The sequence below is a fragment of the Chlorocebus sabaeus genome, chromosome 12 (assembly GCF_047675955.1).
Source record: "Chlorocebus sabaeus isolate Y175 chromosome 12, mChlSab1.0.hap1, whole genome shotgun sequence".
In the NCBI taxonomy this organism is placed as follows: Eukaryota; Metazoa; Chordata; class Mammalia; order Primates; family Cercopithecidae; genus Chlorocebus; species Chlorocebus sabaeus.
In genome coordinates, this window is record NC_132915.1 from 61,923,621 (window position 1) to 62,067,799 (window position 144,179).

General features: G+C 42.2%; 4 protein-coding genes and 2 pseudogenes across 18 annotated transcripts; 2 read left to right on the forward strand and 4 right to left on the reverse strand.

The window, feature by feature from the left end:
• The first annotated feature begins 5,381 nt into the window (after positions 1–5,381).
• Positions 5,382–6,737, forward strand: LOC103219296 (argininosuccinate synthase pseudogene; annotated as a pseudogene).
• A 24,922-nt stretch (positions 6,738–31,659) lies between these two features.
• On the reverse strand, positions 31,660–80,792 carry APTX (aprataxin). 9 transcript variants are annotated; one of them, XM_073021715.1, is made up of 8 exons: positions 80,691–80,792; positions 49,325–49,461; positions 47,656–47,706; positions 47,121–47,419; positions 45,548–45,607; positions 43,963–44,189; positions 33,834–33,937; positions 31,660–32,756 (listed from the first exon to the last, which is right to left on the reverse strand). In XM_073021715.1, the coding sequence occupies exons 2-8, from the start codon at positions 49,455–49,457 to the stop codon at positions 32,602–32,604; spliced, it is 1,029 nt and encodes a 342-aa protein (XP_072877816.1). In that variant the 5' UTR covers positions 49,458–49,461; positions 80,691–80,792; the 3' UTR covers positions 31,660–32,601. The 9 variants fall into 9 exon arrangements, with proteins under 9 accessions (XP_072877816.1, XP_072877815.1, XP_072877821.1 ...); XM_073021714.1 differs by lacking the exon at positions 80,691–80,792 and adding an exon at positions 61,209–61,301; XM_073021720.1 differs by lacking the exon at positions 80,691–80,792 and adding an exon at positions 61,209–61,270 and having other exon boundaries at positions 47,656–47,701.
• On the reverse strand, positions 37,714–43,954 carry LOC140712959 (transcription elongation factor A protein 1 pseudogene; annotated as a pseudogene).
• Positions 77,978–83,774, reverse strand: LOC103219298 (EKC/KEOPS complex subunit LAGE3-like). 4 transcript variants are annotated; one of them, XM_007969020.3, is made up of 2 exons: positions 83,699–83,774; positions 77,978–79,074 (listed from the first exon to the last, which is right to left on the reverse strand). In XM_007969020.3, the coding sequence occupies exons 1-2, from the start codon at positions 83,745–83,747 to the stop codon at positions 78,614–78,616; spliced, it is 510 nt and encodes a 169-aa protein (XP_007967211.2). In that variant the 5' UTR covers positions 83,748–83,774; the 3' UTR covers positions 77,978–78,613. The 4 variants fall into 4 exon arrangements, with proteins under 4 accessions (XP_007967211.2, XP_007967214.2, XP_072877822.1 ...); XM_007969023.3 differs by having other exon boundaries at positions 77,978–79,069; positions 83,699–83,772; XM_073021721.1 differs by lacking the exon at positions 83,699–83,774 and adding an exon at positions 80,691–80,799.
• A 303-nt stretch (positions 83,775–84,077) lies between these two features.
• Positions 84,078–97,982, forward strand: DNAJA1 (DnaJ heat shock protein family (Hsp40) member A1). The gene is made up of 9 exons (XM_007969024.3): positions 84,078–84,273; positions 85,385–85,526; positions 85,723–85,900; positions 88,698–88,802; positions 89,254–89,481; positions 93,126–93,240; positions 95,509–95,624; positions 95,941–96,041; positions 97,598–97,982. Exons 2-9 carry the CDS (start codon positions 85,395–85,397, stop codon positions 97,814–97,816), a joined length of 1,194 nt encoding a protein of 397 aa, XP_007967215.1. The 5' UTR covers positions 84,078–84,273; positions 85,385–85,394; the 3' UTR covers positions 97,817–97,982.
• Positions 97,983–100,671: 2,689 nt separating this feature from the next.
• SMU1 (SMU1 DNA replication regulator and spliceosomal factor) lies at positions 100,672–136,743 on the reverse strand. 4 transcript variants are annotated; one of them, XM_037998330.2, is made up of 12 exons: positions 136,617–136,743; positions 133,608–133,818; positions 131,775–131,927; positions 128,639–128,749; positions 120,853–120,981; positions 119,282–119,401; positions 116,092–116,208; positions 115,332–115,459; positions 114,631–114,757; positions 111,643–111,810; positions 106,910–107,062; positions 100,672–106,184 (listed from the first exon to the last, which is right to left on the reverse strand). In XM_037998330.2, exons 1-12 carry the CDS (start codon positions 136,640–136,642, stop codon positions 106,086–106,088), a joined length of 1,542 nt encoding a protein of 513 aa, XP_037854258.1. In that variant the 5' UTR covers positions 136,643–136,743; the 3' UTR covers positions 100,672–106,085. The 4 variants fall into 4 exon arrangements, with proteins under 4 accessions (XP_037854258.1, XP_072877813.1, XP_072877812.1 ...); XM_073021712.1 differs by lacking the exon at positions 136,617–136,743 and adding an exon at positions 136,571–136,588; XM_073021711.1 differs by lacking the exon at positions 136,617–136,743 and adding an exon at positions 136,461–136,531.
• Between the last annotated feature and the right edge of the window lie 7,436 nt (positions 136,744–144,179).

The window sequence follows — 144,179 nt, forward strand, 5'->3', positions numbered from 1 at the left end:
GTTGCCCAAAATAAAGCGCATATTTCACAGCCTTCCATAAAGCTTAGTCACATGAGGCCACGTGGAGTCACATGGGTTTTCTGCCCACAGAAATGTAAGGAGAGAGCCATGCAGGAACTTCCAAGAACCTTCTTAAGCGATAACCTGTGTGAGCCCCTGACACCCTTCATCTGTTCATTCATCCCGCCACCCGGAGGGCAGACGCTTCTGTCTCGAACCTTGAGGGCTGGAAGAAGAATGTAGTAGCATACAAGGCTGCAGAGGGGGCGACAGTAGATCAGGGAGACCAGGTATGTCAAATTGAGCAATCTGGACCAGACCCTGTAATCAGAAGTCTCACTGAACCCTACCACACCCAATGTCTCCTTTTTTTTTGTTGAGATGGAGTTTCGCTCTTGTCACCCAGGCTGGAGTGCAGTGGCGCAATCTCAGCTCACTGCAACCTCTGCCTCCCAGATTCAAGTGATTCTCCTGCCTCAGCCTCCCAAGTAGCTGGGATTACAGGTGCCTGCCACCACACCCAGCTAATTTTTGTATTTTTAGTAGAGACAGGGCTGGGCTTGGTGGCTCATGCCTGTAATCCCAGCACTTTGGGAGGCTGAGGCGGGTGAATCACCTGAGATCAGGAGTTCGAGACCAGCCTGGCCAACGTGGTGAAACCCTGTCTCTACCAATGTCCCCTTTCTATTGAAAGATTTTGTAGCTTGCCCTTTATTATCCTGAAGTGAAAATCATGGAACACATAACCTATCTGCACTCCTAATTTTTAATAATACAATATCTTAACTGTAATATAAAGGAAAAAAGCAAAGTAATTAAATAAAATAATATGCTCAGACACACCCATACCTACTAGAAAAGACATCCTACTAATGTCCAAACTGCTGTCCCCATCCCCACAAACACTTCTGGAAGCAATAAAGAGCCAAGGAAAGCTTTTCAAGCAGAAAATAATTTCATGTCTTAGCTCAAGTTCCCTAGAAAACAGAGCTCAAAGGTAGGATTAAGGTGTTACAATTTTATTGGGAAGCAAAGCATCAGAGCAGTGAAGGAAAGGAAGAATTGAAAACAAATGCAACTACTTACTCCTTTATGACAAGCCATAAAGAGGCAAAGTCAATTTTAGCTTTACTCGAAAGCTAAAAAAGTACACTGTTTGGCCACACAAGATGTCCCTGGACAGACTATGTGGGAAAACCATGCCCTGGACAAGCCCATGGAAGGGACTCCTTTCTCCTACTTGTCGAAGTTGCCCCAGAGGATTTAACCCTGGCTTCTTTACCCAGAAGTATGGGAGAAGCCAAGAGTATGGTTGGTCAGACTTAAGTGGAATTGCAGGGGCCTGCGTAGAACAATAATCCAAGGCTCTATGAAACTGATAAAGCTGAGAGAATCTACACAGGCAGGGAATCTACACAGGTAGTCTGATATACATGGTTAGATTTGCGTTTTCAAAAAAATAATCCCTAGAAGCTGTGGAGTGTGGATTTGAAGGGGGTAGAAGGTGGCGACAGCAGGGAGACAAAAAGACCAGGTAAGAAGCTAGGCCGGGCATGGTGGCTCACGCCTGTAATCCCAGCACTTTGGGAGGCCGCAACGGGTGGATCACCTGAGGTCAGAAGTTCGAGACCAGCCTGGCCAACATGGTGAAATCCCCGTCTCTACTAAAAATACAAAAATTAGCTGGGCATGGTGACACACGTCTGTAATCCCAGCTACTCAGGAGGCTGAGGCAGGAGAATCGCTTGAACAGGGGAGGCAGAGGTTGCAGTGAGCTGAGATCACACCACTGCACTCCTGCCTGGGTGACAGAGTGAGACTCTGTCTCAAATAATAATAATAATTAATTAATAATTAATTCAGCAATCACTGCAGAAATTCAACCCCATCAACTGAGCCAATTTTTGAAAATAAAATAAATTATAATTTATTTGTAAATAAAAAAAAAACCTTATTTACTGTTGGGAGAAAAAGCTGAGTGTTGGGAGAGAAGCTGAGGCAGGGCTTGCATGTCTGCTAGGCTAGCTGGCTCCTTGCTTCTAGCACTCCAATTATCTCAAGCCGAGATATGTTTTTCATTCACTTGATACACTGTTTCCTTTCAACCCCCACATCCTCACCACCTGTTTCTTTGTTTGAGCACCATTAAATAGCATGGGCTCCCAGAGCTCTGGGCCTTGGCAGCCTCCACACTTCCGATGGGCCCCTGATCCCACTTTCTCTCTCAAGCTGTCTTTTTCTCATTTCTTTGACTCCACTGGACTTTGTCGCCCCCACGACCTGGTGTTGGGTCTGATCACCCCAACATTAACAGATAACAAGTAAAAAACAATCATAAGTAAACAGACAACATGCTGCTTAGAAATGCAAGAATCGTGCTTAGAAATGGAAGACTTGTTCTTAGCAACACTGGAAAGGATATCATCAGAGTTTTCTAGCGCAGTCAGTAAAGTCCGGATCAGAAAACTTCTACTCCACATGCCCTTATCGCACCCTCCCTCAGTGTGTAAATGATTGCCTGAAGTGTGGACGGTGTGTGCCTGTAGATCAACGATATGAAATAAGCATCAGTAGGATCCTTACGATGCACTCGAGAGCAGGCGTAGGCTCTGTCTTTGGCTAGAAGAGTAGCTGTAACCTTATCTCCGTTTGCTATGTTTGAGGGCATGTAGTTTGCTCCCTGATATACCAGAATCCAATTAACTCAAATGGCTTATAGACCACACAAATACAAGGCAGTACCTGCTGTCCAATGCCTACCACACTACAGGTACTCAGCAAATGTTAACAAAATCCATTTGTTGGCCGGGTGCGGTGGCCCACCCCTGTAATCCCAGCACTTTGGGAGGCAGAGGCGGGCAGATCACAAGGTCAGGAGATCGAGACCATCCTGGCTAACACGGTGAAACCCCGTCTCTACTAAAAATACAAAAATTAGCCGGGTGCAGTGGCGGGCACCTGTGGTCCCAGCTACTCGGGAGGCTGAGGCAGGAGAATGGCGTGAACCCGGGAGGCGGAGCTTGCAGTGAGCCGAGATCGGGCCACTACACTCCAGCCTGGGCGACAGAGCGAGACTCCGTCTCAAAAAAAAAAATCCATTTGTTTATTTATGCAACCATCATTTATTTAATATGTGCCAAAAGTGTTCTAGACATTGGAGATAGAGCAAACACATTTAAAAAAATTTTTTGTGTATATAAAAGTATTAAAGATTGTGCAAAAAATGAAGCAATACAAGGATATACTAAAAAAAAAAAAGCTAATCAGCCCCGTCCATACCCTACTACACCTTCCAATCCTACCCCTCTGAGGTAACGAATTACTTTCGTTTTTGTTTTTTGAGACAGGGTCTGGCTCTATTGCCCAGGCTAAAGTGGAGTGGTATGAGCATGGCTCACTGCAGCCTTGACCTCCTGGGTTCAAGTGATCCTCCAACTTCAACCTCCTGAGTAAGCTGGGACTATAGGCACCTGCCATCATACCCACTTAGTTTTTTAAGTTTTTGTAGAGACTGGGTCTATGTTGCCAGGCTGGTCTTGAACTCCTGGCCTCAAGCGATCCTCTTGCCTCTGCCTCTCAAAACACTGGGATTACTAGCATGAGCCACCATGCTTGGCCCAATGTATCTTTTTCTAACATTTTTAATTGACAAAAATTATACATATTTATTGTGTGCAATATGTTGTTTTGAAATATGTATACACTGTGGGGTAAATTGAGCTTATTAACGTATGTATTACTTCACATACCTATCTTTTTTTGAGGTAAGAACACTTAAAATCTAATCTTTTAGCAATTTTCAAGGACACAATGCATTGTTATTAACTGTATTCACCATACTGTACAATAGATCTCCTGAACTTACTCCTCCTAACTGAAATTTTGTATCCTTTGATCAACATCTCCCCAACACCTAATTCTCAGCCCCGGTCACCACTATTCCACTCTCTGCTTCTACGAGTTCAACTTCTTTAGAATCCACATACAAACGAGATTATGCAGTATTTGTCTCTCTGTATCTGGCTTATTTCAAATAATATAATATCCTCTGGGTTCATCCAGAGTGTCACAAATGGCAGGATGTCCTTCTTTCTTGAAACTGGATAGTATTCGTATATAACATTTACATTTTCTTAGGTATTATAAGTAATCTAGAGATGATTTAAATCTCTAGATTGAATGAGTGGGCTAGGCATGGTGGCTCGCACCTGTAATTCCTGCATTTTGGGAGGCCAAGACGGGAGGATCACTTGGGATGAGCAGTTCAAGACCAGCCTGGCCAACATGGTGAAACCCCGTCTTTATATAAAAAATAAAAGTATATGGGAGGATGTATATAGGTTATATGCAAACACTGTATCATTTTATATCAGAGACTAGAGCATCAGCAGATTTGGGTACCTGCAGGGTGTTCTGGAACTAATCCCCCACAGATCCCAAGAGATAACTGTACTTGGTCACTTGTTTGTCTTTTTTTGACAAATATCTATTCAAATCCTTTGCCCATTTTTTAATTGCATTGTTTGTTTTCTTACTATTGAGTTGTTTCAGTTCCTTGTTATTTTAGATATTAATCCCTTATCAGATGTATGGTTTGCAAATATTTTCTCCCATTCTGTAGGTTGTCTCTTAACTCCGTAGATTGTTTCCTTGGCTGTGCAGAAGCTTTTTAGTTTGATACAATCCCATTTCTCTATTATTACTTTTGTTGCCTGTGCTTTTGGGTTTATATTTAAAAATTCAGGCCTGGGTACAGTGGCTCATGCCTCTAAACCTAACACTTCAGGAGGCCAAGGCACGAGGATCTCTTTAGGCCAGGAGTTTGAGACCATCCTGGGCAACATAGCAAGGCCTCGTCTTTAAAAAAAATTAGCTGGGTACAGTGGTGCACGCCTGTATTCCTTGTTACTTGGAAAACTAAGGCAGGAGGATCCTTTGAGCTGAGGAGAATGAGGCTGCAGTGAGAACTATGCTCCTGACACTACACTCCAGCCTGGGAAACACAGCAAGACCCTGTCTCTGAAAATAAATAAATAAATACATTTTAAAAAAATATTTAAATAGATTTTATGATTCCAAGTCATCAAAGAACACGAGATGTCTTTACATTTGTTCAGATAATATTTACAACTTTAATTGAGCTTTAAATAACTTTAAATAGGTCTTATATCTTACTAATTTTACTGTCAAGGTGAAACTATTTGATTTCTGAAATTTGCTTTAAAGTACTCCTGGAGGTAAGGTCGAAAGGCAGGATGGAACAAGAAGCGCAGAATATTGACGATTGTTGAAGCTGGGTTATGGGTACTATTCTCTTGGTTTCTGTGGACGGTTTGGTATTTTGAAATTATACTCCTCCCTGCTCTGTCGCCTGCCACCGCTCCCCGAGCCCAAGTGGTTCACTGCACCGTGAAGACAGATTCCAGACGCCGGGAACTCGCGCCTCCAATCCCAGACGCTATGTCCAGCAAAGGCTCCGTGGTTCCGCCCTGCAGTGGCGGCCTGGACACCTCCTGCATCCTCGGGTTCCTAAAGGAACAAGGCTATGACGTCATTGCCTACCTGTCCAACACTGGCCAGGAGGAAGACTTCCAGGAAGCCAGGAATTAGGCACTGATGCTTGGGACCAAAAAGGTGTTCACTGAGGATGCCAGCAGGGAGTTTGTGGAGTTCATCTGGCCGGCCATCCAGTCCAGCGCACTGTATGAGAACCGCTACCTCCTAGGCACCTCTCTCGCCAGGCCCGGCAGCACCGGCAAACAAGTGGAAATCGCCCAGCGGGAGGGGCCAAGTATGTGTCCCACGGCACCACGGGAAAGGGAAATGATCTGGGCCGGTTTGAGCTCACTGCTACTCGCTGGCCCCCCCCCCCAGATAAAGGTCATTGCTCCCTGGAGGATGCCCGAGTTCTACAACCGGTTCAAGAGCCGCAATCACCTGATGAAACAGGCAAAGCAACATCGGATTCCCATCCCAGTCACTCCCCAGAGCCTGTGGAGCATGGACGAGAACTTCATGCACATCAGCTACCAGGCTGGAATTCTGAAGAACCCCAAGAACCAAGCGCCTCCAGGTCTCTACACGAAGACCCAGGACCCGGCCAAAGCCCTCAACACCCCTGACATTCTCAACATCGAGTTCAAAAAAGGGGTCCCCGTGAAGGTGACCAACGTCAAGGATGGCACCACCCACCAGACCTCCTTGGAGCTCTTCGTGTACCTGAACGAAGTTGCGGGCAAGCACGGCGTGGGCCGTATTGACATCGCGAAGAACCGCTTCAATGGAATGAAGTCCGGAGGGATCTGTGAGGCCCCAGCAGGCACCATCCTTTACCACACTCATTTAGACATCAAGGCCTTCACCACGTACCGAGAAGTGCGCAAAATCAAACAAGGCCTGGGCTTGAAATTTGCTGACCGGTTTCTGGCATAGTCTTGAGTGTGAAATTTGTCTGCCGCTGTAACGCCAAGGCCCAGGAACCAGTGGAAGGGACAGCGCAGGTGTCCATCCTCAAGGGCCAGGTGTACATCCTCCGCTGGGAGTCCCCACTGTCTCTCTACAACGAGGAGCTGGTGAGCATGAAGGTGCAGGGTGATTATGAGCCAATTGATGCCACGGGTTCATCAACATCAATTCCCTCAGGCTGAAGGAATGTCATCTCCAGAGCAAGGTCACTGCCAAATAGACCCCTGTACAATGAGAAGCTGGGGCCTTCTCAATTTGCAGATCCCCGAAGTACAGGCGCTAATTGTTGTGATAATTTGTCATCATGACTTGTTCTTTCTGGCTGGCAAACGTAGTGGGGCTGCCAGACCTCAGCTTTGTTCCCTGGTCGCCCTGAAGCCTGCAAATGTCATCATTGAAGGGAAGGGGGGGGGCAGCTGCGGTGGGGAGCTATAAAATGACAAACGATTTTTAAAAATTACACTCCTAAGTATTTTAAGCTTTTATAAAACCGTAGAAAATAAAAGTTTCTAATTTCCTTTCAAAGTACTTACTGCTAATATAGAGAGAAGTTGGTGCTTTTTGTATATTTATCTTGCATCTGCCCACTTTTCCAAAATGACCTGCAATTCAAATAGTTCGTTACTAAAGTTCCTTGAGTTTTCTAGGCAAATAATGAAGTCACATAGACAAATATAAATAGTTTTATTTCTTCTTTTTCAAAGTTTATGGCAATTATTTTATTTTCTTACCTTTCTTTGACAATGTAACATAATAATAGCACATGGACATCCTTTTCTAATTTCTGATTTCAGTGAAATGATTTCAGAGTTTTGCTATTTAGAACAATGTTTGCTATTGGGTTTAGAGATAACAGGCCTTATCCTAGATAAGTAGTTTCCTTGTATTGTTACTTAGACTTGTTTTTTAATAGAAAAGTCATCACACCCTATTAGCTTAGAATTTTTATTAGGAATGGCTATTAAATTTTATAAAATATTTCTCCAGTGTATATTGACAGGATCATATGGTTTTTCCTTTACAGTATTATCATAATTCATTACTAATGGTAATAGCTGTCTTGATAGGGAACCAGCCTGTATACCTGAAATATATAGAATAGGGCATAATTAAAATACTCTATTCTATAGCAGTATGTTATTATTTTATTATATAACTTGATTTTTATTAATACTTTATTTAGAATGTTTGCATCTGTATTAGTAAGTGTAAGGATACATAAATAACCAAAGTGTTTTTTCTACTCTCTACTCCCACAGAGTCACTCAACATTTCCGACACCAGATGTGTGGGTTTTTCCCCACACAGCAAAACAGTTCTGCAGATGACTCTCCAGTGGACACCAGCTAGGTGGCTGCCAATTCAATTTAATTCTGACACTATCCACCTGGAGATCACATCCCACAGGCTGAGGGCTCAGTCCCACAAGACTGCCCACACCACTGCAGATGCTGATTGCAAGCATAGGTTGTGGCCTGTGCTTCTGACCAACCAGCTCTAAGTCAAGGTTTCCACAGCTTCCTCCTGGGATTCAATTAATTTGCTAGAGCAGCTCACAGAACTCAGGGAAACACTTACATTGGCCCATTTATTATAAAGTATACAGATGAACAGCCAGCTGGAAGAGATGCACACCACAAGGCATGTGGGAAGGGAAGCAGAGATGCCATGCCCTTCTGGGGTGCCACCCTCCAGGAAACTCCATGTGTTCAGCTATCCAGAAGCTCTTCTGAACCCTGTCCTTTCGTTTTTATGAAGACTTCATTACTGCAGCATAACTGATTACTACCCATTTGGTGATCAACTCAACTTTCAGCCCCTCTTCTCTCCCTAGAGGCTGGAGGGTGGGGCTGGAAGTTGGAACCCGCTAATCATGCCTTGGCCTCTCCAGAGATTCGGAGGGAGCTTTTTGCCAGTATCATAATAAGTAATCTCAAGAGAGCAGGGACTTAACCTGTTTTGTTCCCTGTTATATTCCCTGTCCCTAGAACAGTACCTGACATTCTTAATAGGTGCTCAATAAACATTTATTGAATGCATGTGCAAGTGAAATTAGTCTATGGTGCCCTTTTCTTTGCACCCCCTATAACTGATTGAGCTATGAAAGCTGTGCTGGCTTTATTAAATGACTTAAGGAGCTTTCCATCCTGTTTTATGGGTTGTTGTTTTTTTGCTTTTGTTTTTGTTTTTGTTTTGAGATGGAGTCTCGCTCTGTCGCCCAGGCTGGAATGCAATGGTGTGATCTTGGCTCACTGAAACCTCCACCTCCCAGGTTCAAGCGATTCTCTTGCCTCAGCCTTCCAAGGAGCTGGGATTACAGGTGCACAGCCACCACGCCCTGCTAATTTTTGTATTTTTAGTAGAGACAGGCTTTCACCATGTTGGCCAGGCTGGTTAGAATTCCTGACCTCAAGTGATCCACCCACCTCAGCCTCCCAAAGTGCTGGGATTACAGGTGTGAACCACCGTGCCCGGCCTGTTTTAAGGTCTTGAGTCATTTAAATCCTTGCTATGCAAAGAGCATGGACTAGTAATATCAGCATCACCTGACAGGTTTTGAGAAATACAGAATTTCAGGTTCCACCTCAGACCTATTGAATCACAGTCTGCAGTTTAACAAGATTTCCAGGTGATTCCTATTGATGTTTGATACATACTGGTTTAAGTAACACTGTATTATCTGCTTTTTAAAAAACCGGTCACACTGAGCTGGGAAATCACCTGGCACCAGGTCCTTTTTAAGGATAGAGCTATAATCATTTCTCCAATCTCTTATGGTAATGAGTCTGTTCAAGTCAGCTTCTCTTTACGTCACTTTTATTCATTTATATTTTGCTAGGAAATCCTCAAGATTCCCAAATAGTTGGAGTTCAAGTTAACATTCTCTCTCTTTTTTTTTTTTTTTTTTTTGGAGACAGTTTTGTTGCCCAGGCTGGAGTGCAGTGGTGTGATCACAGCTCACTGCAGCCTCAACCTCCTGGGCTCAAGCAATCCTCCCACCTCAGCCTCCCAAGTAGCTGGCACTACAGGTGTGTGCCATCTAAACCCAGCTAATTTTTAAATTTTAAATAGAGATGGGGGTTCTCCCTATGTTGCCCAGGTTGGTCTCAAACTCCTGGGCTTAAGCAATCTGCCCACCTCAGCCTCACAAAGTGTTGGGATTACAGACGTGAGCCACTATGCCCAGCCAACAACATTCTCTTTAAATCATTTTTAACCTTTTCTATTTCTGTGGTTATGTGTGAGGAAAAGATCAGATTGTTACTGTGTCTGTGTAGAAAAGGAAGACATAAGAAACTCCATTTTGATCTGTACAAAGAAAAATTGTTTTGCTTTGAGATGCTGTTAACCTGTAACTTTAGCCCCAACCCTGTGCTCACAGAAACCTGTGCTGCATTGAATCAAAGTTTAATGGATTTAGGGCTGTGCAGGATGTGCCTTGTTAACAATATGTTTGCAGGCAGTATGCTTGGTAAAAGTCATCGCCATTCTCCATTCTCGATTAACCAGGGACACAAGGCACTGCGGAAAGTCACAGGGACCTCTGCCCAAGAAAGCCTGGGTATTGTCCAAGGTTTCCCTCACACTGAGACAGCCTGAGATATGGCCTTGTGGGAAAGAAAAGACCTTACCATCCGCCAGCCCAACACCCCTAAAGGGTCTGTGCTGAGGAGGAGTAGTGAATGAGGGAGGCCTCTTTGCAGCTGAGATAATAGGAAGGTTTGTGTCTCCTGCTCATCCCTGGGAATGCAATGTCTCGGTGTAAAGCCAACCATTCCCATTCGTTCTATTCTGAGATAAGAGAAAACTGCCCTGCGGCTGCAGGCGAGATATGCTGGCAGCAATACTGCTCTGTTACCCTTTGCTACACTGAGATGTTTGTGTAAAGTGAAACATAAATCTGGCCTACGTGCACATCCAGCCACAGTACCTTTCCTTGAACTTACGATACAGATTCCTTTGCTCACGTTTCCCTGCTGACCTCCCCACCTGTTGCCCTGCTACACTCCCCTCGCTAAGATAGTAAAAATAATGATCAATAAATACTGAAGGAACTCAGAGACCAGCACCGGTGCAGGTCGTCGCATGCTGAGTGTGCCGGTCCCCAGGGCCACTGTTGTTTCTCTATACTTTGTGTCTTATTTCTTTTCTCAGTCTCTCACCTGATGAGAAATAACCACAGGCGTGGAGGGGCAGGCCCCCTTCAGTTATGTGTCTTTCTTACTCAAAATATCACATAATTGTGCTTTCTTTTTTCTTCAGCCTGGTTAGTGGTGAGTTTATTTACTTTATCGCTTTTTTTTTTTTTTTTTAAAGACAGAGTCTTGCTCTGCCCAAGCTGGAGTGCAGTGGCGCGATCTCAGCTCACTGTAACCTCCACCTTCTGGGTTCAAGCAATTCTCCTGCCTCCGCCTCCTGAGTAGCTGGGATTACAGGCACGTGCCCCACGCCCAGCTAATTTTTGTATTTTTAGTAGAGACGAGGTTTCACCATGTTGGTCAGACCAGTGTCGAATTCCTGACCTCGTGATCCGCCTGCCTTGGCCTCCCAAAGTGCTAGGATTACAGGCATGAGCCACTGCAACCAGCCTATATAACCTTTTGATACATAGTTTTTGCTATTTTGTCAATTTCAGTCTTAATTTTGTAACTTCCCTTCTCCTAATTTCTCTTGGTTAATTTTCTCTTTATTTTTTATATATTTTGTCTAAGTTCTTAAGATGAGTTTATCTTTAGTCTCTTGTCTGTACAATGAAAGCTATTTAAATCAATCTATTTTATTCTGAAAATAATTTTTGCTATATCCTACAGATTCTTATATAAAATGTTAGACTTTACATTGCTAAGAGTGTAAGTTTAGCATTGATTTCTTTAACAATCCAAAAGTTATCTGGCAGCATAATTCTTCACGTCCAAGTGGTCAAGACTTTTAGATACTTTTAAAATTATTAATTTATAATTTTAATTATGCTCAAATACTGTGGCCTATATTAGTCCATTCTCACACCGCTATAAAGGACTACCTGATGGTCAGGAGTGGTGGCTCACGCCTGTAATCCCAGCACTTTGGGAGGCCGAAGTGGGCAGATCACCTGAAGTCAGGAGTTCGAGACCAGCCTGGCCAACATGGGTGAAACCCTGTCTCTACTAAAAATACAAAAAAAAAAAAAAATTAGCCGGCCTGGTGGCATGCCCCTGTAAGCCTAGCTATTTGGGAGGCTGAGGCAGGAGAATCGCTTGAACCCGGGAGGCAGAGGTTGCAGTGAGCTGAGATCGCACCATTACACTCCAGCCTGGGTAACAAGAATGAAAACTCCATCTAAAAAAAAAAAAAAAAAAAAAGAATGACATGAGACTGAGTAATTTATAAAGAAAAGAGGCTTCACTGGCTCCCAGTTCTGCAGGCTATACAGGAAACATCAATCAGCTGGCACCTGTTCAGCTTCTTGGGAGGCCTCAGGAAACTTTCAATCATGTCAGAAGGCAAAGGAGACACAGGCACATCTTACACGGCTGGAGCAGGAGCAAGGTGGGAGGTGTTACACACTTTTAAACAACCAGATCTCATGATAACTCTATCAGCAGAACAGCACTAGAGGAATGGTACTAAACCATTCATGAGAAACTGCCCCCATGTTCAACCACCTCCCACCAGGCCCTACTGCCAACACTGGGGATTACAATTCAACATGAGATTTGGGTGGGGACACAAATCCAAACCATATCATGGCCTATGGTATACCTCTTCTATTTTTTAATGTATCAAGAATTGCTTAGGCTACGCGTGGTGGCTCATACCTGTAATCCCAACACTTTGGGAGGTTGGTGAGGTTGGTGGGGATCGGAATCACTTCAGGCTAGGAGTTTGAGACCAGTTTGGGTAACACAGTGAGACCTCATCTCGACAAAAAATTTAAAAATTGAAATTAGGTGGACATGGTGCCATGCACCTATAGTCCTAGCTACTCAGGAGGCTGAGGCGGGAGAACTGCTTGCGCCCAGGAGTTTGAAGTTACAGTGAGCTATGTGACACTGCACTCCAGCTTGGGTGACAGAGGGAGACCAGGGGAAGAAAAGAAAAAGAATTTCTTTGTGGCCTAATATGGGATCAACTATTTTAAATGTACCATGATCATATGGGGGGAAATGTGTATCTTCTCTATTCAAAGGATATAAAGATTTTTCTAGATCCTCTACACATAAGTGTATGTATGCACGTGGGTGCTCACACGCACACAAATGTTTATTTACTGAATTGCTCCAATTCCTAAATGTCCTTATTTTTTGCCTCCTGGATTCATTACTATTAAAGGAGTCTTGACCCAGACCCCAAGAGAGGGTTCTTGGGTCTCACGCGGGAAGGAATTCAAGGTGAGTCACAGACTGCAGTGAAAGAAGCAAGTTAATTAGAAGCTACTCCCTTCCAGAGTACAGCACCCTCAGAAGGCAAGCAAGGAACGCACCATCTTTGTTTTAAGTTTTTCTTATGTAGGGGGTCTTATGTATATAAAGACTAAGCTAAGCTGAGTCTACATGAGGGTGAGCAGATAGCATGACAAAATTTATAATATTGATTTAAACTATCCTTGACATTCTAGTGTGTGAGTACATCAAGCCATAACTACAATTATATTCAAAGCACATACTGTTATGGGTATCGGGACATCTGGACTTTCTGTTATTGTAGGAGTGTGTCCTTGCAGGCATTAACAAGTTGCTGCTTTAGCTGTAAACATCTAAGGACCATGGGTCATGACTGGCAAGGAATGTGCCTTGCTAGTTTTAAGATGGAGTTGATTTTAAAATGGCATCATTCTGGCTCCTCTAGGCTCCTGTTTCCCTAACAGAGATGTCCAAGTTTGATATGCACATATTAAAATCTCTCACTATAATTATTCTGTTTATTTCACTAGTCAATAAAAGTTAAGATTAAAGAATCACACAACAGTCAATCAAGACACAAGAGCTAAAGTAATCCCTTTGTTAAGCACCGAATGAATCAGAAAAACATTAAAGGAATTCTGTCAATAAAACTCTCTATAGCTATACACATTGTGGATTAAATTATATTTTTTCTTCAGAAGAAAAAATTGTTTTTCTGTTGATGTCTAATTAAATCCCTCAAGCACAAGAACTACATATCAGATTATTTACCTCTTCCCAGCCTGTAAGTCGTAATTATTTCCCTTTGCTCATTTTTAAAGTTGGCTTTTGTATGGCTGAAAATGACTGTGCAATTAGATAATTCCATTAAAAAAAAAACAAATATTAGGTTTTTCTCAAGAAACAGAGCTATAATTAGTACAGTGCTGATGAACTAAAAAGCTATTCAGAAACACTTTTTATTATAATACAAAGTCCTCTTAAGCTAGTCTACAAATGTGATTGTGAGCAAGTAACTTGACTGCATTGTTCACCTTTACAGAGATTTCTGCTCTTTTTGATAAGTCCTCTTTGGGTTTTAAATAAAGGGGTAGGTAAATACAAGACTCAATTGTGTTGTGTCTATGGAGTCATTTCTATGGAGTCGTCTCACACAGAAAAAAATGAGTCACAGAAGGAGGAAAAATGCCCTCATGCCCACCTTTGCTATTAGTCATATCGGCTTACAGCTTTTTAGGTTTGGGGGATAGAGCACGTGGAAAACAGCAGGAAAGGATGCAGACGGTGAATAGTACAGTAACAACAGCTGTTTTCAATTATGCAGCATGTTTACTTTCCACACTGGCCCAGCAAATGAGTGGGAAATGATTCTTTACCTGGCCAAATGACTGGATGTTGATCTTGAAGTTAATTAACTGTTGCTCCAGACACTTGTGAAATGAACTCCCCTAAACCTGTCGCCGGTCAGAGCATGTTTTCCATTTTAAAAACATAAGTTTATTAATGAATATAGAAACTACCACTGTAAGCTCTTACCTTTGGAAGAGGGGCTATTTTTTCTCAAAATTATTTTGAATTAAAAGCGACTTGTCTTGTGAAGGATGTCTTACTTGGTCCTAAGCCATATTTAGCATCTACCAAAGTGGGTATTTTCTTAAGCCTGCTCATTGTGGTGTAGTCCCTTAGGACAAAAAAGAAACAAAGAATGCAGATGAATAAATCTATTAAACCAACTTCACAGGAAAGTTTCCCTTGAAAACTCCTTGCCATAATCATCACATTCACTGAGGGACCATCTACCAAATGCTTTACTCTCATGATTTCATTTAATATTGACATTCATCCTACAAAGTAGATGGTATTACAATATCTGTTTTACAAGTGAGAAATCCGAGGAACAGGAAGTCAATTTGCCAAGTGTTGCACAGCTGCTAAGTGGTAGGTGTGAGATTCGAACCCACTGACCTCAAAGCTTCTAGTGAGGCTTTCAACTAAGTTGTGGTCGCTTTGGTTAACAGCAGACGCTAAGGAAAATCAGTACTGGTTACTGAGGATGGAAGAGGCGCAGACATTTCACCACAAGGCGACCAAAACCGCACTTTTAGGCTGGCCACACAGGAGCCCCGAGGAAATTATGCGCCCTCTTCCTCCCAGCCCCCACGCTGCCCTGGCCTGGGCAGAGCAGCGGCCGCAGTGTAACTGCTGTTGCCCCGATAAAGCCAAGCCCGGTCCCGGTGACGAGCAGCGCCTACGGGGCCAGAGCGTCTCGGAGCCATCGATGATCCCAAAGCCCAGGGAGGTCCCCGCACCAGCGGCCCCGCGCCCTAGCTCGGTTCGCCCTCTAGGATGCCTGGAAGTCCCCTGCGGGCGCCTGGGAGCGAGTCCAAGGCTTAGCCTCCTCCATCCCCAGCCATCCGCCTCCCAGGCCTCGCCTGGAGCCCCATGGGCGCTTCCCGCGCCTACCAAGGAACCAAGGAGCCAAGGGGCCAAGGAGCCCGGAGACCTCTGGGGGCGCCCTCGAGCTGAGGATTCTGCCGCGGCTCCCGCAGCCGCTTCTCCCGACTCGGTGCAACCCACCTGGCCCAGCTCTCAGCCCGTCTCCCTCCGAGGTCCGAAAAGGAAGAGGGCGGGCCAGGGCTCCCTGCAGGCCGGAGCCGCAGCCCCTTTCCCCCTCCCCCGCCCACGGATCCTCCCCGGCCCCTCCCGGGCGCGGCCCTCACCTGCTGCCTGCACCGCCTCGGAGGCAGGCCCTCGGGCTCCACCTGGCCTCATCACCGCTTCTCTTACCCGGGAGGAGGGGGAAACTCAACCCTCTAGGCCAGGCTCTGTGCTCAGTCACTTTAGATACTTTATTTCGTTTAATTCTTAGGGTTTTAACCCCTGAGTTTAAGGCGAAGGATCCGAGGTTCAGAAAAGCCATGCAGAGCAGGGACGATTCAAACAGCCACACCTGCTAGTGTCTGTGCTCTCAGTAGTGGAACAGATTTTGATGGAGTAAGTCTTTTTTTAGTTATACTCCCTCTGTTAACATAATTAAAACTGGACCACCACCTTCTGGAAAGAGAGGCAGCTGGAAGGCACAGGAGCTTTTATGAAAGGGACTAAAGGAAGACAGCATAACCCCAGCCCTCGGCTCAGCTTGGTAATTCGCATTTTGCCTTAGAACATTAACAGAAATTCCAGGCTCAGTAACCAGTTTCAGGAAAATGCTGTGCGTGAATACAAGCAGAAGCGCCTTGGCATATGGGAAGCATTCTATCCTCTGATGGCCAGATCCTCCACTCCCGTCTTGGCCTGTGACACAAACACCTTGAGTTGTAAATTCCTCCAGCAAAGTGAGGCACTTTGGCATTTGCCAGGGGTGGTGACTGACACACAGGAGCCTCAGTACTGTTTATTTGGTGTCTCCATACCCAGCAGACCACATTTTCCAGGCCCCAAGGGGTGGGAGGGATCTCATTTTAAAGTTGATATTTCTCTTAGCAAATCTAGCACAGGACTTACTTTTGTCCCCAAAGATTCCTGTTCTCACTGCTTGCCCACATGCCTGGGCAGCCTGATGCTCTCTACACCCATCTTCCTTTCAGAAATGAGTTCCCATCTCCTTCTCAACAGTGGACACCACTCCAGTGTTCCTCCCACCACCTTTAACTGAAAAAACAAACTGCCTTTACAGAACCCTGTGCACGCAGGTCAGCCTGGCTCCTGGAAATGCAAACTGGAATTGCAAAAAGATGAAAACATTCCTGGAGAATTTTTGGTGTTTTGGAGAATGCTTCTGGGCAGATCACACACTGACAAGTTCTTCAATTGTGACAATTCAATCATGCCTTCCACAAGGAATTGACTTTTCACACTTAACGCTGGAGGTTGCTCATTTTTCCCCAAATCTTAAAGTGGATTTGGGATTAAGATACCAAAGCAAATGCACAGTTCTTTGAGCACTGCTCCTATCCCATGGCATCTGCATACCGGCAGACAGACACAGGCAGGAGATAGGGGGCCTCTGCTGATGGTTTCCTTGGAGTTAGAAAGGTTTGACACATCCAGCCCAGAGAAGGCAGAGACTCCTGTAACCCCACCCTGCTGCCAGCTGTCAGTGGAAGAAAACAGTTGGAGGAGTCAGGAGGTCTCACACTCCAGTCTCCCTAATTCGCATGGCTTTCTGCTAGCAACTGTATTCTTTTCTCTTAAAATTATTGTAATCACAAATTCTCATTATTAGGGAAGTGGGACATTGGGAGAGGAGGAAATACTTTCTATTTAAAAATTTCTGCTTCATTCCAAGATGGCCAAATACGAACAGCTCCAGTCTGCAGCTCCCAGTGTGATCAATGCAGAAGACAGGTGATTTCTGCATTTCCAACTGAGGTACCTGGTTCATCTCACTGGGACTGGTTGGACAGTGGGTGCAGCCCACGGAGGGTGAGCCAGAGCAGGGCAGGGCATCGCCTCACCCAGGAAGCCCAAGGGGTCAGGGAATGTCCCTTTCCTAGCCAAGTGAAGCTATGACAGACTGTGCCTGGAAAAACAGGACACGCCCACCTAAATACTGTGCTTTTCAAACAGTCTTAGCAAATGGCACCTGAGGAGATTATATCCCACACCTGGCTCAGCAGGTCCCACACCTATGGAGCCTTGCTCACTGCTAGCCCAGTAGTCTGAGATAGACCTGCAAGGCAGCAGCCTGGCAGGGAGAGGGCCATCTGCCATTGCTGAGGCTTGAGTAGGTAAACAAAGCAGCTGGGGAAGCTCAAACTGCGTGGAGCCCGCTGCAGTTCAGCAAGGCCTGCTGCCTCTGTTGTCCCACCTCTGGGGGCAGGGCATAGCTGAACAAAAGGCAGCAGAAACTTCTGCAGACTTAAATGTCCCTGTCTGACAGCTCTGAAGAGAGCAGTGGTTCTCCTAGCACAGCGTTTGAGCTCTGAGAACGAACGGACTGCCTCCTCAAGTGGGTCCCTGACCCCCGTGTAGCCCAACTGGGAGACACCTCCCAGTAGGGGCTGACTGACACTTCATACAGGCGGGTGTCCCTCTGGAACAAAGCTTCGCAGCAGTATTTGCTGTTCTGCAATATTTGCTGTTCTGCAGCCTCTGCTGGTGATACCCAGGCAAACAGGGTCTGGAATGGACCTCCAGCAAACTCCAACAGACCTGCAGCTAAGGGACCTGACTGTCAGAAGGAAAACTAACAAACAGAAAGGAAGAGCATCAACATCAACAAAAAGGACAGCCACACCAAAACCCCATCTGTAGGTCACCAACATCAAAGACCAAAGGTAGATAAAACCACAAAGATGGGGAGAACCCAGGGAAGAAAAGCTGAAAATTCTAAAAACGAGAGTGCCTCTTCTCATCCAAAGGATTGCAGCTCCTCACCAGCAATGGAACAAAGCTGTACGGAGAATGACTTTCACAAGTTGACAGAAGTAGGCTTCAGAAAGTCAGTAATAACAAACCTCTCCAACCTAAAGGAGGATGTTCGAACCCACTGCAACAAAGCTAAAAACCTTGAAAAAAGATTAGACAAATGGCTAACTAGAATAAACAGTGTAGAGAAGACCTAAAATGACCTGATGGAGCTAAAAACCATGACATGAGAACTACGTGATGCATGCACAAGCTTCAGTAGCCAATTCGATCAAGTGGAAGAAAGGGAATCAGTGATTGAAGATCAAATGAATGAAATGAAGCAAGAAGCGAAGTTTAGAGAAAAAAAGAGTAAAAAGAAACCAACAAAGCCTCCAAGAAATATGGGACTATGTGAAAAGACCAAATTTATGATTGATTGGTGTACCTGAAAGTGACGGGGAGAATGGAACCAAGTTGGAAAACATTCTGCAGCATATTATCCAGGAGAACTTCCCCAACCTAGCGAGGCAGGCCAACACTCAAATTCAGGAAATACAGAGAACACCACAAAGATACTCCTCGAGACGAGCAACCCCAAGACACATAATTGTAGATTCACTAAGTTGAAATGAAGGAAAAAATGTTAAGGGCAGCCAGAGAGAAAGGTCAGGTTACCCACAAAGGGACGCCCATCAGACTAACAGCAGATTTCCTGGCAGAAACTCTACAAGCCAGAAGAGAGTGGGGGCTAATATTCATAACATTCTTAAAGAAAAGGATTTTCAACCCAGAATTTCATATCCAGCCAAACTAAGCTTCATAAGTGAAGGAGAAATAATATCCCTTACAGACAAGCAAATGCTGAGAGATTTTTGTCACCACCAGGCTTCCCTTACAAGAGCTCCTGAAGGAAGCACTAAACATGGAAAGAAACAGCCGGTATCGGCCACTGCAAAAACATGCCAAATTGTAAAGAACATCGATGCTAGGAAGAAACTGCATCAACTAATGGGCAAAATAACCAGCTAACATCATAATGACAGGATCAAATTAAAACATAACAACATTAACCTTAAATGTAAATGGGCTAAATGCCCCAATTAAAAGACACAGACTGGCAAATTGGATAAAGAGTCAAGACCCATCAGCGTGCTGTACTCAGGAGACCCATCTCACATGCAGAGACATACATAGGCTCAAAATAAAGGCATGGAGGAAGATCTACTAAGCAAATGGAAAAAAAAAAAAAAAGCAGGAGTTGCAATCCTACTCTCTGATAAAACAGACTTTAAACAAAGGTCACAAGTGACAAAAAAAAAAGGTCATTACGTAATGGTAAAGGGATCAATTCAACAAGAAGAGCTAACTATCTTAAATATATATGCACCCAATACAGGAGTACCCAGATTCATAAAGCAAGTCCTTAGAGACCTACAAAGAGACTTAGGCTCCCACACAATAATAATGAGAGACTTTAACACCCCACTGTCAATATTAGATCAACAAGACAGAAGGTTAACAAGGATATCCAGGACTTGAACTCAGCTCTGCATCAAGCAGACATAACAGACATCTACAGAACTCTCCAACCCAAATCAACAGAATATACATTCTTCTCAGCACCACATCACACTTACTTCAAAATTGACTACATAGTTGGAAGTAAAACACTCCTCAGCAAATGTAAAAGAACAGAAATCACAACAACATGTCTTTCAGACCACAGTGCAATCAAATTAGAACTGAGGATTAAGAAACTCACTCAAAACCACACAACTACATGGAAACTGAACAACCTGTTCCTGAATGACTACTGGGTAAATAATGAAATTAAGGCAGAAATAAAGATGTTCTTTGAAACCAATGAGAACAAAGACATACCAGAATCTCTGGGACACATTTAAAGCAGTGTGTACATGGAAATTTATAGCCCACAAGAGAAAGTAGAAAAGATCTAAAATCAACACCCTAACATCGCAATTAAAAGAACTAGAGAAGCAAGAGCAAACGCATTCAAGAGCTAGCAGAAGGCAAGAAATAACTAAGAGCAGAATTGAAGGAGATAGAGACAGAAAAAACCTTTCAAAAAAAATCAATGAATCCAGGAGCTGGTTTTTTGAAAAGATCAACAAAACTGATAGACTGCTAGCAAGACTAATAAAAAAGAAAAGACAGAAGAATCAAACAGACACAATAAAAAATGATAAAGGGGACATCACCACCGATCCCACAGAAGTACAAACTATAGTTAGAGAATATTATAAACACGTCTATGCAAATAAACTAGAAAATCTAGAAGAAATGGATACATTCCTGGACACATATACACTTCTAAGACTAAACCAGGAAGAAGTGGAATCTCTGAATAGACCAATAACATGCTCTGAAATTGAGGCAATAATCAATAGCCTACCAACCAAAAAAAGTCCAGGAACATAAGGATTCATAGCCGAATTCTACCAGAAGTACAAAGAGGAGCTCGTACCATTCCTTCTGAAACTATTCCAATCAATAGAAAAAGAGGAAATCCTCCCTAACTCATTTTATGGGGCCAGCATCATCCTGATACCAAAGCCTGGCAGAGACACAACAAAAAAAGATAATTTTAGACCAATGTCCCTGATGAACATTGATGCAAAAATCCTCAATAAAATACTGGGAAACTGAATTTTATCCAGCAGCACATCAAAAAGTTTATCCACCATGATCAAGTGGGCTTCATCCCTGGGATGCAAGGCTGGTTCAACATATGCAAATCAATAAACATAATCCAGCATATAAACAGAACCAATGACAAAAACCACATGATTATCTCAATAGATACAGAAAAGGCCTTCTACAAAATTCAACAGCCCTTCAATGTTAAAAACTCTCAATAAACTAGGTATTGATGGAATGTATCTCAAAATAGTAAGAGCTATTTATGACAAACCCACAGCCAATATCATACTGAATGAGCAAAAACTGGAAGCATTCCCTTTGAAAACTGGCACAAGACAGGGATGCCCTCTCTCACCACTCCTGGTCAACATAGTGTTGGAACTTCTGGCCAGGGCAATCAGGCAAGAGAAAGAAATAAAGGTATTCAATTAGGAAAAGAGGAAGTCAAATTGTCCCTGTTTGCAGATGACATGATTGTATATTTAGAAAACCCCATCGTCTCAGCCCAAAATCTCCTTAAGCTGATAAGCAACTTCAGCAAAGTCTCAGGCTACAAAATCAATGTGCAAAAATCACAGGCATTCCTATACACCAATAACAGACAAATAGAGAACCAAGTCATGAGTGAACTCCCATTCACAAATGCTACAAAGAGAATAAAATACCTAGGAATCCAACTTACAAGGGATGTGAAGGACCTCTTCAAGGAGAACTACAAACCACCGCTCAATGAAATAAAGGAGGACCAAAACAAATGGAAGAATATTCCATGCTCATGGATAGGAAGAATCAATATCGTGAAAATGGCCATACTGCCCAAGGTAATTTATAGATTCAATGCCATCCCCATTAAGCTACCAATGACTTTCTTCACAGAATTGGAAAAAACTACTTTAAAGTTCATATGGAACCAAAAAAAAAACCTGCATTACCAAGACAATCCTAAGCCAAAAGAACAAAGCTGGAGGCATCACGGTGCCTGACTTCAAACTATACTGCAAGGCTACAGTAACCAAAACAGCATGGTACTGGGACCAAAGCAGAGATATACATGAATGGAACAGAACAGAGCCCTCAGAAATAACACCACACATCTACAACTATCTGATCTTTGACAAACCTGACAAAAACAAGAAATGGGGAAAAGATTCCCTATTTAATAAATGGTGCTGGGAAAACTGGTTAGCCATATGTAGAAAGCTGAAACTGGATCCCTTCCTTACACCTTATACAAAAATTAACTCAAGATGGGTTAAAGACTTAAATATCAGACCTAAAACCATAAAAACCCTAGAAGAAAACCTAGACAATACCATTCAGGACATAGGCATGAGCAAGGACTTCATGTGTAAAACACCAAAAGTAATGGCAACAAAAGCCAAGATAGACAGATGGGATCTAATTAAACTAAAGAGCTTCTGCACAGCAAAAGAAACTACCATCAGAGTGAACAGGCAACCTACAGAATGGGAGAAAATTTTTGCAATCTACCCATCTGTCAAAGGGCTAATATCCAGAATCTACAAAGAACTTAAACAAATTTACAAGAAAAAAACAACACCATCAAAAAGTGGGCAAAGGATATGAACAGACACTTCTCAAAAGAAAACATTTATGCAGCCAACAGACACATGAAAAAATGCTCATCATCACTGGTCATCAGAGAAATGCAAATCAAAACCACATTGAGATATCATCTCACACCAGTTAGAATGGCAATCATTAAAGTCAGGAAACAAGAGATGCTAGAGAGGATGTGGAGAAATAGGAATGCTTTTACACTGTTGGTGGGAGTGTAAACTAGTTCAACCATTGTGGAAGATAGTGTGGCAATTCCTCAAGGATCTAGAAATAGAAATACCATTTGATCCAGAGATCCCATTACTGGGTATATACCCAAAGGATTATAAATCATGCTACTATACACATGCACACATATGTTTATTGTGGCACTATCCACAATAGCAAAGACTTGGAACCAACCCAAATGTCTATAAATGACAGACTGGATTAAGAAAATGTGGCACATACACACCATGAAATACCACGCAGCCATAAAAAAGGATGAGTTCATGTCCTTTGTAGGGACATGGATGAAGCTGGAAACCATCATTCTCAGCAAACTATCACAGGAACAGAAAACCAAACACTGCATGTTCTCACTCATGGGTGGGAATTGAACAATGAGAACACTTGGCCACAGCGCGGGGAACATCACACACCGGGGCCTGTTGTGGGGTGGGGGGCTGGGGGAGGGATAGCATTAGGAGAAATACCTAATGTAAATGACGAATTAATGGGTGCAGCAAACCAACATGGCACATGTATACCCATGTAACAAACCTGAATGATGTGCACATGTACCCTAGAACTTAAAGTATAATTTTAAAAAACATGTGTGTGTGTATATATATATACACATATATATATAAAAAATAACGAAAATTAGCCAGGCGTGGTGACAGGCTCCCGTAATCCCAGCTACTTGTGGGGCCCAGGCAGGAGAATCACTAATCATTTGAACCTGTGAGGTGGAGGTTGCAGTTAGCCAAGATCGTGCCATCACACTCCAGTATGGGGGACGACAGCAAGAATTCATTTCAATTTTTTGAAAAAAAATTGTTTTCAATTAAAAAAAAAGTTTTCAATTTTTAAATTTCTACTGCTATCAGCTTTTTCTAAATATTATTTATTTTTGCCTTCTTTATAAATCAGTTTATGTCATTACTGTTATATACAATATATGTTTTACATAAGAAAATAAATGTCTTTTCTCACTTAAAAAAAAAAAATTTCGCCATCTGGTAATGCTTAAAAATGCTTCAACTGGACATTCATGGAAATGAATCTAAATAATGATCTTACCCCTTTCACAAAAATTAACTCATAGACATAATGGATCACAGACATAAATATAAAACATATAAGTATAAAACACCGAGAAGATAATATAGGAGAAAATCTAGGTGACCTTGGGTTTAGCAATGACTTTACAATACCAAAACACAATTTATAAAAGACAAAACTTAAAAACTGGACTTCATTAAAATTAAAAATCCTTCAACTGAGGACAACGCTTTTTGTTGTACAAAAAGAATTGAAATGCAAATTCCTGTCTGGAAAAGATAATAGTGATCTGCAAAATCATGCTGAAGTATAAAAGACTAACGGCAGATCCTGTGTTTTTGTAGTAGGGGCTACTCATGTATAAGAAAATAGGAAGAAACATTTGTGGGCTAAGGTGGGAGGATCACTTGAACCCAGGAGTTCAAGGCTGCAGTGAGTTATAATCATGCCACTGCACTCCAGCCTAGGTGATGGAGTTAGAACCCATCTCAAAAAAAGAAAAGAGAAAAAAAAATTGTGAAATGTATGAGGAACAAAGCCTTATCCTACGGTCAAACACTTTAGCATCCTGACATGTGACTTCTCTGATGGAAACAAGAAAACCTGATGGTTCAGGTCGTGAAACTAGAGAAAAATATTTTCATTATTTTTAAAAATTTAATTCATCATAAAAACAAAATTTATTTTGTTTTCTTTTTGGAGACCCAAAAGAGACTCCAGCTTGTCACCCAAGCTGGAGTGCAGTCACATGACCACAGCTCACTGCAGCCTTGACCTCCCAGACTCAAGCAATCCTCACCTCAGCCTCCCGAGTAGCTGGGACTACAGGTGTGTGCCACCACACCCAGCTAATTTTTTAACTTTTTTTTAGAGACAGAGTCTCACCATGTTTCCCAGGCTGATCCTGAACTACTGGGCTCAAGCAATCTGCCTGCTTCAGCCTCCCAAAGTGCTGGGATTACAGGTGTAAGTCACCATACCCAGCCAAAAGAAAATTCTTTATATTGAAGTATATGAACTTTGTATTTGACTCAAAAGTGTTTTTTTTAAAGCAAAAGAAAAGAAAGGGAAAAATAAGAGTTATAAAGAACTACTTTTCTAAAAAATAGCATCATATAAGCAAACATCTAGCAAATATAATCAAGAAAAAAAGAAGAAACACAAAATGTAAGAAATGAGAAATTGGAATAGGAACAACAGAAGTCAAAATTTGGCCAAAAAAGGCCAGGTGCAGTGGCTCATGCCTATAATCCCAACACTTTGGAAGGCTGATGGGAGGATCCCTTGAGGCCAGGAGTTCAAGACTAGCCTGGGCAACATGGTAAGACCCTGTCTCTACCAAAAAGAGAAAAAAAAAATTAATCAAGTATATAATCTTTGCTTGCATCTCTCAAAATATATTAAAAGGGACTCATTTATACCCAGAGAGACTAACCCTTCCTCAAATCCCTTTCTTTTCCCCAAATCCCTCAGAGCACTCCAAAGCTCCCACTTCCCAGATGCCTCAAAGTCTGCCCCAAATATTCACCTCACATATCTTTTTTAGTCCTTCTCCCCCTTCTCTCTTCACTATGTAGCTTGGTTTAGCTTCAGTAACTTTTTTGTTTTCTTTCCACTTCTCCCATTACTTGATTTCTCTAACACAAAGGATATTCTGGGAACTGATCCAACAAGCCAAAATTCTAACCATTCTTCTCATTTTCCATCTTTTCTTCCCCTTTTCCTGATACTTTTGTCAAAATCTGGGGACAAGGCCAAATACATAAATCAATCTATAAATCTTATTCCCCAAACACATCCCATCATGAATGTTTCAGAGTCAAAGTCAACACTGAAAGAGAAGCCCTAGGGAACCAAGAGGATTCACCCCCAGAATTCAAGGTGGTTCAATAGTTGGAAACCTAACGTAACATTTCATATCAACATAACTTACAAGAGAAATCATGGGATCTCAATGGGTGGTGAAAGGTATTTGTAAGTACAAACAGAAAGTTGCTATGGATGGCAATCTTGAATAACTAAAATGTAGTTGGTGTCTCGCAGACATCGAGGTTAGGGCCAAACAGAGAAAAAGCCACCATTTTTCTAGATCTAGTGTTAGGAATATCAGATCCATCAGATCAGATGAATTATCTTCATGTGTGTCATTCTCAGACTCAAGCAAATTTGGCCTTGTAGGATGCCTGTCCCTGGAGGGTCACAGAACACTCGAATGGAACTAGCACTATTTGTAAAATAAATTATTAGCCACTTTTTGTTTTATCAGCTATTAATATAAATAATTGAATGTTGATTACATTCCTTTGTGACCTATCACTTTTTAAAAATAAAATTTGAGGCTTTTTTCACACTCCCAAATATGTATTCACTGTAGCTAGTTTAAAAGCATGTACAATATAACACAATTTAAATTACCCACATTCTTACCACCAAGAGAGGACCGCTAATTAACGTGTTAGTATATTCTCTCTCAGCATGAAGTTGGGAATGCAAGCACTCTTGATGTTTAATTAGGACATAAGTTGGTTGCTGATATTATAACAATCACTTCTATGTTTCAAATCCCTCAATGGAACATCAGAGGCTACTATAATAAAGAGTTCTCACAGATTCTCCAGGCAAGAGATTAAACTTTGCCCCAAAGCACCGGAGAGATTAGATGCCTAGTGGTAGCAGAGTGACTTTCTGTGTGTAGTTTGGAAAAAAGGACTGCCAGTTGGTTCAAAATAATTAGAGTCTAGGGGACACACACACACACACACACACACACACACACCAGCTGAGAAGATGTGCCCTAGGAAATCCAAGGATTATTGATTTTGGGGGTGCTTCCCTTGAAATTACATTCAGAACATATGGGAAAGGGGCTATCATCTTCACCAAATTCTGGATCTATGACTCCCTCAAAACGTCAAGACCCCTGGTATATAAAGTCCTTTTCGATTTTAATATTCTGGTACTATTTGGCATTGGAACTTTTATTCTGCCTGCTTAAAAGACACAAGGCTTGGAAGAGCAGGAAGACAGATGAGGCTAGGTTCTTCTATCAAAAGGAGGTTTGCTGGGAAGCTGGCCCATGGAAAATGCAGACACAGCCCTTTACCTTCTCTGTATATTAACCATCCTGCTTTGACAGTGCTTCCTCTAATATCTGACCCCCAGCGACTTAGCAATTGTCGACATAAAAATGCTGCCATTTTTGAAGAATATGCCCAAAACACGTGTCTGCTTCCAGTGCTACTCCCAGGTATTCTTGCGACGAGAACAACAGTCACTAACTTGGGGTCAAATTAAGAAAATTTGCCAGCATATTTTCAATGCCTACCATGCATTTGACATGCCCCAAGGTCCACTTCATGAGTGCCAGAATCAGGCTTCAACCTTGGCTCTAGCCAACTTATTTTTTTTCAAATAGAATGTTTTTGGGGGTTTGTTTGTTTGTAGAGTCTTGCTCTGTCACCCAGGCTGGAGTGCAATGGTGCGATCTCAGCTCACAGCAACCTCTGTCTCCTGGGTTGAAGCGATTCTTGTGCCTTAGCCTCCCAAGTGGCTGGGATTACAGGTGCATGCCACCACACCTGGCTAATTTTTGGCTAATTTTTGTATTTTTGGTGGAGACAGGGTTTTGCCATGTTGGCTAGGAGGGGCTAGGCTGTTCTCGAACTCCTGACCTCAAATGATCCACCAGCCTCAGCCTCCCAATTATTATAGGCGTGAGCCACCGCGCCCAGCTTCCAGCCAACTTTAGAGTCCATTTCACCTCTCAGCCAAACAGCCTCCCAATCAATCGTGTATGTTTTGTATTTTGACCCACACACTGGTTTTCCCTCAAACTTCTATCTTAGTTAGGAGATACGTTACACACACATCGGTCTTATTTTAAAAGCCCCTTATATTGTTTTGAAGCATTGGTTCTGAAACATAAGATATATAAAAGGGCTTCAAAAACAGCTTTGTCTTGTAAAAGACAATTAAAAATTTGTTGTTCAAATGCTGCCATCTGGTGGTCAAACATGGATAAGCCCCGAAAATAGACCATTCATAGAAAAGATATGGAAAACTCCAATTTCCCTAATCACTTGCTTTGTTAGCAAAGATTTGGAACATTCTGTGGAAAAATATTAACATGCTTATGTTCCACTAATTCTAACCTGTAAGATATACTTTTTTCCCATAAACAATGGCAGCAAGATGTTTATCAGAATGTTTCCAAAGTCCTATGAAGGAAAAATGAAGAAGGCAAGAAAAAATGTTTAAATAAAAAAAATTAAAGATCAACACCTGTGAAAAGAAGGGATTTTTTTTTTTAAAATTAAAATAAAATAAAAACTGTTTCTAAGGGCAAAGATGCAGACTCACTGGACAACATGCTTGCGAATCAAATTCAGATGTCACAGAAAAAGTTGTGTTTTCTACATCCATTCCAAGTGTATTCATACAGGTGTCATTCACTCAACGAAATTTCATTGGAAGCCTGTTTTGTTCCACATCTTTTAATCTCATTGGGCACATGATGGAGAACCAAAAAAACTACCTTTCCTAGAGAACCTCATGAGAAACAGGACCCCACACCGTAAGATTGTATAGTTGCACCCTATATGGACCTCAGTCTCAAGTGAGTGTGAGCTAAAAGCTTCTGCTTGCAGGGGGTGCCTTTTCTCATTCACATAAAGGGGACATACAGGCTTTGAGCTACTGCAGGGATGTGGGGGATTCAGATACCTATTGGGGCCTCCCTCCCACATCTTGGGTCTCTTTCCTAATGCCTGGCCAGCTGGAAGGACCACATTTTAGTATTTGACCTGTTGACCCTCTTTACGGGTTCTCAAAAGCAAGTTTCCAGTTCCTAGTCTCTGAGCAATGTATTTGTAGCCTACGGAATGCCTGTGATTGTGGAAATACTGTCGATAGTAGATAAGAATTCAGCTGCTCAACTGGCTCTTCAGACATCCCCAGATGGCCCCTCCTCTGCCCTGGGCCCAGCCTCCTACCTCCAGAATGCAGCTGGGGAAAGAGCCACAAAGGCTGGTGGTCTGGTGACCCAGGGCATGGAGGTGCCTCTGGACCCTGGCAACTCCAATCAGCATTGTAAGAGGACCTCCTACAGTTTCTGGAGAAGATTCTACAAAAGGTCCTTGGCCAGTAACTAATTCTTCAGTGTGAATAAATGATAGTTTTTTTCTCCAATAAATGTCAACAAGTTGGGGGTGGGAGCAGTGGGTTGTGTCAGCTTTCAACTTGTGCCACAACTACAATGCTTTTTCTTGGTTGGTAAAATATTTTTTTTAAAAAAGAAAAAGCCTGGCGCAATGGCTCATGCCTGTAATCCCAGCACTTTGGGAAGCCGAGGTGGGAAGATCACTTGAGCTCAGGAGTTTGAGACCAGCTTGGCCAACATGGTAAAACTTAATCTCTATTAAAAATACAAAACTTAGCCAGGCATGGTGGTGGGCGCCTAGTCCTCCACAGTGACCTGAGACCCCTCCTGTACATCCCAGATGCATGGTGATGAATCTTTTCTCTTGAGATTCTTAAACTAGGGTCCATAGACCCTATGGAAGCACTTCAGTGGCTCCATAAACTCTCTGGTAACACATACAAAATGTGTAAATATTCATTATGCTGAAGAGCAGGTTTCACAGCTTTCATCACATTTTAAAAAATTAGTCTGTGGTAGAATCTTCAGAGTCCTGTGAAAGTCTCCCTCCGAGTTGGAGTTGTTGGAAGCAGAGGGAAACAGGCCAACAATGACAGATGAGCCCTGAATCTCTGATATCCAGCCACGTCCAGTCTGTGTGACTATCAGATGCCAGGCTCTAGAAAATGTCCCTGAATCTGAAGACATCCTTAACGACCACCAGAAGTATGATCTGGTCCCTACAAGGACCATTTGTACCTGGGTATCTCAGACAGACCCAGAGAAGGAAAAATACACTCTGAGCCTAAGGCTGGCAGTGTTCATTACAGGTCCCAGATCAAGCCACTGGACTGATCTCTGGGCATGAAGAGGGAATGGGAGCCACTGAGGGGAAGTAATCTCCAGACCTGGCTCCTAAGAGCCTGGGGCCAAAGGAGCTCTGCCAAACTCCTGAAGAACCCTGTAATGAGGGACTCCCCTTCAGCTAATGCCGGAGGTCTCCCCGGACTCAGAAATAACCTTGAAACAGCAGAGGGAAGGCAGACCTATGACAGGCCCAGGCAGCTAACCAGAAAATGTTATTTGTGTCCTGGCAGGACACAGCCAAATCCGTAAGCTTCAGAAATGCAAGGTGCTTTGAAGCCAAAGGTTCATTTATATTGTGGTTCTGAAACCTCAATAAAGTTCACCCTGAATGGTTTAAAATGAAGATTCCTAGGCCCTCAGGATTGTGATTCAGTAATTCTTGGGTAAAGCCCAAGTGCTTACAATTTTTAAAAGGGAAACCAGTAACTCTGATCTAAGGAGTACATGGAGTATGTATTTAGAAAGTTTCCAGCAGCAGTAAGGATCAGATGCAGAGAGGCATGGATCAGGTGAATCCTCCTTCCCAGCCTCCAATGAGATAAAAGCAGAGGCTTCCAGTTAACATTTATTGAGTCCTTCTCCGTGCCAGATACTATGCTAAACCCTTTACATAGATTATTTAATCCTTATAACTCAACTCTGTTATGTCCATTTACATATGTGAATTCTGAAGTTCAGAGAAAATAAGTAACTTGCCTAAGATCCCTCAGCTCTGAGTAGCAAAGCCAGGATTGGGACCCAGGTCTGAATCCAGAGCCTGTTCTTAACTAATATGCCTATGATTTTCTTTTTCTTTTCTTCTTTTTTTTTTTTTTTTTTTGAGATGGGGTCTCACTCAGTCGCCCAGGTTGGAGTGCAGTGGTGCGATCTCAGCTCACTGCAAGCTCCGCCTCCTGGGTTCACACCATTCTCCTGCCTCAGCCTCCCAAGTAGCTGGGACTACAGGCGTCTGCCACCACACCTGGCTAATTTTTTTTTTTTTTTTTGTATTTTTAGTAGAGACAGGGTTTCACTGTTAGCCAGGATGGTCTCGATCTCCTGACCTTGTGATCTGCCCGCCTCGGCCTCCCAAAGTGCTGGGATTACAGGCATGAGCCACCATGCCCAACCAATTTTCAGAAGTTTCTGTGCCTGGTACCTGATGACTGCAAAGAAAAGGCCACATGCCCTCTGCAGCTGGGTTGGAGAAGAACTTCCAGGAGCCACAGTGTATGTAGACAACCACCTCAGGAGAGGAAACAGACAATCGAGCAGGCCTACAGGTCCAGCATCAAGCCAGATAGAAGAACTGTGGATGGATGGACTAATGACGTTAAGGATTACAATCCTGGAGTGCAGAAGGAGCAGAGAAAAGAGATGAAAGACGTTGGGAAGTGAGAGATGGACAAAAAGGGCTAAAGGAACTGGCTGATCTCAGGGAAATCAATGAAATGCCATGGAAAGCTTTTGATTAGCACAGGTCCAAGGCCCCTGGGTTCTATGGCTTCTGCTGTTAGTCTTGCATTTATACTGTTCAACTGATTGGAAAAATAATGAGTTGATGCATCAGAATCAATACCAACTTTGGATGGTGCCCAGGACCCATTATAGAATATGAGACCCTCATCCATTAAAGGGGCATAACAATAGCACCTAACCTCATAGAGTTATGTATAGAGAGAATTCAATGAGATCATTTGAGTAAAGTGTTTAGCATAATGCAGGACACACAGGAGTTAGACAAATGTGAGCAGCTATGATCATGAATGATATAATTCTTACCATACCCATGCTAAGTAACCATTGTGGCATCTTGTTTGTTTGCAAAAGACATTGAGGTCAAATGTCTCTAGGGACTGTGGCTTTTTCTCTCCAGAAGAAGCTTTTGTTAAGGGTGTTTACTTTTTTCTCACAACTTGAGTGAAAAGTCCCACCCCCAAAGATATCCACAATTTGATCAAAAACACCTTTTTAGCTTTCCCTTCACCTTTAGTTTAATATTATCCCAAAAAACAACTGAATACAACTGTTTTATCCAAATTTGTTCTCAAGGAAAAATAAAGTAGTGGCTCTGTGCAACTTTTTCATTCACCAACCACCTTTTCATGCATTAGAGTCTATGCTGTGATTGTCAGCTGAACTTCGATAGTTTCCACCTACTTAAGAGAGATGCCTCAAACAAATTAACTTTATTTTCAGACAACAGGTCCAAAGCGACTTCACAGCTGAATCATGACGAACATGTGGCTGTTTCCTCACAGCCAGGAACCCTTGATATTAGAAGAAAACTCCAACCCCCCACACCCTCATCTAGCCTCTTTGCTCACAGTGAAGAACTGATGAGACAGAATTCCTGAGAAGGGAACATTTAGGTAATCTAAGATAGAAGGGAATGGAAGGACTGGACAAAGTAAGCCTCCCCAGGAAGAAAGGGAAAAGAATAATATTACATAACAGACTAACAGAAAACAAGACCCATCAGTATCTTTAGGATAAACAAGAGGCCACTCTAGGTGCTCTGATTAAAGGGTGTCCATGCCTACAGAGGTGGAGGATAAATCTAAGAAACAGAAATTTATAACCAGCCCACTGCTTTCATATTCTCCATTAGGTCAGTGTGAACATAGCTTTGCTCCCAATGGTCAGACCTGACATGGGTCCTGAAGATGGTGAGTCAGGTATATCCCAGCCACCCTCACCAGAGAATATATCTATGACAAACCCCAATTCCTAATCCTGAACTACTTTGAGCGACTCTACATTGTGGCCACTCAATAACAGAATAAACTCTGTGAAAAAGCCGCATGTTTTCATTTAGGAAATGAGTAGAAGTTCACAAGCAACCCAAAATAGACGCCAGCAGTTTGCTCCAGTGGGCCACACCGCAGCAGCAGCTCAGGCTCTGCAGAATCACTGTGTCCAGTGCTTCCTGAGATGTTCTTTCAGCTGAGGAATGGAAGGCAGCAGCTGCTGGCACTCATGACAACGAAGGGGCAGCTTCAAGAGCTCAGGCATCCCATCTCGGACAGTCACTCTACCAGCCTCTTGTACCATCTCGATCACAGCTGCAGGCAAGGAAGAAAAGTCAAATCCCAGCTACTCTGGAAAACCAATATGAGATACCAAAAATAAAATAAAATAAAAAACATGACTCCAATCAGTATGCCAGGCCAGGTATTCTAAAGCTAGGTAAGTTTAGTTTAGACTTCCCTCAGGCAAAATGAGCTTAAATAAATAGGAGCAATCGACCTTTGAAATAATACACTCCTTCAGGACACACTCTAGGAAATCCATATTACTTTGTCAAGAGCTCATCACAGTGCTTTACCTCTAGTTGGCCCTCGGTAAATGCCAGCTGCCATTGTGAACACCCCAGCAATGCTTAAGCTTTTACACACCAGGAAATGCTTTCTTCTACATATACACAGCCTTCCCCTGCTATTTCACCACTCCTGACAGGAGGCAGCCCTGAAGCTCACACCCAACTGATGGCAGAAGAGACAAAGAATTGTCCACAGCTTTCTTATCCATGAACTCCACTAATCCTCACAGCAGCCTTTAAGTCCCCTGTTGTCACAATAAAACACTGACCCTGACATAATAGCTTTCTAGGTCCCCCAAGAAGACAACTCACAGCAAAGTGGCAATAATACTACAATCCAAATAATCCAGTTTCTTTTCACAGGGCTCGCTTTTTTTTTTTTTTTTTTTTTGAGACGGGAGTCTCGCTCTGTGGCCCAGGCTGGAGTGCAGTGGCCGGATCTCAGCTCACTGCAAGCTCTGCCTCCCAGGTCTGCGCCATTCTCCTGCCTCAGCCTTCCGAGTAGCTGGGACTACAGGCACCCGCCACCTCGCCCGGCTAGTTTTTTGTATTTTTTAGTAGAGACGTGTTAGCCAGGATGGTCTCGTGTTAGCCCGGATGGTCTCGATCTCCTGACCTCGTGATCCGCCCGTCTCGGCCTCCCAAAGTGCTGGGATTACAGGCTTGAGCCACTGCGCCCGGCACAGGGCTCGCTTTGTAGGGAACACAAAGTTGTACATAGGTTTTTGAGGTCAGGTTGTTACTCAGGGAAACAACCAAATCAAATATAAGAACAGCTCAGAAAATGAAACAAATGTGAAAACCAAGCAACACTGTTTACCTTGTGATTCTAGGAAGTATTCTGTATTGAAAGAATTCCAATGTTTTTTGTTTTTAAGGCAAGGAGAATCAAAATCCTGGCTGATCACATGAAGATGTACATGGCTAGTTGAAAGAAAAAAAAACTGAGCATTAAACTCTTTAACAACTATGGCTTAATCAAAAGGACAAAGAGTATGAGTACATTGTATTCATACTCTTTGAATATTCATACGATTGAATTGATAGTATGTCCATTTAATTCAATTGATTCATTCATTTACTTAAGAATATTTAATGCTCAATAAGTAGGTACTATGGCCAATAAGTAGGTACAGGCACTGAGACTTTAGCAAGAAACAAAATGGGAAAAGCCTCTGTCCTTATAGAAATTGTATGCTAATAAGGAAAGACAAATAATAAGCAAACAACAACAAAAACTTAAAGAATTAACATTGCCAAGAAAAAATAAGGAAAATGGGATAGAGTGCCCGGGAGTAGAAGCTGCCTCTTTAGTTAACAGTGTTCAGGGAAAGCATCTCCCAGGAAGTGATTTGAACTGAGACAGCAGCCAGGCAAGCAAGGTCTGTGGGAAGAGTGTCTCAGAAAGTGAGGAGGCCAAGAGCAGGGACCCTGAGATGAGGAAAATCTCAGTGCAACCAAGAAACACAAAAAAGGTAATATGGCCCAAATGTATGGCCTGAATTGTTGCAGCCAAGCAGCAGACACGAGGCAGAAGCCAGGTCATAAAGACTCTTAAAGGCCAACAAGGGGTTTGCATTCTATTCTGAATCTACTGGGAAGCTCTTGAAGGATTTTCAGCCAAAGAGTGCTATTATCTGATTTATATATATATTTTTAACAACAAAAAATTTGAATGACAAATTTTAAAATGGACTACAATTTAAAAGTGGGCCTATTTTAATTTTATTATTCTTAAATTCATTCTTTTGAAAATGCGACCAGGTGCGATGGCTCACGCCTGTAATCCCAGCACTTTGGGAGGCCAAGGCAGGTGGATCACTTGAGGTCAGGAGTTCAAGACCAGCCTGACCAACATGGTGAAACTAACTACTAAAAATACAAAAAACTAACTGGGCGTGGTGGCAGGCACCTGTAATCCCAGCTACTCAGGAGGCTGAGGCAGGAGAATCACTTGAACCTAGGAGGCGGAGGTTGCAGTGAGCTGAGATCGTGCCACTGCACTCCAACCTGGGTGACAAAGTTACACTCCGTCTCAAAAAAAAAGAAAAAAGAAAATGCACTTTATTTTTGAAATGATAAAAGATTTCACTATGAACTGACAAAGTAGAGGTGGGCTGATACTGGTGGGTCAATTCTTCATGTAGATATTCAAATGTTGTTTTCTGTATTACATCAAAATGATTTGCAACAGGAAACTGGAAAAGGGGAGCAAAGCAGACTGCAAAGCATATACTGAGGTCTTTCCATAGGTATCTGATAGAATGCAGATTCAGCACAACAAAATGTAGACTTTGCAGCAGTGGCCGGTAAGTGTACTGCAAGTGTACCCTAAGAACCTATATAAAAACCATTTTTTTCTTATTCCTAACAGAAAAACAAATTTTGTTTTGTTTAAACAATAAAATGTAATGGAAAGATCTGTACTATAAAACTACTTGCTATAAACTATCTGTACTATAAAACTACTTGCTATAACCATCAGAACACCACATGTTCTCACTCATATGGGGGAACTGAACAATGAGATCACTTGGACACACGGTGGGGAACATCACATACCGGGGCCTGTCGGTGGGGTGGGGGGCTCGGGGAGGGATAGCATTAGGAGAAATACCTAATGTAAATGATGAGTTGATGGGCGCAGCAAAACAACATGGCACATGTATACCTATATATTAAACCTGCATGTTGTGCACATCTACCCTAGAACTTAAGAGTATAATAATAAAAAATTTTTAAAAACTACTTGTTATAGCCCATGTGTTCAGTTTGTTCAACAACCTTATTCACACATGATGAATTACATGAACAGAAAGTCACCAAATAAGACTCAAGACAAAAAAATTATCTATCAACCTCCATATGAAAAGACCACAGCTTTAATGATTTATACAATCCTTAAGCTTAATACCTGGTCAGTATAGGTTTCCAAATCAAAATCAAGTCATAGGCTGTTTACAATAACTGCATTATACTAACATTTTATTTCCAGTATTTCTTCCCATGAGGGAAAAAAATCATCAGAAGCTTTCACTCTTGAAAAGTCTCCTAAACTAAAACAGTGTTCTTCTCCAAAATGAAAATACAAAGTCAAACAGTAAATAAACAAAGCTAAGCTAATTTCAACAGTCATATTTCCAAAAGTAAAATCTATTAAGTATAATACACCTGCACAAGAAATTGCAAGAAATGATTACAGTTACAGATGCAAAGTAATATCTAATTATCCCAGTCCTGTGAACATAATTAAAATCAAATTCATATGCTAGTTCAAATATTATGTACAATTTAGATAAGCTGGTCAAGTATTATTTGAATATACACCATATTTGTTAAATCTAAAATCGTATTACCTTTTCCTTTAATATTTGTAGATACATGCCAATATGGAAAAAAAATGTAATTTCCATTTATGTATTAACAGAGAATTTCTACTGCATATGTTTCAAACTGTTAAAAAAAAAAAGTCAAGGTACATTTTCACTTAAGAAAGAGATAAAAATAAATTACCAGAATTTTAATTGATAAAAGTTTCATATCAATTTATAAAAATGACCCAAGCATGTGGCTTGTACCTATAATCCCAGCTACTCAGGAGGCTGAGACAGGTGGATCACTTGAGGTCAGGAGTTCAACATTGGCCTGGGCAACACAGTGAGACCCTCATCTCTAAAAAATTGTTTTAATTAGCCAGGCATGGTGGCGCACCCATAGCCCCAGCTACTCGGGAGGCTGAGGCAAAAGGATACCTGGAGCCTAGGAGTTCAAGGCCACGGTGAGCTATCATCTTGACACTGTCCAGACCGGTAGACAGAGTGAGACTTCCATCTCTTAAAACAAAAGCAAAAACAAAAAATGAGAAAAAAAAAAATCCATTTATAAAAACAGGGGGAAAGAAAGCTGGGTGCAGTGGCTCACGCCTGTAATCCTAGCACTTGGGGGGGGGCCAAGGCAGGTGGATCATTTGAGGCCAGGAGTTCAAGACCAGCCTGGCCAATATGACAAAACCCCATCTCTACTAAAAATACAAAAATTAGCTGGGCATGGTGGCGCATGCCTGTAATCCCAGCTACTCAGAGAGCTGAGGCATGAGACTAGCTTGAACCCGGGAGGCAGAGGTTTCAGGGAGACGAGACTGCACCACTGAACTCCAGTCTGGGCGACAGAGCAAGACTCTGTCTCAAAAAAGAAAAAGAAAAGATAAAAAATGAAAAAAAAAAAAAAAACTGAAACAGATACCATACAATTATCATATGGTCTCCAATATAAGAAAGTATTTAAAGAAGGGGCGTTGGGTCAAAAACAAGGACTAACCCAAGTGTGCTGCTTTAAAAATAGAATTTATAGGAAAACTAGTTGCTTGGCCTAGTTTTAAATCTAATTACAAAATCCATCTTTTTTTTGTTTTTTGAAAAGCATAACAAATTTATTTAATCCAAGCTTTATGTGACACAGGAGTCTTCCAAATGAAGATGTAAAGATACAGGGAAAACTATCCATTTTTACACTTGGGTTTGTTGAAGAATGAAAAGCCTCTGTAGAACCATTATTCCTTCAAAAGGGTATACGACTTAATGAGAATAGACTGAGTGGGGAAACCCAGCAAGGCCTGTCTGTCCAGATTCTTCTTAACCTCTTTGTGCAGCATTCCTTCTTCCCAGGTATGCGAATGGCAGTCTTATGACCTACTATCAAACAAAGTAGATCAGAGAATTTCTTTATAGCCAGGTCTACATAGAAAAGAAAGTTAGAGTAATGTTTTGGGTTTTTTGGTTGGCTTTGAGGAAGAAAGGTTCTAGTTTCTACAACCTGCCTTGAGAAAGAGGAATTATAGTTTCTATGGCTTGCTTAGGGGGAGAATGAGGGGCAAGACACAGGGGGCAGGAGAAGGTCAAGGAGAAGCTTTGCTTCTGAGGCCTTTATTTGGGGTTATCATTTTCTAAGCCCCAACAACCATATCTGTGAAATGGAAGTGAAGATACCTACTTTACAGGGTTGCTAAGATGACGAAATGAAAAAAATAAAGCTCAAGTGCAATTTCTGATCGATAATAGCTAGCAGATTTTTAAATGAGGTATCATCTGTCCCATAAACATTTATGGTAAGTATCCTCCTACCTTTAATATCCATGGTGGGGGATAGGAGAGCGGCACAGGAAAAAGCTACAATTCTCCCTTAACTACAAGCCAGATTAGCACTGTTTCTGCTGACTCTACTTTCATGATCCACTTTCTTACACTGGTGATACGCAAACCCTAAAGCTCTATTGTTGATACTCACTTTTTGATCCATTTACTATGATTGGGCTTCTGTCCCATCACACTGCTAAAAGCATATTTTTTTGGATATAACTTATGTTTCGCTACCTACCAAATTGGTTCCCTTTTTTTCCTATCATTAATATATTTAATATAGGTAACTTTTTAAAACTTTTAGGTTCAGGGGTACAAGTGCAGATTTGTTATATAGGTAAATTGTATGTCACAGGAGTTTGCTATATAGATTATTTTGCCACCCAGGTAATAAGCATAGTACCCAATAGGTAGTTTTTCAATCCTCCCCAACCTCCCTCCCTCCACTGTCAAATAGGCCCTAGTGTTGGTTGTTCCCTGCTTTGTCTCCATGTGTGCTCTGTATTTAGCTCCCGTTTACAAATGAGAGAACACGTGGTATTTGGTTTTCTGCTCCTGTATTTGTTCACTTAGGATAACAGCCTCCAGCTCCATCCATGTTGCTGCAAAGGACATGTTCTCGTTCTTTTCTATGGCTGTGTAGTATTCCATGGTGTATATGTACCACATTTTATTCATCTAGTCTACCACTGATGGGCATCAATCATGGTTGATTCCAAGTCTTTGCTACTGTGAATAGTGCTGCAATGAACATACAAAATCTAATTTCTAAATAGTCCAGATATTTTGGTAGTTATTCCAGCTCAACAGAACTTCCACCGACGTCCACATTCATTACAGACAACAAATGTTATCAGTCCATCAGCACTATATCTGTATACGTGAACAAGCCACTCTGGGTTCCACCTGCCTTGGCCACCTAATGCTCTCTGATGGCTTCTTTGGTCAAGTTTTTCCATATCTCTCTGAGCCCATCACTGGCCATTTCCTGTGCCATCATTCTAGCAAATAAGACACTAGGAATATTCTCACATGGTACATTTTCCCTTAAATTTGGATTCTTTGCTCTTTAAGATTTGATATCCTACTTCATACTCTACCTTTGCATTTTGTATCTATATTCCTTAATTTCTTGATATGCAGCCTCCTCAATTTGAGATCCTAATTCTTCCTCACCAGTTCCAATAGCAGCGTAGCCATCTCCTGTTCGGAGAGCTGCAGCAAGCACCTCCCAACACTTTAACCAAGCAGAGTCAGAAGTGCTTCATTCCTGAATAAAGGATGAAACACGAGTATCTAGAGCATTTGTCTCACCCTTTCTGCTGCTTGCATTGCCACCGGAGCTACTTTCTTCTCTCGCTTCAGGGCTATTCTGCAATGTTACTACAGGTTCTTTTTTCTTTTCTTCAGGGTCTTTTTTGGTTGATAGTAACTTTTTCCCAGATTTCATGACAGACTGTTGAAGATACAACTTCTTCATCTTTATGCTGCTTGCCATTAGCATTAACTGATATTCTGATTCTTCTCTGGGCTGTAATAATTCCGAGGTCATGGGAATATTTTTAAGCTCCTTTGGCAAATCCAATGCACCAGCTGTATTCTTCTGCACCATCTTGTCCATTTAGTTGGCCATGGGAACGACCTTGTCTTCTGTGGCTCTGGCAGGTCTTCCCCACACCCAGCCAGATGGAGGTGAGAAGTATGTAAACCCAAGGTGGAAAGGATGGCAAGAAACAAGTCTCCGTAGTCCTGACAGACTGGACCAGGCCCTTTCTCACAAACCAAGCCCATGGGGCAACCTGATTTACATGTTTAAAAGATCACTCTGACTATTGTGTGAAGAAAGGACAGATAGGGATAAACCAGTTAAGGAGGTGCTATAGCAGTCTAGCCCAGAAAATCACAGCCTACCCTAGAGCTGAGCTGTAGCAGATGAGATGGCAACAAGCAATCCTACTTTGAATGCACTTTGGAATAGAACAAACAACTTATTAATGGGCTGCCTGTTGCTTTGGGATGGTGTTACTTACTGAGATAAAGAAGGTTAGGTGAAAAAGCAGGTTTGGGGAAGAAAATCAGGAATTCTCTTTTGGACTTGTTAAACCAAGTAGAATGCCTTTTTGTATAACAGTTTTCACTCTTAAAATCAGTAATATTTCACATTCTCCCAATAAATAATCAAAATCAATCAACATGTGTGCAGAATCCAAAATGAAATACAAGCACTAATAAATACACATAGCTGTATTACAAATGAATGAGGAAACCACACTAAAGGGGCTGAGGAAGAAAATACAGTAGCTAACCTAGCTTTGGAGAACAGTGTTTTGACTAGATACGGTAAGGCTAAAAACAAAAAGAACTATAGGCAAGTACTGTACTCTAGTTAGTAAATATCTTTCTCACAGGGGTATGGGTTAAGAATCCTGAGACTATTTTATGGGTACACCAGGACTGAACAAGTAAATGAGTTTATTTTAACTAATGAGAGCCAGGTTTCTCACTGTTGGAGAAAGCAGTTACAAAAAAGGAAAAAGGGAAACAAGAATGAAACTTACAGAGTTGGAATGGTGTCAGAGCTATCAGTATGAACTCATGGTTTTCCACATACAAATAAAGGCAAAAAAAACACAGAATTATAGAGCTGTGTGTGTGTGTATGGGTTAGGATTCATACAGGCATTTCTGGCTCTATTGGCTGAGAGGACCTAGATGCAAGGACACCCTGGAATCAACCACTTCTTTCACAGAAACCTAGTGCCCAAGACCTAGGGCTCTTTGGAGAAGTGGTTCATCCCAGATAAGCCTGGAACATCTTGTGGGGCCAGAAAATAAATTGCCCAAAAGATGTTGAAGGCATATCAAAGTCATACAAGAGCTGACCTAAACGGGCTTTCAATAACCAAAGCTGAACAATTTGAGCAACAAAATAATTATAGTATTGAATTATAACGTATAGAATAAACATCCATGAGTCCATACAATTAAATGATTGAATAAAGAACTAATGAGAAAGACAGAACAGCTCGTTCACACAGAATAATTTCAACCAGTAAGTTAGGTGAAGGAAGTATAAAGTCACTATAGAGTAAATACCAATACAATAACTATTACAGGCAAGATGAACCAGTAGATGCTAAAATCATTGGGTGCAAGTTTGAGGAGACATAGTAGCATAGTCTCAAATTATCTAACCCAAAATATTCATGAATTAAAAAAAAAAAAAAAAAAAGTCAATTTTGAAGGTGGAAACCTGGCGGACACCACCTTAACAAAATGATCAGGGTTAACATGACCAGTAATAAACGATCTCAACATCATGCCACCCCCATGATATATTGAGAAGGACACAATCAGAAATATCACTTCAGTGATTTAAAAAATGGATAACGTCAACCTAATCATGAAAAAAAAAACTAGACAAACCCATATTAAAAGACATCCTAAAGACAATTAGCCAGTACTCATCAAAAGTGTCAAGGTCATAAAAGCCAGGAAAGTAGGAATTGTCACAGATTGAGGGAGACTAAGACGAGAACAAATAAATGAAATGTGAGATTGGATTCTGGAGTAGAAAAAGAACAATACAGGAAAAATTGGTGAAATTCAAATAAGGTCTGTAGTTTAGTTATCTAAAATAAGGTCTATAGTTATCTACAGTTAGTATTATGGAAGGTCTTTCTTCTTTTTCATACTTAATTTTTTATATTTTCTTAATTGAAAACACTACTTTTACACTAGGAAAAATAAATTTACTTATCACCTTTTCCTTTCTAACATGTTCATTTATTCAAAATTACATCATACAGAGTAATATAAAAGGGTATATAAATAGCAACTTTGCTTATTGGCTCAATTTGCCTCCCATGTATACCTACCACAGCTCTTGCTGTAAGCATTCTCCATAGCATGACAACATTCACTGTATGAAAAAGGTAAGGGCATCATCATCACTATGTGAAAAGGGCTCAGTGGCCAAGGGCTCTGTTAGGGGCTCTGTATTAGGGAAACAGGATTGTGGGTGACTTTCCCTCCTAAATTTTCAAATCAGGCTTTAACAGTACAAATATATTTTTAAAGTGAGGTACAGCATACATCCACCCTATGACCTAACAATTCCATCTCCAAATATTTATTCTTTTTTTTTCTTCTTCTTCTTTTTTGAGACAGAGTCTCACTCTGTTGCCCAGGCTGGAGTACAGTGGCGCAACCATAGCTCACTGCAGCCTCAACCTCCTGGGCTCAAGTGATCCTTCCACCTCAACCTCCCAAGGAGCAGGTGTGTACCACCACCCCCGGCTAATTTTTTGTACTTTTTGTAGAGACAGGTTTTGCCATGTTGCCCAGGCTGGGATCCCTAAATATTTACTCAAGGGGAAAAAATAAAATAAAGTACATATGTCCATGATACACATAATAACACACATGAATCTCAAAATTATGGTGACCCAAAAAAGCCAGACCAAAAAAGAGTATGCAATGTATGATTCCATTTATACGTGGTAGCTCTAGAAGAGACAAAAACTATCTATGCTTAAGGAAATAAAAGCAATGCTTGAGGGAGGATTGACTGGAAAGGGGTACAAGGGAACTTTCTGGGATGAAAAGATAGACATCTTCTGTATCTTAATCAGAATGATAGTGGCAAGATTGTACGCACTTATGAAAACTGATCAAACTATGCATCTTATTATGCACTTTATTGTAAGTTATGCCTCAATTTAAAAGAATCAGTACTGACTAGGGAAAAATCTGGCACAAAGATTTCATTTGGTTAAAGTGGCCAGTAACCTAAGTCATAATTATTTACCTAAATAAAATGTGAGTGTTGGTAGTTAAAAAAAATAAATAAATAAGCAGAGAAAATCCTGTCACATGCTACAACATGGATGAGCCTTGAAGACATTATGCTAACTAAAATAAGCCAGTCACAAAAGGACAAGTATGTCCCTGTATGTAGGTACCAATATGAGGTACCTAGAGTAGTCAAATTCACAGGGAAGGAAAGTACAATGGTGGTTGCCACGAGTGGGAGGAGGAAATGGAGAGTTATTATTTAAGGTACAGAGTTTCAGTTTGGGAAGAGAAAACAGTTCTGGAGATGGATGGTAATAATAGCTGCATAGCAATATGAATATAGTAATGCCAATGAATTGTACACTTAAAGATGACTAAAATGTAAATTTTGTTATGTATATTCTATCACAGTTTTTAAAAAAAACAAAATAAAAACTCTAAAATCTAGACTCATCATCTTATTGCTTAAATCAAAGGAATCACGGAGATCCACCTTGCTTGTATCCTTTGAAAGAAATCAATCATTCCTTTCTGAATCCTTCCGGGCATAAGCCATACGAAAACAGATTCTACACTTTTCTCTCATTTTATTTTCAAATCCTGCATCTACTAAGCTGTCATTACAGAAGTCTATGATGTTTGTTTCCTTCAGAGTAATGGTCCTTAATCATTCTGGGGTTACAGATGCTTTTGAAGAATCTGATAAAAGCCACTGACCACAATTCTTCATCTGAGGATAACGAAGCTGCTTCATCTAGTTCATGTATTAGGCTCTCGAAGGTTTATATTTTGAGAGGAACAAAGAACCAAATGTAACTGAATTATAGGCAGAAGTTGGAACTCAAAGCTTGCATGCAAGTCAGGCAGAGAGATGGAGGCTTCAGCCCACCTGCTTTGGAAAAACTCCATCCCACTTCCCTGGGCCTCAGTGCAATCAGCACCTTCAGCAAGCCCAGGGTTAATCTATCTGCCCACCTGGACAGAACCAGGAGCCAGCAGCACTACCCACATGGCTTACCTCATACTCGGAATGGCGTGGTAGCCCAATCGGAAGCGGAGTTTGCTGGACCCAGCAAAATCTACAATCACCTTTTCCCCCACAGTGTGCATATGCTTGAGGAGTTCAAGGTGCTCCCTGGTCACAGCCTTCAGACTGGAAATGGCGGTCCATGGTAAGACCAGCCAATGGTAACGGGCCTTCGGGTATTTATCCTTTATTACCACCACCTGCTCATCTTTGTAAACCTAGCAGAGGGACACAAGAGAAGGAAGCAGACATCTACTAAGAATCTTCTGTGTGCCTGGTTGTTATATTCTCTAAGTCACTTAATTCTCACAGTCTTGTGCAAATAGTTTTAGTAGCCCAGTTTTGAGAGACGAGAGCACTGAGATTCAAATAGGTTGAGTGTCTTGCACAAGTCATAGTTCCTAAGAGGGAAATCTAGGATTTCAACTCAGATCTAGCTGACTCCAGAGTCTGTTTTCAACCACCACACTACACAGAATACACAGAAGATGCATAGTACAAAATAGTTCCCAAGGATCTGATGTAAAATCTCTGTAGGCATAAATTCAAAAGCATCCTTCTCCACTCCAACATGGTAGACTGTGTGACACATACACATGGGTTCCAGTGAGCCCTATTAGACCTGCCCCTTGTCAACCAGGAATGTAACTGAAGTGTAACTCAAAGGCTCCTCAAGGATGATGCTTGTTTTTTTTTTTGGTTTTTTTGTTTTTTTTTTTTTTTTTGAGACGGAGTCTCGCTCTGTCGCCCAGGCTGGAGTGCAGTGGCCGGATCTCAGCTCACTGCAAGCTCCGCCTCCTGGGTTCACGCCATTCTCCTGCCTCAGCCTCCCGAGTAGCTGGGATTACAGGTGCCCGCCAACTCACCCAGCTAGTTTTTTGTATTTTTAGTAGAGACGGGGTTTTGCCGTATTAGCCAGGATGGTCTCGATCTCCTGACCTCGTGATCCACCCGTCTCGGCTGGAGTTTCGCTCTTGTTGCCCAGGCTGGAGTGCAATGGCGTGATCTCAGCTCACCGCAATCTCCACCTCCAGGTTCAAGCAATTCTCCTGCCTCAGCCTCTCGAGTAGCTGGGATTACAGGCATGCGCCACCACGCCCAGCTAATTTTTTATATTGTTAGTAGAGACGGAGTTTCTCCATGTTGGTCAGGCTGATCTCAAACTCCTGGACCTCAGGTGATCCTCCCACCTCGGCCTCCCAAAGTGCAGGGATTACAGGGATGTCTCACTGTTAATGCCAGGGCAGCACAGTACCACTGTCACAGTATATTATCTCTGATGCTCCCCTGAAAGGAACCATACTAAGGTTAACACAACTTCCCTTAAAGTACCCAGAAGTTTAAAACGGACAAGGTAGAGGGGATATTCATTTGAAGAACTTAGCTTTCTCTCCAAACAATTCCAGTTGCTACTTTATTGCCAATGGGAAAAACCTCTTGTTCTCACAGAAAAGCCCAATAAAATGAATCTCATTCGGAAAGACTGACATCCTTTGATTTCATTTGTAATTAAGACCTCTGTGGAGTAGTCATTTACAACATGAAAGGTAATGAAATTCCAAAATTGTATTCTCACCTGCATTTTGGGGTCCTGCATAGAAATCTTCAAGCCTTGACTCCAGTGGCCCAGTGATTCCTAAAAAAAAAAACAAAAACAAAAACAAAAAAAAACAAGCAATGTAAATTATAGATGCCAATAATTAAATTTGGCAATAGTTAATACTGTGTGACAGCACAACTAAACTTGGAAATAAATTTAGTTTTTGAGAATTAAACAAGATTCACTTGACTTTACTTCACTCCATAGCCTTCCTATATTCTTTTTTTTTTTGAGACAGTCTCGCTCTGTCTCACCCAAGCTGGAGTGCAGTGGCACGATCTCAGCTCACTGCAGCCTCCGAAGTGATTCTCCCGCCTCAGCCTCCCAAGCAGCTGGGATTACAAGTGCCCACCACCACGCCCAGCTAATTTTTGTATTTTTTAGTAGAGATGGAGTTTCACCAGGTTGGCCAGGCTGGTCTTGAACTCCTCACCTCAGGTGATCCACCCGCCTCCACCTCCCCAAGTGCTGGGATTACAGGCGTGAGCCACCACACCCGACCCTATATTCTTTTTTTTTTTTTTTTTTTGAGACAGAGTTTCGCTCTTGTTGCCCAGGCTGGAGTACAATGGCGTGATCTCGGCTCACTGCAACCTCTGCTTCCCAGGTTCAAGCGATTCCCCTGCCTCAGCCTCTGGAGTTGTTGGGATTATAGGTGTGCACCACTATGCCCAGCTAATTTTGGATTTTTAGTAAAGAGGAGGTTTCACCATGTTGGTCAGGCTGATCTCGAACTCCTGACCTCAGGTGATCTGCTCATCTCGGCCTCCCAAAGTGCTGGGATCAAAGGCATGAGCCAGCACACCCAGCCATATTTTATTGTTGTTGTTTTTTGAGACGGAATCTTGCTCTGTTGCCCAGGCTGGAGTGCAGTGGCACCATCTAAGCTCACTGCAACCTCTGCCTCCCATGTTCAAGCAATCCTTCTGCCTCAGCCTCCTGAGTAGCTGGGATTACAAGCGTGCGTGCACCACCACACCCAGCTAATTTTTGTATTTTTAATAGAGATGGAGTTTCACAATGCTGTCCAGACAGATCTCAAACTCCTGACCCTCAAGTGATCTGCCTGCCTCAGCTTCCCAAAGTGCTGAGATTACAGGCGTGAACCACTGCACCCAGCCAGCCTTCCTATATTCACAGCTGGCTGTCTAGATGAAGGTGAGAAATGCCAGAGTATGAGTCATACCTTCTTTGCCCTCTCTCACTCCAACTACAGCCTGACCAATTCTCCACTTTGACATCAGCATATGAATTACATGATCTATGAAAACCTTCTATAGATGCATAAACAACTGATCCATTTTAGTTGTTCAGTGTTAAGTGCACACTGTCATTATTGCTCTACCTTCAAGTGGCTTACCTCAGGAATTTAAGAAAAAGCACATAAAGGAACATTCATCTAAATGATTTTCATGCCACAAACAAGTGACTCTTTCATCATGGTTAACAACCCCTCACACATTTCTGAACTTTACAGTGTACAAAACAATTAAGCAGTCATTATATTTCATTTCTTCTCCACATCATCTACCAATCACACTACCCTCACCTTTTTGATAGGTGCATCTTTTCCCTTCTTTGGAGGCACGGAGCATTGGTTATGGTTGCTCCCAGGTTCCAGCCCTGTCCCAGGCTCAGCTTCGTGAGCAGCATCCCTTTCTATAGAATCACTATCACCTGATCTCTTTCTCTTCCTGTGTGTTTCCAGGCCAGGGTTCTTTGCCTCTTCCTCAAACTCTACAATATATGGATAAAGTTCATTCACCATGTGGAGAACCTGGCCAGGCTGCAGCTTCACCTCTTGGTCCTTCCCAATTACGACTGAGTCAATGCTGGTGGGATTGACTCCTACCTATGGGATAAATAATCAGAAAATAATTATAATAGCAGCAACAGCACCTACAGTAAGATAGCCACTGCTACATTAACCACTTACTATATGCCAAGCACCTTGCCTAATGTTCACCTATATTACTCCATCACTTCCATACATGACAGAGAAGCCTTCACTGGCTGGCACAGACACTCTAAAGTCAACAGCATAAGAAAATCATCAAGTATAAAATTCCAAGTTATAAATACACCTACCTGCTTTACCTTGACATATCCCTTGTTACACTCTGCTTTCAACTGTACTAAAAGAGATTGGAAAAAGTTAAACACAAATGCAACAAAGAACCAGGCACTTGCTCCTATTTTCCCAAAAGAAAACAATGAAGCTTCACTACAGGAGGCAGCTGCACAGATGTTTCCTTAAAGGCCTATTAGCAATCACCTGTTATGCAGGTGGCTGGAGCTCCAAATCCCACCAATTTCTAAAGGTTTAAATCCTTCCATAAAATGTCCAACAGCATACATATTCCCTTAGCTATTGCCAAGATCCCCATGAGGCAGCTTCAATTAATCCCCACAAGTTTCCCTATTCCAGAACCCCTGGCCTGCTCATGATCACAGACTCTGCCGCCAGAAAAGAAGACCCATTTCTCCCAGCCTGGGCAGCGTGGCAAAACCCCGTCTCTACAAAAAAAATACAAAAATTAGCCAGGTGGCACGTGCCTGTAGCCCCAGCTACTTGGGAGACTGAGGTGGGAGAATCACTTGAGCCCCAGAAGGCGGAGGTTGCAGTGAGTCAAGATCGCACCATTACACTCCAGCCTGGGCAACAGATTGAGACCCTGTCTCAGGAGGAAAAAAAAGACCCATTTCTCACACAAACTCTTGACCAAGGATTAAATCTGGCTTCCAATATTATTTTGGAAAAACAAAAACTATCAGATGACTTTAAAAGAGAAAACAGTAAAAGACACATTCCTGGAAGACAGAAACTCAGGTGGCTTTGGGTGGAAGGAGTAGAAAGAATGTTCTAGGAAGATGATTGCAGAGACAGAACAATCTGAGCATGTGTGAGAAGTGGTAACATTAAGCATTCCTGTTCTGATAAATGCACAAAGTATCTGGAGTTGAAACAGGGAGGAAAGAAGAACCACCACAGCTGCTCCCCAGAGAGGACAGGGTGCCACATACATGCCCCTTCAGTTGCTGTTGTGAGGAAGGGAACAGAGAGAGAAGCAGCCGCTGCTTCTGCATCTTGGGCCTACCCAGCTCAGGCATGGCTTTGTATCCCTCCACTTAGATTAACTCATATAGAAAAGATCATAATCAGTGCTGCAGATGCCAACTCTCTAAGTTCAGAACCCTTGGGAAACCTTGCTGTGGGGAGTCACACTCCAGGCAGCAGTGTGCATGTTTACAGGAAAAAACAAGATACATGGTAAGGATTTTTTTCTGAGGGCAAGGACTTTCATGTTATTAAACCCTAAGACAAGTGCTAGATGCCATTGTCTCATAAAGATGTTACTCTCTGCGTGAGGCAATATGTAAAGGATGGCACTACCCCATTACTTCTCGGAGAGACATGGTTTCACCTGTAGACTCCAGAGTTTACATCTTGCTGCCCATTGAGCAACGTCCCTGGGGAAAGAAGGGCAGGACTCAATTCCACCATCCCATGGTAACAGGATGAACTTGCCTGCTCCCAACCTTCACCCACCCTGCCTTGAACATTACCACACTGGGAGGGCAGAATCAGGAATAAATAGGGCCCTGGTGTTGGCTAAAAGAGCTCAGTCCCTGAGCAGTATTTTTGGCAGACAACAGATTTTCCGTCAAGAGCACCCAGAAAATATGCATCTTTGGTTATCACTATCCCACATAACCAAACACAGTAATCTCCACATTTCTATGACCAGTTACCTTGCTGTCGAGAACATTTCTTATCAGTGATTTTGGTCTCTGGGCCACGCCCAATCACAACTGCTTCCAAATGTGGAAGTCTGATTCGCTGGTGCCGGCTGTCCTGTCTCACCAACCAGCACACCCGCATCATCAGTCTGAGGGACAAAACAAGAGAGTCACTAGAAAAACAGATCCACCAGCACGAGTCCTCCAGGACCACATCCAGTGCCACCATGCATGTGATTTACCAGCTGTTTATCTTGAGGCAAGTGACTTCACCACCCTAGTCTCAATTTTCTCACCTATAAACCATGATAATGACGGGACTCAGGAGGCTGTTGTGAAGATTAACTGAGATAATGTGAGCAAGTATTTACCTCCCTGCCTGAATCATGCTAAGAATTCAAATATTTATTACACATTTATTTATTTATTTATTTATTTATTTATTTATTTATTTAGAGATAGAGTCTCGCTCTGTCCCCCGGGTTGGCATGCAGCAGCACAATCTCGGCTCACTGCAACCTCCGCCTCCCAGGTTCAAGCAATTCTCCTGCCTCGACCTCCTGAGTAGCTGGGATTACAGGCACCTGCCACCACACCTGGCTAATTTTTGTATTTTTAGTGGAGATGGGGTTTCACCATGTTGGCCAGGCTGGTCTCAAACTTCTGACCTCAGGTGATCCACCCACTTTGGCCTCCCAAAGTGCTGGGAGTATAAGCATGAGCCATCACACCTGGCCTATTACACATGTACTGATATGTGCTGGACATTAGGCTACATATTGAAAGTCAAAGGATGAATAAAATAGGGACATTGTCCCTGTCCTTGAGGATCCCGGAGTGCAGTAGGACAGATAGAATCATACACGAATATTTACAGTATAATGTGATAAACACTACAAGAAGAGAGTAACCAAATATGGCATTAGCCGAGTAAAAGGACTGACTGACTCTTGTGGAGAATATTTTAAAAGGCTTCACGAGGAAGGGATATTAATGTGTGGTTTTAAAGGATGAGAAGGGGTTTGCCTGCCAGAGAACTAAGGACATAAAAAAGATGTTCTCAGGGCGGGCGCGGTGGCTCAAGCCTGTAATCCCAGCACTTTGGGAGGCCGAGACGGGCGGATCACAAGGTCAGGAGATCGAGACCATCCTGGCTAACACGGTGAAACCCCGTCTCTACTTAAAAATACAAAAACCTAGCCGGGCGAGGTGGCGGGCGTCTGTAGTCCCAGCTACTCGGGAGGCTGAGGCAGGAGAATGGCGTGAACCCGGGAGGCGGAGCTTGCAGTGAGCTGAGATCCGGCCACTGCACTCCAGTCTGGGTGACAAAGTGAGACTCTGTCTCAACAAAAAAAAAAAAAAAAAAAAGATGTTCTCTAGTGCTTAGGTGTCTTTATGTGTCATAGGTTTTCCTTCCTTGTCATAACATACTGATGTTAGAACAATAGATTTTACTCCCATCTGCCAGAAGACAGTCATAATAAATATGCAAATCTGCAACTTTTTTTTTTTCTGAGACGGAGTTTCACTCTTGCCCAGGCTGGAGTGCAATGGCGCAATCTTGGCTCACAGCAACCTCTGCCTCCTGGGTTCAAGGGATTCTCCTGCCTCAGCCTCCCGAGTAGCTGGGATTACGGGCATGTGTTACCACGCTCGGCTAATTTTATATTTTTAGTAGAGATGGGGTTTCTCTATGTTGGTTAGGCTGGTCTCGAACTCCCGGCCTCAGGTGATCTGCCTGCCTCGGCCTCCCAAAGTGCTGGGATTACAGGCATGAGCCACCACACCCAGCCACAAACCTACAATTTCTAAAGTGTGAACGTGGCAATTTTGTGCAATACACAACCTGCAAACAATGGAAGTGTTGACGTTCTTTTGAAAAACAACCCTTATGGCTTGTTGTAGACTATCAGTAAAAGAGAAAGACAAGAAATTCAGAAGAGAGATGAGGCCTCAACAATGGCCGAAGCAAGGGGGATGGAGAGCAAGAAGAGCCAGGAGAAATCTGGAAGACATACTTAATTACTGATGACATTTGGGGAATGACAAAGGAATAAAAGGAGACACTGGCCAGGTACAATGTCTCAGGTGGGCAGATCACGCGGTCAAGAGTTTGTGACCAGCCTAGCCAACATGCTAAAACCCTGTCTCTACTAAAAATACAAAAATTAGCCGGGAGTGGTGGCAGGTGCCTGTAGTCCCACCTACCCGGGAGGCTGAGGCAGAAGAATCGCTGGAACCCAGGAGGCGGAGGTTGCAGTGAGCCGAGATCGCACCATTGTACTCCAGCCTGGGCGATACAGCAAGACTGCATCTCAAGGGGAAAAAAAAAAAAAAGAGAGAGAGACACTGACCAAAGACTTCTAATTTGGAAGATGCCCATTAACCAAAATGAAAAATACACAAGGAGACATAATTTGGAGATAAAAAGGAAGGTGAAGAAAGGAGGACCAATTTCATATTGAAATGTAATTAGTTTAAGTTGCCTGTGGAAGATCCAAGACTCAAGCTATGATATATGGGTATGAAGCTCAGGAGAGGGGAATGGACTAAATGCATATATTTGAGAGGCATCAACATGTCACAGAGGCTGAGGCAAAGAGAGAGGATGAGATCACCCAATGAGGTGAAACAGGGAATTATGGGCAGAGAGAGGATGCCTCTCTAGACTCCAGACTCTTATCAGTCCTCAAGCCTCTAACACGCTTCTCCTGGAAACCTGCCTACACTCAAGGCAGCACTTATGCCCTCTGCACAAGTTTCATGTCCATAAGCAAAGAAAAAAGAAACCTGATTTTCAAAAATCAGTTTTATTTCCATCTGCAAACACAAGACAATGCAAGGCAAAGTGAGCAAATGACAGCTGAGGAGATGCAAATTCAAATGAATAAGACTTTAGTGCGAGTATATGAGCACTAAGGAGGTAAAAAAGTCCTGTATTAGCCAGTACAGGTTTCCAGAAACCTCCCAGTTAGAGACGGCTAGGAGCCAAGGGGACTGATAAAGAAGAAATGGAGTGGACGGGGCCATTCCATTTTAAAAAGCGTAAGTGGCAGCACAGATTTCGCCAATGGCAAGCCATAGGTCGGGGTAAAAGCAGATCTAGTTGACCGAACCACAGGAGCTGCCTCGGTGAGTCACAAAAAAAGACAGAGGTGTCGAAAGAATACTAGGCTGAAAAGTTCACATTTAACATCATCAAGAGGAGACAGCTGCCAGGTTTTGAGCTTCACAGTAAAACAACAGCATCCAAAGAACACTTAACAGCTGTGTGTAGGCAGCCTACCATGGAGAAATCTAGAGTCAGAGATTAGTGAAGAGGCTGCTAATATAACGTGGGCCAGAGAGGTCAAAAAGACAATTCAGCAAGTCTCTGTGAAGGAATTGATGCAGCTATAAATCTAAAATCCTAAACCTGGAGCCTCAAATGATGATGGTGCTATGGGCAGGCCCCACTTTCAAATGCTGTGCGTTCCAAGGGGCATCTGTTTGCACTTGCTGGAAACTGAAGAATGAGCAGGTAACAGACTGAGAAGTGAAGTATGTCTTCACCAGGCATTGGGAAATATGTGGTGACTGACTACTTACACTGACAATAAGAGAAGCCAGAAGAGGAATCCAGTGGGCAGCAGAGAGTGTGGCTGACAGACGCAGGATAATACGAACTACCCTTCCTGCCCTCCATCAATACAGATACTTTATTCCCCCAAAGTTCTCAAGTTATGGTGTTTCTTTTTACTACTTCCTGAGAAGCTGAAGCAGTGACTGCACAATGGTTATGTAACTAACCTTAAATAATAACTTCAACCGTTTCAGCCTCCAATTCCAACTTCTAGGAATGGAGTGTTTTACAATATGGCAAGTGCAGGAGGATGGGCGTTCCTGAATCTTCAACCCAGTTCCTCCTGTAAAACTCCATAAACTGAGAACTCTGTAACAGTGGTCATGCCCATTTTTGCTTTTCAGTATACCCCTAGCACCTAATCTAACACTTGGCATACAGCGGGCATACAATAAATATTTACAAGTGAATTATCAAATGCTATTTACTCTGCATGAGAGTAATAATTATCCCAGGTTTCCTTCCTGCCTTCTCTCTCCCTTCCTTCTATGGCTCTTCTCATGATGGAATGCTCTGTTCTAGTCTTTGGGCAATCCTACCCATTCTCACATCTAGGTGGATAAATCCCAATTATCTATTTTTCAACTCTATATCTTCTTCTTTTTTTTTTTTTTTTTTGAGATGGAGTTTTGCTGTTGCCCAGGCTGGAATGCAATGGGGCAGTCTCGGCTCACTGCAAACTCCACCTCATGGGTTCAAGCGATTCTCCTGCCTCAGCCTCCTGAGCAGCTGGGATTACAGGCGTGCACTAACACACCTGGCTACTTTTTGTTTTTTTTTGTTTTTGTTTTTGTTTTTGAGACGGGGTCTCGCTCTGTCACCCAGGCTGGAGTGCAGTGGCCGGCTCTCGGCTCACTGCAAGCTCCGCCTCCCAGGTTCATACCATTCTCCTGCCTCAGCCTCCCGAGTAGCTGGGACTACAGACACCTGCAACCACGCCTGGCTAATATTTTGTATTTTTAGTAGAGATGGGATTGCACCGTGTGAGCCAGGATGGTCTCGATCTCCTGACCTCGTGATCCGCCCGCCTTGGCCTCCCAAAGTGCTAGGATTACAGGCTTGAGCCACCGTGCCGGCTTTTTGTATTTTTAATAGAGACGGGGTTTCACCACGTTGGCCAGGCTGGTCTCGAACTCCTGATGTCAGGGGATCTGCCCGCCTCGGCCTCCCAAAGTGCTGGGATTACAGGTGTGAGCCACCGCGCCCAGCCCGGCTCTATATCTTTCATTCTAGAGTTGAGGGGATTCGTCAGAAAGAAATTCTGATTATTCCTTAAAGAACTCAAGTGATCTGATAGAACACACAAGGCCAGAAATCAGGTAACCTCAAATAGTGTTGTCCAATAGAATTTTCTGCAATGATAGAAACGTTTTAAACCTGAACTGTCCAATAAATTACCCACCATGTGACAATCGAGCATCTAACATGTAGCTAGGACAACAGAGGAACTACATTTTTTACTTAAATAACTCCATGTGGCTGGAGGCTACCATAATATCCACCACAGTCCTGGAAACTTGCCCTGCCCTGATCCATCTCAAGTCCCTCAGGCCTGAAGTTAAGCTCGTCATACTGTAACTCCACAGTGGTTACATATTTTACCTCCCATTCCTCTTCACAGAACTAGTCCCACTTGCCCATCCCTCTCTCTCCTCTTTTCCCCAAGAAACACATACATACTGGCATACATTCTTTGTGCTCTGCTCTATTACATTTCAAAGATGATGCACTTTTTTACAAATTGACAGTCTGGCAAATCTGTGTCAAGCAAGTCTTTCGGTGCGATTTTCCCAACAGCATGTGTTCACTTCATGTCTCCGTCACATTTTAGTAATTCTCACAATATTTCAAACTTTTTCATTATTATTATATCTGTTACAATGATCTGTGATCAGTGATCTTTGATGCTACTGGAAGAAAATGCCATCTAGGACTTTCAAAGGTAGAGAGAAGTCAATGCCTGACTTCAAAGCTTCAAGGACAGGCTGTCTTGTTAGGAACTAATGCAACTGGAGACTTTAAACTGAAGCCAGTGCTCATTTACCATTTCAGAAATCCTAAGGCCCTTAAGAATTATACTCAGTCCACTCTGCCTGTGCTCTATAAATGGAACAACAAAGCCTGGACGACAGCACATGTGTTTACAGCATGACTGACTGAATATTTTAAGATCTCTGTTAAGAACTACTGCTCATAAAAAAAAAGAGTCCTTTCAAAATATTACTGCTCATTGACAATGCACCCAAGATCCCTGATAGACATATATTATACAGGGAGATAAATATTGCCTTAGTGCCTGATAAAACAACATCCATTCTGCCGCCCATGGATCAAGAAGTAATTCTGACTTTCAAGTGTTATTAAGAAATACATTTCTTAAGGGCATATTAATTAAGAAACACATTCTTCTGATGGGCCTGGGCAAAGGAAATTGAAAACCTTCTGAAAAGGATTCAACCATTCTAGATGCCCTTAAGAACATCTGCAATTTATGGGAGGAGGTCAAAATATTAACATAAACAGGCATTTGGAAGAAGTTGATTCCAACCCTTATGGATGACTTTGAGGGGTTCAAGACTTCAATGGAGGAAGTCACTCCCAATGTAGCAGAAATAAAGAGAACTAAAATTGTAAGTAGAGCCTGAAGATGTGACTGAAATGCTGCAATCTCATGATAATACTTTAATGGATGAGGAGCTGCTGCTTATGGATATGCAAAGGTAACGGTTTCTTAAGATGAATTATATTCCTGGTGAAGACATAGTGAACATTACTGAAACGTCAACAAAGGGCTGGGTGTTGTGGCTCATGCCTGTAATCCCAGCACTCTGGGAGGCCGAGGCAGGCAGATCACTTGAGGTCAGGAGTTCAAGACCAGCCTCGCCAACATGATGAAACCCTGTCTCTACTAACAATACAAAAATTAGCCAGGTGTGGTGGCACGCGCCTGTAATCCCAGCTACTCAGGAGACTGAGGCACGAGAATCTCTTGAATCCAAGAAGCAGAGGTTGCCATGAGCCGAGATCGTGCCACTGCACTCCAGCCTAGTTGACAGAAAGAGACTCTGTCTCTCCGGGAAAAAAAAAAAAAAAGAGGTTGGGTGCAGTGGCTCACACCTGTAATTCTAGCACTTTGGGAGGCAGAGGCAGGCAGATCACAAGGTCAGGAGTTCAAGACCAGCCTGGCCAACATAGTGAAACCCCATCTCTACTAAAAACACAAAAATCAGCCAGGTGTGGTGGCAGGCACCCGTAGTCCCAGTACTCAGGAGGCTGAGGTAGGAGAATCGCTTGAACCCGGGAGGCAGAGGTTGCAGTGAGCTGAAACCACACCACTGCACTCCAGCCTGGGTGACAGAGTGAGACTCCGTCTCAAAAAAAAAAAAAAAGAAACGTCAACACAAGACATAAACTTAGCTGATAAAGTAGCGGCAGGGTTTAAGAGGACTGATTCCAATTTTTGAAAGAAGTTACACTGTGGGGAAAATGCTATAAAAATCCATAAACTGGGCTCAAAAAATAAATGAGACAAAAAGAAAAAAAAAGTCATCAAACAGCATCACTTACTACAGAAAAACTTTTGTGAAAATCAATCGATGCAACAAACTTTATTGTCTTATTTTAAGAAATTGCCACAGACATCCAAACCTTCAGTAACCGTGACCCTGATCAGTCAGCGGCCACCAACATCAAGGCAAGTCCCGCCCAACATCAGCAAAAAGATCACAACTCACTGAAGGCTCCGGTGACTGATACATTTCTTAGCAAAGTATTTTTAATTAAGGTATGTACACTGTTCAGCCATAATGCTATTGCACACTTAACAGACTACAGTATAGTGTAAACATAACTTTTATATGCACTAAGAAACCAAAACATTCATGTGACTCACTTTATTGCAGTTGTCTAGAACCACCGAGGTATGCCTGTATGTATACCCTTCAGGTATAATATACTGAACAGCGTCTCCCAAATAAATCACTTTTTTTTTTTTTTTCTGAGACAAGGTCTCATTCTGTTGCCCAGGCTGGGTGCAGGGCATCATCACAGCTCACTGCAGCCTCAACTTCCTTGGGCTAAAGTGGTCCTCCAGCCTCAGCCTCCTGAGTAGCTGGGACTACAGACACACACCACCATGCCTTGCTAATTTATTTTATTTTTTATGGAGATGGGGGTCTCACCATGTTGCCTATACTGGTCTGAAACTCCTGGCCTCAAGCGATCCTCCTGTCTTGACCTCCCAAACTGCAGGGATTATAGGTAGGAGCCACGCCCGGCCTAAATCATTCTTAATATGGTCTCCTGGTATTCGTTTCTCCTAAAACCCAAATCCTATTTAACTTTCAAGCCTCACCTCCTCCCTAAGGCCTTCACTGAGCTGTCTTCTCTTCTCTACATCTTATTATTGGATGTGGACAAACTACCCTCACAGTTCTCTGAATGTTTAATGTGGATGTAATTCTACTTTCCAAACAAGATTATAATCTCCCTGCTAACAGACTGCATCACTGTCTACGCATTCACAAAACAATGAGGGGGGTTTCTGGAGATCACTGTCCTAGGCTAGGCCTGGCCTTTACTTCAGGATCCCCTGGTTTTCAGCATACCTTTATCAAGTGCATACTATGTGCTAGGCACTATGCTAAATGTCTTACTTACATGGTCTCATTTTAATACTCACAACTCCATTCTAAGAAGAGAAAATTAAGGATGAGAAGATAAGTAACATGTTCAAGTAACATAGCCAATATGTGCCAGAGCTACGATTTGAATTCCAAAGAATGGGTTCTTAACCACTGCATCATATAACTTTTGGCTTCACTCATTTGATCATTCAGTCAAAATTACTACACTCCTGTGTACCTTGTGCCATTCTAGTGCTGGGAATAAAGAGATAATATATGAGCCCAGCCTTCAAAAAACTCAGTCTTAGCCAGGCATGGCAGCATGTACCTGTAGTCCTTGCTACTTGGGAGACTGAGGTAGAAGGATTACTTGAGCCTAGGGGTTCAAGTCCAGCTTGGGCAACACACCAAGACCTCATCTATAAAACACTAAATCTTGTAGAGGAGAGAAACACAAACAATTATATTAATAGTAGATGTGGTAAATACGATTACTGCTCTGTACAAAGGGTGGAAGCATAATGCTGGAGTACCCAACCAAGACTGGGAGGAAGGAGGTGTCAGGAAAAAATTTCCTGGACGAGGTGGACCTAAACTTTATAAATAAGTCCCATTTATAAACTGGGTTAATTAGGTGAAAAGGAGCAGCCTAATTAGGTGAGGAGGAGGAGGTGGAGAAAGGAAACAGGGAGAAGATTCCAAGCAAAGAGAACAAGGGCAAATACACAAAGAAGAAATAGCACAGTACCCATGAAGATGCCATTCAGTGAGCTGGAACCTAAAGCATGAGGCAGAGAAGAGGCTGGAGACACAGGCAGGGTTCAGATGAGGCAGAGCCCTGGCTGAGAAGCTCAAACTTGAGAACTTTCAATGGATTTTGCAAGCCAATAGACAATGAATGTTTGCTGAATGAATTAGAGAAAAGAATGGATGAATGCATGGACAGATCTTTAAAGATTAACCAGGAATTTGATGCAGACTTGTTTCCAAAGACCATCTGGGAGTGGAGGGGAGTACTGTGGAGAACAGATATAGGGGAATAGGCCTAGAAGCAGGGAAATCAGTTAGAAGGCCATGATATTGCAGATAAAAGGACAACAGTAGAGATGGAGAAGACTACATAGATTTGAGAGATGTTTAGCAGCTAAAACTATCAGGACTTAGTGATGAATGTGGTAAGAGTTAAGTCCAGGAAAGACGCTGAGTTCAGTTTCAGTCATCTGAATTTGAAGTGTCTGTGGGACTTGCAGGCAGAGATGTCCAGAAGGATAGTCAGAGGTGAGGGTAAAGCTCAGAGAGGTCTAAGCTGACAACTTCAATTTGGGAGCATGTAGGAAGTTGTTAAAACCAAGCCAGCTGATGGGTTCACTCAGGCAATGTGTACAGAATGAAAATAACAGTTTTTCATTGCTCATATGCCAAAGTAACAAACAACAGAAACACCCAACATTTAGGGAAGGAGGAAAATGACTACCCATAGCAGAAATGACTGGTAAGAAAGGCACATGAAGAACAGCTAGAATGTAAATTCCTTAAGAGAAAACACTTTATCTGCCTTGTTCATCTCTGTATCCCAATCAATACTTGTTGAATAAATCATCTGAGAGCACTGACATGTAAAGCAAAGAAGAAGGGAGTAAGAGGGATGACCAAGTTCCAAAAGCAGCAAAGAGATCCAGCAATAATTGGAAAATGCCTATCTGGTTTGATAATCAGTCACTGGTGACCTTGGGGTGAAATTTCAGGGGAATGATGGGTCTGAGAGCTAGATACAGAAGGAAACAAAAGGTGAGGAAATGGAGGCAGAGTTTAGAATACTCATTAAAACAGTTTAGATATAAAGGGAAAGAAAGTTATTGGATGACAGCTAAAGTTAAAATGGATCACCAAGGACTTTTTCTTTCTTCAGCAGGGGGAATTGTCAGAGATCTGAGAAACCTGGCCTTGTTTATACATGACTGGAAGACAGAAATGACAAATGAAAACAAGGTATCATAAGTGACAGCATAAAATATCAGAAGCAAATACAAAGAAATTGCTTTGATTAGAAAGACAATTCATCCTCTGAGACAAAAGGAAAAGTAAAGGGTATAAATCTTGATGACTTTAAAAGGGAAAGCAGAGGCAGAAATGTGAGGGAAAGCACGTCTCATGACCCTAATTTTCTCCATAAAATAAAAGGTAACAAAGAGTAGGTGTCTGGGAACTTAATGGACAGTCGAAGAAAACCAATATAGAACAGTGGCGACGATCAAGGCCTCTGAAGTCGGATTGCTTGAATTCAAATATTGGTTCTACCACCTACTCGCTGTGTGACTTGGGGCAAGTTATTTAACCTCTCCAAGTCTTCATTCCCTCAAGTGTCAAGCGGTATTAACAATTGCTCTGCACCATGGGATTGTCACAAGAGCTAAAGGACAAAGTATGTAAAGCTCAGTGTCTGATAAAAAGCATTCAACACTATTATTGCTGTTGTTAATAGTGAAGGTAGGGCAAGCAGAAGCTGTGGACATATAAAAAGATCATTTGAGAGCAATAACTGTGGTGAAACCCCATCTCTACTAAAAATACAAAAAATTAGCCAGGCGTCATGGCACACGCCTGTAATCCCAGCTACTTGGGAGGCTGAGACAGGAGAATCACTTGAACCCGGGAGGCGGAGGTTGCAGTGAGCCGAGATCGTGCCGTTGAACTCCAGCCTGGGTAACAGAGTGAGACTCTGTCTCAAAAATACAAGAGAAGAGAAGACAAGACAGAAAGAAAAGCAATAACTGTATAAGAAGAACGAGCACAAATCTGTATTGTCTCGCATATGAACAATCCCAAAAAGTTCCAAACCTAGACCACAGTAATTCCAAATAGAAATTTCATCCCTGCTATGTTGAGCCACTATCACTGGTATGTATGGGGAAAGGCTTTTTTTTTTTTTTTTTTTTTTTTTTTTTTGAGACGGAGTTTCGCTCTTGGCATGCCCAGGCTGAAGTGCAATGGCGCGATCTCGGCTCACTGCAACCTCCGCCTCCCGGGTTCAAGAGAGTCTCCTGCCTTGCCCTCCCGAGTAGCTGGGATTACAGGCATGCGTCATCACACCTGGCTAATTTTGTATTTTTAGTAGAGACGGGGATTCTCCATGTCGGTCAGGTTGGTCTCGAACTCCCGACCTCCGGTGATCCGCCCGCCTCGGCCTCCCAAAGTGCTGGGATTACAGGCATGAGCCACCGCGCCCGGCCAAGGATTGCTTCTTCTGGCATTCCTACAAGGCCTGTTGAGGATGCTGCTAAGGTCCCTCAAGTGCCTTTCACGAAGCATTTCTAGCGGAAACGCTGTCCTTCCCGACAAACTGGGCCGCCTCCGTGGTTGGCCAGGGCCTACTCTCTAATATTTTTTCTGCTGGTGTTGTAAGCAAGGTACGTACAGGTGTCGGGAGCACACGTGAACAAACACAAAGTGGGTCGAAGACCAACAGGAGCGTCCGCTGAAGCAGCCCAAGGGAGTAGGACGGGAGGACAGAGAAAGCAGCCGCCAGAGCAGCGAATGAAAGCAGCGTCATTCAAGGCACATCACTCAAGGGTAGGAGCTGCCTCGGCCTAACGCTCACCCGCGGCACTGAGCCCAGCCAGCAGAGGAGATAGGCTGACAACCGCCTTACCTCCAGACGTCGGAGACGGACAAATTCACGTTACTCATCTGTGCCTCGCCGCTTCCGGCGCTGCGGGATGACATCAGAAGCCGACTGGAGCGCGGCCAGTGATGTCAGCAGCACCTCTCTAACGGATTGGCTGAAAGAATCTTGCCCAGTTCCCAGATCAAAAAGCGTCCGCCCCAATTGGGTTCTCCCTGGGCCGTGGTCCACGTGAGGATCGTGGCAGTTATGCCTGTAGGAACCAGCTCTCTCACCATCGCTCTACCTGAGGGCCACTCGCCTGTCACTGCCTCACAGTCTCTGAATTGGGTGACATTTCAGACCCAGTCCCTCTGTGGACGTTTCTAGGTGGCTGTGCAGCTTCTCGATACTCCATAAGGAGATGTTCACAACCTTTAAGGCCATCTCTACTGCTGCAGACAACCTGCTGTAGCACTGCCCACTTGCTTTTTAAACTATAGTCCGCTTTCTCCCTTGTGCAGGGAGGAAAGAATGGAGAACCTGCACAGAAGGGGAAACCTGCTAAGATTTTTGTAGTGCGTCTACACTAAATGAACTGAGGGGCAATCCGGAGAAAAAAAAAGCAAGATGCAGGGATAAGATGCGTGTACTCATTTTTTACAGCAATTCCAGAACGTTCCCTAAGAATCATATTGCAATTATTCAAAGGCATTTTGGCAGAAGGAACAATCCCTATCTCGTTGGTAAAAGTATAGTTTATAATTTTTCTCAAATACAACACACTGGCAAAGATTCTTTGGTTGAATTACGTTTCTGAATTTTCTGCTAGGCCCATCTGTGCACTTCCCTGTAAAATCCAGTTTTAGCACAGACCCTGGCTAAGTCAGTTTAGCAAGAACCACCACCACCACCCCGCCTTATGTGGTTATTCTCAATATCTGATCAGGTTCCTTAGTCGCCACCATCCCCCAGGTGATGTCTGATTATGTTGGCCTGTCTCCAGCAAGAATCCTATTAGGTCTATTTAGCCAGAATCTCCTTTACCCCTGATGTTTCCTCTTAGTAATTTTCCATCCACTGACCCCTACACAGCTCCTTGGTCATAAATTCTCAATTGCCCATGCTGCTGTTCGGAGTTGAGCCCAATCTCTCTTCCACTGCAAAACCCTGTTGCAGTGAGCTCTATATACCTATCATGAAGTTCCTGAATAAAGTCCTCCTTACCATGCTTCAGCAAGTATCATTGAATTTTTTTTTCTTTAACAAAATTGAGACTTACGGAGTCACATTCTTTATCAAGGTGGAGTATCGTTTCCTTCCATGGAAAAGCAGAGACTTAACAGTATGATGGAGCTATTAGAGCTTTCAAGACAGAAGGTGGGAGGATGTTCCAAGAAACACAGAAGACAGGCTTGCTTTTGTTAGCAGAGAAGATGCAGGTTTATATTAGGGTCATATGAAGAAGTGGGAAAACACAAGCAGCATCTCAGCAGCCACACAGGCCTTACAGCTAAGGAATGTTGTTCACAACTGCTTAAGATAAAAAGAGGCAACTCTGGTGACATGACCAGTTTTGTTGTTCCCTCAGAATTAAGCATCCCTCTCAGTTAAGAGTGCTTCTTTGACCTGCCTTTGTGTGTCCTGCATCCAAAAGTTGGATTGGATCATTCTAATTACATTATTCACTATATAATGTGCAAAATTGGGCAGAGTTTCCATGTCCTGCTTGTTAGGCCTAGTCCATTGTCTATAGTGTATTAGTGGCCAGAAAAGCAAGATCACACAGCACAATGCATAGCTAAATGTATGGCAGGCAGTTAAGACTATCAGGAACTTCATACTGCCATGCAACTAATCACCAGAACTTTTTCATCTTGAAAAACTGAAACTCGGCCAGGCACGGTGGTTCATGCCTGTAATTACAGCACTTTGGGAGGCCAAGGCAGGCGGATTACCTGAGGTCAGGAGTTCGAGACTAGCCTGGCGTGGCGGCACTCACCTGTAGTCCCAGCTACTCGGGAGGCTGAGGCAGGAGAATTGCTTGAACCCGGGAGGCAGAGGTTGCAGTGAGCTGAGATCACTCCACTGCACTCCAGCCTGGGCGATAGAGCAAGACTCTGTCTCAAAAAAAAAGGAAAAAAAAAAAAAAAAAAAAACTCCGTATCAATTAAATAGCTTCCTATTTTCCCTCCCCCAACACCTGGCAACCACCATTCTACTTACAGTTTTCATGAGTCTGACCACTCTAGGTACCTCATATAAGTAAAATCAAACGGTATTTGCCCTTTTGTGACTGGCTTATTTCACTTAATATAATGTTCTCAAGTTTCATCCACATTGTATCATGTGTAAAAAGTTCCTTTTTAAAGCTGAATAACACTCCATTGCATGTACACACCATACTTTATCCATTCATCCATCTGTGGATATTCCACCATTTGGCTATTGTGAATAATGCTGCTATGAACATGAGTGTATAAATATCTCTTCGAGATCCTGTTTTCACAATTTGCAATTGCAAAGACATGGAACCAACCTAAGTGCCCATCAACTGATGAGTGCATAAAGAAAATGTGGTACATATACACTATGGAATACTACTCAGCCATAAAGAAGAATGAAATAATGTCTTTTGCAGCAACTTGAATGGAACTGGAGGCCATTTTTCTAAGTGAAATAACTCAGGAATGGAAAACAAAATACCACACGTTCTCACTTATAATTGGCAGTGAAGCTTTGGGTATGTAAAGGCATACAGAGTGGTATAATGGACACTGGAGATTCAGAAGCAGGGAGAGTGGGAGGAAGGTGAGAGATTTTTTAAAACTACATATTAGGCTGGGCGCGGTGGCTCAAGCCTGTAATCCCAGCACTTTGGGAGGCCGAGACGGGTGGATCACGAGGTCAGGAGATCGAGACCATCCTGCCTAACACGGTGAAACCCCGTCTCTACTAAAAAATACAACAAACTAGCCGGGCGAGCTGGCGGGCGCCTGTAGTCCCAGCTACTCGGGAGGCTGAGGCAGGAGAATGGCGTGAACCCCGGAGGCAGAGCTTGCAGTGAGCTGAGATCCGGCCACTGCACTCCAGCCTGGGCGACAGAGCGAGACTCCGTCTCAAAAAATAAAAAAATAAAAAAACTACATATTGGGTGTAACTACTATTCGGGTGATAGGTATACTAAAATTTCAGACTTCACCATTATACAATTAATCCATGAAACCAAAAACCATTTGTACCCCTAAAGCCATTGAATTTTTTTTTTTGTTTTTTTTTTGAGACGGAGTCTCGCTCTGTCGCCCAGGCTGGAGTGCAGTGGCCGGATCTCAGCTCACTGCAAGCTCCGCCTCCCGGGTTTACGCCATTCTCCTGCCTCGGCCTCCGGAGTAGCTGGGACTATAGGCGCCCGCCAGCTCGCCCGGCTAGTTTTTTGTATTTTTTAGTAGAGACGGGGTTTCACCGTGTTAGCCAGGATGGTCTCCACCTCCTGACCTCCTGATCCGCCCGTCTCGGCCTCCCAAAGTGCTGGGATTACAGGCTTGAGCCATCGCGCCCGGCCCTGTTGTAGGAGTTCTTTATGTATTCTGGATACTGACCTCTGATCAAATATAAGATTCCCATTTCATAGGGTGCTTTTCACTCTGCTTGCTGGCTGTATCCCTGGATGCACAAAACTTAATTTTGAAGTACTTCAATTTACCTATTTTTACTTTTGCTGCCTGTCTTTTGATGTTATATCCAAGAAAACATTGCCAAATCTGTCATAAAGCTTTTCCCCTTTGTTTTCTTCTAAGAGTTTTATAGTTTTCGGTATTATGTTTAGGTCTTTGATCCATTTTTGAGGTATGGTTTTTTTTGTTTTTGTTTTTGTGAGACAGTCTTGCTCTGTCGCCCAGGCTGGAGTGCAGTGATGCAATCACAGCTTACTGCAGCCTCGACCACCCAGACTCAAACAATCCTCCCACTTCAGCCTCCCAAGTAGCTGGGACTATAGGCATGTCCCATCAAGCCTGGCTAATTTTTTTTTTTATAGAGACAGAGGTCTTGCTATGTTGCCCAGGCTGATCTTGAACTCCTGGGCTCAAGCGGTCCTCCTGCCTCAGCCTCCCAAAGTGCTGGCATTACAGGTGTGAGCCAGTGTACCTGTCCTTGAGTTCATTTTCTGTACTATGTAAGGTAAAGCTCCAACTTCAATTTTTTGCACGTGGATACCTAGATTTTAGCAATACCATTTGTTGAAAAGACTGCCCTTTCCTCACTGAATGGTATTGACATACTTATTGAATATCATTTAGTCATTTATGCAAGGATTTATTTCTGGGATTTCTATTGTATTCCATCAGTCTGTATGTCTGTCTTTATGCTAGTACTGCACTGTTTTGATTACTATAGCTTTGTAATACTTTTTGAAATCAGGAAGTATAAGAACTTTATTGGGTTTTTTTTGTTTGTTTGTTTTGAGGATTGTCTTTGGCTACTCTGCCTAGGGTTTTGTTGTTTGTTTAACTCCAATGGTTAGAAATGAGATCTCATATGAAAACCCAGATTCTGGCTGGGCTCAGTGGCTTATGCCTGTAATCCCAGCATTTGGGAAAATGAGTCAGGAGGATAGACTGAGGCAAGGAGTCCAAGATCAGCCCAGCCAACATAGCAAGACCCTGTCTCTACAAAAAACTTTTAATAGAAATTTTTTTAAAAATCAGGATTCCTGATATCTTGGGGGGAAAACTCCATAAATCTACCCAAGTCCAACAACAAACAGCTAGAATTGTGAGTAGTTGCCATGTGCTCTCCAGTTTGCCACAATCTCCACCCACTCACTTATATAACCTGTCTGGCCCCCTGACAGCCCTTCTTTCTTTAAGATTTTGAGACTTCTGTTCTAAGGGAAAAGCAGTTGGAGGCAGAAGTACCTACCTGGTCTAAGGGAAAAGCAGGTGAAGCCAGAGGCTGTGGTTGCCTGGTCCAGAGACTTGCTCAGAAGGAAAAAATATGAAATTCTGAGAGAGTATAGCTGGGACACCTCATTTTGTTTTGGCATTTTGGGAAAGTTGTATTAGTCAGAGTTCTCCAGAAAACAGCAGGGAGGGAGAGGGTTGTGAGGGTATCAAGAAAGACCTATCTGGCCGGGCGCGGTGGCTCACACCTGTAATCCCAGCACTTTGGGAGGCCGAGGCAGGCGGAACACATGGTCAGGAGAACAAGAAGATCATCCTGGCTAACATGGCGAAACCCCATCTCTACTAAAAATACAATAAAATTAGCCGGGCGTAGTGGCGGGTGCTTGTAGTCCCAGCTACCTGGGAGGCTGAGGCAGGAGAATGGCATGAACCCGGGAGGCGGAGCTTGCAGTGAGCCTAGATCGTGCCACTGCACTCCAGCCTGGGCAACAGAGCAAGACTCCATCTCAAATAAAAAAAAGAAAAGAAAAAAAGAAAGGCCTATCTGAGGAAAGGACAATTAAACTGAGTCCAGAAAGACAGAAAGGAAACAAACACATCAAGACTTGATGGCCGGGCGCGGTGGCTCAAGCCTGTAATCCCAGCACTTTGGGAGGCCGAGACGGGCGGATCACGAGGTCAGGAGATGGAGACCATCCTGCCTAACACGGTGAAACCCCGTCTCTACTAAAAAATACAAAAAAACTAGCCGGGCAAGGTGGTGGGCCCCTGTAGTCCCAGCTACTCGGGAGACTGAGGCAGGAGAATGGCGGGAACCTGGGAGGCGGAGCTTGCCGTAAGCCCAGATTGCGCCACTGCACTCCAGCCTGGGCGAGACTCCGTCTCAAAAAAAAAACGACTTGGTGGAAGCATATTCTAGGTCTGTGATCCAAACTAAGGAAAGAGCATGCACAAAGGCCCAATAGCAGGGTTTTTAGATTATTTTTTTAGGGCTGCTAGAAGTCCAGTGGAGGTGAAAATCCAATGGAGTTAGTGAAAGAAAGATAAGGAAGCCTGAGCAAGGACAATAGTAAACCATTTAAGAACTGTATGTGGATTCATCATTCAATGAAAAACCCCTAAAGAGTTAGTTACGAAGCGACATATTTGATGTTCATTTTATGAAGGTCATTGTGGCTGCTGTGAGCAAGAATGGACTAGTGGGGGTGGCAAAAGCAGAAAAGTGGAAAGCGGTTAGCAGTTTACTGATGCAGTGCAAAGGACACTGGCAGCCTGAACGAAGGGACAGAAGTTCACTGACTCAAGGGAGACTTGGGGGCAGCATCAGCTGGACAAGACAAAACATACTCTTTTCTGTAGGCAGTCCTAGGTCTGATGCCAAATCATAAAAGTTATTTAGTGGTGATAGAATGAAAATCCAGTGAAACATAAATTTAGTTGCATGTTTCGTATGTCCAAAATCTTCTTACTGCAAGAACTGCGACATTGCCTTCTCTGACCATATACAGGTCTAAAGTGGGGGATTTATGCTACTGAGAGTAATGAAAATGATGTTTTTAAAAAAAAAAAAAAAAGTAGGTAAACATGTTTTCTCACCCCTAGGGTAAAACAACTTTGATGTGTGTACCACACTGTCTCCCCAACGCTCCCCAGCAAGACTGAGCCCAGGCTGCCCAGAGGGGTACCCTGCCTATCAACCCGTCCTCTTCTGGTTTCCTTCCCATCCCTGAATCACTTCTTCACTCCCCTACTGGTAATTCTTGGGATCATCTCCAAAGTACTAGCATTCCAAATCCTTGTGACAGTGTCTGCTCTGGGGGAATCCAACCTAATGCACTCCTCCTATTTTCTAATGATATCATTTCATTTAGGTAAGTTAACCTCCTACTGCTTCCCAATTTCATTGTGTCATGGCACAAAGATAAAATTCTAATATTTGCAGAACACATGGGGGTAAATCTGAGGGGAGGCCTACGAGGAGCTTGGTGAAAAAACTTTCCTTATGTTTTCTTTATAATTATACATAATAATATAAATAAAAAACAAAGTATTGGGGAACATAATGTTGATTTTGGCTACATATCCAAGTAGAATATTTTTAGATTTTTTTCATGAGGAAATTGAGCATATTTCTGTAAATATAACCTTTATGACGTTAAGGTTTCATGATAAAATAGCTATACAATTTCTAAGATTTTTTTTTTTTTAATTAGAGACAGAGTCTCACTATGTTACCCAGGCTGGTCTCAAACTCTTGGCCTCAAGGAGTCCTCCAGCCTCGGCCTCCCAAAGTGCTGGAATTACAGGTGTGAACCACCACACACAGCTTCTGATTAAGTTTTTTTTTTTTTTTAAGATGGAGTCTCACTCTGTCACCCAGGCTGGAGTACAGTGGCACGATCTTGGCTCACTGCAACCTCCACCTCCCTAGTTCAAGCAATTCTCCTGCCTCAGCCTCCCCCGTAGCTGGGATTACAGGCATGTGCCACCATGCCCAGCTAATTTTTGTATTTTTAGTAGAGACGGGCTTTTGCCATGTTGGCAAGGCTGGTATCGAACTTCTGACCTCAGGTGACACACCCACCTCTACCTCCCAAAGTGGCGTGAGCCACCGCATAGGCCTGATTAAGATTTTTTAATGATAATCTTTTCAAATTCTTGGTAATCATACCTGTAATTGGGACACCAGTTAAGCAGTTCTGTTCTATACATTACAGTGTAAACATGATGATGTATCCATAAACTACACCCTGTAAATTCACTTTACAATCTTCCAACTATAATTTACACTCTATTATTTTCAACTCCCACTTTTAGGACTGGTTAACTTCTCCCACTATGTGCTGATTTCTTGAATCTAACTCTTAACTCTTTCAAGGATCTAATTTTTAAGAGTTTAGGAGATGATTACTATAATCCCAAGCACCAACATTCATATCATTGGTGGTTTGTGTGAAAATTTTATTTCAATTCAGCAATGCTGATCTGTGTAAATCACAGATCTTATAGTGGTCTATCCTAAAACTTCTCATAAACATTAAGAAGAAAGGCACAGGAATGCCTTCTAACTTACCCTGCTTTGCCTTCCACCACCTCTTTAGTCCTCGCCTTGTACCAGCAATATTGAACTTCTTACCCTTCCCCCACCTCAATACATCAGTATATTGAGTTCCTTGATGTTCATGCTATTCTCTCTGGAATGTTATTCTTTCTTTTCTCCCTAATTCACTCTTGCCCCCTCCAATCCAATCACACTGCAACTAAAAAAAACTATTTCACACACCTATAATCCCAGCACTTTAGGAGGCCGAGGCAGGAAGACTGCTTGAGACCAGAAGTTTGAGACCAGGCTGGGCAACAAAGTGAGACCCTGTCTCTATAAAAAAAATAAATAAATAACTTAGCCAGGCACGGTGGTATGTGCCTGTGATCCTGGCTACTTGGGAGACTGAGGAAAGAGGACTTCTTGAGCCCAGAAGTCCAAGACTGCAGTAAGCCATGATTATGCCACTCCAGCCCTCCAGCCCAGGCAACAGGGCGATACCCTGTGTCTAAAAAAAAAAAATAAGAAGGGAAAAAATATTTTTCAAAACACTAACAAACCTGGTCATGTCACTCCCCTGCTTAAATCTTTTACCAATGCTCAAATTAAGAATAAACTCCCTTGTTTGGTCAGTTTTACAGAAGTTCTTGTCCATCTCTCTAATCTCATCTACCACTCTCTCCTTGCCTATTTGCCCAACCACAGGGCCTTTTTTTCAATCTCTTAAACCCACTCAGTCAAGAATCTTGGGTTGAAACTTAGAAACTTCTCTGGCTACTTTAAAGACTGCTGGGGCTGCCTTCTGCACCATCTCCAAACCATAAGAACCTTATAGTATCTGGGCCCTCAATCTCACAATCACAGACAGGCAACAGTAGTTCCCAGAACAGGAGGGCCTGGGCTCTTGGCACTGTCAGACCAGCTCCTCTTACTAGTCAAGTGGGAGAGACATGGCTATAGGAGCCCACACAGATACCCAAATCCCATAATCTCAGGGCTTTGGCCTCCAGTCAGATGAAACCAAAGCAACTCTAGCTCTCCATTGGCTGGTACATTCATTCATTCATTCAACTCTGAGCAACTTCTACATGTCAGGAATCACTCTAGGAGCTGGGGCTACCACGGTGAACAAAACAAAGTTCCTGCTTTTGCCGGGCATGGTGGCTCACGCCTGTAATCCCAGCACTTTGGGAGGCTGAGGTGGGTGGATCACCTGAGGTCAGAAGTTCAAGACCAGCCTGCTCAACATGGTGAAACCCCGTCTCTACTAAATATACAAAAATTAGCTGGGCGTGGTGGCAGGTGCCTGTAATCCCAGCTACTCAGGAGGGTGAGGCAGAAGAATCGCTTGAACCTGGGAGGCAGAGGTTGCAGTGAGCTGAGATCATGCCATTGTGCTCCAGCCTGGGAAACAAGAGCGAAACTTCGTTCAAAAAAAAAAAAAAAGTTCCTGCTTTCAAGGAGCTTACAATCTAAACAGGTTAAGCAGACCATAAGCAAAGAAAGATACAGGTCTTGTGAGGGTAAATGCTACAAAGAAAAAATGAGTGGGATACAGAAAGTGGTGAGGATGGCTGGGTGCGGTGACTAATGCCTGTAATCCCAGCACGTTGGATGGCCAAGGCAGGTCGATTGCCTGAGCTCAGGAGTTCAAGACCAGCCTAGCCAACATAGTGAAACCCCTTTTTTACTAACAAGTACAAAAATTAGCAGAGCGTGGTGGTGCATGCCTGTAATCCCAGTTACTTGGGAGGCTGAGGCATGAAAATTGCTTGAACCTGAGAGGGAGAGGTTGCAGTGAGTTGAGATTGTGCCACTGCACTACAGCCTCGGTGACAGAATGAGACTCTGTCTCAAAAAAAAAGAAAAAAAAATGGTGAGAATGTCTTGGTAGTGTGGAAGGCCTCTCTTAAGCACAGACCTGAAAGAAGAAGAAAGTCATGTGGATATCTGGGTGAAATGAGGAACCATTAAAGGATTTTAATCAGTGGCGTGCCATATTTTTTAAAAGTTTACTCTAATTATTTTATGGCACCAGGATCTTAAAGAGAGGGAATGGTTTCCAATTCTGCATTTCTTTAAACTGTATCCACTCATCAAACACTTAGAGTGCCTTCTCTGTGTCAGGCAGTGGGGTCCATATTGAGTCAACAAGCCAGACACAGCCCCTCCCGTTAAGGAGCTTTCAGTCTAGTGAGGACAGTTGCAGCACACGCTCACCTTTCACAGCCTCAGCGCTGAGCTGTTCCACTCTCCCGAACTTGCAGTCCCCTTACTGCTAGTCTTTCCAATATTGCATTGCTGCTTTCTCCCACTTGTCTTTCTTACTGCACTTCAGACTGGACGTCCAGTGGCATTTTCCCGAGCATGGTTTGGTTCCTCTTGACAACAAATTTGAATGTCTACACATTTACACCATTCAGACAACCCTGAGACACTCCTACTTTGTCATTCTTTTCACAAGCAAAGCTCCAGCTCTCTCTGTCAAAATAATACAATTTCATCAACTGTCTTCACCATACTTTTAACCACAGTAAAACTTCTGCTTTCATAGAATAATATTGCTCCTAAATTATGAGGCCTATAACAAAAATTTTAACCACTCTCCAAAGGGCTTTGATTCACAAGAGACCTTACTTTCAACCTGTGTGACTTCTTGGATATTTTAGGGAGAGAGGATATAGCATATGTGATTAAAGAAAAAAAAAACACAAAATTTTTTAGAAAATGTATATTTAGCCTTTCTCTCTGTGGTAGCCAATTACTTTAGTAGACCTAATTGATTCTTGTACCTTTCAGAATTCCTACCCTTGCATAGTCCCCTTCCACATCGACTGGACTTGGCTAAGTGACTGGCTTTTGCCAATGGCACATTAACAAGCACAATGCAAGCAGAGCCTTAATAAATGCTTACACATTGTGGCCTATCCTCTTGGGGTGCGCTGTTCAAAGGATCCAGCTGCCATGCTGTAAGCCCAACTTAGCCACATGAAAGAGAACTGAGGTCCCAGCAGAGCTCCCAGCCAGTAACAGCCAGTATATGACTGACCCAGCTTGGAAGTGGGTCCTCCAGCCCTAGGGAAGCCACCCTAGCAGGTGCTACACAGAACAGAGATGTACTATCCAGGCTAAGCCCTGCCCCAACTGCGGAATTCTGAGCAAATAAATGATTGTTACCTTAAGTCACCAATTTTGAGGGCAGCTTGCTAAACAGCATTAGATAACCAGAACACTCCCTTTTAAAAAAAAGGGTGAGGGCACTATTCCTACCATGTTCTGGAAGTCATAAGACTGTCTGAAATCTGGGTCAAGGCTCTACTTCCTAATAGAAGAGTTGCCTTATATACTTGTGTAAATGTTAGTTTAATGCCTGTGCCCCACTCATCCGTAAGCTCCATGAGAAAAGGGATTGTGTCTGTCACGGTCAACATTGTTTTACTGACCTAGAAAAGACCCTGACATATAGTAGGTACTCAATCAATATTTTAGTAAATCAATGTAATGTTGATTTACTAGGTCTACTATTTCCTCTGTTTGAATAGGATAGTGATTTCTATGACCATTATTATTATTAGGAAACATTTACATGTTTATTTACATGTAGATACTCTTCTGCACACTTCGTACATGTTAACTCATTTACTCTTCACAATAATTCTATGAGCTAGATACTATTATGATCCAATTTTACAGATAAGGAAATTGAGGCACAGAAAAAATAAGGAACTTGTTTGTGGTGGGGCCAGGATTCAGTTTCCAGAATTTGTACTGTTAGCTACTACAGTGCCTTTCCCAGTTTCCTGTCCTAGATCTGACAGTGCCATTGCTGTTGAAGAAAGAAAAAGGTAAAGTTACACAACAGAAGATGAACAGTTATCTTCATCACAACTTCTTCACAATGAAGACATCATCATGACTAGGCAGGTAGAAAGCTGCTCATGGGACCAAGATCCTGCTTCAAAACGCCTTTTCAATGTGAGTGATAACAGGGAGATGAAAGTCAGTAATGACAGGTCGGGGCAACCACCAGGAAGAAGGACTTTTACATCAGGCCTCACCTCTAGGGCTCTAACTCCGGCAGCAAAAAATAACAACTCCAACCTATGCACTCAACCCAACCCCAATCTCCCAAGAGGAGTGGAAAGAGCCCCAGTCAGTAGCTGCTAATTTAGTGCAGAGTCCCTTTTAATGCTGGTACTACTGTGGCCTGTGTCTAGGTCTTCCCAATGCTCAGCACAGAAACTGATGGCAAAGGTCTACCCTGGCACCATTACCAGCCCTGCCTCTGCTCCGAGGGACAACCTGGATGTAGGATTCTAAACCAATAAATAGCACTCATAAGTTTACCTGAGGACTGACCTCTCAGTGTGGTAAGTACAGGACTTTCTTGACGCACCACCACTAGCCACCACCAGCAAGTATGTACAAACACCCCTGGTCTCACTCCCATATTTGAAGATGATGAGGGAAATTTAACACAAAAATATCTAAAGGGCACTTTATTAGAAATCATGGTAGGTGGTAGAAAATGGCAGTTTAACCCAACAGCAGAATAAATATTCCACAGCTGTACCACTTAACAGCTTAACAAAAGTATGCCTAGCTGGGGAGCAGGACATCCTTAACAAAAGTATGCCTAGCTGGGGAGCTACAGTTCTTAATAAAAGGATGCATAGCTGGGGAGCAGAACATCAGGTCTTGGTAATCAGGGGAGTCGCCCTAGAGGGAGTCCTTAAACTGGGTCTTGTCCATTAGACATTCACTCAACAAACACTTCTTGACACGTGCTATATGCCAATTACTAAACTAGGTGCTGGAGCTAAAACATTGTTAAGCCATGATCACCAAGACAGTCACCCTAGAAGCACTGCTGTAGCTCAGCAAATTGCCCTTTGTTGTGCTTCCATCAGAGGCATCCCTCTGCACTGGTCACCCAGTCAGGGATACTGTCAAGGACACTGCTCCTCACATAACACAATGTGCTCTTTATAAGCATCCCTGGGAGACATTCCAATCTGATCTCCATTCCAGGAATAGTTTTACCTCTCCAGAGTACTGGATTTATGTTTTATCTTCAGATATCATGAATTGTGGGACCAATGAGGTTGTCAGCTTAGAGACAAATTCATGGCCCAGCTGCAGCAAACGTGAAGGTCATTCTTCTGTGCATTTTAGCTTTGTCTCTGGTTCCATTTTGTTACTACCCGTGTTTTTATTTTCTTCGTTCTCCACACTTTTAATGTATGGCATCTTGGGGTCTATTATCTCTGTTTATTTGTTGTATCCTTAGAAGTGGCTGTGAACCCTTCTGGAAGAAAGCACTGCCTTCCATGTTTATAATACAGTATACATATTTGCATAAATGCTATGATGGAGGTATGCACACTGGGTGATGTGGGAACACAAATAATAATGCCTTATTAATTATCAAAGGCATTAGAGAAGATCCTGCATAAGGATCACTGCTTGAGTTGTATTTTCTTTTCTTTTTTTTTTTTGAGATGGAGCCTCACGTGATTGCCCAGGCTGGAGTGCAATGATGCGATCTCAGCTCACTGAACCTCCACCTCCTGCGTTCAAGTGATTCTCCTGCCTCAGCCTCCCAAGTAGCTGGGATTACAGCCACATACCACCATGCCCGGCTAATTTTTGTATTTTCAGTAGAGACAGGATTTCACCATGTTGGCCAGGCTGGTCTTGAACTCCTGGCCTCATGATCTGCCTGCCTCAGCCTCCCAAAGTGCTGGGATTACAGGTGTGAGCCACCACGCCCAGCCTGTATTTTTTTTTGTTCTGTATTTTGTTGAGGATGTCACAACACACCAATCTTCAAACAAGTTTGCTGCCACATGCATGCAAGAAAACTTTTTTTTAATCTTACAGAGTAGATTTTGGTGTTATATCATGGGCTTATAGGACACCACTGAAGTTGTCTGTAATTAATCAAAGCTATTTCCATGATAGTTTCATCAATTTTTTTCTGACAAGATTATGGGGCAAAACAATTCACATCTGCATCTGAATTTTTGTGCAGGGAAGGAAATTCAGATGAAATATCAAACAAGTTAGAATACATTTGACAACAAAGTGAGGTGAAGAATTAAAATAATTATCTAGAAGATGGATATACACAAAATGTTATCAACAGAATTTTTTAAATAAATGATGCCAAATGGGATTTAGGAGTTTCTATTATTTAGACCAAAAGTCTGAGATTTTGAAGGGCTATTACAAGTCATTTTGTTTAGTCTTATATCTGTGCAGCAGTATTCTTCCTGAATTCTTTCCACTTTTCAGGTATACCTTGGAGTTTCCTGTGATGGTGTGATTGCCTATGTAAGAACAGGGTGAAAGTACTGTTGCTGACACAACATCTGAAGTATGCTGAACCAGCAGATAATCTCTCAATGCACTCAATTTTAGCTCCTTTTTTTCTTAAGTGTTTTAGCCATGTAAAAATTCATTTCAACAAACAGCACACAGAAGATCTCAAGAAATAGGTCAGGATCTCGTAAAACATTCCAGTTTACAAAAAAGACAGCAATAAACATGTTTACTGTACATCCTTTCACTCTTCAGTAGTATAAAACATTACAACCATCTTCCTTTAGGTTTAAAAAAATAAGGGAAAGAAAAAGTAAACCAAATGTACCTCACAACTTCTTTCGGCTCTCTACCAGGCCTGGAGCTTTAAAGACAACACTATTTTGTCTCAGTATTGAGGAAAATTGTAGACTTTTAACTTAGAGTGACTAAATAGAATGCATTACTCTCCCCCCATTTTTTCAGAATTAAAAAAAAAAAAACATAACAACAAAACTATCCAAAAAGTACTGCTAAGAGGAAAGTCTACTCTGAGCTCAGCAGTTAGGCACTCTGATGTTTGTTAGAGGAGGGCAGCCCAGGCAGGCAGAAAAATCACTGGACTGTGTAGTACTGGGCTGGACGTTTTAAGAAGGCAGGCACCATCTCCGCTTTTTCACAACTATATGCCCAGTACCTGGCACAAATTCTGGCACAATGTGTATTCATTCATAATTTATTGAGTACCAACTCTGTACCAGGCAGTGTTCTAGATGCTTAGGATATATTATAAAACAAAACAGACAAAAATTTCTGCCTAAAAAGAAAACTGTTCCTCTATTCATAATACTTTGGACCAAATGTCAAGGGTGGAGGGGCTTCAAACTAAGCAATTCTCTAATTCTCTGCAGACACTAACTGGGTGTCCTACAATTTAATTCAGTGCGGACACTAATTATCCAACATTATTGCATATCCCACAGGTTAAGGGCTCAGTCTCACAAGACTGCCCCCAAGTTGAGATACCAACAGCAAGTCCAGGGTCTCCTGTACTTCTGACAGACTGGCTATGAATGGGGGGTGTCTTCACGTATTTGAGCTGTTATAACATGCCATTAACTGGGGAGCTTACAAACACCAAAACTTATTTCTCAGTTGTATAAGCTGCAAAGTCCAGGATTAAAGCACCAGATGAATGGGTGTCTGGTGAGGGCCTCTTTCCTGGTTTGTAGACAGAGCTGTGTCCTCACGTGGCAGAAGGGACTCACAAGCTCTCCTGGGTTTCTTTTATAAGGCCACTAATCCCATGACGTAGTCACTTCCCAAAGGCCCCATCTCTGAATACCATCAACTTGGGGATTTCCATTTTATGAAGTCCAATAGGATACAAACATTCAGACCACAACACAGAGATTCCCACAACCGCCTCCTTAGGTTCAATAACTTGCTAGAACAGCTCACAGAACTTAGAAATAACCTTTACATTTCTCAGTTTGGGGAAGGGATAGGGACCTTCAAAAGGCCCTCTCCAGGAGCTCAATCCTTCCAACACCAACCTGGAAGCTCTCCAAACCCCTTTGGTTAGGGTTTTTTAAAATTGAGGCTTCATTTTGTAAGCATGATTGATTAAGTCATTGCCCAATGGTAATCTCCTGCCCCTCTCTCCTCCCTGGAGGTCATGGCTTGAGGCTGAAAGTCCCAACCCTCCAATCACATGGTTACTTCCCGTAGCAACCAGCGCCCCCCTTCCGCCCTCCCCACCATTCTTTGAGGCTCTCCAAAAGTCACTTCATTAATATAAACTCAGATGTGATTGAAAGGGGTTTGTTATGAATAACAAGATACCACTTTCATCATTTAGGAAATGTCAAGGGTTTTAGGACCTCTGGCCAGGAGTCACAAAACCAAAATTTTATTTTTAATTTTTTTTTTTTTTTGAGATAAAGTCTCGCTCTGTCACCCAGGCTGGAGTACAGTGGCACGATCTCGGCTCACTACAACCTCCGCCTGCTGGGTTTACGTGATTCTCCTGCCTCGGTCTCCTGAGTAGCTGGGATTACAGGCACGTGCCACTTCATTTTGGCTAATTTTTGCATTTTTGGTAAAGATGAGGTTTCACCATCTCTACTAAGATGGGAGGCCGAGGCGGGCGGATCACCTGAGGTCAGGAGTTTGAGACCAGCCTGACCAACATGGTGAAACCCCATCTCTACTAAAAATACAAAAATTGGCCAGATGTGGTGGCAGGCGCCTGTAATCCCAGCTACGTGGGAGGCTGAGGCAGGAGAATCGCTTGAACCCAGGAGGCGGAGGTTGCAGTGAGCCGAGATTGCGCCACTGCACTCCAGCCTGGGCAACAGTGCAAGACTCTGTCTCAAAAAAAAAAAAAAAAAAAAAGTATGTACTCCTCAAAACTGTCAAGGTCCTTAAAAATAAGTGAAGTCTGAGAAACTGTCACAGTCAAGAAGAGACTAAGGAGACATGACAACTCAAAGTAATGTGGTGTCCTGGGTGGGATCCTGGAACAGAAAAGGGAAAAACTAAGGAAACCTAAATAAAGAACGAACTTTAGTTAATAATAATGTATTAACGTTGATTAATTAGTTGTGGGAACTGTACCATTTTAATGTAAATTTTCACAATAGGGAAGACGGAATGCTGGATAATGGGAACTCTGCATTACCCTGACAACTTTTCTGCAAATCTAAAATTACTCTTAAATAAAAAGTTTAGTTTAAAAAAAATGAGGGGTGGCGAGTGGGGGTAGGAATGAAGGAGAGTTCATAAAGACTGAAATTGTATATAGTCAGAGAGGTAAGAGAAGAACTAGAACAAATTGGTGCTACTCAAAAAATAAATAAATAAATAAAAATCTGGCCCTAATTAAAAACTAAATATTCCAAAAAATTTAAATTTATACAAACATAAAAAACAGCATTTTAGTTAGGATTTACTTTCCACTTTGTGCTGATCAATTTTTTTTTTTTTTGTAATAGTAGCTCAGTTTTATTTTCTGTGGTAACAAACATTTAAGAACCAGATATAACAAGGGGCCCCTGAGTATCCTAAGGCCAGTACAGGCCGACCATGAGGCCCTTCCAGGAAAGTAGCAACTATGGGAATTCCCTGCCCTAGGGAAGAATGGATGTACTGCCTAGGAGGAGACGCAAGGTTAGACCTCGCCCCATTTTGCCAGACCAGGCTTAGCGGGAAATGGGGGGCCCAAAGTGCTGCATGGTCTGCACCACCAGAGAAAGATGGTCGAGAAAGTTGATAACGGAAATTCGGAGCAGGCGACAGTCTTCAGCTTCCCAGCGGACGGCCAAGATCCTGCCGCTCACTGCGAGATTCTTCCCAACCACCCTTTGGTGAGGCTCAGCATCTGGAGCCAGGGACCCCCGGGCAATTTCCGCCTCTAAGGGGGTCGGGAAAGGCACGCTGAGGGTGAATACGTGTGGCCGCATTCCTGGCCCCCTGGCCACAGACGTGGCGTCTCTGCCAGGACCTGAGGCGTGAGGTGGGGGAGCTCCACCGGCCGGAGCTGCCGCTGTGTCCGCGCCACCGGGGCAGCTGTGGTCACCCTGGCTATCCCCGCAGTTGGTGCTTCCGCCTGCGTCTGCAACCGCGTCCCGCATGACCTGCCGCCGCCGCTCCGACTCCTTTTCTTTTTAAATTAAAGAAAAAAGTATAGCTGTAGTTCTACTCACTCAAACCTGGACTCACCTTTTCCTTCACCCAATTTTGCTCCTACCCTGGCCTCTTCCTCCTCTTCCTCCTTCTAGGCTCCCTATCCCAGGAAGGGCATCTCCAACCATCCTGTTGCTCAAGCCAGAAAGCTGGAAGTCATTCCTCCTCCTCCCCACCTATGCATGGTCACCACGACTCCACCCGAAGACTTTATATGTTTTTATATTTGTATTTATTTTTCTCCCTCTCCATTTCTTCTATTTAGGCCTCATCACTTCTGATCTGATTGCTCACCATAAAAACCTGCTAAGAATCCAACCTTCATATTAGCACCCAAGTGATTATTGTGAAATGTAATCAAATCAGCTGTAAAACAAGGGTTACTGTAAGGATTACAATATGGCAACATTTGTAGTATTTAGCACAGCACCTGACAGGTCCTCACAAAAGAGAGAAAAGATGAGGAAAGAGAAAAGAAAAGAAACAAAAAGTCAGCTGTTACAGGTTATATCACCCCATCCCTAAAATCCCTCTCAAGAGCCTTCAAAATAAAATTCAAACTTTTTAGCATAATGCCCAAGCCCTTATTATTTGGCTCCTGCCAGGCCTCCAGCCATCTCCAGCTACCTCTATGAACACTTACGGCGATGTGGTCATTGAAAGTTATTGGCCAGGCATGGTGGCTCACGCCTGTAATTCCAGCACTTTGGGAGGCCGAGGCAGGCGGATCACCTGAGGTTGGGAGTTCAAGACTAGCCTGGCCAACATGGAGAAACTCTGTTTCTACTAAAAAATACAAAATTAGCCAGGCGTGGTGGTGCATGCCTGTAATACCAGCTACTCAGGAGGCTGAGGCAGGAGAATCACTTGAATCCCAGAGGCGGAGGTTGCAGTGAGCCAAGATGGCTGCATTGCACTCCAGCCTGGGCAAAAAGAAAGAAACTCCATCTCCAAAAAAAAAAAAAAGAAAGTATGAAGTATCCCACTGAAAAAAAATATAATGGTAAGAAAAGAAGCCATCCATGACAGCAACAATAAAAAATGCCTAGTAACACATTTAAGAAGAAATGATGAGGACCTAGTTTAAAAAATGAAGAAAGTAAATATACAGTTATATGTTCATAAGTAGGAAGATTCAACATTTTAAACATGTTAATTCTCTCCAAACTGATACATAAAATCACTGTAATCACAATAAAACTCACAATGGGATTTGGGGGGAATCGGCCAGAAATATTCCCAAGTTCCTCTGGAAGAATAAACATACTCAAAAAATGCAAGGAATATTCTAAAAAGCAAGAACAATGAAGGGAAGTAGTACTATGTATTTCAGTGGAAATTTAGTATACATTAAAAGTGGTGGCCAGCTGTGGTGGCTCACGCCTGTAATACCAGCACTTTGGGAGGCCAAGGCAGGAGAACTGCTTGAGCCCAGGAGTTCAAGAACAGCCTGGGCAACATGGGAAGACTCTGTCTCTACACACACACACACACAAAAGTTAGGGGGCACATTTCATATTAGTCAGGAAAAATAAGATTAGTATTAGACAAACTAGCTTGCCATCTGGAGAAAAATAAAGATCAGTTACTTACAAATAATCCTCAGTCCTTACAGCAAAATAACTTCTAGATGGAATAAAAAATGTAAGTTTAAAATAGAACAATGATTCCAGATGCAGTGGCAGGTGTCTGTAGTCCCAAGTACTGAAGAGGCTGAGGCAGGAGAATCACTTGAGCCTAGGAGTTCGAGTCCAGCCTGGGTAACACATCAAGGCTGTTAATTAAAAACAAACAAGGAAACAATGAAAGTACTAGACGTAACCTGTAAACCTGGGACAATAGATTTATATCTATAATGCTAGACTGGTGAAGGGGAAGGTGGAGAGAAAAAACACCAAAAAGGAAGAGTCACAACTTACCTACATAAAAATTAAAATCTTTATATGGCCCCAAAATATATATATATAGATACTAAGTAAAAAGCTAACAATATACTAAAGAAAATAATTGTAACACATGACAGACTAATATCTATCCCTAAAAGTGCTACTATTAAAATAGTGGTATTACACCACAGAAAAATGGTAAAATAATATGAACAGTTGACAGGAGAGTCAGTAAACATTTAAAACATGGTTAAACTTACTAATAAAGAAACTCGAAACAATAAAATATCACTTTTTATCTCCAAGTTTAGCAAAGATTTTCACAACAAAAGGTAGAATCCCTCATACCGGCAAGGCCTACTCACACACTGCTGGAAGCAGTTACAAACCAATAGGGAAACTTATTTATTACAATTTTAAATCTGCATTCATGTTGACTCAGCAATTTCAATTCTAGCTGTCCATCCAACAGAAATACTTGCATGAGTACTCAAAGCTGTATTTGCTAATTTCTCTGCAGCAGTTTGTAAAACACTGGAAATTGCTGAAATGTTCATCAGTAGGGGAATTATGGTGCCTGCATACTATGCCATTAAAAATAACAAGGTAGATTAATAATTCTAACATAGTAAGATGACAAAGTGAAAAGGGCAAGTTGTAAAAAGCTTGTGTGATCCCATTTCTATACAAACGAAGACCATACACAAAGTTATTGCTATTTTTTTTTATTTTACATAAGAATGCTTCTTAAAACTGTTAACTTTTTTGTTAGTTTCGTTTTTAGACAGGGTATTGCCCTGTCGCCCAGGCTGAGGTGCAGCGGTGCAATCATCACTCACTGCAGCCTTGACCTCCCAGGTCCATCTTCCTGCCTCAGCCTCCCAAGTAGCTGGGAGTACAGTCCCACACCACCACACTAACTCTAATTTTTGTAGAAACGCGGTCTTACTATGTTGCCCAAGCTGGTCTCAAACTCCAGAACTCAAGGGATCTGCCTGCCTAGGCCTTCCAGTGCTGAGATTACAGGCTTGAGCCACCATGCACCCCTCTACTCTTCCTCTATTAGCATTTAACACTCAACTGTTTGTTTCTGGTTCCCTATGTTGTGAGCTGCTTGAAGGCAGGGACCATGACTTACGTGATTTTTTTTTTTTTCCTGAGACTCAACAGTCTCACTCTGTCACCAAGGCGGGAGTGTAGTGGCGCCATCTCTGCTCACTGTAACCTCTGCCTCCCAGGTTCAAGCGATTCTCCTGCCACAGCCTCCCGAGTAGGTGGGACTACAGGCACATGCCACCATATCTGGTTAACTTTTTCTATTTTTAGTAGAGAGGGGTTTCACCATGTTGGGCCGGCTGGGCCTAGAACTCCTGATCCCAGGTGATCCACCCACCTCGGCCTCCCAAAGTGCTGGAATGACAGGCGTGAGCCACGGTGCCCGGCCTGATTTACGTGATTTTTGTATTGCAAAGCCCTAGTACACTGCCTGGTAATATCAGACGTTTACTAAGGGTTGGTTTAAACTAAAAATGTTATACCAGAAGTGATACTTGAGAAGGCAACACCTAAGATTGAAAAAAATCAGGTGTCTGTCAGCCAAAGCAAAAGCACACAAAGGTGAAAAGGTGTATATGGGAAACTACAGATAGTTCTGTCACTGGAATGCAGTTAAAATTAATGAAAGAGGAAAGGCTGAAGAGGCAGCATGAGCATGCTTCCAAGGATAAAGTTCAAAATTCTTAACGTAGCATATATACCAACAGACAAAGGCATGCCCTAACTAGCTCTGAAGTCTCACCTCCGGCTATTCTAGCTCCCTTAGCTCTGGATATATCCAATTAGTTCCAATTTCCTAAAAACACTATATTCTTCCAAACCTTAGTATAGCCTTCCTCTGTGCTTTGTCCATTGCTCTTCTCCCACTTTCAAAACTCAGCTCAATTGCCACTTTTCCCAAGGAAACTCTCTGATCTATCACGTCTAATAGGAGACTCTCCGTACTGACTTCTACCTCATGGTTCCCCTGGCAGTCTGTTGACTTGTTGGCTTCTCACTGAAGTCTAACTGGGGTTTTTCAACTCTGCATCTCCAGTTTTGTTTTTGTTTTAAATCGAGACGGGGTTTCACCATGTTGCTGGGGCTGGTACCAAACTTCGAGCTCAAGCAATCAGTCCACGCTGGCGTCCCAAAGTGCTGGGATTACACACGTGAGTCACTGAGCCTGGCAAACTCCATCTTTCTTGGTGCTAGATACTGACTTCTCTGTTGTGCCCCTGGATAAAGAAGCGAACCCCAATTCCCATTAAGCCCCCGTGGTACCATTCTAAAGTCCAAGGTCTCACGTTGCAGAGTGTACATCCAGGTTCACTGACCCGTAGAACTTAAAAGTTAGGTCAAATAATTAAACAAATTGTTTTAGACACTCTTGCTGCTACTCTGTAGCCAAACTGGGTGAAAACCTGACCAGAGAGGTCCACGGCCCTCCGTGAATCAAAAGACGGCTCAAACGTTTCACTGATTAGCTCAGTCCCAGACACTCTGCGTTCAATCTGCAGGAGTCAACGAGGTCCAGGACAGATAACATGTGTCTAGGGGCCTGGACTTGCACAAAGAGCCCTAACAACTTCACTATTTGATGAATTAAGCCGCCTTGGACCGCGCGTGAAAAGCAACAAGACCCAAGGCGTATGCTATCGGTCTGGAGACTAGACCCACCTGGCTCAAGCATTTCTTGCTCAGCGGGTTCCCAGAAAGAGGCGCCCATAGGAGGGTGGGCGGGGGGGCAAGACTGTTCCAAGAGCTTTCCCCGTTCACACACAGCTCCCGCTGGATCACTGTACCCGAGCCCTTCCCGCCCTCGCGGGCGGAGGCGGCCACCCCACAGGTTTGGGAACCCTAGAACTTGCACTGCTCCTGAGCCATGCCCCACCAGCCGGAGACTTCCGCACTCTCGGGCTTGCTGAGTGGAGAAAACGACTCCAGAAGATTCCACGAGCGTCGGGAAGCCGGGTTAGCACCAACCCCCACAAGGCCTTTCGGCGCAGCTCCTCCCGACCCGTGCGCCCCCGCGCCGTTGCCCAGGTAACCGCTGGGCGGTGGCAGCGGCCGAGAGGGGCGGGACTTCCGGCGGGTGACGCGCCAGGGTTCGGCTACAAAAGACGACGGCTGCGGCGCGCCGGGCGGAACTTTCCAGAACGCTCGGTGAGAGGCGGAGGAGCGGTAACTGCCCGAGCTGCGCACAGCTCCGCGCTCCTTCCCGCTCCCTCACACACCGGCGTCAGCCCGCACCGGTGAGTCTGAGCCCTCGAGCTTTCCCCAGTCCCCTGGCTGGCGCCATTGGCGCCGGGAAACCGATGGAGCCGCGGTCCGGAGGCCGTTGGCCGCGTGGGCAGGAGCGTTGTCAGTTCCTGGGCCCACGATTTCCCTTTTGGAGGGCTGGTGCGGTGCCCTGGCAACCCGTCCCCGCCACGCACAGTGAATGGGCCCGAGACCTTTCCTAGACCTCCCTCCGTACCCAGCCTGGGATCTCCAAGGAGCTGCTGCCTTAGCCTCTCCGTCCGTGCGCGCCCCCGCGGCCCCCCTCCCCGTCCGCGCTCGCTGTTTGGTGGTGGGGGGTGGGGGGGGTTGGCGACCCTGCGCACGCGCACAGAGAGCTAGGGGCAAGGGGCTGCGGGGGGAGCCGGGCGGAGGCTGCGGCTTTCGCTTTCTCTTTCTCTGTCTCCCCTCCTCTTCTTTGTTGAGGGCTGGGCTTTCCCCTCCGCCACTTGGGTCCAGGGTGGGAGGGAGAAAAGAAGGAAATCTTAACGGTCGGCGCCAAGTGCAAGGGGAAACCTGGCAGGTAAACTCTGCCAGCCTGAGGGGCGAGAGGCATTTGGCCGTGAAAGTGGAGAAGCTGTAAGCCGTGGGCGGTGGAGGGTTTGCTGTGTGGAGCCGGTAATCTGTTTTATAAACCTCTCCCCCCACCACTGTGTGCCCAGATGTCTTTTTCTGGAAAGTGTATGGAGTTTATCAGATTTACCAAAGACAGTGATAGTGCAATGACCAGTGGACTGACCATATCAGGGCTGCTTTTGGTTACAACTGTCACCGCCTCTAGGGGAAACGGGAAGAATCCATATTAATAGTGTTATATTAGTATGGAAGCTTTGGTGTGGGAGAATGGGAACCAGGTGCTAGAAGGCGGCTCTCGACTTCCTTCCCGGTAATGATTATTAGTTTGTTTTGTCTGTTGGAGTTTATAGCTGAATTATCCCAGGAATTGTTACCTTTTTGGTGAAATGTAGGGAAAGTGGTGTTCTTATTATAGGATTTGGCAAAGAGATTGTTCGGCCTTAGCTCTCATTTTTATTAATTAAAAACTACCAGTTGAAAGCCGGTTAAAGTTGCGTTTTCTTATTTCAGGCAGTAGAAGATGGTGAAAGAAACAACTTACTACGATGTTTTGGGGGTCAAACCCAATGCTACTCAGGAAGAATTGAAAAAGGCTTATAGGAAACTGGCCTTGAAGTACCATCCTGATAAGAATCCAAATGAAGGAGAGAAGGTGAGTAGTATATACTCTTAAACATATCTGAATAGTTCATTGCCAGATGTATAGTATTTCTGTTATGATCTGAAATTGAGTATCTAATATAGGAATTATGATCACTTCTCGGTCTTCTTAGCTAAGATCAAGTGTAATGTAGCTAGGTAACACTTGTTTTTTTTAAAAAAAAATTCATTTTTCTTTTCTCAAACAGTTTAAACAGATTTCTCAAGCTTACGAAGTTCTCTCTGATGCAAAGAAAAGGGAATTGTATGACAAAGGAGGAGAACAGGCAATTAAAGAGGGTGGAGCAGGTGGCGGTTTTGGCTCCCCCATGGACATCTTTGATATGTTTTTTGGAGGAGGAGGAAGGATGCAGAGAGAAAGGAGAGGTAAGAATCTAGTCTTTCTGTGCAGCTAACTAAAGTTAGCTGTTGGTCAGAGCAGATCTTTGAGAAATCACCCATTTTAAATGTTTGTTTACATGTTGGTATAATGTTGCAAACTGACCACAAATTGCCTCTGATTTATGGTGTCGTGTTTTTTGTTGTTGTTGTTGTTTTGTTTTTTGTTTTTGAGACGGAGTTTCCCTCTTATTGCCCAGGCTGGAGAGCAACGGCCTGGTCTCAGCTCAGGGCAACCACCACCCGGGTTCAAGCGATTCTCCTGCCTCAGCCTCCCAAGTAGCTGGGATTACAGGCATGCGCCACCACACCCGGCTAATTTTGTATTTTTGTAGAGATGGGGTTTCACCATGTTGGTCACCCTGGTCTTGAACTGCCAACCTCAGGTGATCCGCCTGCCTTGGCCTCCCAGAGTGCTGGGATTACAGGTGTGAGCCACCACCCCCGGCCAATGGTGTCTTTTTTTTTTTTTTTTTTTAAAGATATTTAAAGGACCTAAAAAAATAGCCAATAGAGTGGTAGCAAATGACTGCTTCCAAAAATCTTAGATATTATCAAACAAATTATGAGAACAGAACAGGTGCTGTGGCTCACGCCTGTAATCCCAGCACTTTGGGAGGCCGAGGTGGGTGGATCACGTGAGGTCAGGGTTTGAGACCAGCCTGGCCAAGATGGTGAAACCCCATCTCTACAAAAAATACAAAATTAGCTGGGTGTGGTGGTGGGCGCCTGCAATCCCAACAACTCTGGAGGCTGAGGCAGGAGAATCGCTTGAACCCTGGAGGCAGAGGTTGCAGTGAACCGAGATCACGCCACTGCACTCCAGCCTGGGCAACAAGAGTGAATCTCTGTCTCAAAAAAAAAAAAAAAAATACAAAAATTAGCCAAGCATGGTGGTGCTTGCCTGTAATCCCTGTTACTCGGGAGACAAGCAGGAGAATCACTTGAACCCGGGAGGTGGAAGTTGCAGTGAGCTGATATCGCACCATTGCACTCCAGCCTGGGCGACACAGCGAAACTCCGTCTCAAAAAAACAAAAAAGGAGAAAGTATATAGCAATACAATTTTCCAAGTCCTTTTTACAGATCTTATTTGGTGTTCCCTCACTCCCCAAAGGAATTCGATGGTGGTAGGTACAGTGGCCTTTTTCAAATGAGAGTAAGTTAAAGTTTAGAAACGTAAAACTTCTTCAAGCTCATATAGCAAACCAACAGAGCCAGGGCTGAAAACTGGTTCGTTGCCTGCCACCTATCCAATGTTGCTTCAGCTTTATTGTGTCAAAATTATGTATTATATTTATCAGGAAAGTGGCCTATGGGCTCTAGAAATACTGCTCATAGGAATAAAGTGTTTAAGTCAAGAGAAATTAGTCTCACTTTATTTCCAGTATAGTGTATACAAACAAGGGCTGATGAGCAGAACGAGTTTTAGAATGAATGGCCAAGCCATTAAGTTTCACTTTGAGCTTCTAAGATATTTAAACTCCTTAAAAAGAAAGTCCATAATCCAAATCACTTGCTTAGTAAATTGGTAGAATTTGTCCACAAAAAAGTAGTGGTGGTTTTTCACTTACCTTACAAAGAACTGACCTGCAGGTTAACATTGGCAAGCTCTTTTAGGTGGCTTTAGATCATATAGAGAGGTTATTTTTGGGGAAATGTGCTTCCCCAAGCTCTAGAAGCTTTATTTTTCCTTCCTTATATTCTCAACACTGTACAAAATAAGGGCAGCTAGATTTTAGCGTGCCAAAACTAAAGGTGGAGCTATAAGCAGAAGGACATAATTAATGGTGTTTCATGCTTGATTATAAAGTAAAAATGTTCTTTAGGCATGAACAGAAACGAGTTTGAGAACTTTTTTCAGTTGGTGGAAAGGCAATAATATTGTGAATAAGTCCTTGTGGAAGGATCACTAGCTAGGAACTTACTAATTTATTAGCAGGTGACTTCATATTTCTAACCTCAGTGTCCTTATGAGATCTTGACCTTCCATTTCCCATTCTGATTTAAGTGAAGTAAGGCACTCCTTAGGAGCCACTGGCCATGTGTGGCTCCATTAATTTAAGAAAAAAACAAAATTACAGTTTCTTAGTCTAAATGGCCACATTTACATGCTCAGTAAGCACATGTGATTGGTGGCTGCTGTGTTGGATAGAACAGATATGAAATGTTTATCACTGCAGAAAGTTCTGTTGGGCAGTGCTAGTATAAAAGGTATGAGAAATTTGGCCTTTAAAACAACCGGTGCTGGCCCAGCAATAAATGGGCTGTTTTCTACTAAATCAGGAAGAAGTAGAAATTGATAACTCTTCTGTTGTGACTCAATAAATGCATCAACTTCCCTGGCCAATCTTGATTGATGAGAATTTACTGTGCTACAGAATTTTTGGATGAAGTAATTGGTCACGTTGCTCAATACGGTACGAAGTGAAAGCTTCAAAGAATATATTGTGACAGAAATGAATGTTTGGATTATTGTGAAATGTGCCCTTTTAAATAACGTTGGTTTTTCTCAAGTGACTTTGAGGTTAATGTTTCTGCTTACCATATTTCCAAGATGGTCATGTCTATGCCCTTAGGCAAATATTTAATTTCTGACCTGATTTTCTCTCATCTGTGATTACATCACAGTTTGAGGATATTCTGTGTATATAGTAGGTAGTCAACAGATGTACCCTGTGAGGCTCATCTTTTATTATCTTTTCACATTCTTTATAGCGCCTTTAGCACAAATAAGTAAGATTCAACATCAAAACAGATTTGTAATGAGAAATACTTTGTTTTAGGCAAAAATGTTGTACATCAGCTCTCAGTAACCCTAGAAGACTTATATAATGGTGCAACAAGAAAACTGGCTCTGCAAAAGAATGTGATTTGTGACAAATGTGAAGGTACGGGTTTTTTTTGTTTTGTTTTTTGTTTTTTTAAACGTCTTTAATATGACACCTGAAAATGGAGCTAAGACTTCCTGGATATGTAAAATTGACTCACGTACACTACGTAGATTTTGGGCGAGGGGAGGGCTGATATAAAGAAAAACAACTGAAAACCTGCCACCTAAAGAAATAACAGCACATTTTTCTGTGTATATTTTAAATATAATTGGGATCAAGCTAGCTTGGTATCTTTTTTGTAATAAGTAAAAGTTAGTTATTGGAAATGAAGTATGTTCTAATAAGAATAAAACTCATTAAAATGATTTCATCAGTTATATATTCAGAGGGTAGCATTCCATCAGACTTTGAAAATATTAAAAGTACAGCATTTAGGAGTTGTCTTCTTAAAACATTTACTACTGTATACACTAATTCATACGTTATTCAATTTTCTTTTTACATTTAGGTAGAGGAGGTAAGAAAGGAGCAGTAGAGTGCTGTCCCAATTGCCGAGGTACTGGAATGCAAATAAGAATTCATCAGATAGGACCTGGAATGGTTCAGCAAATTCAGTCTGTGTGCATGGAGTGCCAGGGCCATGGGGAGCGGATCAGTCCTAAAGATAGATGTAAAAGCTGCAATGGAAGGAAGATAGTTCGAGAGAAGAAGATTCTAGAAGTTCATATTGACAAAGGTGAGTTCTGAGCTACTTATTCTGAAGTCTTGAATGCTGTGGCAGATTTATTAATATTTTATAGTTTAAAAACCATTCTTGGCCGGGCGCGGCGGCTCAAGCCTGTAATCCCAGCACTTTGGGAGGCCGAGATGGGCGGATCATGAGGTCAGGAGATCGAGACCATCCTGGCTAACCTGGTGAAACCCCGTCTCTACTAAAAAAAATAGAAAAAACTAGCCGGGCGAGGTGGCGGGCGCCTGTAGTCCCAGCTACTCCGGAGGCTGAGGCAGGAGAATGGCGTAAACCCGGGAGGCGGAGCTTGCAGTGAGCTGAGACCCGGCCACTGCACTCCAGCCTGGGCAACAGAGTGAGACTCCATCTCAAAAAAAAACCATTCTTAGTTAGGTTATATATGATCCTATCACTCAGAAATAGATCTTAGCAGCGTAATATATAATGTTTTCCCATCCAGACATAATTTTGCATATTGGTATATTACTAATAAAAAATAAGGAATCTCCTCATTTAATATAAACAGGATCATCTTTTGAAATCAGTGGTCCTGTAAATGATTGAATAGCGTTCCAAACTTAATTCTCTGCTGTTAAACCATAGTTCTTCCATCTTTTAAAAAATTAGAATGAAGTTATTTGAACACATTCCTAATTAAGAGTTATTAGATCAAGGGATAGGCATATTTTTAAGGATTTGAGAAGGGAGTTAGGTGAAGAATTGGGTCTCATGTGAAATTCATGGGTTTTTTTGTTTTTTCTGAGACAGTTTCGCGCTCATTTCCCAGGCTGGAATGTGCAATGGCATGATCTCAGCTCATTGCAACATCTGCCTCCCAGGTTCAAGCAATTCTGCCTCAGTCTACCAAGTAGCTGGGATTACAGGCACCCAGCACCACACCTGGCTAATGTTTTGTATTTTTAGTAGAGACGGGGTTTCACCATGTTGGCCAGGCTGATCTCGAACACCTGACCTCAGGTGATCACCTGCCTCGACCTTCCAAAGTGCTAGGATTACAGGCATGAGCTACCACACCTGGCCTCATGTTTATTTTTTAAACTAATGGACATGTTTTCTGTTCTTTGTTTTTTTTCCTGAGATAGAGTCTTGCTCTGTTGCCCAGGCTTGAGTGCAGTGATGCCATCTTGGCTCACTCTAACCTCCCCTCCCAGTTCCAAGCGATTCTCCTACCTCAACCTCCCAGGTAACTGGGACTACAGGCGTGTGCTGCCATACCTGACCTGGACTTGTTTAAATAAACGTATTGGCCCACTTAATTGGCTTACTTGCCCATCTATTGTATTTAAATGTTCCATTAATTGATTTGAAAGAATTTAGACTACTTTTCCTTTTTTTTTAGACTTGACACTTCTCTACCTATTGGGCTCCAGATTTAGAAATAATTATATAACCTTTTTTTGGGGGGGGGGGGGGGGATTTGATTTGTCAGTTTTTAAATTTTACTCTTGTCAACTTACAAAAACCTTTTAAAATGTATTACGGCAGTACATTGCAGAAATTTTAAGAACTGTATGTAACCCCAGAAGGAAACTTAAATCAACATTATGGTAATCTCTTTTCAGATTTTGCTGTTTTTAAATGGGTCTACTATTATACTGTACTATGGTATGATACCAATCTGGAACTGTTAATATACAAATCTACATTAACATAAGTGGCTGCAATAGGATTCTATCATGTGATTCACTATACTGGCCTCTCTGACCCCCAGGGTTTTCCACCCAAGAATGTAGTACATTGAAAGGTAAAAATAAGTTTTCTTGGCCAGTTGTTGAACTTAATATGTTTCCCGCTTAGTGGGCCCATGCCTGGGGTTTATACTTTGAGGTGTTCTTGATACCAATAGCTTATAGAGTAAGTCTTAACGTTGTTCATAGGTTCTTGGAAACTGAGACTTCTAGCAGAATAACCTCGAATAATGTCATGCAGGTCCTCAAATAATGTCATGTCACTGTAACACAGCCGAGGGGGAAAGAACCTATCAACAATGAACTCTAAGTGAGAACTTGAAATTAATGCCCTCAGCAAGTGAAGGCGTTTGTGCTATGCCTACCCTTGCTCTTCATTCAGGAAAACCTAGCTGAGTTTGCTTTCCTAGCATAACAAGTTATTTTGCCTCAATACACGATTAAAGAGAGATTGTTTAATTTTGTCAGTGTATGATAATGATAGTGCTTTTAAGTCCTTATTTAAGAGGTACATACTGAAGTATTTGTGGGTTAATGGATGTGGTTGGAGTTTACTTGAAAGTATATGTGGGGGCCATGGGTAGGGGCATAATACATGAAATATTAGTCATGAGTTAGAAACTGCTGAAGCTAAATTGGATGGATATGTAGGAATTCATTATACTGTTGGCTCTTTTATACAGGATTAATATTTTCCATACTAAAAGGGGAAACACGATTGCTCTGTTAGGTAACCAGAGTGATCTTGGGAAATAATCAGGAGATAACTGCTTCAGTGTAACACTCTACAAACACAGGTTTTCTTACATGAGTTATGTTTGTAAGAGTTGTTGTCCAAACCCTTACTGAACTAAAATATGTGGGTCAGAGGTGAGGGGTAGGGAAGTCTCAGTTTAAAAAAAAAAAAAAAGCATGTTTAAGAATTTTTTGCCCTGTTAGAAAATACTCCTCTCCCTGTGTTTTATGGACCACATGGGCTAAGGGAGGGTCTCTTGCTGATTGTTTTGTTTGCTTGTTTTAATTTAAATGACACAAGGGCTCGAACTCCTGTGCTCCAGGGTGCTATCCTCAGGGTATCCTCCTGACTCTGCCCCCCAAAATGTAGTTAACGTTTTTTTAAGGGGACTATACTGAATAGTTCTTAAAAATATGGATTTTCAGGCACAGGGGCTCAGGTCTGTAATCCTAACACTATAGGAGGCTGAGACAGGAGGATCCCTTGAGCCCAGTAGTTCAAGACTAGCCTGAGTGACATGAGAACCCCCATCTCTATTTAAAAAAAAATTTTTTTAAAAGCTGGTCCCCAGCTACTCGGGAGGCTGAGGTGGGAGGATCACTTGAGCCCAGGAGATGGAGGCTGCAGTGAGCCATGTTTGTGCCACTGCACTCCAGCCTAGGCAACAGAAGAGAGCAAGATCCTACCTCAAGAAAAGATAGATTTAAAATTTTTTTAGTTTTATATATAGATACTACAATAGAGAGAAGGGTCTTGATTTACATTGCTGTTAGACTTAATAGAAGTAATTTGATGTGTTATAAGTAATGAAATTGAAATAGTTAATTAACATTTTTTGGTTATAACCAGTGTTTGCCAGTCATGGTTTAGTACCAGCATATACCTGTTTAGTTAATACTCTCAACATTGCTAATGAGGTGTAGGTGTCTGTGGGAAAGTTGAAACTTGGAAAGGATATGCAGCTTCCCCAGGGTAATCCAACCAGTGAATAGCAGCTCTGAGATTTGAAGGCTGGTCTCTTTGCCTCTAGAGTTTGTGTTCTCCACTATGATACGTTTTTTCAGGAGCAGATTGGACTGAACTACTTAAGTGGGCTTTCTTAGTCATTTCTGTGATTTTTACGCATAAACAAATATTTATGTATAGATTTTATGATTCTGACCTTAGTTGGATATTTAATAAGAGTATAAAATTAATGTTTTTAGGCATGAAGGATGGCCAGAAGATAACATTCCATGGTGAAGGAGACCAAGAACCAGGACTGGAGCCAGGCGATATTATCATTGTGTTAGATCAGAAGGACCATGCTGTTTTTACTCGGTAAAGACTTTTATCAACCACTCAAACTGATGTCTTACATATTTGGGTTGTTGGTTTTGGTTTGTTTTTTTTGTTTGTTTTTTTAAAAGTGTTTTCCGTTACTTTTGGAACCTATTTCCTGGAAAAAGATTGTTAACCATTGTTTGGATCATAAGAAGTTGAATACATAGGATCAGATTTTTAGCTTTTTGTCTCTAAGTATGGAACGTTGAAAATGTGTTTCAATTAGATGTTTTGTGTGAACCTAAAGAGCAGATGGCTGGGAAAACATCCCTGGACAAAAATTTGCCCTCAATCTTTGTAAAACAATTTAAGTGCCTTAAAACTCTCACCAGTTTTCAATCCCAAGTTTATGATAAAGTTGAATTGTTTTTAATTGTAAATACCCAAAAGCATCTCTGTAGGAAACTTAAATTGGAGCAATACTAAGTATAAATTCAAGTCTACCATTTTGAACTAAATAATGAGTATGATGAACACTGAAGCACAAGAAAAATTGATGATTAACAGCACATGTTTGTATCAAATATGTCCATGGCTAACATAACAGACCCTCTGTGCATGCTATATTCCCAGCAACTTGGGAGGCTGAGGTGGGAGGATCACTTGAGGCCAGGAGTCCTAGCTACTGGGGAGGCCGAGGCAGGAGAGTAGCTTGAACTCAGGAGTTCAAGATTATGATCATGCCACTGCATTCTAGCCTGGGTGACAGTAAGAGCCCATCTTTCTTTTTTTTAAAACGGACTGGAGGTGAAATTGGGAACATCTTAACTGGTTTAGAATGAAATAATATTTTGGCTGGGTTTGGTGGCTCATGCCTGTAATCCCAGCACTTTGGGAGGCCAAGGCGGGTGGTCAGGAGTTCAAGACCAGCCTAGCCAACATGATGAAATGCCATCTCTGTTAAAAATACAGAAATTAACCAGGCGTGGTGGCAGTCCCTGAGGCAGGAGAATCACTTGAACCGGAGAGGCGCGGAGTTCGCAGTGAGTTGAGATGGCGCCATTGCACTCCAGCCTGGGCAAAAAGAGCAAAACTTGGTCTCAAAAAAAAGATTAATATTTTACAAATGTCTGAGGACAATGGGAAATGTTGTCAAGCTCAGGATTTTGATGCTGTCATTTGAGAAGAGTATTAAAGATTAAAGATGTTTTATTTATTTATTTATTTTTTTTTTTGAGACGGAGTTTCACTTAAGCCCAGGCTGGAGTGCAATGGTGCGATCTTGGCTCACGGCAGCCTCCAACTCCTGGGTTCAAGCGATTCTCTCACCTCAGCCTCCCGAGTAGCTGGGATTACAGGTGCCCGCCACCATGCCCAGCTAATTTTTGTATTTTTAGTAGAGACGGGTTTCACCATGTTGACCAGGCTGGCATCGAACTCCTGACCTTAGGTAATCCACCCGCCTCGGCCTCCGAAAGTGTTGGGATTACAGGTCTGAGCCACTGCGCCTGGCCTAAAGGTGTTCTATTAATGTGGGTTGGAAAAGAGGAAAGGCTAAGCATGAGGAGGAGGAAGTGGGCTATTACATTAAATATGAAAGGCTGTGTTCACTCACAATATGCCAGGAACTATTATTTCAGGTACATCAATGAGGAAATTCTTACAGTCCCTTTAAATTGGACGTATCCTCATTGTTTAATTTCACAGAGCCTAAATTATCTAGGACCCTGCCCGGGCTAGAGTGCGGTGGCATGATCTCAACTCACTGCAACCTCTGCCTCCAGGTTCAAGTGATTCTCCTGCCTCAGCCTCCCGAGTAGCTGGGACTACAGGTGTGCGGCACCATGCCTGGCTGATTTTCTGTATTTTTAGTAGAGATGGGATTTCACCATGTTGGCCAGGCTGGTCTTGAACTCCAGACCTTAGGTGATCCACCCTCCACATCCTCCCAAAGTGCTGGAATTACAGATGCGAACCACAGCGCCCGGCCTAACCCTCACTCTTGTAAGAGTTTTTTGTGTTTTTTTTTTCCTCTGAGAAACCAGATTTAAAATTAGGTAATGAAACAATTCACAGATGGTAAATGGTAAAGGCTGCCTAGAATGTGTGGAATGACTTTGAAACCTTATCTAGGAAACAGGGCTGGCAGGTTCCACATGTATGTTCTTCCCAGATCTCTGCTCTGTTTGATTTTTACAATGGGGGAAGAAAAGGGTGTCTTTGTAAAAGACCCTTTGCTTTTATTAAACAAAAAAACAGCCCGCTTTAGTACATCTACTGATTGGTGATTTGAAAAATATAAATAATGTGTCATATTTTACGCAGACGAGGAGAAGACCTTTTCATGTGTATGGACATACAGCTGGTTGAAGCATTGTGTGGCTTCCAGAAGCCGATATCCACTCTTGACAACCGAACCATAGTCATCACCTCTCATCCAGGTATGGGAACTAGGCAAGCTTAAGCTTCTCTTTTCTATTCTAGTATTTTCCTTGTCTCCCAATAACAAAGTGTAGTTATAGGCACTGAGGGAAACCCATTATTTTTCTTTCTTGGTTACATATCCTCCTCTGGGCTGAGATGAAGTTTTGGCTTTCTTGGCAGCCCTTGGAAAACCCGTAAGTGAAAGGTAACAGGATTGTTTTGCCACGTAAGTTTTATTCCTGCCAATGAGCTAGGACAGTGCTCTTGTTCTTTATATTCCCTGCCTCATAAAAATGTGACCGTACTTAAAGAACTTGGCTTCAATGTTTTCAGGTCAGATTGTCAAGCATGGAGATATTAAGTGTGTACTAAATGAAGGCATGCCAATTTATCGTAGACCATATGAAAAGGGTCGCCTAATCATCGAATTTAAGGTAAGCTGTAAAGTACTTTAAGAATATTTGAGAAAATTAGCTTACTAAAACCTGATAAAAAAGTAAAATTTCAGCCAGGTACAGTAGCTCATGCCTGTAATCCCCGCATTTTGAGAGGCTGAGGCAGGAGGATCCCTTGAGTCCAGGAGTTTGAGAACAGTCTGGGCAACATAGTGAAACCCTGTCTCTTTCAAAAAAAAAAAAAAAAAAAAAAAAATTAAAATTTCTGAATGCCAAGCAACCTGAAACTTAAATTTTTTGTTACTCAGCAAGAAATACATGGATCTGGCCACGTGCCACTGGCACACGCCTATAATCCCAATGTTTTGGGAGGCCGAGACAGGTGGATCACTTGAGCTCAGGAGTTCAAGGCGAGCCTGGGCAACATGGCAAAACCCCATCTCTACAAAAAATACAAAAATTAGCCAGGCATGGTGGCATGCACCTATAGTCCCAGCTACTTGGGAGGCTGAAGTGGGAGGATTGCTTAAGCCTAGGTGGTCAAGGCTTTAGTGAACCAAGATCATGTCACTGTACTTCAACCTGGGTGACAGAATGAGACCCTGTCTCAAAAAAAAAAAAATTACCTAATAATACTTAACTCCTGTCATGTTGAGCATTCTTTGTTGAGGATGGGTTTTTTTGCATCATTAATTGGATATTTAAAGATAGGTTGTGGGAGGGGTGTGTGGGACTAAGTGGGTATTTTACTAATGAAAGGTTGTAACTGGCATCTTAAAGTTCAGAGGCACTTTACAATAATTGCAGATTTCTTGGCAGAGTAGTGTAATGCTTGATTTGTTAATAGGTATAAAGCAATCCAGTCATTTTCCTCAGTCTTAAATTGGCCTGTCACCACAAAAATATTAATTAAAACTTTTTTTTCCTTTTTGAGACGGAGTCTTGCTCTGTCACCCAGGCTGGAGTGCAGTGGTGCAATCCTGGATCACTGTAACCTCCACCTCCTGGGTTCAGGCAAGTCTCCTGCCTCAGCCTCCTGAGTAGCTGGGATTACAGGTGCCTGCTGCCACGCTAGGCTTTTTAGTAGAGTTGGGGTTTCACCATATTGGCCAGGCTGGTCTCAAATTCCTGACCTCAGGTGATCTGCCCACCTCAGCCTCCCAAAGTGTTGGGATTTGTCATCCCAATTGTATGAGCCACCGCATCTGGCCTAAAAACATCTTTGGATAAGAAAGAACTACCCATTTGAGAGTTAGAATAGCTTTGTTTAAATATCTCGTAAGAAGAGTTAGGCTGTTGCAGGATGGGTTTTGGTATTAAAAAGTCAGTTTGCTGGGTAGAACAATGGTGGTTAAAGTGCAGCTTTATTTAATGCAATCATTTTTAATAAAGCCTGGCTTTTGGTCCTAATCCTTGAGCTCTAGTTCAGAGTATGCTATGCACTGTGCCTTTTAAGAGCCTGTTCTGAGATTGGCAGATTCACCTAAATATTACATGTTTACATGTCTTTTTCTGGGGAAAGTGGGTCCATGATACTAATGATACTAAGGAGCTAATGATGAAATCGGATTGAACAGTAAAAATTTCTTTCGAAGGTAAACTTTCCTGAGAATGGCTTTCTCTCTCCTGATAAACTGTCTTTGCTGGAAAAACTCCTACCCGAGAGGAAGGAAGTGGAAGAGACTGATGAGATGGATCAAGTAGAACTGGTGGACTTTGATCCAAATCAGGAAAGACGGCGCCATTACAATGGAGAAGCATATGAGGATGATGAACATCATCCCAGAGGTGGTGTTCAGTGTCAGACCTCTTAATGGGCCAGTGAATAACACACACTGCTGGCATTTAATGTGCATTAGTGAATAAGTGAAGGACTGTAATCATAATATGCTCACTACTTGCTCTTGTTTTTGTTTTAATATTCAACTATAGTAGTGTTTTAAAAAGTTAAATGAAGAATAAACGCAAATATAAAAGCTCTGACTTTGCCCTGTATGTATGATGACTTCAGTGTGCAAGATGAAGTTTAATACCTGTAAAAACTACGAAGAAGTTCCCCTAGCATTTCTAGGCCAAACCTTGTAATTGACTTCAGCTATGTACGTGGACAAGCTTAGACTGAAATGCCAGGTATATGTGTTGGCTTCAGTGTATGACCCTTCATTGTTAAGCTATGAAAGTAAAACTCTGTATTTAACTGGCAATGAGGAAAAAAAAAAATTTGTAGAGAAGTGTTGGTCTGTATAGTTCTTTGTATTAAGTGGGATTCATTGTAATGCCTTTGCATTTATTCTATTGCCTCAACTGTTACTTGAAGATGGCGTAATATATAATTTATCCTGTGGTATCAGTGATAAAAATGATACCTTTCTGTAGGAGGGGTTTATCATAATATGCTGCTTCTTGAAGGCTTGCACTTCCAGAATTGTGTTTCCTTCTGCTGTGCCATTCATATATATATATATATATCCATATATATCTTGACCAGTCCTGGCCATTTGCCCCCCTCCTTGTCTGTGGACCATAAGCCCGAGTAGTGACTTCAGAGCTGGGTAATGTAGAAATTAAAGTGAAAAGACCTTTACGTGGAGAAGTAATTTGCATGCATAATATAGGAAGGTGTTCTTTAGGTATGTTACAGGATTACTTTAAACTTATGCTCCAAAGTAATGTTGGTAGTATAGCAAATTATGATGAATAGCTTTAATTGTATGTTTAAAAGTCTCATATGTTCACATGCTTAAATCGGTATCAGAATTTAAGCAATTCTTGAAATGTATTGTCTCCTTAATATACTAATTACAAAGCATCTCCAATGTGTGTCACTACAGGCTTTTTTTTTCCCCCAGATCATCAAGTTTTGGCTTTTAAGATACATAACTTGATTTTAGCTAGTCTGAATGAGTGATACAAAAATACTGTTGAACTATAGTTAAATATTTAATATTAAATAGGATGGAGAGTAAAAGTGGAGGACTGGGTAATGAGCCAAGAAGAAGGGGACTTAGAAAACTATGCATACATTGGAGTGAGCATGAGAGAACAAGTTCTCATAAAGAATACAAGCTTAAGAAGGAGAACTTTGTGTTTAAAAAGTAAGGTTCCCAACCCATCCATGTTTGTCAACTTCCTTTTAGTCTGTGCCAGACAGCCACAGCTCCCCTAAAGTTAGAGACGTGAAGCAGATGTTCAGAAAAGTGCTTGTGACAGATTTCAGTTTTCAATGGGTTTATGTACAAATTCTAAAAATTTCTTAACCTGTGTTTTAATACATTCAAGAGCATTGTTTAGGGCTGGGCACGGTGGCTTATAACTGTGATCCCAGCACTTTGGCAGGACAGGGCAGGCAGATCACCTGAGGTCAGGAGTTTGAGACTAGCCTGGCCACCTTGGTGAAAACGTGGTGTACTTTACTAAAGGTACAAACGTTAGCCAGTAGCACTCACCTGTAGTTGCAGCTACTCGAGAGGCTGAGGCAGAATTGCTCGAACCCAGGTCAGGAGGTTGCAGTGAACCAAGATCATGCCATTGCACTCCAGCCTGGGTGACAGCAAGACTCTGTCTCAAAAAAAAAAAAAGAAAAAGCATTGTTTATAGGACACTTAAAATTTTTTACAAATCTCATGTTTTCGGCATTTGTCAGTCATAAAGGAAATGCACATAAAAACCAGATACTACTTCATACCTACTAGGATAGCGCTGATCCAAAAAATGGAAAATAGAATATGGAGAAATTGGAACTCTCTGTACTTTGTTGGTGGTAATGTAAAACGTTGCAGTTGCAGTAGAAAAAAAAAAGCTAAACATGGAATTACCACATGACCCAGAGCTGGCCCTCCTTTTTGGGTTTCACATCCATGGATTTAGTCAACCTTGGATCAAAAACAATTGGGAAAAATTGTTTCCTGACCATGTACAGACTTACTCCCTAAACAATACAGTGTAACAGCTGTTTACATAGTATTTACATTGTATTAGGTATTACAAGTTAACCTAGAGCTAGATGGCTAAATTATGCAGGATGTGTAGGTTATATACAAATAACCATGCCGTTTTATGTCAGGGACTTGAGTATCCTCAGATTCTGGTATCCATGGAAAGTCCTGGAACCAGTACCCCCATGGATACTGAGGGATGACTATACAAAAGGAATTAAAGACAAGAATGGAGGCCTGGTGTGGTGTCTTACACCTCTAATCTCAGCACTTTGGGCAGCCTAGGCAGGCGGATCACCTAAGGTCAGGAGTCGAAGACCAGCCTGGCCAACATGGTGAAACCCCATCTCCACTAAAAAGACAAAAATTAGCCGGATGTGGTGGCGGGCACCTGTAATCCCAGCTACTTGGGAGGCTGAGGCAGGAGAACCGCTTGAACCCAGGAGGTGGAGGTTGCAGTGAGCCAAGATTGCATCACTGCACTCCAGCCTGGGTGACAAGAGTGAGACTCTGTCTCAAAAAAAAGTACTCATACTTGTATGGTGTTTACTGCAGCATTCTCAACAGTCCAAAGTAGAAACCTGTGTGTCCACCAACAAATGGTTAATGTGTACAATATACTGTGAAATATACAGTCATTAAAAGGAATACTTTTTACACTTCCACCAAATATGAAGCACATTCCTGTTTGATATGTGGATGGACCTTTAAAACATGCTAAATGAAATCAGATACACAAGGACAAATACTGTATAATTTCACTTATATGAACTAAACGGCAAATGCATTGAGGTAGAACAGTACCAAAGGCTCAGGGGAGGGGAAGGAGAAATTAATTGACAATGTTACAGTGCTTCTGTTTAGGGTGATAACATTTTGGAAATACAATAGTGGTTGTATAACATTGTAAATAATGCCACTGAATTGCACAATTGTTTGGGAATTTTGTTATATATGTTTTACAATTAAAAATCCTAAGAACACTAAAAGAAAGTCATAGTAGGTAGGTTGGTGCAAAAGTAATGTGCCATTACTTTTAATGCCAAAAACCACAATTACTTTTGCACTAACCTAATAGTTATATCCTGAAGAGGCAGAAACTGATAGGTTTGTGTAGTTTTTCAGCTTGTATTATTACCACTAACAGCCTCTGTTGAGCCCTTTATTACTATGTAAGCAGCCATATTTAATTCTCAGAACAACGTAATGAGGGAGAGCCTATGAAAAAACAAAGCCCCTTAAAACATTAACGAAGGACATCACAAAAATACAAGTTCCAGCACTAACTCTGCTTTCTCTGTGATGTTTCTCCTGCCCGTTCATACTTGTAGAGAATAGGAATAGAGGCCAATTATGTCCCTTGAGAGTGCTCTTGGAACAGTGGCAAATTTTCTGTACATGAAATTAGCTTCTCAACTTTTTTGTACATATGATACTGGTTCTCAACCTTGGCTACCATTGGAATTACCCGGGAAACATTAAAACACTGATCAGGTCCCACCCTCCAGGGGTTCTGTATAACTCGGCTGGGTGTAGCCTAAGCATCAAAATGATTATGCACAGCCAAGGTTGAAAGCCACCAATACTGACACATAGATTTAATATTAACCACTGGAACAGAATACCACTGTTAAAATTGCTGTGGAAGGTTAAGTAATGGGCAGCCCCTGCTATTGCAAGTTTTTTGTTGTTGTGTTTTTTGTTTGTTTGTTTGTTTGTTTTTGAAGCCAAGTCTTGCTCTGTCACCCAGGCTGGAGTGCAGTGGCATAATCTCAGCTCACTGCAACCTCTGCCTCCCAGGTTCCAGCTATTCTCCTGCCTCAGCCTCCTAGGTAGCTGGGACTACAGGCGTGAGCCACCATGCCCAGCGAATTTTGTATCTTTTAGTAGAGACGGGGTGTTACCATGTTGACCAGGCTGGTCTCGAACTCCTGACCTCATGATCCGCCCACCTCGGCCTCCCAAAGTGCTGGGATTACAGGCTTGAGCCACTGCACCTGGCCTATTGCAAGTTTTAAACAAGCTCAGTCCAGGGAACTTCCTAACTTGGACATACACTTCATAGCAATTTCTTCTCTTAAAATAGTGGAAAATGAAGCTTTAAGAGCACAGTGAATGAGAACACTAGCAAGCTATGGCAATTTGAAAAAATGTGATTTTAAGAGTCAGTCTTGCACCTTTATCATTTAAATTTGGTTATCTCAGCATGAACCTTCTGAGACTGACAGCAAGAATTAAAACACCTTTTGTATATGCGGAAACTACCCTGTAGTCTACCTGCTCTCAAATTTGAGCATGCTTGCTGGGTCCCCACCACCAGTTTCTCTGATTCTGTAGGTCTGGGACAGGACCTTAGAATGTGTCTTTCAAACAATTTATCAGGTGACACTTTAAGAACCACTGTTACTAGCACAAGCCAAAGAAGTGACAGCAAAGACTGACATCCAGAATCTCGTAATTCGGTTCTCTACTCATCTCACTACCTGTGCTCTGCTTAGGTAAATGTTTTTGCAGAATGTGGAAGAACAACCCATGTATTCTTTGCCCCTGCCCAAACCTAAAGATTGAGGAGAAACTTAAGCAATATTAACAGTGAGGCAAGAGAGAAAAGAAACCTAGCTTTGGAGTCACATCTGGTTTTCAATGCGAGCTTCATGCAAGTTGGACTGAGTTAGGTCCCTCACGTCTGGAAACCTGTTTCTTCATGTCTATTTGCGCACCCTCATTACATTGTTCTGAGAATTAAATATGGCTGCTTACATAGCAATGAAGGGCTCAACAGACGCTGTTAGTGGTAGTAATAATAAAAGCTGAAAAAAAACTGGTGAAGAAGATACTGAATTGTACCTGAGATTTATACCATTTGCTGTTTAAAAAATAAACCATATCACCCCGAAAAACCTCCGTGCAATGTTTTCCAGTCATTAATTCAACAGCTGAATGGGGGGTAGGACAAATGTCCTTATGCTCATGGAATTTTAACGCCAGTTTAGCTTCTATGTTAAGAGCTGGAGAGCAGCATCCGGTCAAATCTGGTGGCTGCAGCAGAGCACTTCCCTAGGAACCGACTGCACACGCCCAATTCAAAAGGAAGTGCGCACTGATTCCCGGCAGCCGACTCCCGTTCGCTTAGCTGCTGCCACCCGCCCTTACCACGAGGTGACCGCCAATTTTTTAACAGTGGCTTCACCCGACGTCTGCAGGCCCCGACACTTGGCTCTGGCGGGTGCGCGGTCTCCCTACCCCCGGTAAGGGGCTCTACCGGCCCTGGACCCAAGATAGGACTCCTGCCTGGCGCCCACCCGGAGCGGCGGCGCCCCTGATTCGGCCGTCGGCCCCGCGCGTGCGCCGCCCGTCCCCGCCGCGGTCTGGCTGTGCGGGTGCTAGAGGGGAGCTGGGCTGTCCCAGCCTTCAGTGCTGGAGGGACGGCCGCATGGGGCTTCAGAAAGCCTAGGCGCCCAGCAGTGTTAAGGAGCGTGTGCCCATTTAAAGACAAAAACACTGTTTTTCAGGTTTGTACGAAATGAAGTTGTAGAAAGATTAACAAGGGTTACCTGGGAAAGGCAGATTTTCAACTTAGCGTTTACATGTTCACCCAGTGCATTATTTTATTTAAAAAGAAGAAAAATATATACTTAATGGCTCCTAATTCAGCTCTGTTTGCCTGGTCTCCCAAAACACCTATCATTTGCCCAGCACATACCTTGCCGCTATGCCACACTGCAGTCCCCAGGAAGGTTCCCTGTGCTTAGATCGCCTCCCAGTCCCTCCAGGAAGCCTTTCCCAACCCTTTCGCGTTAAGTGCCCCGCCTCTCATCATCAGAAAGGTGACTTGAGCTTTTATCAGTTTTAGTTACTCCTTTTAATATGCTCTTCTTCCCTATGTTTAGGCGAGTCTTTTTTTAAACCATATTCAGCACTTGGTGCCAGCAACAGAAGTGTTCCATAAAAATTCCTAGAATAAACCAACACGTGCTGACTAGATTCTCTATCTTCATAAACAGTGGTACAAACTATGCATATCATAACTGCCAGCTTCATGAGGTCAAAACTAAATCAAAAATTCTTCTCCAAGACTTTTAAAAAATTTTTTTAGCATAAACTGTTTCCTCTAACTTAAACTTCTCTTAAGTGAACGTGTCTTTCCACTGGGATGGCTGTCTACATTCTCAGGAATCCTGAATTCATGACTATGTTCAACTCCCACGACCATTTTAAAATCATCAAAATGGCAGCAAATGACATTACCTGGGCCAAAAAGCTGCAGGTTTTGTGGCAAATGGGAAATGTGTTACAGAATATGACTGGGAAAGAGGGATTTCTTAGTGCTGCTCAGAATTAATTCAGCAAACACTGAACATTACTACGTTCCCCACATAGGATCATACTGCATTTCAAGTCACAATCAAAGGTAAGTTACAAGGCTGGGCGCGGTGGTTCATGCCTGTAATCCCAGCACTTTGGGAGGCCGAGGCAGGCGGATCACCTGAGGTCAGGAGTTCAAGACTAGCCTGACCAATATGGTGAAACCCCCCCTCCCCCACTAAAAATATAAAAATTAGCCAGGCATGGTGGCATGTGGCCTGTATTCCCAGCTACTTGGGAAGTATCAAGAATCGCTTGAACCTGGGAAGTGGAGGTTGCAGTGAGCTGAGAGGGCACCATTGCACTCCAACCTGGGCAACAGAGCAAGACTCCATCTCAAAAAAATAAAATAAATTTTTTTAAAAAGTAAATTACAAGATTGCAAAACTTTTTTAAAAAAACCTTCCCCACTAGTTTGTACCTAATAAATGCTAACATTTAAAAGGGGGCACAAAAGGCCTGTGGAAACAAGAACTCACATTCTTGAAAGTAGTGCCTAGCACAGTATCTTCCTCATCATCAGAGGTGCTCTATACATCTTCAGTTGAAACATGAAACAGACATCCATATGCAAAATATTTTCAAGGATTTTGTTGACTTTTACATGTTTCTCTTTAGCTAACTGGTAATGATGCACATTACAAAGGAGACTTTTCTAAATCTCAAGTCCTTTTGCTAATTTTTCTTTGAAACAACAGCACATTTCCAATGCCAAACCATCCCCTACAATGTACAAAGGGGAGATGACAAAACTCTGAATTCTTGTAACGGATCCTGCAACTAGTTCTATTCAGAAGATGGAGACAATATTCCCTGGAGTTGACTGAACATGTGAGAAGGCACAGCTCAGAAGGAGAGGAAAGCTGAGGGCAGTGAAATGAGAACCTATGCATCACCTGGCCTTTTTACATGTTATCCTACTATCCCAGGAATTCACTTCTGCTATACTTGAGATTCGGGGATAATAATGTCACTCCTCCTCCCAAATTCTGAGTAAATATGTTAACTAGATGAGCATTTATTTACATTTTAGAACAAAGTCTCCAGAAAGGTATAAAGTTTATTAACATCTTCAAAAAAAAAGATGGGCCGGGCATGGTGGGTCACGCCTGTGATCTCAGCACTTTGGGAGGCCAAGGCGGGTGGATCACTTGAGGTCAGGAGTTTGAGACCAGCCTGGCCAACACGGTGAAACCCCATCTCACTAAAAATACAAAAAAATTAGCCAGGCATGGTATCACACACCTATAGTCCCAGCTACTCAGGAGGCTGAGGCAGGAGAATTGCTTGAACCTGGGAGGCGGAGGTTGCAGTGAACCAAGATCGTGCCGCGCACTCCAGCCTGGGCAACAAGCAAAACTCCATCTCAAAAAAAAAAAAAAAAAAAAAGATGGAACAGAATACAGCTACTGAATATGATATAGTTCCTTATTTACAAGTTTTACTATAGGAGGGACATTTTAATCAGCATTTCAAATAATCAAAGGAGAATTTTTTTCTAGAAATATCAGTATTTCACTCTCCAGGTATAAGATTAATGAAAACATTAAGTGACTGCACCAGTTAGAAGATAAACTAATACCTTAAAAATATATAAAAAAATGAAGGGGTACTTGCTACTTAAACATGAATTTTCACAAAATTATTCTTGTGACTAATTCAGACAATCTATTTGCTTAGAAAAGTGGGCCAAAAAAAAAAAAAAGAAAGAAAAAAAAGCACATTACATGAATATGCCTTCGTTTAAGTATGTGCTTTCACTGATTTAAAAAGGAAAGTTGAATTATGGTTTCCAGAGCTTTAGGAGTCCATCTTCACTGTAGGTAGCAATCAGGTTCTGATGAGGGTGATGTGCAATACCAATCACATCCTTCTCGTGCACCTGGAACATGTAAAGTACAGGGTTAGGGTGTACAGATCTGCAATAAATCACTCTGATGACGCTTCCAGAGCTGGGTGGAAAGGAAAGAGATCAAGGCCTGATATTCCAAATGGCATAGGAGAAAGATGGAGGAAGGTTTTCCAACTCACATCACATTGTGACATAATAAGAAATAAACTTTAGGCTGGGTGCAGTGGCTCATGTCTGTAATCCCAGTACTTTGGGAGGTGGAGGCAGGTGGATCACTTGAGATCAGGAGTTCAAGACCAGCCTGGCCAAGATGGTGAAACCCCGTCTCCACTAAAGATACAAAAAATTAGCCAGAAGTGGTGGCATGTGCCTGTAGTCCCAGTTACTTGGGAGGCTGAGGCAGGAGAATCACTTGACTCCAGGAGGCAGAGGTTGTAGTGAGCTGAGATCACACCACTGCATTCCAGCCCAGGTGACAGAGTGAGACTCCTTCTCAAAATAAAATAAAATAAAATAAAATAAAATAAAAAATAAATAAACTTGTTTAGTGTTAAGCCACTGAGATTTGGGGATCATCATAGCAGCTGACATTAATTTTACTTCTTGAATTTAACATGGAGCTAAATGTTTTAAAACAATGTTTTTTATACTGCGGGTCACATTGATAGTAGTCTGGAAAAGGCACATACTTCAGAGTTCAGAAAGACACAAGTCTTACCATATTTCTTTAGATGAACTTAGTAAGTAATACTCACTGTCAAAGTTCTCTCCAGTTTGCCAGTGACCGTACTGAAACAGTAGAGCACAAAGTCCTCCCCTACACAGTAGATCCATTCACCACGGGGAGAGAGGGCACAGCAAACAAAGTCCCCACCTTCTCTTTTACCAGAACTGAAGCTTCTGACAATCTAGATCACACCACACCCCAAGACAAAAACATCAGGATTAGTAGCAGCTCAACCATGTGCAGCCTTTTCAAGTGACATTTTTACGTTGTTATTTTGCACTTTGGTTTACTATCATTTGTAATTAGATCTCCAATCCTGTTCAGCATGTGCTAACTCCCCGTGCCTGGGAAATATTCAATAGATAAGTAATCTAAACTAAATGGCAGACAAAAATTTAGAATTCATACATCCCACATCACCAATCATGCCCTAAAGAGACATATTACCCTTAAGCAAATTCCATTGCCATACATAAAACAATTTTCTAAATCAATATACCAGTAGTTCTCAAAGCTTTCTGGATGTCTGCTCCCCAGTTTCCTCTAACAGAATGAGAAGCTTTCCCCATGCAGGATGATACTTTGTCTCTAAGACTTTGCTTGCTCTATTGATACAACATTAAAATCATCATAAACCAAGCTGAGAGAAACCAATCCGAAAAGTCTACATACTATATGCTTCCATTTCTATACCATTTTCCAAATGACAAAATTATAATAATGGAAAACAGATCAGTGATTGCCAAGGGTTAGGGCTTGGAATTAACTTGAAATTTAAAACATGATACCATTTACATTAGCAGCCCCAAAGTGAAAATACTTAGGTATAAATCTACCAAAATACATATAATATTTAAATGAGGAAAATTACAAAATTCTGATGAATGATATCAAACAACTAAACAGAGAGATATTCTATGTTCATGAATTGGAAGACTCAATATGGTAAAGACGTCAGTTCTCCTCAACTTAATCTATAGATTTCACACAATCCCAATCAAAATCCCAGCAAAGTATTTTGTGGATATTGACAACCCAATTCTAAAGCTTACACAAAGAGGCAAAAGACCCAGAATAGTGAACTCGATATTGAAAGAGAAGGACAAAGTTGGAGGGCTCACAATACCCAACTTCAAGATTTACACAAAGCTATAGTAACCCAGACAGTGTGGTATTGGTAAAAGAACAAACGGATCAATGGAACAGAATACAAAGCCCAGAAATGCACTCAACTGATTTTTGACAAAGAAGCAAAAGCAATGTAATAAAGAAAAGATAGTGTTTCCAACAAGATATGCCATAACTGGACACTTATATGCAAGAAAATGAATCTAGACACAATAAAATAAAGACCTTACAGTCTTCACAAAAATTAACTCAAAATGGATCACAGACCTAAATGTAAAACTCAAAATTGTATATAAAACTCTTACAGGATAACAAAAAAGAAAATCTAGATGATCTTGAGTTTGATGACTTTTTAGATACAATTCCAAATACATGATCCATGAAATAACTGATAAGCTAGATTTCATTAAAATTAAACACTTCTCCTCTGTAAAAGCCACTGTCGAGAAAATGAAGCCAGATGCAGTGGCTCATGCCTGTAATACCAGCACTTTGGGAGGCTAAGGCGGGAGGATCACTTGAGGCCAGGAGTTTCAGACCAGCCTCAGCAACATGGCAAGACCCCATTTCCACACACACATACACACAAAGTCGGGCATTGTGGCACATGCCTGTAGTCCCAGCCACTTAGAAGGCTGAGGCAGGAAGATTTCTTGAGCCCAGGAGCTCAAGGATGCAGTGAGCTATGACCATGCCACTGCACTCCAGCCTGGGCAATGGAGCAAGACTCTGCCTCAAAAAAAAAAAGGAAGAAAATGAAAAGACAAGCCATGGATGGGGAGAAAATATCTGTAAAAACTAGATTTGATAAAGAACTATTATCCGAAACATATAAAGAACTCTTAAAATTCAACAGCAAGAAAACAACCCAATTGAAAAATGAGTCAAATACCTGAAACAGACACCTCACCAGAAGTATACAGATGACAAATGAGCACACGAAAAGATTTCCACATTTCATTAGGGAAATGCAAATTAAAATGAGATACCACTACACACCTATTAGAATGGCCAACATCCAGAACACTGACCACACCCAGTGCTGGTGACGATGTGCAGTAACAGGAACTCTCATTCACCAAGGGTGAGAATACAGATACATCCATTTTGGAACAGTTTAATAGTTTCTTACAACTAAACATACTTTACCATACAGTCCAGTAATCACACTACTTAGCATTTACCCAAAGAAAGAGAAAACATATTAACACAAAAATCTGCACATGGATGTTTATAGCAGCTTTACTCATAATTGCCAAAACTTGGAAGCAAGATGTCCTTCAGTAGATGACTGGATAAATAAATGTTATTCAGCATTTAAAAAAAAAAAAAGCCGGGCATGGTGACTCACGCCTGTAATCCCAGCACTTTGGGAAGCCGAGGTGGGTGGATCATGAGGTCAGGAGTTCAAGACAAGCCTGGCCAAGATGGTGAAACCCCGTCTCTACTAAAAATACAAAAATTAGCAGGGCGCAGTGGCAGGTGCCTGTAATCCCAGCTACTCAGGAGGCTGAGGCAGGAGAATCGCTTGAACCTGGGGTCCAGAGGATGCAGTGAGCTGAGATTGCGCCACTGCACTCCAGCCTGGGGGAGAGGGTGAGACTCCATCTCAAAAAAAGTAAATAAAAAATAAGCTATCAAAGCATGAAAAAACAAGGAGAAAAATGCATATTATTAAAAGTCACAATGAAAAAGTTACATATTTTATGTTTCGGACTACATGACTTCCTAGAAAAGGCAAAACTATGGAGACAGAAAAAGATCAGTGGTTGCCAGAAGTTAGTGGGGAGGGAGGAAGGATAGAAAGGCCATAGAGAATTTCTTGGAAGTGAAACTACTCTGTACAATTCTCTAATGGTAGACACCTGCCATTATACAATTTGTCCAAACCTACAGAACATACACCACCAAGAATGAATCCTAATGTAAACTATAGCCATTGTGTGTTAATGATGTACCAAATGCACGTTCATAAGCTGTAACAAACATACCACTCTGGCACGAGATACTGATAGTGGGGAAGGCTGTTCCCATGGGAGGGACAGAGGAAATATGGGCACCCTCCGTATTTTCTGCTCAATTTTGCTGTTAACCTAAAACTGCTCTTAAAAGTCTGTTTTTTAAAAAACAACAAATTATGACAATGGAAAACTGATCAGTAGTTGCCAGGGGCTAGGGTTATGGAGAAGATGTAAGTATAAAGATGTAGCGTGAGAGTTTCTTTGGGAATGATAAAACATTTCTGTATCCTGGCCGGGCACGGTGGCTCACACCTGTAATCCCAGCACTTTCGGACGTGGAGGCAGGTGGATCACCTGAGATCAGGAGTTCGAGACCAGCCTGACCCACTTGGAGTGAACCCGTCTCTACTAGAAATCCTAGCTACTTGGGAGGCTGAGGCAGGAGAATCGCTTGAACCCGGGAGGCGGAGGTTGCAACGAGCCGAGATCACGCCATTGCACTCCAGTCTGGGCAACAAGAGCAAAACTTCATCTCAAAAACAAACAAACAAACAAAAAACCAGTTCTGTATCCTGATTGTAATGGTGGTTACATGACTCTATACATGTAATGAAACGTTACAGAACGATTAAATCCCTGCTTAAAAAAAAAAAAAAAATGCATGTTAAATCTTAGATTTAACCAAAACTGGTTAAATCTAAATAAGATCTGTAATAGAGTTAATAACTGTACCAATGTCAATTTCCTATATCTGATCATTGTATTATCATTATATAAGATGTTATCCTTGGAAGAATTTGAGAGAGGGAAACATGGAACTCTTCTGTACTACTTTTGCAGCTTCTATGTGAATCTAAAATTATTTTTTCGAAATAAAGTATTTTTAAAAGTCAAGCACAGAACTATGAAGTGTGCTCAGCAGATGTACTGGGCAGCTGTAGCTATTATGCAGTGGCCCAAAAGATACTGCAGACCAGCCATCTCAGCTATGGATTCTGAACTACTACTCCATCAGTTATAGAACTCAAAGAATGGAAAGACAGTACTATACACCAGCCCCTGGGTCTTCTCTATGGTCAGCAAGATCCCCACGTGTCCAGGCCAATAATCCAGTAGCACTACCATACATACCTAGGACTTGAGTCCTCAAACTTGATGCTTCTGACGCCCCCAGTGCTACCCTACAGTCCACAAAAGTGAGATTCCTTGAGAACCTTGAAGGTTTTCTGACTAAAAATACACTGAGGACACTGCTGCCTTTCTCCTATTAGTGTTCCATTTTAGAGCGTGGTAGCTAGGAGATGTCCTGAGTTGGTAATCCATACTACACTGTATCCCCCTAACTCAGACAAACATTGTTATCTTAAAAACTTCAGTGAGGTTCTGAAGGAGGCTTAAAGACAGATAGGAGCTTCATTTATCCAAAGGATGAAAATGCTTAATATACAAACACCCAGGGGAAAGGAGATCACTTTTGAAATACCGAAGAGATAGTTTACAGAGCTATAAATAAATCCAAAAAAGCTACTCTTGGCCACTTGTATTACTTTTCCCAGTCTTTTTACAGAGAAAGGAACCCAAATTTGGTTATTGGGAGGGTGGGCCTGGACCAGGATGTGCTGATTTGGGAATGGCCCACAGGTCCTGTGCAAGGGTACTTCTGAACACTCACCTGCCCCTGCATGTTCATGATGACCACTGTGTTTGATCTGTTGCACACCACAAAGTGCTCAGGGTTTTTAGGAAGTAGAATCACACTGTTGACGGTAATATCTGTCCCCGCGGTGCTGCCCAGGGATTTAAAGGTATTTGAACATTCTGTGGTCTTCATATTCCAGATCTACCACACAAAAATTTAAGTTACAAACCTTTTTTTAGATACAAAAAGTTCTAAAGTTTTAGGGTTTAAAACATTAACAGGTTACTAAAAAAGAGTAGAAATGACTCAGGGGAAAAAAGTTTCTTACTTGATTTTAGGTCCAATCAAATATCCAGCACTGCCATATACAGTTGTCCCTCAGTATCTATGGGTGAATTGGTTCCAGGATCCCCTTTAGATACCAAAATCCAAGGATACTCAAGTCCCATTTATAAAATGATGCAGTATTTGCATATAACCTATGCACATCCTCCTATATGCTTTAAATCATCTCTAGATTACTTATAATACCTAATACAATGCCCACACACCACTTCCTTTGTATGGATTCAATGTAGTACTTGGCATGGGGCAGATTTAAGTTTTGCTTTTTAGAACTTTGTGGAATTTTCTTTTTTCCCCCCAAATATTTTCAATTGGTCATTGGCTGAATCCATGTTCCAGATACAGAGGACCAACTGTACAGAGTAAGTATTCATCATGTATTTGTTGATGAATTGGCAAAAACAAAAGTCACAAACTAAAATTTAAAAACTTTTAAAAAACTACGATCTTTTCTAATACCTTTTTCCTTAGCCAATAGAGCTCTCTCTCTCTTTAAAATTAGTTGTTTGTCAACACTGCTACTGTCATAAACAACCAGAAAGCTACCCTTGTCTGGATATCAAAACCAAATAGGGGGTCAGGCATGGTGGCTCACGCCTGTAATTTCAGCACTTTGGGAAGCCAAGGCGTATGGATCACTTGAGGCCAGGAGTTCAAGACCAGCCTAGGCAATATAGTGGGATCTTATCTCTATTTAAAATAATTAAAATAAAATACAAACAAAACAAAAACAGGGGCTTTTTTTTTAAAATGAGATGAGATCTCGCTATTTTGCCCTATTGTCCCCGCTGGCGTTAAACTCCTGGGTTCAAGAGATTCTGTCACTTCAGCCTCCTGAGTATGGGACTACAGGCAGGTGCCACTGAGCTTGGTTCAAATAGAGGCTTTTTAGCTTGAGACTCTATCCTGAGATTTTGATGTGGTAGGTCTAGGGTGAGGCACAGGCATTTTTTTTAAAGCTACAAATGATTCCAATGTACAGTTTATACCGACAATGACTGAATAGAAGTCACAATGTTAGCACACACACATGAGGAACTTTGAAGTGGAAGCTACTCTTGGCCACTTGTATTACTTCTCCCAGTCTATCTTTTCACCTTGTCCTTCTGGGCTCTTATGAACTGAAAGGGTTAAATCAGGTAGCACAGAAATCTGAGATGTGCTTAGAGAAGGGATGGACCAAACATTAAATAGCATTGTCCAGATACCACTCAATTCACCAGGCACAAAGTCTCTAAGGCATGGACTCTGCTGTGTTTCCTCTGTGCCTTCCACGGAGCTTGGCACAAAGCAGATGTTGAATAAATACTCATAAACAGGAGAAAACAGTTGCCCTGGTGTCAATACCGTTATCGTCTGCCCTAATCTCCTCTGAAGCCCAGATGCTTAGAAGAAAACATGAACATTTCAGGAATTAAGAACGCTAAGGCTTCCAGTGTTTTTCATTCAAAAGGTCAGTGACATGCTTTGCCCCACTCACTGCAAAACTAAGGGGGAAAGACCACAAAATAAAGAAGCTTAGACAAGCCATCTACCAGTGGCATTTACAAGTTGTGAGGCCCATATGCATAGCATGAGAGCAAATCCCATGACTGAAGTACTAACAGCTTTGCGTGATTTCTCCACTCATCCCAAGGGAGCATACATCTCCTGCCTTCCGGTTTCCGGTTCAATTTCCAATCATGAACAGCATTTTCAGACGGTGGTCTGACATACATATGTACATACATACATATATACACACATACATTTATTGATTGAGACAGGTTGTTGCTCTCTTGCCCAAGCTGAAGTACAGTGGTGTGAAAATTGCTCAATGCAGCCTCAAACTCCTGGGTTCAAGTGATCCTTTCACCTGAGCCTCCTAAGTAGCTAGGACTACAGGTGTATGCCACCACACCTGACTGTCTGAATTTTAGATACTTAAATATGTATCTAAAATGTCTAGATATATGTGTTAAAATGTTTTGTTAAAATGTCTAGATCTTCTGCCACAAAGTACTCGCTCATATAAGGCAATTCAAAAAGATTAGGTCCAAAACGTAGAGTGTCTCGAAGATCTCTAATAATTTTCTATTTGGGTTTCTCATATCTTTTCTAGGAAATGAGATCCTCTCGAAAAATAACTAAATCTTTAAAGGTACTGAAGATCCATTACTTTCAGCAAATTACTTATTAAATAACTATCTAGGAGAAGGCTTAGTTTTACTCAACACTTCTCCTATTCCTCTATAAATGCTACTAGGAAAGCTCTAAATTTGGGGACCAGGAATGCAGCGAGGCTGTGCAACAAAAAAAGAGATCTATTTATTAGGCCACTGAGCCTTTTGTGAATTTGACTGTTAGCAGGTAGACCATACCTGTGGCAAAACAGATTTAACCACCGTGTGTATCTGTGAATGGGGGATGGCTTAACTTTAGGACTCTTCACCCTTCCTCTTTTCCTACATATGAGAAAGTTCGTTTGGATTGAAAAAGTTTGAGATTGGGGTCCCAAGGCCAATGGGAATTACCCACAGAATATTGTTGTTGTCTCAGACTCACCTCAATTATGGCTAAAATAGCCAGTAAAGAGGTTTACTACAGCACAATCATTCCCATTATCACCACTGAAAACTCCTCAAAGGACAAAGATGGGGTAGACATCCCAAAATAAACCGAAAGCAAATACTTAACCTTTACTGTGCCATCAGAGGATGCACTAATAATGTAATGTCCATCTTGTGTAAATGTTGCTTCGTTAACAAAGGAGGAATGGCCACGAAATTCCTTCAGTGTTTTCCCAGATTTTAAACCATGAATTCTACCAAATGAAAGTAAAAGAACAATAAATATTTAATATCTTATGGTTGTGACCAATGATTGAATGCATTTTAGATAAATTACAGAAGCTCATGTTATAACATTAAGAGGGCTATGTGATTGTGTACATGGTATAATTTTCATTATATCAAACAATCAAACAAAAGCTTTGCAAAGAAAGAGGCTGGAAGAAAACATGCCAATACCACCACAAGCTTCTGTTCAGGGACAGACCTCTAAAAAACAGGTTAACAGAAGACTGAGATCAGTGGGTCTCAGCTGAGTCCCAGTATAACAGACCCTCTAAAGTGATTATGATGCAGATAGGTCCATAGGACCATATTCTGAGAAACATGAATCACTGCTACCCCCTTTCAAATCTCTCCTCTGGGTAAAGACACAAATGGACAAAACAACAACACTGTGTGAGTTGTACTTTGGGGACAGAAGGTCTCACATACTTTCCCTCTCCGTATCACACCATCATAGTAAAAGCATAAGGAATCACTAGTACCTCCCTCCAGGGCCTCATTATATCAAACTCAAGTGAGAACACTTTTGGGATTTTTACTTACCTAATTGTCTGGTCAAAAGAAGCACTAAGGATCTGACTGCTATCCTTAGAGAAGCTTAGACAGGTGACACCCTTACTGTGTGCCCTCTCAAATCTCCTTAAACACTGTCCACTCTGAATCTTCCATACCTTTATTTGAAAAAGAAAGAATTTAAAAAAAACTTGTAAAGTGTCCTACTATAGCCCACAGAGCCAAGTAAGATGCAATGCTCACTAATGTACTGAAACAGCATTAAAAATGCATGCTAACAGCTGAATATGATGTGTCTGGTTCATGTAGTACAATAGTAACTGAATCCTTTGAAACTTAAAACTCTTTTCATGTAAATTAGTAAAACAAAAATATAGACTGTAAGTTCACTTAGCAGAGACCATTTCTACAATTTTTGTAGCCCAGGATGTATTTCTAGCATTAAATACAAACCACAACAAACTGACTATTAGATCATCCCCTTAAAAAAAAGGTCAGTGATTTTGATTTTTATACAGCAAGCCAGGATGGTACAATAGAAAGGGCTTAAGCAGATATGAACTAAAGTCCCAGATCTATCACTTACCAAGTATGCGACCTTAAACATGTTATTGGATCACCCAGGCAGAGTTATTATTAAGATTACACTAGAAAAAGTAAAGTGATTAGCATAAAGCTGATGCTCAATAATCAGTAGCTATTATTGTGCTGAATATCATATACAGGACACTACCCCATAGCAGAACATTCAAAATGTCTACACATGAGAGGCTGTGGCACTAATCCATACCTTGATTTTTCCATCTTGGGCCCCAGTTGCTAACATTTCTGTATCTCTGCTGAAACACATGCATAGGACAGCATCATCCATCATCATAAAGTTATCCTGGGCTTGGTACTTAAGATCCTAAAGAAACAATGGTTAGCAGTTATCAAAATAACACAAAAGTCTAGGCCCCAGTTCTCTACAAACTCACAAAAACCAGGGCAATGGATTGTACCTACTCTAAACCCCTAAAATAAACAGAAGTGCCATGCATACATGCTCCTAGTAACTAGTTCCTAGTGATATTGCTGGGGATAAATAATTTTATACAATTCAAATTAGTATTATTAAAAATACCAACATACTACTCTAGATCTTTTGCTTACTGATTTTTTCTAGGCAAAATTTATCTAGTTTCATATTTTACATATTTAATAAATCTGAATTTACCTATTTCTGTATGATGTGGGAAACTAAACTAATATTTTTTTCAAATCATCAGCTACGTTTCCTGAAACAGTTTACTAATCTATTTATTTGTGATGCTTCTTTTACTATCCATTATTTTTCAAATGGATTATCTTTCTTATTTTTTTCTAATTATAAAGTGAGATGGCTACCTGGTTTAAAAAATAAAAGCAAACTATACAGAAATATATAAAGTAAAAAGTAAGGCCGGGCGCAGTGGCTCAAGCCTGTAATCCCAGCACTTTGGGAGGCTGAGACGGGCAGATCACGAGGTCAGGAGATCGAGACCATCCTGGCTAACCCGGTGAAACCCCGTCTCTACTAAAAAATACAAAAAAAAACTAGCCGGGCGAGGTGGCGGGCGCCTGTAGTCCCAGCTACTCGGGAGGCTGAGGCAGGAGAATGGCGTAAACCCGGGAGGCGGAGCTTGCAGTGAGCTGAGATCCGGCCACTGCACTCCAGCCTGGGTGACAGAGCGAGACTCCATCTCAAAAAAAAATAAATAAAATAAAATAAAATAAAATAAAATAAAATAAAATAAAGTAGAAAGTAAAAATCACTCATAAATCCACTACCCATGGAGTAGAATTTGGCACTCTACGATAAAAATTACATTTATTTATTTTTGAGACAGAGTCTTGCTCCATCGTCCAGGCTGCAGTGCAGTGATGCGATCTCGGCTCACTGAAATCTCTGCCTCCTGGGTTTGAGCAATTCTCCCGCATCAGGCTCCCAAGTAGGATTACAGGTCCGCACCAAAACACCCAGCTAATTTTTATATTTTTAGTAGAGACAGGGTTTCACCATGTCAGCCAGGCTGGCCTCGAACTCCTGACCTCAAGTGACCTACCAACTTCAGCCTCCCAAAGTGCTGGGATTACAAGCATGAAACACTGCGCCCAGTCAAAAATTATATTTTAAATCAGTGAATAAAAGTAAGTAAATAGCTATTTGAGGAAAAAACTAAGTTGGATCTATACCAACTTTATCCTCCTAAACAAATCCTAGAAAGGTCAATAATTAAACATAAAATAAAAGATTAAAGTACTAGAAGAAACTGTAGGAGAAAAGATGAATAAATTTAATGATATAAAAAAAAATTTAAGTCTATAAAACAAAACAAGCAAAATCAAGACATAAAAGTCAAAATTTTAAAATATTTGTAATGTATATTATAAAATTTAATTTCCTTAAAATATAAAGAGCTCCTACAAATCAATAAAGAACAATCCAATAGAAAAACGAGCAAAAGATACTAACAGACTTCATAGTGTAAGAAATATTAGTGGCTTCAGTAAAATAAAAAAGAAATATTGGCGGCTTTTCACATATAAAAAGATGTTTAACTTCATTCATAAGAGAAATAGAATTAGTACTACAATTAGGTTAGATTGGAAATGATCTTAAATAAAATGGGTGGTTAAATACATCATGGTTCAATCCATGCAATGTAATATAATACACCAATAATCTCTAACATATGCTATAAAAAGCAGGAAGTGTAACAGGGTATGTAGTATGCTATCACCTGTATTTAAAAATTTTTGAAAAGGATACATAATAAATAACACACACACAGGATATTCCAGGAAAGTTACATAAGAAACTGGTAATCCTGGCTGGCCCAAGGAAGGTAACTGACTAGCTGAGGTACAAGTGTAGGAGCAAAATGCTACTTAAGTAACTTTTTCTGTTTTTTGAACCTTATATCAGTTGTACATATTACCCCTTGGAAAAAAAAAAAATTTTTTTTTGCACATGCCTGTAATCCTAGCTACTCCAGAGGCTTAGGCAGGAGAATCGCTTGAACCTGGGTGGCGGAAGTTGCAGTGAACCGAGATCGTGCCCCTGCACTCCAGCTTGGGCAACAAGAACGAAACTCTGTTTTTTTGTTTTTTTTCTGAGCCAGAGTTTCGCTCTTGTTGCCCAGGCTAGAGTGCAGTGGTACGATGTCGGCTCACTGCAACCTCCGCCTCCCGCGTTCAAGCGATTCTCCTGCCTCAGCCTCCCAAGTAGCTGGGATTACAGGCACCCACCACCACGCCCAACTAATTTTTTTTTTTGTATTTTTAATAGAGACGGGGTTTCACCATGTTGGCCAGGATCGTCTCAAACTCCTGACCTCAGTTGATCCACCCGCCTCAGCCTCCTCAAGTGCTGGGATTACAGGCCTGAGCCACTGTGCCCAGCCTGAAAAAAAATGTTTTACTTGTAAAAATAATAGATAATAAAACAATTATAGATAATAAAGGTCCTCTCCTGGTTAATAAAATTGGAATTTAATGAAAAATACCGTTTTTTTTTTTTTTGAGACAGCGTCACTGCCCAGGCTAGAATGCAGTGGCACAATCATGGCTCACTGCAGCCTCAAACTCCTGGGCTTGAGGGATCCTCCCACTTCAGCCTCCCAAGCAGCTAAAACTATAGGTGCACACAAGCATGCATGGTTAATTTAAAAAAAAAATTTTTTTTTTGTAGAGACACGGTCTCACTATGCTGCCCAGGATGGGTTGAACTCCTGGGTTCAACTAAGTGATCCTCCTGCCTCAGCCTCCTGAGTAGCTAGGACTACAGGTATGCACCACTGTCCCTAGCTTTAAATGAGTTTTTTAATTACAAAAGTAATACATGTTCATTACATTCAGATCCTTTTTCAACTAATCTGATTTAGAGTGAGGGCGTATGTAAGTAATTCAAAATCAGTAATTTTTTCACTAGGAAGGTTAACACATTTAAAATACTTTACCTTTCTGATTTTTCCAGTAGTAAAGTTCCATACTTCAATGAATCCATCAACAGACCCAGTGACCAAATACTGACCATCTGGAGAAAATCGAGCACACTCCACATGTGACTTCTGACCAAACTGTTTCAAATGAAACAATGAAACAGATGCATTTTTATCCAGTGGACTTAAAATAATTCCTATTTTAACCTTTTGAGAAACATTGCCCTAGCATAAAGTCATAGCTGGCCCATATTATAGAGTATTGGAGGGGTATTTCTGTACCTGGACGCAGGGAGCTGGGTGGATGTATTTTTCTCTGACTAGTTTTATGTCTAGGCACTAAGTTGAAGCTAGTTTTTGAATATGAGATTGATATTTCCTAAGAAAAGGACGAAAGCTATTTTAACATGGGACTTAGAACAAGTAATCCTGTTAGTTCAGACCATAATGTTTTGCAAGAATCAGCCACTGTTAGCATGACTTTCATACTCAATATGGCCTAACATGTTCCTGTTGTGTATCTCGGGGGGAATAACTCATTTTTTCAAAGTAAATGTATGTTTCCATACATTATTTTGTAAATATACTTTCTATCAGTGTTTCACAACCTTCATTTAATCAAGTGATAATGTGTAGCTGACCAAACTTAGAAGAACTAATTAAAATTAATATACTGTCTGATAAATGCATCCTAAGCATTTGCTAGTGAGGATGCTCCCGATAACAGATGAAAACTACAGAAAATTAGGTGGAAAGAACAGAGAAAAGCTTTAATGTGGATTTCACCTTAAATGCCAAAAAAGGAAAGTGTTTATAACAGAAAATCTTAGCCCAGCAGCATAATAATGATGGACTTCTATTTGTCTCAAGGTTTCAGGCAGAGTAAATAAAGGTGCTGCTCAAAAATATCTTTATCTACAAGTTAGAATATATAATCCAGAAAAGGCAAATCCAAAATGTTAAAGTCAAAGATTTGAGGAATATGAAGTATTTTAAAATCCAGGAATTCAGAGCACGAATCCAGAGAAACTATAATATAGAGATGCTAAAGTAGCAAATACGCTTGTAATTCTGGGAATTACCTAGAAAACTTTTTCCTAGAAAACTCTCAGTTAAAAAAAAAAAAAAAAAAAAAAAAAAAAAAAAAAAACCATAAGATGATAAAGTCACTTTCCTCAAACATCACATAAGCCCACTCTGTAATCCCTGACTGGCACTCTGCCTGACACATAGCAGGCACAACAAAAATGTTGAACAGGAGAAGTACATAGAAAGTTCACAGTCCCAGACTTAACCAAAAAAGAACTAACCATTCTTCCAAATGCAGGCTTCTTGGGAAGCAGTGCAAGGGCAGATGATGGGCTAGATGTCAAGCTAGATGTCCATCCATTAGATGACACATCTGAGGTGTACCACTCCCAGGCCACAGCAGTATCCCAGTGGACACCTGCAGCAACTTTGAATATTGTCAGAGCTGGAGAATGAGTTATCCTCCTCAAGTATCCAAGCCCCTGGCACAGGGCCTGGCTGAGCCCATGACAAGTCCTCAACAAATGATTACTGACTGGCTGAATGTCTTAGGATCCTACCTTAATATGCCTACTCAGTTGTGTAGGAAATTTTTCTTCTTCCACATCTTTGACAGCTGCTTTGCCTCGAAACAAATCTATGGTCATACCAGGAGGAAGCAATCCTTGATGCTGCTGCCACTTCAGTGCCTATGAGGAAAAAAAAAAAGTATAGCAATCTGTTTAGATGCTTTTAAGATCTGGCCATGACTGCTCAGAAACCAAGCCCGAAAGGATGAGGTTCAGAGTAAACTGTGAGCCATCTAGACCCCAACTATTTTTGGCCATCCAAACACAACATAATCCGTGCTCCTCTGTGTGTCCAAGAACATAGGCTGGTCTCAGGGTGGAAGGGGACTCTGAGAACCAAGTCTGTCATCCACCTATTTTCTTATAGGTGTGGCTCTTTTGTTATAAACAAAACCTGGAAAACAGAAATCTCCCACAGCACTAACACTCAAACACACCCACTACTAACATTTTATATACTACCTTCTAATATTTCCCCCCCTACATATGTTTCATTAACCTAGTTGTAATTATACCGTATGTAAAATTTTATTTTCTCTTGTTTTCACCTATCAATAGATCATACTAGTCACAGCTATCATTTTAATGGCTATAAAATACATCCCATCAAGTAGATGTCTCACAGTATTAGTGGACATTTACACTGCTTCCAATTTTTCAATCACCTAAATAATGCTGCAATGAACATCTTTGGACATATGGCTTTTTCTATTTTGGGGATATTCTCCTCTTATTTTGTATTCCTGGAAAATAAATTACTAAATCCAAAAAGAACAAGAATGGTTAAGGCTCTTGATATATTTGATATATAGTGCCAAACTCCTTTCCAAAAGGGCTGCTTTCCAAAAAAAGTTGCAGTTGCAATAATGTTCACAACTGCTTTATGAGGGGTGAAATAAATAATGAACTTTGGATGGTCCTAGGTTAAATCATTCACCAGCTATGTCATTTTGACTCCCAGTTTTGCCACCTGAAAAAGTCAGGAAAAAAAAGCCTAATTCGGGGGCCAGGGGTGGTGGCTCATGCCTGTAACCCCAACACTTTAGGAGGCCAAGGCGGGCAGTTCACCTGAGGTCAGGAGTTCCAGGTCAGCCTGGCCAACACTGTGAAACCCCATCTCTACTAAAAATACAAAATTTAGCTGGGTGTGGTGGCACATGCCTGTAATCCCAGCTACTTGGGAGACTGAAGCAGGAAAATTGCTTGAACCCGGGAGGCAGAGGCTGCAGTGAGCCAAGATAGTCCCACTGCACTCCCAGCCTGGGCAACAGAACGAGACTGTTTCTCCAAAAAAAAAAAAAAAGCCTAATTCGTAGAGGATAAGACAAAATAATATATGTGAATCCTGTATAATAAACACATGTTCACATAATAAGCACACAATCAATGTTTATTCCCCTTTCCTTTTGTTATACCAAGAAAAATCAATAATTTTTGGATATCACTTAAAACAGGGGTCCCCAACCACTGAACTGCAGACCAGTACCGGTCCATGGCCTATTAGGAACCCAGCTGTACAGCAGGAGGCGAGTAGCCAGCGAGTGAGAGCATTATAGTCTGAGCTCCACCTCCTGCCAGATCTGCACAGCATTAGATTCTCATAGGAGCATGAACTCTATTTTGAACTGCGCATGCGAGGGATCTAGGGTGCATACTTATTATGAGAATCTAATGCCTGACGATCTTAGGTGGGAGAGTTTCATCCTGAAACCCACCCCTCTGACACCCCCACCACCATCTGTGGAAAAACTGTCTTCCACAAAACCAGTCTCTGGTGCCAAAAAGGTTGGGAACTGCTGATTTAAAAATTTTAGCTACTTTAATAAGTAGAAATAGAATACCCTACTTTAGGCAGTTCTCTGATTGAGTTGAACTTTTCTCTGTATTAGATATATTTCCTCTTCTGTTAACTATTCATGGTATCTGCTCAGTTATCTATCATAGTCTTACTATTCTCACCAATTTGTGAACTTTAATGTGATAAAGGTATTTGTTGTTTATGTTTGCTATAAAGAATTATTTTACCAACTTTTCTTTTTAAAGAGAGGGGTTCTCACTCTGTCAGGCTGGAAGTGCAGTGGCATGATCACGACTCACTGCAGCCTCAAACTCCTGGGCTCAAGCAGTCCTTCTATCTCAGCCTTCCAAGTAGTGTGACTATGTCTATTTTTGGATTATAGCTTTATAGGTTTCTTTTCATCTTAAGTTCCATTCTCAAGTGATGAAATCTGTTGATCTTTTCCTTGGTGTTTAATCTCTAAGCTTGGGAAGACTATCAGGTTTGATAGATTATATAATCTCCAAGTGTTTTTCTATTTTCTTAAAATATCTAACTTTCTATCTGAAATTATGCTACACAAAATATGGGAGCAGGCTCTGATCTTACCTCTCCTCCGCAATTCTAAAGTCAGTGTCCCAACATCATATACTAAATATATTTTTCCTTTATTCCTAGGTTTTGTGGTATTCCCCATTGTCATCCATGGAATTATTATAAATAACAAGACTGGGTTTTTGCCTTGTTGTTGCAATGGTTGCAACAGATATTCCTGTGCCCACTACCAAAATGATGCAAACTATAGGTCTTTATTAAATGCAGTATTTCTAAGCCTAGTACGCTCTCAACATTCTTCCCTTCCAAAGTTTCTTTGCTAAATATATTTTTTCTTTTTTTTTAAATTGAGACAGAGTCTCACTCTGTCACCTAGGCTGGAATGCAGTGGTGCAATCTTGGCTCACTGCAAACTCCGCCTCCTGGGTTCAAGTGATTCTCGTGCCTCAGCCTCCCAAATAGCTGGGATTATAGGCGTGCGTCATGATGGCCGTCTAATTTTTCTATTTTTAGTACAGCCGAGGTTTCGCCATGTTGGCCAGGCTGGTCTCGAACTCCTGACCTCAGGTGATCCACCTGCCTCGGCCTCCCAAACCACTGAGATTACAGGCATGAACCACCGTGCACAGCCTGATAAATGTATTTTCAAGTTTATTATTCCAGATGAATGCCAAATTCCTTTGTAAAGTAGTTCTAATCCTACTGCAATCTTTATGATAATTGCTTTAAATCTGAGAACTGGTATTGAATGTCAGTCTTGTCCCAGAAAATCAATGTTTCACCATTTACTCAAGTATTCTATTGTAAGTTTTGAAGGATTTTTTTTTTTTTTTGCCTTTTTAAAAATGGAAATCATCTATTTCCCAGATAATGCTAGGTTTTATATTATATATTTCTGCTATAAACAGAACACTTTTCCACTGAATTTTCTAACTAGCTGCTGCTGATAAACAGGAGTGCAATCAAATTGTATATTTTGTATCTAGCAACTTTCCAAACTTTAAAATTCTAAGATTATTATAGTTGAAATATTTTTCTAAATATATTAATTTATTTCCAAAATTCCTATCTTATTTATGTTTATGTTTTCCTGCAATCACCAGAGAGAATTTGTGTCTCCTTGGACCCCTCTCCAATCAATCTGTACTCTCTTCTGGCCTGTAACAGTTTCTAATCATTTCCATATTCAAAAGAAAAAAAAAAAACAAACCTTGTCTGGCCCTGTGTTCTTTTTGAGCTTCTGTTGTCCTCTTCCCTCCCCACCACCCTCATCTCCTTCCCTTAACCACCAAGGTTCAAGAGCCATCTACATTCGCTACCTTCACTTCTCAGTTAAATTCACTCCTTATCTTACTGCAATATCGCTCTGTCCCCACCTTTCCACTGGCAGTGCATCTCAGATATCCCAACAGCCAAACCAGACTCCTTTCTGACCCTCATCATGTTTTCTGTTGCTGTTGATCTTAATGAACACTCTTCAAACTCTCTCTTGGCTGCTCTAAACCCATTCTCTCGAGGTTCCTTTTTATCTCTCTGGCTGTTCTTTTCTCTGTTTGCTCTGTTGACTTTAAGTGTTCCCTGTGGTTTCCTTCTCAAATTTTTACTTCTTCTTTTTTTTTTTTTTTTTTTTTTTTGAGACAGAGTTTTGTTCTTGTCCCCCAGGCTGGAGTGCAATGGTGCGATCTCAGCTCACTGCAACCTGTACCTCCCAAGTTCAAGCAATTCTCCTGCATCAGCCTCCAGAATAGTTGGGATTACAGGCGCAAGCCACCACACCTAGCTAATATTTTTGTATTTTTAGTAGAGACAGGGTTTCACCATGTTGGCCAGACTGGTCTCGAACTCCTGACCTCAGTTGATCCGCCCACCTCAGCTTCCCAAAGTACTGGAATTACAGGCGTGAACCACCACACCTGGCCAAATTTTTACTATTCTTATTCTACGTGCTTTCCCTAGGTAATTACATTTACAGCTTCAACTACTACTATAATTTCCAAATCTATAATTTTAGCCAAAATCTCTAGGTTAAGTCCAGATTCACAGATCCAAGTGCCTATACTACAAGTTTCCAATTGTATGTCCCACAGGACTTTAGCACATCTAAAAATGGATCATTTCTCCTATCTAGTTTCTACCCCCAGCCCCCAACAAATCTGCCCTTCTTATATTTTCTACCAAGTCACTCAAACCAGAAACTAAAAGGAAACGAAACCTAGAACAAAAACCTCACTTGCTCTTCACATATAACCAATTAAATGTAGAACACATGAGTTTATTTCCACTCTTTGTAAAAAATCTACTAAAGTGATGGTAATTAAGGAATAAAAAAGATACATGCCCCAAAAGACAAAGAGAATGGGAGAACAGCAAGAAAAAAACGTTAGTTAAATTTTAGGAGGTGAAAAGTGAATGGACTTGTGGGAACCAAGAAGAACAGAGAAAACTGAAACCTAATTGTACAAGGTGAAGAAGTGGAAGCCACATGAAGCAAGTCAAACTACCTTGCAAAACTCCAAAAAGGCTTAGGAACTGGAAGAATCACATACGCCACAGGGCTGAAAACAGGGGCAATATTAAAGTCTGTATAAGGAGCATTTAGCTACCACGACTTCTACCAACCCTGTGCAACTACCTCACCTTAGCCTCAAGAGAAATCAGGTAATGTACATTCTAGAAAGGTTGAGGTCCTGGGCTCTGGAAATCTCAGTAGAGTTGAGGACAAGGTGGAGGTGAGAAGCCACAATGAAAACTGGGGGGTTCAGTGTACACTGGTATGCTGAACAGTGAGATTTCTCTATCCTCCACTCCTACTTGCATCCTCTCAGCTCTGGTTCTCAAGATACGGTTTAGGCAGGAACTACTCTCCAGGCAGCAACTATTCTCCAAGCAGGAACTACTCTCTGGAAAAGCTGACCAGTCCAAGAGAATATTTCTGCAGAGAATGACAAATGAGGATCCCCATCCTATCATCCCAGGCTGAACTCTATCAGTTCTCAAACTCCTCTTTCCAACCACCCAACCGGACATATAATTCTGTTATTTAATGTTTCACTCTTAAATATAAACCATAGCAGAGATCTCTAAGTATTTGAGGAAAACTTCCACATATGGTCACCAAAACAAACAGGGAAGGAGAGAACTCAGAGAAAAAGAAAAAATAGGAACAATATGGGGCAGGGAAGAAAATAAAACTTTAAACATTTAGAGAGAAAGATATACAGTATTACAGACACAAGTAAAATCTCAAAAATTTATTCCTACACTTCCTTTCTCAGGAAGTTACTGGACTCAGTACTCCCACAAAATGAGGGTCGAGGCTGGACTCAGTGGCTCACACCTGTAATCCCAGTACTTAGGAAGGCAGAGGCAGGATAGCCTGGGCAACACAGCAAGGCCCTGTTCTTCATTTAATTAAAGACAAAAAACAAAAAACAAAACAAAACAAAAACGCCGGGCGCAGTGGCTCACACCTGTATTCCCAGAACTTTGGGAGGCCGACGCGGGCGGATCATGAGGTCAAGAGATCGAGACCATCCTGGCCAACATGATGAAACACTGTCTCTACTAAAAATACAAAACTTAGCTGGGCGTGGTGGTGGGTGCCTGTGGTCCCAGCTACTTAGGAGGCTGAGGGAGGAGAATTGCTTGAACCTAGGAGGCGGAGGTTGCAGTGAGCCGAGATCGTGCCACTGCACTCCAGTCTGGTGACAGAGTAAGACCCCGTCTCAAAAAAAAAAAAAAAAAAAAAAGAGGTCTAACTATGAAAGAAAGAAAAATGATGAATCTATAAATAAGATCTACTAAAAAAAAGAGGCCCAAAATTCCCAGTATGAAGATGAGAGAAGTCCTGGTACAGTAACTGTGCAGCAATACAAGAGAACCAGTCCTGATGAGAACAAAAAGAGAAGGGCCTCAGGAAAGGTATCAGCAAGGGGAAAAAAAAGGACTTTTGAGGGTTCTACCAGAAATACTCAGGCTGGACTAGCAGAAGTGCATAGAAAACTAGGCAAAAGAAAAAATAAAGCAATAATTATTGCAAATCATAAAAATTTATGTAAGAAACTACATGTAATTATTTTTTAGCTGTGAACAATATTTATATAAAAATAACTATGTAAACACTAAATACAGATCGAACCAGAAGTTGTGATACAACCCTACTGAAAATCCGGAAGAAGAAGTGTGTATTGAGGAGAGTGGGTATGAGACAAATCATTTTTCAGTGAAGATAGTTGCTAGTGACTAAAAAAAAAAAAAAAAATCAGGTAATAACAGTATAAACATGGTATTCAGCTATGGAGGTAATAGGAAAGTTAAGAACCAGACGTGGAGAAGGGAAGCACATGGGACTGTTTTTCACTGTAAGCCCTGAAGTACTACTTAAACGATGCACAGCTATTAGTTTGATTAAAAAATTAAAAAGCAGCTTACTTTTAAATCTCAGAATCACTGCAGGCCTACAACAAATAGTTTTTTGATCTTTTTCTAAATGCAGATTTAGTGCAAAAAGGTTATTAACATCCCTATTAATCACTTGTGCCCTTTGTTATTTATAAAATATCTATTACTCTAGGTAGCTTTATAATAATGACAATGCTGGCAACACTATTAGTAATTTTTTAAAAAATCATCACCAGCAGCTACCATTTACTATTTACAAGGTGCCAGGAAATGTATAAAGTGTTTATGAACATTATTTCTCTTAATCCTTACTCATCAATACTATGATGAGTAAATGGGATCAGAAAAGTAAAGTAATTTGCCAAGACTATATAGCTGGTAAATGAGAAAGCCTGGATTCTAACCGGGGTGGGCATTTGTTCCGGTTTTTCCAGGACAGTTACTGTTTGCATTTGGTGTTCTGGCATAGTGATCAATAGTACTCTCAACACTATCCCAGACAGGATGATAAATTCCATGGTAACCCAAATTCTAACTGACTCCAGAGCTTGTTATTAACCACTAATCTATATTGCCTCTCCCAGGAAAGAAGGAGAGTGGAACAGCACAGTTATTGGTATAAGCAACTCTGTAGGTAGTCACCAATTCTTAAGGTGTACGATTTCTTCAGCTAAGACATAGTTTATACAAAGGAAATTAGGAAATTGTACCAGTTCACTTTTTAAATTTATTTTTATTTTTGGAGACAGGGTCTCACTCTATTATTGCCCAAGCTGGAGTACAATGGCATGATCATAGCTCACTGTCATCTCAACCTTCTGGGCTCCAGTGATCCTCCCACCTCAGCCTCCGAAGTAATTGAGACCACAGGCACACACCACCATACCCTGCTAATTTTTTTACTTTTTGTAGACAGGGTCTCACAATGTTGCTTAGGCTGGTCTCCAACTTCTAGGCTCAAGTGTTTCTCCTGCCTCAGCCTCCCAAAGTGCAAGGATGACAGGTGTGAGCCACCACGCCTGGCCTCTAAAGGAATTGAATTACCTGTCCCAGCAATGCCATGAGACGAGATGGAGGCACCACACTGACTTCACCAGCTAAGGCCTGGGCAATTGCTGCTCTTCTCTTTTCTTTGCTACTTCCATCTGGGTATGCCTGAAAAAGGAGAGGATGTAGCATCATTTCCCAGAAGCAACAAGATATGAGTGTGCTTACTTAAAACAAACAAGCAAAAGCATACACAGAGGAAAATGTGAAAAGAAATTACCCAGTTAAAGAGGGGATTAAACTAATTTAGTTTTTGAAAATGACTTCCCAATTCTGTCCACTTGCATTTCAAAAGTATGAGTTGGGAGAAAACTGAGGTCAGCCAATCCACACTATTATTATTTTTCACTGAGTTTCTGGCCAAAGGACACACTGCTATTTTTCTGAAAAGAGTCCAAGTAAACCACATTAAACCGAGTTGTTTTTCCAGTTTTTCAAAAATTTGCAGAACCAAGAATTCTTTTATATTCTTTAGTAATTTCTTAAATGGCTCCCAGCACAGAAGTGCTTCACCACCTCTAAGTTAAATCCCATCCTGGTGATCTAAACTCCTTTCCTTTATCCTCATTTTAAGTTTACTTTGACATTCCATTATCCAGTGCCTATTAAGTTTTTATTCCTCCTGAGAAAATACTTGCAAACTAGTAACCAGAATACGGCCGGGCAGGGTGGCTCATGCCTGTAATCCCAGCACTTTGGGGGACTGAGGCGGGCAGATCACCTGAGGTCAGGAGTTCGTGACTAGCCTGGCCAAGATGGTGAAACCTCGTCTCCACTAAATAAAAATAGAAAAACTAGCCGGGCCATAGTGGTGGGTGCCTGTAATCTCTGCTACTTGGGGGGCTGAGGCAGGAGAATTCCTGGAACCCAGGAGGTAGAGGTTGCATTGAGCTAAGATCGTGCCATTGTACTCTACCCGGGGCAACAACAGTAAGACTCCATCTCAGAAAAATAAATAAATAAATAACCAGAACACAAGGCCAAGTGTGGTGGCTCATGACTGTCATCCCAGCACTTTGGGAGGCCGAGGCGGGTGGATCGCTTGAGGCCAAGAGTTCGAGACCAACCTCGCCAACATGGCGAAATCCTATCTCTACTGAAAATTCAAAAATTAGCTGAGTGTGGTGGCACACGCCAGTAATCCCAGCTACTTGGTGGCTGAGGCATGAGAATTACTTGAACCCAGAAAGTAGAGGCTGCAGTAAGCCAAGATCATGCCACTGGACTCCAGCCTGGGTAACAGAGCTCTGTCCAAAAAAAAAAAAAAAAAAAAAAACCCCAGAATATATAAGGAGCTCAAACAACTCTATAGGAAAAAAATCTGATAATCCAATGTTAAAAATGGGTGAAAGATCTGAAAAGACATTTCTCAAAAAAAAAAAAAAAGACATACACAAGGCAAACAGGTTTATTTAAAGGTGCTCAACACAACTGATCATTAGAGAAATGCAAATCAAACTATAATGAGATATCATCTCACTCCAGTTAAAATGGCTTTTGTACAAAAAGGCAGGAAAGAACAAATGCTGGTGAGTAAGTGGAGAAAAAGGAACCCTCATACACTATTAGTGGGAAAGTAAATTAGTACAACTAGTATGGAGAATAGTTTGGAGATTCCTCAAAAAACTAAACATGGAGGTACCATATGATCCAGCAATCCCACTGCTAGGTACACACCCAAAAGGAAATCAGTATATCAAAGAGATATCTGCACTCCCATGTTTATTACATCAGTATTCACAATAGCCAAGATTTGGAAGCAACCATTAATAGATAAATAAAGAAAATGTGGTACATGTACACAATGGAGTACCACTAGCCATATAAAAGAATGAGATCCTGTCATTTGCAACAACATGGATATAACTAGAGCTCATTATGGTAAGTGAAATAAGCCAGGCACAGAAAGACAAACTTTGCATGTTCTCATTTATTTGCAGGAACTAAAAATTAAAACATGGAGATACAGATATATGGTTATCAGAGGCTGGGAAGGGTGGAGGTGGCGGGGTAAGAAGGAAAGTGGGATGGTTAATAGATACAAAAAATATAAAGAATAGCCGGGTGCGGTGGCTCACACCTGTAATCCCAGCACTTTGGGAGGCCGAGGCGGGCGGATCACGAGGTCAGGAGATCGAGACCATCCTGGCTAACACAGTGAAACCCTGTCTCTACTAAAAATACAAAAAAAAATTAGCCAGGTGTGGTGGCAGGCACCTGTAGTCCCAGCTACTCGGGAGGCTGAGGTGGGAGAATGGCGTGAACCCGGGAGGCAGAGCTTGCAGTGAGCCGAGACTGCGCCACTGCACTCCAGCCTGGGTGACAGAGCGAGACTCCATCTCCAAAAAGAAAAAAAAAAAAAAGAATAAATAAGAAACAGCATTTGATAGCACAACAGGGTGACTATAGTCAATAATAATTATACATTTTAAAATAACTGAAAGAATTGAATCCTTTGTAACATAAAGGATAAATGCTTGAGGTGATGGATACTCCATTTACCCTCATTATGCACTGCATGCCTATATCAAAATATCTCATGTACCCTATAAATATATATACTTACTATGTACTCCCCCCAAAATTTTTTTAATCCTTTTTCCTCCTATTTTGACAAACCTCTAGTGAAAGGCTGGGGGGGTGGGCAGGAAGAATGAAACTATACAGATAATAAGGTTTTGGAAGAATAAAAGACTATCTATCATCATGCTCTACCAGTAAGCATAATCAGCTAAGAAGCAAAAGCACAAGCTTCTAGGGACTAAAAAGGCTAGAATGAAACTGCATTTGTTAGGGGCAAGACACACAAATGATCAGTGAACATACCAGCAGTCAGGCAGCACTTCAGGGAGGGCTAATGTGGAAATGACATCAGAATAAAATTTTCTGTACCAACCAACACACAATCCTCTAAAATGAGGTGTGTAGAAGACTCTCAAATAATCAGAAAACTGAATAAAATTATTCTTTTTTTAACACATGCAAATTTCAACCAACATATATAAACAGAGAAGCACCATTCTCAAAAATTAAATCAAAATCACAAAAAGTATCCAATAAAACGATTAAAAAAAAAGATGTTATTATATTTCCAAAGTTGACAAAAAGTTCCTTTACATTACCACAGTCATACCTCACGAGGATCAAAGTAAGACCTGGCCAAAAGGTTCTCTAGATGAATATATCGCTCTGGCTGTGTTTGTTTTAACATGATCATGGGATCCGTCTGTCTCAAAAGTGACCTGGCAGCACCCAATTCACGGAGCTCTATCAATTCCAGAACAACCTGAACAATTTAAAAAAAAAAAAAAAAAAAAACAGATGTTTCAACACATTCTCTTATTAATATTTTTCAGTAAAATATCTAACACAGATATGGCCTGTCAAAGTGATTTCCAATGCCAGGAAGTGCCCCTTTCCCTTTTCACTAGCAATTTCAGGTGGACAACTGAAGTAATTATAAATAGTAACTTCGGCCGGGCTTGGTGGCTCTTATCCTAGCACTTTGGGAGTGGTTCAAGATGAGTGGATCACTTGAGGTCAGTTCAAAACCAGTCTGGCCAACGTGGTGAAACCCACTCTCTACTAAAAATACAAAAAAATTAGCTGGGTGTGGTGGTATGCGCCTGTAATCCCAGCTACTTGGGAGGCTGAGGCAGGAGAATTGCTTGAACCCGAGAGGCAGAGGTTGCAGTGAGCCAAGCTCACGCTACTGCACTCTGTCTCAAAAAATTAATAATTTTAATCCTTCAAACTCTATCCATTTTTATCTACCAATCTCCCCTCCTCTCAAGCTTCTTGCTCAGAATGTAGATGCCAAAGAAAGCTAAAAATGGGAATATCCCCATCGGCTCTAGAGAAACCTTTCTCCAGTTACCAAAATTTTCTTTGGGAATTATTGAACTCATATGGATTATAAAGAAACAAACTGCCCAGACACGGCAGTTCACACCTGTGATCCCAGCATTTGGGAGACCAAGGCAGGTGGATCACTGAGGTCAGGAGTTGGAGACCAGCCTGGCCAATGTGGTGAAACCCTGTCTCTACTAAATACAAAAATTAGCCGGGTGTGGCGGTGCACGCCTGTAATCCCAGCTACTCAGGAGGCTGAGGCAGAGGAATCACTTGAACCCGGGAGATGGAGGCTGCAGTGAGCAGAAGTCGCACCACTGCACTACAGCCTGGGCAACAGAGTGAGACTCCATCTCAAAAAAAAAAAAAAAACCCCCCGAAAACAAAAACAAAAAACCAATTTCCCTACTTTTACTTCAAATTACAATCTTATTTCCAAAAAGCCTACTCTCTGTTTTATAATCACAAATTTGTCTGATCTTTGTCCTAGGTTCTTGACTTGGAGCTTCTTGAAATTTAACCAGTGATAGGGGTATCTTTGTTACTCCTGGGCCCCTTGAATCACACCTGGGTTTGTGCAAAGGAAATGGCTCAGGATAGGTAGGAGCTAGTTACCAGAAAGACTAACTATGTGATTAGAAAGTTGAGGCTCTCTTACGCCTATAATCCCAGCTCTTTGAAGGTCAAGGCTGGCGAACTGCTTGAGCCCAGGAGTTTGAGACCACCCTGGGTATTATGGTGAGATCCTGTCTCTACAAAAAAATGCAAAAATCAGGCAGGCGTGGTGGTGCGTGCCTGTGTTCCTAGCTACACAGGAGGCTGAGGCAGGAGGATTGATTCCGGAAATGGAGGATGCAGCAAGCTGTGATCTTGCCACAGCACTCCAGAGTGGGTAACAGAACAAGACCTAGTCTCAAAAAGAGGAATTTTAATTTGGGAAATCTTGGATTTTCCGAGAAGGGAGAAAAAATACCATGTCAAGCCTTGCCACTGTAAGTTTTATGGGCTGATGCAGCCCTACTGTGCTTGAAGGAACGCTCGCTGACGCTTTTTCGTCAGAGAGCTGGCCCACAGCAAACCAACCCACGGAGATCAGCATCTCCACCACTCTCACCTGTTCATAGAGGTCAATGAGGGTTTTGTCTGGCAATTTCAGAGACTGGATAGCCTGCAACACAGTATCCCAATGGCCACTGTTAATGTCAGCCACAAAACTCTCAATGCTGTCCACAGTATTCAGAGACACAGTAGTCTCCTCCTGCAAGGTGGCTAACGCCCGATGTAAACTGTTCTCCTTCAAGTACTGCATGATAAGGCGGATCACACTGAAAGAAAACAAATCATTCAGCTCAGGGATTCTCACTCACCAGAGGTCAAAAACAAAGCCTACCAAGCTCCTACTCAATCATCTTCCTTTATCATTTCTTTATCATGTGAGTAAAATTTTCCAAAATCACACAATCTAAATTACAAGAGGACCCCCCCAACCATAGAGACACTGGGATTCAAGGAAGGGAAATCATTTGCCTAATGTCTCAGTCAGCTAATAAGGGAGTTGGTATCAAGGTGACTATCTTATTTCCTAATTCAGAGCGTAGTTTCCTATTCATTCCTATAATTATATTGTAGCACACTTCACTGAATTACTTTAAATGACTACACTAGTCATTTATACAAAATAATCTAAATGAGGCTAGGCATGCTGGCTCATGACTGTAATCTCAGTACTTTGGGAGGCTGAGGCAGAGAGATTGCTGGAAACCAGGAGTTTGAGACCAGATCAGGCAGCTGTGAGATTCCATCTCTACAACTTTCTTTAATTAGCCAAACATGGTAGCACGTGCCTGTAGTCCCAGCTACTTGGGATGTTGATGTGGGAGGATCCCTTGAGCCCAGGAGTTCAAGACCAGCATGAGCAACATAAGGAGACCCCTTCTCTACCAAAAAAAAAAAAAAAAAAAAAAAAAAATTAGCTAGGTATGATAGTGTGTGCTTGTGGTCCCAGCTATTTGGGAAGCTAGGGTGGGAGGATCGCTTGTATCCGTAAGGTTGAGGCTGCAGTGAGCCGTGATCATGCCACTGCACTCTAGCCTGGGAAAAAGAGCAAGACCCTGTCTCAAAAAATAAATAAAATAAAGCCTATGAGGTAAGTTTACTTCCCAATTTACAGATGAGAATTTGATCAGATAATAGAGATAGTAAGTGGAAAAATCAGGACTCAAACCGGCAGTGTGGCTCTTGAGCATATATTCCTGAGAAGAAAGCAAACACCCTCTTCTTTTTTTTTTTTTTTTTTTTTGTTGAGAAAGGGTCTCACGCCCATTCACTCAGGCTGGAAAGAATGGTGGCGGGATCATGGCTCACTGCAGCCTCGACTTCCTGGGATCAAGTGATCCTCTCACCTCAGCCTCCCGAGTAGCTGAGACCACAGGCACGCACCACCACGCTGGCTAATTGTTGTATTTGTAGAAACGTGGTTTTGCCATGCTGACCTTGCTGTCTCAAACTCCTGTGCTCAAGTGATCCACCCGCCTCAGCTTCCCAAAGTGTTGGGATTAAAGGTGTGAGCGCCACCGCAGCTGGCCCCTCTTCTTAAAAACAACTATAAAAGAGAACTGATTGCTGCTACTGTAAGTAGTCTTTTTCTCTCATGGACCCTTTATGAGGTATGCAGGTCTCCAGACTTAGACCCCTGTTATTCTGGTATGATACTATCTTCCTTAGCACATTTCCATTGACTTCCATTTTACACTCCCAAAATAAGTCATCTCTCTCCTCAAACACCTCACATTTGACACAGACAAAATCAAATTCCCTACCTTCAAACACGAATGAATGCATAATGAGTTAAAAGCTTTGAAGACAGTCTGGGATTTGAATCAAAGTTATGTGACCTTGGACAAGTTGGTTAACATCATTTCAGTATTTGCCGAATGTATAAACCTCCCTTCCTCCTACGAAGTCTCCAAAAGCCCGGCGTGGTGGTTCATGCCTGTAATGCCAGCACTTTGGGAGGCCGAGGCGGGCGGATCACGTGAGGTCGGATCACCTGAGGTCGGGAGTTCGAGACCAGTCTGACCAACATGGAGAAACTCCGTCTCTACTAAAAATACAAAATTAGCCAGGCGTGGTGGCACATGCCTGTAATTCCAGCTACTAGGGAGGCTGAGGCAGGAGAATCGCTTGAACCCGGGAGGCAGAGATTGCAGTGAGCCGAGATCGCGCCATTGCACTCCAGCCTGGGAAACAAGAGCGAAACTCCATCTCAAAATAAAAAAAGTCAAGTCTCCAAAAAAGGTCCTCTCCCTCCCTTACACTCAGAACACAACAGTTATGTCTGTTAATTTAATTATTATTAAGTATTGGCAAGGACAGGTGGAGGATGGAGTTCTGGAAAAGCACACTAAAGTCTTCTTTAGTCACTACTTCTCATTCCCTATTCCTTGAAAATTTTTCTTTCTAGCCCAGTCTCCAGAGTCTGCCTCTCCTTCGCGGTTACAGAGAGCTCACAGACCAAAATTCAGTGCCAGATCGGGCCTGGGACTTGTTCATTCATTCCAAAAGCAATTAACTCTTCCTCTAAGGTACGCAAGACACTGAGACCACAAGGAAAAGGAGCTCCTAGGCACCGACAAAGCTAGTTTGGGGTGAGGTTATCAAACAGTGACAACAATGAGTGATAAATGCTAGGCAGAGGAAAGCAAAGGGGCCGTATGGGCACAGAGACAACAAATCACACTGCATAAGCTCGACAGGGAGAGAAGCAAGGCTTAAGAGACCTATCACCGTGTGCAGATTCAATTAGACTGGAGTCCAGAGTGGATCCTTAATTTGGTCAATCACAGCGCGCCAGCAGTCGGCCAAGGACAGAACTCTGGTCTGCAAGGTGTGTTTTCCCCACCCCATGCCACCTCCCTCGAAGCTTTGGGCTTCTCGTCTGAGAGCTGCTACTTTCCTGTGGGCCCACCTCCGAGATAGCCAGATCCAAGATGCTTCTTTGGAGGCAAGGAAATGGCCCTCCATTCCCTAGCCTCTCGGATGCCTTCCCCCGAGTATCGTCCGCCCCACACCCTTAACCTCTGGGCCCCCGGCACGGCGGGAACATCTCCACCGCAGGACTCACTCCGAAGATTCGATTTCGATCGACATAGCTGTATTTCTCCGAGAGCAGGCCCCACTTCTTCTTCAAGGCCGGTCGCGCAACACACCAACGACACCTCCGGCGGACGCCTAACGTCACTTCCGCTTCGGTCGGCAACTGGCGCCCGCCCTGGAGATAGAGTGAACAAAAAGAAGGCGAGGTGCGCGTAGGGGCGGGGCCCTCAGGGGCTGTCAGAGGCGGAGTTTATGCCTCTGCCCCAGAGAAATAAGCTCCAGGAGGAAGACTGTTTAAAAGTAGGCCAGGGTAGCTCAAGCCTGTAATCCCAGCACTTTGGGAGGCCGAGACGGGCGGATTACGAGGTCAGCAGATCGAGACCATCCTGGCTAACACAGTGAAACCCCGTCTCTACTAAAAAAATACAAAAAACTAGCCGGGCGAGGTGGCGGCGCCTGTAGTCCCAGCTACTCGGGAGGCTGAGGCAGGAGAATGGCGTAAATCAGAGAGGCGGAGCTTGCAGTGAGCTGAGATTCGGCCACTGCACTCCAGCCTGGGCGACAGAACGAGACTCCGTCTCAAAAAAAAAAAAAAAAAAAAAAAAAAAAGTAGGCCAGGGCCGGGCGCGGTGGCTCAAGCTTGTAATCCCAACACTTTGGAAGGCCGAGGCAGGCGATCACCTGAGGTCGGGAGTTCGAGACCAGCCTGACCAACATGGAGAAACCCCGTCTCTACTAAAAATACAAACTTAGCCGGGCGTAGTGGCGCATGGCTGCAATCCCTACTCGGGAGGCTGAGGCAGGAGAATCGCTTGAACCCAGGAGGCGGAGGTTGCAGTAAGCCGAGATCGCGCCATTGCACTCCAGCCTAGAAAACAAGAACTCAACAACGTCTCAAAAAAAAAAAAAAAAAAAGCTCTGGGTGTCATACAGCTCACAAATGCGCTGAAAAAGAAAAGCGCTGGGGTGGAGCGCAGTGGCTCACGTCTGTACTCCCAGCGCGCGCTTTGGGAGGAAGGCCGAGGCAGGGTGGATTACTTGAGGTCAGGAGTTCGAGACCAGCCAGGGCAACATGGTGAAACCCTGTCTCTACTAAAAATACAAAAAATTAGCCAGGCGTGGTGGCGGGGGCGCCTGTAATCTCAGCTACTCGGGAGGCTGTGGCAGGAGAATCGTTTCAACTCAAGAGGTGAAGGTTGCAGTGAGCCGAGATCACACCATTGCACTCCAGCCTGGGCGAGGAGAACAAAACTCCGTCTCGAAAGAAGAAAAGAAAAGTAGTGGTGATCAGATTCTAGTAAGAAAAGCAAAAAAAAAAAAAAAAAAAAAAAAAAGGAAAGAAAAAGCACTGGTTTGGAAAGGTCGCCCTTTTTTTTTTTTTTTTTTTTTTTTTTTTGAGATGGAATCTAAATCTCGCACAGTCGCCCGGGCTGGAGAGCACAACAGTGGTGCAATCTCAGCTCACTGCAATCTCTGCCTCCCGGGTTCAGGATATTCTCTTGCCTCAGCCTCCAGAGTACCTGGGATTACAGGCTTCTTGCCACCATGCCTGGCTCATTTTTTGTATTTTTAGTAGAGATGGGGTTTCACTATGTTGGTCAGGCTGTTCTCGAACTCCTGACCTCGTGATCCGCCCGCCTTGGCCTCCCAAAGTGCTGGGATTACAGGTGTGAGTCACTGTGCCCGGCCAATGTTGCTTTCATTTGATGTAGTTAGTTGATTCGATTTCAGATAAGGCTGAATACGCAATACCTGATTGGGATATTAATACATTCGAAACCAATATAACACTAGCCAAAATTTATAGGAAGAGTTACTTGAGGGTTTTGGTTGGTTGGTTGGTTTTGCGTTTTTTGGAATCAAGGACTCGCTTTGTTGCCCAGGCTGGAGTGCAGTGGCTCAATCATGGCACACTGCAGTCTCAACCCCTCCGGCTCAAGCAATCCTCCCACCTCAGCCACCCAAAGTGCTGGGATTACAGGCATAAACCACCACTCCCCGTCACGGGACTTTAGGTCAAACACATTATTACGTTTGTAGTGACAAATGAAATGAGAGATATCAGTGAACTTCATACATAAAACCTATTTTTAAATATTTTATTACCATTGTATATAAATTGTAAAAATTATTTGCAGCACAGTCGTAATAAATCTGGCCAGGCGCGGTGGCTCATGCCTGTAATCCTAGCACTTTGGGAGGCCGAGGAGGGTGGATCACCTGAGTTCAGGAGTTGGAGACCAGCCTGGCCAACATGATGAAACCCCATCTCTACTAAAAATACAAAAATTTGCTGGGCAGATTGGTGCGCGCCTGTAATCCCAGCTACTCGGGAGGCTGAGGCAGGAGAATCCCTTGAACCTGGGAGGTAAGAGGTTGCAGTGAGGCGAGATTGAACCACTGCACTCCACCCTGGGTGATCGAGTGAGACTCCGACTCAAAAAATAATAAATAAATAAATAAATAAAATCTATGTTCTGAAATTACACATTGAAATGATGTATTTGGAGATTTCCTGATGGCTTTCAGTCTTATCTGGTTCTGTCCCTAAAGGTCTGCCACACAACTTGTCCAAAGCCTCTTAAATACTGCTTGTTTTTTCAAATCATCCTCTATTTCCCATCAATTCTTGAAGGACATGGTCTCCAAGGTCTCAGATGTTTTAGAGTCTCCATGCTTGCCTTGACATGTGGTGAGATATCAAGATGGGTTATATGATTTATGAGAACTCCTTCACTATTCTATCCCATGACACCACAAATTTATTATAACCTCTTCCTTGAAAAGAAGACCTAGCTCATCACAGCAATAGTATATGTCCTCATTTTCTCTACCTAGTACATGTCATGTTACTCTTTCTTAAATTCAAGTTACTTCTGTATTTTGTTGACACAAATAAATCTCTATGATTACTTAACATCAGGTTTTATTCTAATATCCATCACACCTCTGCCTTCATTTTGAATGGAATGGCTTCTCTTCTTATGGCTCCTATTACATCCAAGCTTGTTCATTATTTATAGATGTGAACATCTTATTGCTTAATTATATCTTTTGTAGTAACACCCTAGGATTTCGATATTGAAATACATATTACTGTATTTTATAACTAAGTTATATTTATTTTTCCTATATATTTAGCATTATATTGATTTTTTTTATTATTGCTGGCATTGCAAACCCTCCTCATTCATGTTTATTCTGTAATAAGAAAGTGGAATATGACATTTTTGTTACCATGTATAATGAAATTACAATCTTTACCTAGTTGGGGAGGGTTTTTTTCCTTCCCTGCACTGGTTGCTTATGTAAGTCTTCTATATTCCAACAATCTATCCATTTCCATGCTTTTCCCATACGCAAAAGTATAGTTTTTGTCACCTTGCTGATCTCTTGTTCACAAGTTGATAAATTTTGCCAATTCCTAAAGATCAATTTGCATAGGAAATTTTGTTTTTAACATTAGACAAATGAGGTCTCTCACATCTCTCCATCCATATATAAAGAAAGAAACAAGTAGGCACACACATAGACAACTTCTAAACTCTAAACCAGGCAGTTGTATTTACCAAGAATCTTTCTACCGCATACTCAGAGGCTGGATCACAACCTCCTAGACCAAATTTCTAGTGAACAAAAGTAACCCAGAGGGAAATCCAGTCTCCAGATCCACCCCGCTTTCCGGTAAATGGGCCCCCTCCTGTGAGTGCACGTATCAGCAATCTATCTCTTGAATCCAGCAGAGGGCAGGACAGTCACAGAAAAACTACCATTGTAAACCTGGCCTCCAAATGTCTAACTGGTTAAGGAAAAGAGATGGAGGGGAGAGAGATTCTTGGTCCTGTGGGTAAAGGAAGTATTGTAGAAGGGAAAGTCAATATTTGAGTGCCAAAATGGGGCAAAAGGTTGGTTTTATTTTCTATTAAACTAGACCAGTTTCATCTAACATGATATAATAAGGCAAACAGAGAAAAAAAATCACATAATTCTATGTGCTCTTTGCAGGACATGAATTTTAAGTTATGAGAGTTAAATGAGTTAATACATACAAAACACTTACAACAGTGCCTGGCATGTAGTGAGCACCAAGTAAGAGTTTGTTTTTGTTGTTGTTGTTGTTGTTGTTGTAGAGACAGCGTCTTGCTATGTTGCCCACACTGGTCTTGAACTTCTGGCCTCAAGCCATCCTCCTTCCTCGGCTTCCCAAAGTGCTGGGATTATAGGTGTGAGCCATCGTACCTGGCCTATTATTATACATTAAGATGTCAAAGCCCTTCTATTATTTACGTTTCTTACTACAATAAGAAAATAAACACTATAAGTCAAAATAAAGTCTAAAACTGGTCCGTTTTGGAGTGAGGAACTCCTCTCTTTAGTGTGATACTGCTCTCACAGATGGGCTTGTACCCTGCTCATGCTCCACCAGCTGGTAGCTGGCTGGTCTCCAGTAGTCCACTATGTCTTGACCCCTGAAATCTCTGTCCATGTCTCACTGGCCAGTTCAGCCTCTGTGACACAAACCTGCGATGGTGTGTGTAGCCAGCATCTCCTTTATTTGCACAGAAAGGGTTTCTCCCTCAAGGCTGGGGCTCAAATGGGAGGCCTATTTCCCACATCATGACTTGTTAGCACTTGTGGTTCCAGAGGCTTCCCTTAGCACACCTTTGATCTGGGATCTGTACAAACAGAATCCAAACAGGGCCAGGCCACAAGAGCACCAGCAGCTACCTGTACTTTCCACAGAGGGAAAGTACTTTCCCACTGTTGTCCTTTTTTTAAAATGGCATCTCTCATCTCCCTACTCAGACTGCCTTTCTACTTTCCAGGGACTCTGGGGCACAGAATAAGTCCTTAACTTGTATGCCTGGGATACTTGATCTTTCTTTCACAAGACAGAGGGGAGGATTCCAGCCTCCTTCCCCATTTTATCCCTACCCTTAGAGCCATCTGGGATTCTCCATACTCTAATTGCAATGGACGATTTTGGGGGTGTCTGGCAAGCTCACAGTTCCCCTTTCTTCCTTCCTATCATGTATAGTGGGAAGAGAAGTACTTTGATAAAATGTGGCTGTCCGCGACCCCACCCTGTGTCACTAGAGATACACACACAGGAACAGGTAAGAAATACACATATAGGCATGTGCACATACACAGGTAAGAAATGCATATACAGAAACACGTAAAATAATGTGACAGACATGGAATCTTTGACACACACAAAGACAAACACACACCCACAATCCTGTGGCTTAAGGAAGTAAGATTTTCCCCCGGGTATTGTTTTTCTTGTTGACTCTGGTCACTGTGGTGCCCACGTGGCATATCCACAGTTCTTAGAAAAAGAACAGAAACACGAAGCCTCTCCCAAGTTAGAAACAAAGGCCCTGGCACAGCCCAGCCCTGGCTCACCAGTCCAGGATGTCTGTCCTACCTTCGTCTCCCTGGAACTGTAGTTCTGGCTCAAATGGTGCCCGGGGGGATCTCAGCCAAAAAGAACAGAGCCTGCCCAGGCACTGAGTGTCACTGGGCCAGCTGGCCCAGACCAAACATTCAAGCTCTGATGCTCAGAGCCCCCACCGTCTGCAACCCAAGCATCTCTTTCCCAAACAGGCCAGCCTTACCTCATGTAGCAGCCTGCTGTGGGGTAAGGGCGAAACCAAGGGTGAGGAGGGTGAGGTTGGAGAGATAGGTTAGAAAATGGGGTTGGGGGACAAGAGGTATAACTAAGTAGGAGGGTGACATGTTTAAGTTTCCACATTTGAGTGCCCAACACCTAGAATAGTGCCTGACCCACAATAAATGTGAATGGCTCTGGTAGCTTCATGAAAAAGGGGCTGGAAACTGATGGCCCTGATGGCAGGAAGCTCAGTCAGGAGCATCTGATCAGATAAGAGTTGGGTAGGGGCTTGCTCTAGGGCTGAGGATGAGGTAGGAGTGAAAAGAGAAAAAAAATGGAAGTGATTGTGGATGTGATAAGAAAGGCTGGTTAGGCCAGGCGCAGTGGTTCCTGCCTGTAATCCCAGCACTTTGGGAGGCCGAGGAGGGTGGATCACATGAGGTCAGGAGTTCGAGACCAGCCTGGCCAACATGGTGAAACCCCATCTCTACTAATAATACAAAAATCAGCCGGGTGTGGTGGCAGGCACTTGAAATCCCAGCTACTCAGGAGGCTGAGGCAGAAGAATCTCTTGAACCTGGGAGGCAGAGGTTGCAGCAAGCCAAGATCGTGCCACTGCACTCCAGCCTGGGCGACGGTGAAAAAAAAGGCTGGTTAGAGCTGAAACACTGGGCTCTGACTCATGCCAATTAAAACAGTACTCAGGCAGACATAGAAAGCCAGCTTGTTAATTTACTGTGAAAAATATACCTGTCATAAGGATGGGAAATATATGCATCAGCATAGGCGTTCCCACCAGCATACAAACATGCTCTGGCCTCCCTCACTCTTACAATTCTTCCTTGACCTATATTATATCTCTTCATATTCTACCTCATTTCTTTGCTTTCCTTCATAGCCAAACTTCTAGAAAGAGTTGCCCCCAAAATGCTATTTCTACTCCCTTAACCTGTTCACGCCCACCCTATTCCAATATGACTTTCATCTCTACTATTCCACGAAGTCTTCTCATGTCAAAGTCACTGATGATTTTTCTGTTGCCAAATCCAACAGGCTTACCTAGGTCTTCACCTAGAGAATATTGAGACTCAGCAGGTTAGAGTTTCAGTTCTTGAAATTTGGTCCAGCCCCCTCATGAGGACAACTGGAAAATATAAAACAAATCTGCTTATAGGCATAGAAGAGAAGATAAATTGGTGTTTGGGATTACTTTTTCCCTAGAGAATATTTGTCCATGCTCAAATGAATGACCAGAGGAAGATGCCTTTTTTAAACAGGAGGACAGTTATTGAAGTTAGGGCTAGCCAAAATAAGAAGCCCTGGCCGGGCATGGTGGCTCAGTTCTGTAATCCCAGAACTTTGGGAGGCCAAGGTGGGCGGATCACCGGAGGTCAGGAGTTTGACACCAGCCTGGCCAACATGGTGAAACCCCATCTCTACTAAAAAAATACAAAATTAGTTAGGAGTCGTAGCGGGCGCCTGTAATCCCAACTACTCAGGGGGCTGAGGCAGGAGAATCACTTGAACCTGGGAGACGGAGGTTGTAGTGAGCTGAGATTGCACTGTTGCACTCCAGCCTGGGCTACAAGAGCAAAACTCCATCTCAAAAAAAAAAAAAAAGAGGCAGCCCTAATGAACCTCCCCGAGGTGAGATATGGAACAGCTGAACCTTGGAAAAAGGGTGAGTTACAGGTGGACAGACCCTAATTGGAATCAGCTTCAAATCATCTCAATCCCTGCAACTGGAATAAGGTAATTCTGCAATGCCAGTCACTCCAAAGAGCCTGGCAGAAGCAAATTTAAAGCCTTTCTGGAGGAAGACATCACAGGCCTCAACTTATTGCTATAAGCAATTTTTGGCATTGTATTTTGCAAATACAATTTATGGCTCATGAAGAGATAATACACCTTGAATGAAAACCAGCAAAACCAGTAGACGATAGAAATAACTCCACAGGGGCTCCAAATGTTGGC

What these genes read in the sequence shown, in the direction of transcription:
- APTX (XM_073021714.1), bottom strand. Translation starts at nt 61,282, where the DNA reads ATGTCATCCCGCAGCGCCGGAAGCGGCGAGGCACAGATGAGTAACGTG. An exon ending in GAAATGTTCTCGACAGCAAG is followed by an intron (nt 47,707 to 49,324) that starts GTAACTGGTCAT and finishes AATCTCTTTTAG; the next exon opens with TACAGTTGAAAGCAGAGTGT. An exon ending in ATACTTCCTAGAATCACAAG is followed by an intron (nt 32,757 to 33,833) that starts GTAAACAGTGTT and finishes CCTTGCCTGCAG; the next exon opens with CTGTGATCGAGATGGTACAA.
- LOC103219298 (XM_007969020.3), bottom strand. Translation starts at nt 83,747, where the DNA reads ATGGGCGCCTCTTTCTGGGAACCCGCTGAGCAAGAAATGCTTGAGCCA. An exon ending in GCAAGAAATGCTTGAGCCAG is followed by an intron (nt 79,075 to 83,698) that starts GTGGGTCTAGTC and finishes TAATTTAAAAAG; the next exon opens with AAAAGGAGTCGGAGCGGCGG.
- DNAJA1 (XM_007969024.3), top strand. Translation starts at nt 85,395, where the DNA reads ATGGTGAAAGAAACAACTTACTACGATGTTTTGGGGGTCAAACCCAAT. An exon ending in GACCATGCTGTTTTTACTCG is followed by an intron (nt 93,241 to 95,508) that starts GTAAAGACTTTT and finishes TATTTTACGCAG; the next exon opens with ACGAGGAGAAGACCTTTTCA. An exon ending in GCCTAATCATCGAATTTAAG is followed by an intron (nt 96,042 to 97,597) that starts GTAAGCTGTAAA and finishes TTTCTTTCGAAG; the next exon opens with GTAAACTTTCCTGAGAATGG.
- SMU1 (XM_073021711.1), bottom strand. Translation starts at nt 136,516, where the DNA reads ATGGAGGGCCATTTCCTTGCCTCCAAAGAAGCATCTTGGATCTGGCTA. An exon ending in TCATGGCATTGCTGGGACAG is followed by an intron (nt 120,982 to 128,638) that starts GTAATTCAATTC and finishes TTTTCCTCATAG; the next exon opens with GCACTGAAGTGGCAGCAGCA. An exon ending in TCTTTTGACCAGACAATTAG is followed by an intron (nt 114,758 to 115,331) that starts GTAAGTAAAAAT and finishes TTCATTTGGTAG; the next exon opens with AATTCATGGTTTAAAATCTG.